This window comes from Manis pentadactyla, chromosome 1 (assembly GCF_030020395.1).
Source record: "Manis pentadactyla isolate mManPen7 chromosome 1, mManPen7.hap1, whole genome shotgun sequence".
NCBI lineage: Eukaryota > Metazoa > Chordata > Mammalia > Pholidota > Manidae > Manis > Manis pentadactyla.
Window position 1 is genome coordinate 185,896,263 of NC_080019.1, and position 143,652 is coordinate 186,039,914.

The window sequence follows — 143,652 nt, forward strand, 5'->3', positions numbered from 1 at the left end:
CTAAACATTGGCAAGACCCAGGGCCCAGTCCTCAGCCCTCTTTTCCATCCTTTCTGTCGGTGACTCAACACAATTGAGGACTTAACATTTCAGCTCTATGTGGCTGTTGTGCAAATGTATAATTCTAGCACATACCTTTCTAGAGGCCCCAAATTGTGTATCTCACTGCTTCTTTGCATGTCTTCAATACATTTTTACTTTTAAACAATCACCAACTTACAGAAAGGTTGAACTACAGTACAAAGAACTTTTTTCTGAACCACTTCCTGGTGTCCCTTCACCCCCAAATACTTTCACTTTTACTTCCTAGGAGCAAGGACACTCTCCTACATAACTACATCACAATCATCATAATCAGGAAATTAACTTTGATATATTGCCATCTCATCCTCTGATTCCTTTACAGTGTTACCAACCATGTCCTCAGTGGAAAAGGATCCAGTTCAGAGTCACAGACTGCATTTAGTTGTCATGTCTCTTTAGTTTCCATTAGTCTTGAAAAGTTCCTCAAACTGACTTTCATAATCTTGACTTTCATGACTTTTGGAGACCACAGGCCAGTTATTTTCTAAACTGCCCCTCTTTTTGGTTATGCACCTTTGGCAGGAGTGCCACAGATGTGGTACATCTGTATTCTTTTTAGTGTTCCCTAAGTATTTGGTAGAATGCACCTGTGAAATCACCTGGGACTGGTATTTTTGGAAGGTTATCAATTGTTGGTTCAATTTCTGTAATAAATATAGGACAATTCTGATTACCTGTTCTTCATTGTGTGACATTTGGTAGATTGTATCTTTCAAGAAATTGGTCCATTTCATCTAAGTTATCAGATTTATAAGCATACAGTTCCTTTGTAATATGTAATGTTCCTTTATTATCCTTTTAATGGCCATAGGATCTGTAGTAATGACCCCTCTTTTATTCCTAATAGTAGTAATCTGTGTCTTCTCTCCTTTTTTCCTGGTTAGCCTGACTAGAGGTTTACCAATTTTATTTATCTTTCCAAAGAACAAGGTTTCAGTTATGTTGGTTTTCTGTATTTCTTGCCTCTGCTTGCTTTAGGTTCCTATTGCTCTTCTTTCTCTGGTTTCCTAAGGTAAAAACTTAGATCATTGATTTTATGTCTTTCTTCTTTTTTAACATTTGCTTTCAATGCTGTAAATTTCCCTCTAAGCACTACTGTCACTGTTTCCTACAAATTTAGTAAATTGTGTTCTTATTTTCATCTAGCTGAAATTTTTTTTAATTCCCCCTAAGACTTCTTCTTTGACCCACATGTTATTTAGAAGTGTGTTGTTTAATCTCTAGATATCTGGGGATTTTCTAGCTGTCTTCCTGTCACTGATTTCTAGTTTAGTTCCTTTGTGACCTGACAGCATACTTTGTATGATTTCTATTCTTTCAGATCTGTTAAGGTGTGTTTTATGGCCCAGAATGTTGTATATTTTAGCAAATGTTCCATGTGAGCTAAAGAATAATGTATATTCTGCTGTTATTTGAAGAAGTATTTTATAAATGTCAATTGGATCTTGCTGATTGATGGTATTGGTCAACTCAACTACATCTTCACTGATTTTCTGACTGCTTGATTTGCCAACCACTGGTAAAGGGGTATTGAAGCTTCCAACTATAATCATGGATTTATCTATTTCTCCTTGCAGTTCTATCAGTTTTTGCCTCACATATTTTGACACTTTGTTGTTAGGCATGTACACATTAAGGATTATTATGTTTTCTTGGAGAATTGACCCCTTTATCATCATGTGATATCCTCTTTATCCCTCATAATTATCTCTGTTCTGAAATCTGCTTGTCCTACATTGATACAGCTATTGCAGGTTTCTTTTGGCTAATGTCAGCATGTCACCTATTCCTCAATCCCTTTACATGGAACTTATCTGTGTCATATATTTAAAGTAGGTTTCTTGTACACAACATATTGTTGGGTCTTTTTTTTTTTTTTAATCCCCTGGCAGGCTCTGTGTTTTAATTGGCATACTTAGCCTATTTACACTTAAAGTTGTTATTCATATAGTTGGATTAATGTCTACCATATTTGTAACAGTTTTCTATTCACTGCACTTGTTCTTTTTTTTACCTTGTACTCTTTCTTCCTTCTCTAGTTTTAATTGAGCATTTTATATGATTCTATTTTCTCTCCTCAGTTAGTATATCAATTATACTTCTTTTTAATATATCTTTAATGATTGCACTAGAGTGTTCCATATATGTTCACAATTAATCTAAATCCACTTTCAAATTATGCTACATGACTTCATTAGTACTGCAGGTACCTTATCTCTCCCTCCCATTCCTTGTAACATTACTTTTATATATTTCACTTACCCATAAGGTATAACCACCCAATACAATGTTCTAAGTTTGTATTTTAGCTCTAGACTATTATTATTTTGAACAGAAATTGAGTCAAGCAATTTAGAATAAGAAAAATAAAAGATTTTACTTTACCTTCATTTATTCCCTAACACCCTTCCTTTTTTAAATGTAAATCCAAGTCTCTGACCTACATTATTATTTTTAATTTCTGAAGAACTTCTCTTACCATTTTTTATTTCTGAAGAACTTTTAACATTCCTTGTGAGGCAGCTATACTGGCAACAGTTCCTTCTTTTTTTGTTTGTGTGCCTGAGAAAGTATTTCTTTTTCCTTTACTTTTGAAGGATAATTTTGCTGAAAATAGAATTATAGGTTGCTGGGTTTCTCATTTCATCACCACTCCTGTCTTGCTTGCCTAGTTTCTGAAGAGAAATCAGATGTAATTCTTATCCTTGTTCCTCTGTAAATAAAATGCATCTTTCCTTTGGATTCTTTCAAGGTTTTCCCTTTGCCTTTGGTTTTCTGTAGTTCAAATATGAAGCCAAGGTGTGGATTTTTTGGTATTCTTAGTATTCTTGGAGTTTCTTGGGTCCATGGCTTGTTGTATCTCATTAATTTTAGGAAATTCTTGGTCATTATTTTCTCAAATATTTCTTCTGCTCCTTTCTTCTCCTTCTGATATTCCTATTATGCCTAGTAATTGTTCTTTGATATTCTGTTCTTTTTCTCTTTCTTTCTTTCTTTTTTCTCTTGGCATTTTAGTTTGTAAATTTTCTATTGACATCTTTACACTTACTGATTCTTTCCTTGGCTGTGTCCAGTCTACTGATGAGTTCATCTAAAGTATTCTTCATTTCTGTTACCGTTTTTTTTTTGTAGCATTTCCTTGTGTTCTTTCTTAGAATTTTCACCTCTATACTTACATTATTCATCCGTTGTTTCTAATTGTTCACTTTTCCATTAGAACCTCAGAATTTATTTTCCCTCCTGACACCAACCAGTTCTAACACCAGCTGGGTGTCCTAGAACTCAATTCAATTCTGACAATAACGACCTGGAACTAGCATCAGACTTCATAGGCTTCAGGGTTCACACTGCCCTCACTTCCCATACCAGTCACAAGGACTGGGTCCCCAGGTTACCCACACTTCCCTCCAACTTGGCTACAAAGTCTGGGGTTCCTATGACTGCCCCTCAGGTTTAATAATTCACTAGAATAAATCACAGAACTCAAAAAAGTGCTTTAATTACTATTACTGGGTTTATTATAAGGCATACAACTCAGGAACAGCCAAATGGAACACATGCATGGGGCAAGGTACCAGGAGGTGGGGCACAGAACTTACATGCCCTCTCCAAGAGGGTTACCCTCCCAGTACCTTGATGTGTCTACCAACCCAGAAACTCTCCAAACTCCATCTTTTAGGCATTCCTATGGAGGTGTCATCATGCAGGCATGATGGATGGTCAACTCAATCTTCAGCGCCTCTCCCTTCCCCAGAGGTTGAGGGGTGAGCTGAAAGTTCCAGGCTTTAGTGGTTACATGGCTTGGCCTTTCTGGTGACCTGTCACCATCCTGAAGCTGTCTAGGGGCCTACCTAGCATCACCTCATCAGAACAAAAGATGCTCCTATCACCCCTATCATTCAGGAAATTACAAGGGATTTAAGAACTCTTGTGTCAACAACTGAGGACACAGACCAAGTATCTTTCTATGATACAACAGAACCCTTACCATGTTAATCACAGCAACTTTAAATTCCTGGTCTGATAATTCCAAATTCTCTGCCACAGGCTAGTCATGTTCTCAAGCTTACTTTTTCTCTTCAGAAGGTGTTTTTCCTGTCTTTTAGCATGCCTTGTACTCTTTTGTTAAAAGTCAGACACGATGTGTCAGATAACAGCAGCTGAGGCTGGTCCTTTAGGGCCAGGCATTCTGTCCATCTGGCTGAGAGTCAGGCCGTGCTCTGTGTTCGCTATACCTGTCGGTGTCCGAGGCCTTAATTTCATCTTGGGTCCTCATTTCTATCTTCCCTGTTGTCTTGGGCTTTCCCGCAAAACTCCCTCTTAAACAGAGTTGTAATCCACTGCTACTACACAGGAGTTTTGCAGATATGGTGGTAAGGTATTGTGGAAAGGAAATATTCTATAATCTTATGATGAAATTTCAATGTTTTTCTTTTTAATGGACCTGAGACTCTGGGCTGTGACCTTCAGAGGAGCTCCTTAGCCCCCCAACTCCTTATGGTTCTTCCACTTCTGCTAGATACGAAGGCTAGAGTAGGCTGAGCTGTCTCACTGCTCCTGAGCTAGGCCAGATTAGGCTCTGGAAAACTGATTCCCCTTGAAGGCAGGCTTTTGTTACAGCACACTCTGGTTTTATTTCAAAATGATTCTTTTCCCTTCCCCTGGTCAAACAGTGGGATGGCTTCTCTGGTTTCACCATGAGAACCAGGTGAGGCACCTGTGGGTGATGCTCAAGAAAGTAAAAGGGCCCTACCAAGACTGAGCCACTGGTTTTTAATTCTCAAGCTAGTCCATGCTCAGCCTCCAGCATTAGCCAAGTACAGCTTAAGTTTTCCCATGTCTTTAGAGCCTTCTACTCCCTGTACACTGATTATCTGCATTTGCCTGTCTCTCCAGTATTGGAGTCTGCAGTTCACCCTGTGACCTCAATTCACTGATGGATCTAAGAGTTATGAATTTTTAGTTGTGAGATGTGGAGTGACAATTCCTAAGCTTTTTACATCTTGGAGCAGACCTCATTTGCTTTAAGAATCTTTTTCCTGATTATACAAGTAAAATATTTACTTAGAAAATTTGGAAAGCAAAAAGAAGAAAATAAAAGTCATCTATAATCACCCAGCCTCATAGTTGACATTTTATGTTAAAGTTGACCCTTGAACACCTTGAACAAACGTGGATGTTTTTCAATAAATATATTGGAAAATTTTTTGGAGATTTGTGACAATTTGAAAAAACATTTTATTTTCCCTATCTAACTTTATTGTAAACACAGTGTATAATACATATAAAATACAAAATATGAATAAATTGACTCTTTATGTGATTGGTAAGGCTTCCAGTAAACAGTAAGCTATTAGTAGTTAAGCTGTGGAGGTGTTAAAAGTTAACACACACAATTTTCAACTCCGAGGGGGTCAGCACCCTGAAACTCCTTATTGTTCAAGGGTCCAGTGTATTTCTATTTTATTAGAACTTATTTTTATGTAAAAGGGTGCATGCCATACGTGGAGTTTTGTATTGGCTATCCCCTACGGTCAGAGACGATTTCTGCAGCTTTTCTAAAACTGCTGCTGAAAATACTGCCAATGTTGAATGTCTTTTGTGAGGACAGGACTCCACCGTAAGTTCCCTGTAAGCCTAAGGGGATAATGGGAATTCTGCTCTTCTTGAAGACTGAGGATAATGTAAAGCAGACTGACCTCATCTTGTGACCACTTCTGTGTCTATCATTAAGTGTTGATTTGATGGAGGAAAATGTTCCCTTTTTTTCTGCAAAAAGTTCAAACATCCTCCTTTCCCTCAGAAGCTAGAAAGCTCAAAGTGAGACTGAATACTCAGTTACACTAATCTAGGTGATTAGTGCATTTCTCCCCCTTCTCCTTCAAAAGGATTTTAACATTTCCATGTTAGCAGCTTTATGTTACAAATATACGTACATTATCCTGAAAGCTACCTCACATTGTATTTTTGGAAACGGACAGGACATAAATAATAGGTTAAAAAAATAATAATGAGGGAGCGCTCTTTCTTCTCTACCTACCCTAAACACGTTGATCAGAGGGCGACTGGAAGAGGAGGGGCGTGGAGGAAAGGCCGACAGAGAAGGGGAGGAAACCAGTAATTCCAATACTTGCAAAGGCCTGCTTGGGCCTGGAACCATACCAAGCCTGCACAACTCAATGGTAGCTATTTCTCTCCGTTTTATTGATAGGAGCTGTTTACAGAATTAGTAAGTGGGAGAGCCAAGAGAGAACCCATTCACTCTTTCATTCATTCAACACACTCATTAAGCGAAAATGACGTGCTAGGCGCTGTGCTAAGTGTCAGGCGCTCGCCTAGCCCCAGAGTAACCAGCCAGCCAGACTCCCTCACCCCTGCCCCGAAGGAGCTGAAGGTGGGTGGGGGCAAAGGGCCGACCCGGGGACGTCAGGAAGTCGCAGGGTCTGGTGTCCCCGCCCCCGGCCCGCCCCGCCTCGAAGGAGGAACCCCGCGCGCCGAGCCTATGGCTCGGCGGAGTCTGCGGGCCGCCGCCGCCCCCAGGGCCCGCCGCGCGCGTCCTGTCGCGGCGCCCATCACGGGAGCGGAGGGCGGGCGGCGAAGGCCGGCTCCAGGGGCTGCGGCCGAGGCTGGCCTCCCAGCGGAGCGGTGACACGCGCCTGCCGAGGTACCGAAGGGCGGTGTACGGGGCGGGGGAACGGGGCCGGGGAGGACCCGCGAGGGCGCGCGCCGCCTCCCGAAAGCCCCTGGCGGCCGCGCTCCCGGCCCGCACCCCTCCCCCGCCGCCTGCCCAGCGCTCCGCTCCGCGCCCCCTCCCGGGTCGTTTGGGGGCGTCAGCTGACCGTGCCCTGTGGCCACCCCGCGGCCCAGCCCCTCGCGCCCCGCCAGGGATGCCGAGGATCCCCGGCTCTGCCGCCGCGGGACGTGAGCCGTCGTGAAGTCCGAAGGTTAAATTACTCAAGATCCGCTCTGCCTGGCGAAACTGGGCGAGCGGCCCGGGTCCGCCGTTCGGGGTGTTGCTCGGCGAGAGCACTGGAACTCACCATCCTTTGTTCCCGGGCGGGAGAGGCCTGCGTCTTTCCAGATCCTTCGCGTGGGAGCTGGAGGGAGGAGAGCGCAAGGACAGGAGCGGCCCCTCCAGATTCGGCAGGGGAGCGGGCGCTGGCGTCGAGTCCCCCCAAGTCAGCCAGTTCAGCCCGCTTGTGTGGCTAGCGAGGGCATTACTGAAAAGCTATAGATATCCCTCCCCCTTTTTTCTTTTAGTGTTTGTTTCATTTCCTTGCTTTTGTTTGGCAAATGGCTCAAATGTGCTTGAGGGTCAGCTCTGAGCTGGACGAGTTCCGGGAGTGGGAGGCCGGCCCCGAGACTCCTGGAGTACCCCGTCTCCGCCCCCCGGCCCTGCTAATTGACTCCGGGGCTGAGAGCCGCAGGCTGACACCAGCCCCACATCCTGGCAGGGTGTTTGGGTACCTGCCCCTCCGCACCCACCTGCTGTTCAGGCTCCAGGGAGAAAAGGGGTGGAGCCGGGGGCGTTACCAAAATCTGCTCTACAGTAATTGAGGTGTGAGCATCTTACCGTTGATAAAGTTTGACCTGTTTACGGAAATAGCTTGAATTTTTAAGTGCTGTAGTTCACAAGTTGTTTTTCAATTTTCGATCATCAAAAATCTGCATGGCTCTTTTTTTCTTACCAACATTTCTCTAAAGTTTCTCATGTATTTATTAAAAGTTAAAGAAGATCTGCTTGTAATCTGGTCTAAGCAAAGCAAAGCAAAACAAAACAACGAAGAGAAAAACCATAGCCCCAGAGGTACTTTCTTCAGCCCCTCCCACATGCATACACAGAGCTGTATTGGACTCATTTTTCTGTTACTTCTGTAAACCTTTGAACTATTGAAGAGTCAATGGCATATATATCCTTTGACTATCAGTCATCATATTTTATCAAAACTGCAATGCCATTGAGTATAAAATGCACCTTTATTTTATGTCACTAAGAAAAAACACTGTCAGTTACACTGCTATGCCAGGGCAGGAGGCACTCTCGTTTCAGAGATGTTCAAATGTAAGATGTGCATTATATAATTTGTGAAATATAATTTGAGCTGGAGCAGAACTTGGCTGTACTTTTCTCTGTGGACTTGTCAGTCCTGAGAATGGAACTCATCAAATTCAATTCAGGAAGAATAAAAGAAAAGTAGTTAGTTGGGAGAGCAAGTTGGCTGAAGTAAGAGCAATTACAAGTAGAGAAAATTGAAAATAATAGAGGGAAAAAAAGATGTAGGATGGGGAGTGATTCAGAGCCACTGAACATTTTCTCTGGAGCCAACAGGAAAATGAGTTAAGTTTCCCCACAAGCCAGGGTTTGCAAACTGGTATGTGGGGGGTCATGCTTACTGGTCTTGTTTTAATTCTGAGATTTGTAGGAATATATTTAAAATTTGAGTGTGCCCAAACAGCAGAAATTATACAGAAATCTTGAAAATGCTTTCTTAGAAAGAGGAAAGAAGAAAACTTGAGTCTCAGCATATTTCACTTTTTCCTTTTCTGACAAAAAAAAGCACTGGGCTTTTCACTCTGGTCAGAGGCAAGTGAGTGGAGCAAAGTCAGCCTGGCTGAGGGGGGCAGAGAAAGCCAGCACCAGGGTGAGAGAGCCACCCAAAGGCTCTCCCCCAGAGGCAGGCACCCCACGCACAGGACACTTAACACGCCCAGGTATCCTGTCAGACTGCATTCCTTTGACTGGGCTCCCTCATCCCAGCACCAATCCTTTGTTCTAGAGAAACTGCCCAGTCTTTGCAGAACAAACTGCAATTAGGGTCAGTTATAAAAAGGAGGTCAAGATTTCATGCCACTGTATCAGTAACAGGTGACAGCCATCCAAGACGAACAGAAAAAAAGGAAAGAAAGAACAGAGCTTACAAAGAGTTTTGCTAAAAAGAAAATGCTACTCTTGGAACAGAAGGAAATTCCCTGTAATAAATAGCCTTATAGCTTACCACAACGTGACCACAATATGAATTCAATAAAATAAACTCAATGTTGAGAACATTTTTAAATCAAGATAAAAAAGGAGAATGTGGATTTAAGGGAATAAATTGAAAACCATAGACACATAATTATAGGAGAAAGAAAAAAAAAGAACAAAATAGATCCTGAACATTTTAATACACAAAAGGCGTAATTTAAGCCCAGTGAATGCAGATGAAGAGGGGCCAAGATTAATTACAAAGAATCTGATGTGGAAGACAAAGCACAGGAAGCATGAGGATAATTGAGATTCCTGGTGTAGAAAAACCAACAAATAGGTCAGAAAATGCAAATAAAAACGGTGAAAAATTCTATTGAAATGAAGAAGAAATGGTCAAAAAACACGCCATTTTCTAGGAAATTCACCTTTGGGAATACTCAGCACCAAGCTATCTTCAATTATTTAAATTTAAAGAAAAAGAATTTAGGAACCCAAGAAGAAAACATAAGGTGAAAAACAAGTCAAGCTGGCCTCAGACTTCTCCAGTGTCAGGCTAGCTGCCGGAATGTGAGGGCGCTGAGGGAAAAAGTTCTAGGAAATGAACTTTCCCAAGATGGTATTTCAGCCAGCTAAGATGCCATTCACATTGAAAGTCAATAGGCCTTCTCATATATGAAAGAACAAAGGGAATTCAGCACCACGAGCCCTTTTTGGGGGGGGGGGGAAGCAAAAAACTACTGGATGACAAAATCCTGCAAATAGCATATCAAGAGAGAACTCAGAAAAAAGAACACAGGCATGGAGAACACATGATACAAAAGACTGTTGGTGTTTATTATTTAAATGTAGCGTTAGTGCAATACATCTTTGGAAGTTGTAGGTAGAATCAATGTGATTTGGTACATAAATCGAGGCACACACACTCCCAAGAACAATAAAGCAAAAAAAAAAAAACCTAAATGGGGAGGAAGATGGAAGAAAAATCAACCCTAAACTTCTCATCATTGAAAATATGGATCAATAAATATGGTTTAAAATTGAAAGGTGCTGTGAACATAAATACTCTAACTTTGTGATACCTCTCTATCCTTTTTCTTTAAACCTTAGGTGTTTTAGGCAGTTACCCTTTTTTATGGAGAAAAATTAATTTCAACAGTTCCTTTAGCCTTTGCTTCAGTTTTTTTCCAAGTATATTCAATATAGACAGAAAGACTGTGTGTGTGGATGTGTGGGTGTTTGTGCACAGAAAGATCTCCAGGATTATATTCACCTTATGTTGATGATAGAATTATCTGGATGCTGGGTCTTGCACTTGTATACTTTTTTATTTTTTAAATGAGCACATAGGAGAATTAGTGCAGAAACAAGAAATTTGAAATATATCCTAGAAACAAATATGCCAACCTGTTACCAATGGTTGTTACTAACACAATGGCAGAAATAAGGATGATTGTTACTTTCTTCTTTGTACTTTTTTTAATTTCCAAGAAAAAATTATGAATTTTATTTGTGTAGTCTTCTGAATCTGGTTCATCCATTACTCAGGGACTACCAGTGATATGCCAGGCATCAGGCTAAACTGGATGGAAGAAAAGACAGTTATGCTCACTACATGGAGACTGGGAGGCAGCAAGTTCCTTGAAGGTGGTCTGTCTCTCAGTCTGTCTAGTCGAAACTGGAATTCACATTAGAATCCGGTCCCCTGAGTAGTACCCCTTTGAGCTGGGCCTTGAAAATTGATAGTATCTGTTCTGGTATCAGTGGCAAGGTTTGCTCCCAGGGAGGAATGGAGAGAGCCAGACAGGGCATGACGTGTGGCCTGGAACTTGGCACTTGTATGGGACAGTAACTCCAGGGAAAATTAGGAATGTCGAGGACAGCCTTGAAATGAAGCAAAGGTGCTTGGCGCCTTGGCAGGCAACAGTAAGCTCCAGACAGGGCTGGCTACAGAATTTGCAGGGCCCAGGGCAAAATCTAAGTGTAGGGCCCACTTGTTTACAAAGCAGGTAAAAAGTACCACTGGAGGAACTAAAATATACAGCTTTTTCTTTTCTTCCATGGTCTCTTTCTCTCAACCTGTCATTTTTATTGTTGCAGTTTAATGTCGTTGTAACTAAAAAAAAAAAATTTGATTACTAGCATGAATGTCACTATTCTTTTTTTTTTTGGTATCATTAATCTGCAATTACATGAGCAACATTATGTTTACTAGACTCCCCCCATCATCAAGTCCCCCCCACATACCCCATTACAGTCACTGTCCATCAACGTAGTAAGATGCTATAGGATCACTACTTGTCTTCTCTGTGTAGTACAGCTTTCCCTGTGCCCCCACTACATTATGTCTACTAATACTAATGCCCCCTTTTTTCCCCATATCCCTCCCTTCCCACCCATCCTCCCCAGTCCCTTTCCCTTTGGCAACTGTTAGTCCATTCTTGGGTTCTGTGATTCTGCTGCTGTTTTGTTCCTTCAGTTTTTCCTTTGTTCTTATGCTCCACATATGAGTGAAATCATTTGATACTTGTCTTTTTCCACCTGGCTTATTTCACTGAGCATAATACCCTCTAGCTCCATCCATGTTGTTGCAAATGGTAGAATTTGTTTTCTTTTTATGGCTGAATAATATTCTGTTGTGTATATGTACCACATCTTCTTTATCCATTCATCTACTGATGGACACTTAGGTTGCTTCCATGTCTTAGCTATTGTAAATAGTGCTGGGATAAACATAGGGGTGCATCTGTCTTTTTCAAACTGGGCTGCTGCATTCTTAGGGTAAATTCCTAGAAGTGGAATTCCTGGGTCAAATGGTATTTCTATTTTGAGTTTTTTGAGGAACCTCCATACTGCTTTCCACAATGGTTGAACTAATTTACATTCCCACCAGCAGTGTAGGAGGGTTCCCCATTCTCCACATCCTTGCCAACATTTGTTGTTGCTTGTCTTTTGGATGGTGGCCAGCCTAACTGGTGTGAGGTGATATCTCATTGTGGTTTTAATTTGCATCTCTCTTATGATTAGTGATGTGGAGCATCTTTTCATGTGTCTGTTGGCCATCTGAATTTCTTCCTTGGAGAAGTGTCTGTTCAGATCCTCTACCCATTTTTTAATTGGATTATTTGCTTTTTGTTTGTTGAGGTGTGTGAGCTCTTTTGGATGGCAACCCTTTATCAAATATATCATTTATGAATATATTCTCCCATACTGTAGGATGCCTTTTTGTTCTATTGATGGTGTCCTTTGCTGTACAGAAGCTTTTCCGCTTGATATAGTCCCATTTGTTCATTTCTCCTTTGTTTCCCTTGCCCGGGGAGATATGTTCATGAAGAAGTTGCTCATATTTATGTCCAAGAGATTTTTGCATATGTTTTTTTCTGAGAGTTTTATGGTTTCGTAACTTACATTCAGGTCTTTGATCCATTTGAATTTACTTTTGTATATGGTGTTAGACAATGATCCAGTTTCATTTTCTTACATGTAACTGTCCAGTTTTGCCAACACCGACTGTTGAAGAGGCTGTCATTTCCCCATTGTATACCCATGGCTCCTTTATCATATGTTAATTGACCGTATATGTTTGGGTTAATATCTGGACTCTATTCTGTTCCACTGGTCTGTGGCTCTGTTCTTGTGCCAGTACCAAATTGTCTTGATTACTGTGGCTTTGTAGTAGGGCTTAAAGTTGGGAAGCGAGATTCTCCCTGCTTTATTCCTCCTTCTCAGGATTGCTTTGGCTATTCGGGGTCTTTTGTGGTTCCATATGAATTTTAGAACTATTTGTTCCAGTTTGTTGAAGAATGCTGTTGGTATTTTGGTAGGGATTGCATTGAATCTGTAGATTGCTTTAGGTAGGATGGCCATTTTGACAATATTAATTACTCCTAGTCAAGAGCATGGGATGAGTTTCCATTTGTTAGTGTCCTCTTTAATTTCTCTTAAGAGTATCTTGTAGTTTTCAGGGTATAGATCTTTCACTTCCTTGGTTAGGTTTATTCCTAGGTATTTTATTCTTTTTGATACATTTGTGAATGGAATTGTTTTCCTGATTTCTCCTTCTGCTAGTTCATCATTAGTATATAGGAAAGCAACAGATTTCTGTGCATTAATTTTGTATACTGCAACTTTGTAAAATTCAGATATTCTAGTAGTTTTAGAGTGGAATCTTTAGGGTTTTTTATGTACAATATCTTGTTACCTGCAAATAGTGACAGTTTGACTTCTTCTTTACCAATCCGGATGCCTTGTATTTCTTTGTTTTGTCTGATTGCCGTGGCTAAGACCTCCAGTATTATGTTGAATAACAGTAGGGAGAGTGGGCATCCCTGTCTTGTTCCCAATCTTAGATGAAAAGCTTTCAGCTTCTTGCTATTAAGTATGATGTTGTCTGTGGGTTTGTCATATATGGCCCTTATTATGTTGAGGTATTTGCCCTCTATACCCATTTTGTTGAGAGTTTTTATCATGAATGGATGTTGAATTTTGTCGAATGCTTTTTGAGCGCCTATGGAGATGATGATGTGGTTTTTGTCCTCCTTTTCGTTGATGTGGTGGATGATGTTGATGGATTTTCGAATGTTGTACCATCCTTGCATCCCTGAGATGAATCCCACTTGGTCATGGTGTATGATCCTCTTGATGTATTTTTGAATTCAGTTTGCTAATATTTTGTTGAGTATTTTTGGATCTATGTTCATCAGGGATATTGGGCTGTAGCTTTCTTTTTTTGGGGTGTCTTTGCCTGGTTTTGGTATTAGGTTGATGCTGGCTTCATAGAATGAGTTTGGAAGTATTCCCTCCTCTTCTATTTTTTGGAAAACTTTGAGGAGAATGGGTATTATGTCTTCTCTATATGTCTGACAAAATTCAGCGGTGACTCCATCTGGTCCAGGGATTTTGTTCTTGGGTAGTTTTTGATTACTGATTCAATTTCATTGCTGATAATTGGTCTGTTTAGATTTTCTGTTTCTTCTTTGGTCAGTCTTGGAAGATTGCATTTTTCTGGGAAGTTGTCCATTTCTTCTTGGTTATCCAGTTTGTTAGCATATAGATTTTCATAGTATTCTCTAATAATTGTTTGTATTTCTGTGGGGTCCGTTGTGATTTTCCCTTTCTCATTTCTGATTCTGTTTATGTGTGTAGATTCTCTTTTTCTCTTAATAAGTCTGACTAGGGGCTTATCTATTTTGTTATTTTCTCAAAGAACCAGCTCTTGGTTTCATTGATTTTTTTCTATTGTTTTATTCTTCTCAATTTTATTTATTTATTCTCTAATCTTTATTATGTCCCTCCTTCTGCTGACTTTGGGCCTCATTTGTTCTTCTTTTTCCAGTTTCAATAATTGTGACTTTAGACTATTCCTTTGGGATTGTTCTTCCTTTTAATAGGCCTGGATTGCTATATACTTTCCTCTTAGAACTGCCTTCGCTGTGTCCCACAGAAGTTGGGGCTTTGTGCAGTTGTTGTCATTTGTCTCCATATATTACTTGATCTCTGTTTTAATTTGGTCACGGATCCATTCATTATTTAGGAGCATGTTGTTAAGCCTCCGTGTGTTCGTGAGCCTTTTTGTTTTCTTTGTACAATTTATTTCTACTTTTATACCTTTGTGATCTGAGAAGTTGGTTGGTAGAATTTCAGTCTTTTTTAATTTACTGAGGCTCTTTTTGTGGCCTGGTATGTCTTCTATTCTGGAAAATGTTCCATGTGCACTTGAGAAGAATGTGTATCCTGCTGCTTTTGGGTGTAGGGTTCTGTAGATGTCTGTTAGGTCCATCTGTTCTAGTGTGTTGTTCAGTGCCTCTGTGTCCTTACTTATTTTCTGTCTGGTGGATCTGTTCTTTGGAGTGAGTGGTGTGCTGAAGTCTCCTAGAATGAATGCATTGCATTCTATTTCCTCCTTTAATTCTGTTAATATTTGTTTCACATATGTCGGTGCTCCTGTGTTGGATGCATATACATTTATAATGGTTATATCCTCTTATTGGACTGTCCCCTTTGTCATTATGTAATGTCCTTTTTTATCTCTTGTTACTTTCTTTGTTTTGAAGTCTATTTTGTCGGATACAAGTACTGCAATACCTACTTTTTTATCCCTATTGTTTGCATAAAGTATCTTTTTCCATCCCTTCACTTTTAGTCTGTGTATGTCTTTGGGTTTGAGGTGAGTCTCTTGTAAGCTGCATACAGATGGGTCTTGGTTTTTTTTCTATTCTATTACTCTGTGTCTTTTGATTGGTGTATTCAGTCCATTTACATTTACGGTGATTATCGAAAGATATGTACTTATTGCCATTGCAGGCTTTGGATTCGTGGTTACCAAATGTTCAAGGGTACCTTCTTTATTATCTATCCATCTAACTTAACTCTCTTATTAAACTATTATAAACAGTGTGATGATTCTTTATTTCTCTCCCTTCTTATTCTTCCTCCTCCATTCTTTATATGCTAGGTGTTGTATTCTGTACCCTTTTGTGTTTTCCTCAACTGCTGTTGTGGATAGTTGATTTTATTTTTTGCCTTTAGTTAGTATTTGGTTAGTCTGCTTTCTTTGCCGTGATGTTATTTTCTCTGGTAACATCTATTTAGCCTTAGGAGTACTTCCATCTAGAGCATTTCCTTCAACATACCCTGTAGAGGTGGTTTGTGGGAGGCAAATTCCCTCAACTTTTGCTTATCTGGGAATTGTTTAATCCCTCCTTCAAATTTAAATGATAATCTTGCTGGATACAGTATTCTTGGTTCAAGGCCCTTCTGTTTCATTGCATTAAATATATCATGCCATTCTCTTCTGGCCTGGAAGGTTTCTATTAAGAAGTCTGATGATAGCCTTATAGGTTTTCCTCTGTAGGTGATCTTTTTTCTCTCTCTGGCTTTCTTTAATACGTTGTCCTTGTCTTTGATCTTTGCCATTTTAATTTTTATATGTCTTGGTGTTGTCCTCCTTGCATCCTTTTTGTTAGGAGATCTGTGGGCTTCCATGGTCTGAGAGACTATTTCCTCCCTCAGCTTGGGGAAGTTGTCATCAATTATTTCTTCAAAGACACTTTCTATCCATTTTTCTCTCTCCTCTTCTTCTGGTACCCTTATAGTGCAAATATTGTTCCATTTGGATTGGTCACACAGTTCTCTTAATATTCTTTCATTCCTGGAGATCCTTTTATCTCTCTCTGCCTCAGCTTCTCTGTATTCCTGTTCTCTGATTTCTATACCATTAACAGTCTCTTGCACCTCATCTAGTCTGCTCTTAAGTCCTTCCAGAGATTGTTTCGTTTCTGTTATCTCCCTCCAGAATTCATCCCTTAGCTCTTGCGTATTTCTTTGCAGCTCCATCAGCATGGTTATGACCTTTATTTTGAATTCTTTCAGGAAGATTGGTTATATCTATCTCCCCAGGCCCTCTCTCTGGGGTTGTCTGAGTGATTCTTGACTGGACCAGATTCTTCTGCCTTTTCATTGCAGTAGAGGTGGTTGTAGGCAGGTGGCATGTGTGTCAGCTGGGAGAACAAAGTCCCTCCCTGCTTGCTGGTCGCCTTGCCCTTCTCCACTGCCTGTGTAGGTTCCCTGCACAACGGGAGCAGTCTCTGGGATAATCTCCTAAGCTGCCGTGGGTGGGGCAGCCCTCGGGATAGCCCAGAGCCTTGCAGGTAGTGGCAGCTGTATAGGGTGTGTTCTCCTGCAAGAACAGTGCCCCTTCGTGCCTTCCGGACCTTGCTTCGGCTTCCTCCGTCTGTGCCAGGCAGCTGCACGCCAGTGGCAGCCTCCGGGTGTGTCCCAGGTAGCTGCACGCTGGGGGGAAACTCTGGGTGATCGCTGTGGGTGGGGCCGCTCTCCAGCTGCTCCGCCACTGTGGCAGGTTAGCCAGTTTGCTTGCAGTGCCAGCAGGGGGCATGAATGGCAGGCTGCTTATCGCCGTGAGGGGCTTCGGTGCTGCTTTACCCAGGGGGTTAGGGGGCCTGAAGTTCCTCAAAATTCCCAGCCTGCTGGGCTGAGTGTGCTGGGACGATTTTGTTCAGTTGTTGAGCCCTTGCCTCTTTAAGACTTTTAAAAAGTGCCCGCTTTTATTTTGTCCCATGGGAGCCGGCTGTGGGGACCTGCTCGCAGTCTCTGTCTCGGACCCTGCCCTTCCATTTCTCTAATATCCAGCACACCATGCAATGTGTGTCTGTGGTCCCGTGCAGATTACTAGGGCTGGTTGTTTAGCAGTCCCACACTTCCACTCCCTCCCCATTCCAACTCCTCTCCTCCCGCTGGTGACGCTGGGGTGGGGGGAGTGCTCAGGTCCCGCCGGGTTGCGACTTTGTATCTTACCCCCTTGGTGAGATGCTGAGTTCTCACAGATGTAGATGTAGCCTTACTGTTGTGCTGTATCTTCTCATCTCTCTTTTAGGAATAGTTGTATTTGTTGTATTTTCAAAAATATATATGGCTTTGGGAGGAGATTTCTATTGCCCTGCTCACACCACCATCTTGAGCCCTCCTTCTTTCCACTATTCTACTTTATATTGTGCAAAGCTGGATCTAAATGCAAAGATAAGAGCATTTTGTACCTATGGGGAATCACCGGTTTACACAATTGGTATTTCATAGTGCTTTGAATACATTTCTGGGGGGCTTCCTACTAGCCAAAAGAAGCAAACTCAAGCCAGACTTGGAAGAAGAGAGAGTTCCCCTAGGCACCCAGCCAGCCAGAGGAGCACACCTCATTCACCAGGATACACTCAGGGCCAGGGAAGTTGCCCTGGGACCCCCTGCCCTGATCTCTGGGCTCATGCACTTGGGCCTGACGGATGCTGGGATCCCCCTCCTGCTAGCCACCCCACACTCTAGCCTGGAATGGGCTCTGGGGAAGTTGAGCTCTGAGTCTTCCCTTCCCAAGGACCTGCCATCCCAGTCCACAGAGTGCTAGCAACATCCAAGCACTTTACACCTGTGCTCCTGGACATGCTGGGTGCCTGGATCAACACTGACTAACTGCCCACCCACTCCAGACAAGCTTCCATCCTGCCTGGCCCCACCGTCCCTGCACACACACCCGGATGGCATCGATGCAACATGGGACTCTCCGACAGTGTGACCCAGCTGCCACTCCACACAAAGGGCATCAGCCGGTCATGGGTGTAGAGACAGAGTCCAGGCCAGGCATGTGCTCCACTGTCTGTCCGACTTCACTAACAAAACACAAGGTCAAAGATAAAATTATTAAGAATTTCAAGACAGCTACAGGAGAGCAATAAACCAAGAGTGGGACCTTTCTGCACACAGGGCCCTGCGAGCTGAAGCTGGCCCTGGCTACCAGATGAGAGTAACAAGAGCTATGCTTTAAGAAGGCTGATCTGTTTGTAGTCAAAGTTTAAAGAAGCTTCATTAACAGTTCCATGCAGGATGCCGCAGCAGGAAATCAGATTTTCCAAGCAAGTTTCTAGTTGCCAGATATCTTGTTGGACGTGGAGTAGTGATCCTCCGGAACAAAGAAAGTGGGGAGGAGGAATTCCCTGGCCCAGAGGAGAGAGACCAGACTTGTAATTGTGTAATTGTGTGTGTCTGAGCTGCCCTCCTGTGCCAGGTCTCTTCCATCTACCCCTCCAGACCCAGCCTCCACCTTTCCCACCCTCTACTCCACCCTAAGACCCTGTGTTATATGGGTATGGCCCCCAGCACCCTTGTTCTATGACTTCTAGTTGGGTTCAGCCAACAAGGAGCCTCAAGTAAGAGAAGGGAGGGAAGACAGTGAGATATTTATCCCCCAGCCACCTCCCTGCACAGGCACCTTAGGGGGCTGTGTGACTTACATGGTGTAAGTGCCCACACAGGATTTCCTCCTTCCAAATTCCAGGGTGGCACCTTCCCTTTGTGCCCAGGATGGTAACAGCCCCCACTCATTGGCTCCAGGTGCTGCACTGTTCCTTGCGGCTGGCCTACTCCTGCTCACAGCTTTGTAAAGAGTCCCTGACTAATATCTTCCTCAAAATGTCCTAACTTGAATGTGCTATTTCCTTCTGGGTCCCTGACCGATGTACCCTTTGGCCTGGCAGTCCTACTTCTGGAAAGTTTTCTTATACTTAGACCTGCATAATTAGAATGACACATGTTCAAGCTAACCCACTACAGAAAAGACTGGAAGCATACTTGAACATCCATCATAGGCACTGATTATATAAATGGTACCAGGTTCACAGAGTAGACTCTGCAGCATTTTTTTTTTTAAAAAGGAAATTCTCTTTGGTGCTGATGTAGAAAGGTCTCCCAAATGTATTTTTAAGTGGAAAAAGCAGGGGTAGTCCAGGGAATGTATATGCTCTCTCTTGTATAAAAAAGGAGGAAGATAAGAATAGATATTTGTTTTTGCTTGTGCATAATGGTGTTTTGAAAGACACACACACAAATAAAAGTGGTTTTCTGAAGGAAGCAAGACTCTTCACTGTTTACTTTTTTGTATGTTTAAAAAAACTGTTACCTGTTCAAAAGTTAAACTTAAAAAATCCCAGAGGCTGAGCTAAGGCTGCCTGTGTCAACAGGGTAAAGGGTCCAGCCCCTAGAAAGGCAGGGGATGTCTGGAACCAGGAATTTCTTCCTGGTCTTCCATTGGCTTGACTTTGCCTATTTTCATCTTTGTCCTTTAATTATATACTTCAGAATTTTAATCATCTAATATTGATTTCTTTTCAGATGTGAAAGTAAAGACTTACACAGTAACAAAGATGCTTGTGAGCCAGAATGCCTCAGCAATTAGACCACGGAATTTGTACGCCATAGGTGAGCATTACTTTCTGTCATAGTTCTCATACGAGCAAGCAGAGAAGTACCATCACTGAGAGAGGCCTTTGGGGGGCAGCGAATTGATTTCCCTGATGAGAGGACCCAGTACGAGCCTGCCCAGTGTCAAGAGCCAATAGAATGTAGATAGGAAGCCTGTGCTGATTCAATATGGGTTTCAGTCCTACTGTGAATTTGGGGAAAACAAACAGGAATAACATAAGACCCAGTGATGATGGGGAATATCCTCCTGTGTCATTTGAAGAGTAATGTCTGTTAATGCCCTCATTCTGACCCAGGGTGCAGTTTATCACTCCAAAAATATATCTGAGAAGTGGCCAAACCCCTGACTCCTGCCTCATTATATCAGAGGTGACTGAAAAGTCACCACTGAAGTTGGGTTTCTGCACTTCATTTATTATCGATTTTTTTCTGTAGTCTTACGTCCATGCCTTTTCAGTGCCCTTTTCTTTTTTATCCTATTTCAGTATCACTGTGTCCTCTGTCCCATAGTTTGTCTGTAGGGGTCCTGTAGGGGTCCGTGAGTGGGACCCTTCTCCCCTGTCACAACTGCCCAGGCACTGGAATGTATCCCATCCCTGGCCTCCACCTACTAAAAATGCCAGTCACCCCACCTCCCCACTCCAGGTCCTTGTGACATTCAGAAAACAAACTGAAAAAAAAACAAATGAGTAGCCCCAATTCCCACCCCAGCATATTCCTCCGCCACCGTGGAATTTATCTTTACCTTCCAAGTGTGTTAACGACAGGTAACTGCTTCTCAGGACACTCCCCCAGCCACCCTGCATCGGAAGGGTCAGCCCCCAAACAGATCTTATTTTGGATCCACTCAGGATGAAATCCTTGGACCACTTGCTGCTAACACCAATATCAACTCTGTTAAGAAACATTTACTTGAGCATTTTTTTTAACACAATAAAATCTCCATCCAAGATAACTACACGTGTGTAGAATACCAGACTTTGGGCAACAACTGTACATTGGGCTGGGAGGGAGGAGTATCCTTTGTCTAACGTCTTTTTCTTCTTCCCTTAGTGTACATCAGCCTCGTGTTTAGTATTTTGCATGCTTTGCCTGGTAAGAGATTTTCTTGGCTTGCTTAGGTGTTACAGAAGGGCCAGAGTGCTGGGGCAACAGCTCAGGAGTCTGAAATGTGGGGAATTTGGTTTCTGATCTCAGATCTGCGGCCCACTTTTTTTGTGTACTCCTTTTTCTCAACATTTTTCTCAAATACTCTCCTTTTCTCTGTAAAAGGAGCCAAGATTAGTCAATTCTGCTTCTCAGATTTGTCTCACAACTGTTGTAAGAAATTAACACTAGAGATAATTTTAAAACCCCTTAAAAGAATATTTGATTTAAAGCCCTTCATAGACGAATAAGGAGACACAGACTATGCCAAACCAGAAATGATCCAGAAATAGTTTCCCTTTAATTGGCTTTCTTCCACCTGTTATCTGGTACCTGGTACCAGACCTAAGAAAATAATGTTTTTAAACTAAACTTCTTGCCTACATACATAAATCTGCCCACAAGACTTGACTGTGCATCAAGTATGTGTCCTTGGGATGAGCACTGGGAGATGAAGAATTTGCAAGCAAGGAAGCAAAGGCCCAGGTCCTGACCAGAGGGAACAGATGACCTTAGAAACTTTAACCCTGTAAGGCAGGATTTGACAAGCATAGCTTCAGCCCCATTGGCTGCTGCCACTCCGCAGCTCTATGTAAGTCAACCTCTCAGTTCCACCCATCTGTAGAATGGGTCTATTAATAGTATCTCGTTGTGAGAATGAAATGCCTGGGCAGGGCCCGTATGGGCCCATATTATCTCTCCCTCCACTCCGTGCTTGGGGAATCCGTGTGGTGAGGAGTCCAGAGGAGAGAAAGCTCGCAGTGTGCTGAACTGCTTAGGGAGGACTGCAGAGGCTTTGCGTTGAGACAACGGGCCCAGGATGACCTGGATCATGTTGATAGAATGAGCCACCGAGAGTCAGTGATAATTGGGCCCAATCCTGTTAACACAGCGTCAAGTTCCTGTTTCCTGAGCCTGCCCTCCCTGACACTGTGCCGCTTATTCATTCATTGTATTAGTTCATTTCTTGTGTCCAGTGGAACCATTTCCTTCCATGTTCCCAAGACCCCAGAGCTCTTGGAAGGGCTTCTTGGCTAGAAGTTGTGCTCCCGATCCCAAGAGACAGTTTGTACAGTGGCCAGGATAGACAATCATGGGTTCTAGATTTCAGTGTTTCTTCTTTTTTTTTCCTCCTGTTCCCTTTAGATTTTCCAGGTGAACCTTGCGTTTTAAAGATGACATTACGAAATTTCCGGACAATCTTATCATGGGAATTAAAAAACCATTCAGTTGTGCCAACTCACTATACCTTGTGGTACACAATCATGAGGTTGGTTTGACATTCATTTTTCTCTTACCAAATATATTATCTTCCTGTTATGTGGAGAGTGAGAAGAGGGATCCTACTAGTGACAGAGCCTCTCTCTCTCTCTCTCTCTCTCTCTCTCTCTCTCTCTCTCTCTCTCTCTCTCTCTCTTTTCTTTAAAGCTTTAAAAGTCCATGGACAAAACACAAATCCACTTTTAATTAAATTGAATACTTTAGCAATCTGAAGCTATTTTTGCCAAAGCTTGTATTTATAACCAAAGCCAATTTCTAAAAGACAAGGCCTCAGAAACAACATAATTATTATGTGTGGTTTTCACAATTATTTCTGTAATCCAGTTAAGTCTAAAAGCTTAAAAGTGCTGTATTTTCTGAGAACAGGAGTCCAAAGGTCTGGTGACAGTATTGATGGCTTGTGTCTACTTTACTTAGGGAGGCATGTGACAATCAGAAAGATGCCTGGCCCAGTCTAGAGAGGCCCAGGTCCAAAGTCTGGCTTGATCACCAACCAGCTGTGACCTTGGGTGCAGCGCTCAGCCTCTCTGAGCCAGTCCTCCTACTTTGGAGTTGCTGTGCAGATGAGCGACAAGATAAATGGAGCCTTTTTTGGCTGTCTTCTTCCTGCATCTAACAGTCAACTTTACAAGTCATTAGTTTGGTCCAGTAGCCCCTGGGAGGGTCCTTTTGTTCATTGTTTATCTGGCTTTTGGCTGTTATTACTGCTGCCTGACCCAGTAGAGGGCCTCATTAGCTTCTGTTTGCTGCTTGCTAAAGTTTTACATTTCTGTCTGCATTAGGCTGTCACCTGTATCACCTGCCTTTCTGAGTCTGTGTTGTCCCTAGGCTGACTTAGGACTGGACAATGCAATCCTTAGCCAGAGAGGAAGCTGTCTTAGGGAGGGCATTCATTATTGTCCACAGAACAGGGATGCGTGGGGCATCTGCCGTGAAAGCCCAGGTTCGCTCATTCATTCATCCAGTAGATATTTACTGGGCACCTACTACATCCCACCCTCCTGGAGCAGACATCCCCAAAGGAGGTGGAGGTATGCATAAACACATAAAGATATAATGTGGCAGGTGGCAGTAAACAGTATGAAGAAAAACAGATAAGAGGGATCCAGAGAGAGGGAAGGGTGGGGTGGGTAAGTATGTTCCATTAAACCAGGTGGTCAGTGCCGATGACTTACTTGATACAGTGATATTTGAGCAGAGCTCTAAAGAAATGAGGAAGTAGGGCATGTAGTTAATGGATGCTTGTTACATAAATACTCAAGTTTTCCTTTTATCATTTCTTTTCTCTTCAAAGTAAACCAGAAGGTATGAAGATTGTTGAGGACTGTAGAAATATCACAAGATCATTTTGTGACGTAACAGATGTGTGGGGAAACATGCGTGAGACGTACGTCCCCAGAGTGGATGGGTTCAAGGGGAACACAACACTGGTCAGCTGCACGGGCAGTTTCTTCCTGGCAACACACAGTGAGTCCATCTCTGTTCGTCATCATCATCATCAAAATCGTCATTATTGCTTTGCCATGAAATAGGACGGTCTGCAGAGGTGTTTCAGGCTCAAGGCTGGTTTCAGCTCCTGGCCCTGCTTCTTCCTAGCTCTAACTGTGAAGTAGTTACTTTGCTTCTCTGAGCCTCAGTTATCTTATCCAAAAGTGCAATGATAATCTGGACTTACCAGATAATTACTCAGTGCTTATATAAGAGCTGCATTTTCCTGAGTTGTTTACGATCTGGCAGGAAGTAGGGGATGCCTTTCAGATGGGCTGTATCTAAACATCACAGGTCTTTGGGCCAATGTTTTCCTTAAAACTAGGATCCCTCCCCCAGATCATAATGTGATAGCTCTTCCGCATGTGAATGCCCAGGTATGCATGTACCTGGGGCCCAGACTTAGAGAAGACTGGGACCCAAGACTGGGTCTGCCCCTTTTTCTCTCCATATGGCTGGAGTCAGCTCTCTCTGGCACCTGTGTTTGGTCCTCAGGCAGACTCCATCACTTCTTCAATGTCCTAATTTACAACCTGTTTCCAGGAGAAGATTCCATTTCAGCTCACTGTTAAAGGTTTGTGGGTGTGCACTCGCATGTACGTGCTTAGCAAAGTGATAAGGACAACTGAGTCCCACCTTAGCAAACAACTGAGATACTATGAGACTCACTGGACTCATGTGTGTGTTTATGTGTGTGTGTGTGAATAGCCATATCTGTGTCTGCATGGAAAAAAAGAAAAGCACAACTTACAAGATCATGGTGTTCAGACTGTTGAAGTATCTTAAAGTAATAATGAGATATCATTTTTCAAGACTCAAAAAGGTAAACACTGAAAGTATGTCAATACCCAGGTTTAGAGGAAACGGAAAGAGTTTACTTCAGCATAGTCTTGCTAAAAGTATGTGGCAGAATGTATTAAAAACCTTAAATGCATGTCTGCTGTAGTTCAGAATTCCACTTTAATAATTTGTCCTAAAGAAATAATTGTGAACAAATGCAAAAATTAAGCTCCAAGAATACGACATACAGTCTCTTCAGAAAAATTACAATCTAAATGATCCAAACAACAAATCAGATAAATCATGGTACAACAAACCAGCTACTTGATAGAATAGAATTAGCTACAAAAAATTGTGATAAACATCAGGTGTCAGCCAACTTTCTGTAAAGGGCCAAAAAAGAAACACTTTAGACTTTGTGGGCCACATCTGGTCTCTGTCATGTATTCTTCATTTGTTTACAACCCTTTCAAAAATTCATTCTGAGCTTGCAGGCTATGCGAAAATCCAGTCTACAGGCCATAGTTTGTCAGCCTTGATATAGATAAATATGCATTAATATATTTATGAAATAAATTAAGTGAAAAATATACCATGCAAAACAATGTAAGAATGGCAATTTAGATGTGTGTATGTGTGTGTGTGTGTTTGTGTGTACACTAGTTCAGTTTATATATGTGTATATATATTTACACACATACAAGGCATAGAGAAAAGGTGATTAACCACATTCAGGGATGGATAATTGCCCATCTGTATTTTCTGATATTTCTACAGTGGTTATGTATTATTACTGTAATATGAAAAGAAGTCATTTTTACTTTTATGTTTAGAATACAGCTTAAAAATGGGGAAAGTACTGACTTCTACCTAAAATCTGTCTCCATTTCTTGTAGGAATATTAAGTGAATCACTTCACTTTTCTTGCTCGGTTTTTCACCAGTAGAAAAAATATAACCCATGTCAACTAGGATCATAGACAGATGAAACAGAACACAGCTGTAAAGACATCAGATTGTATCATGACAGTGGGAACGTCACCATTACACAATCATTGACTGACATTGGGGTTGTTTCTGATTTTGTTTTCTAAAGTGTCTTTGGAGCCACCAGAATTTGAGGTTGTTGGTTTTATTGACCACATTAATGTAACAGTGAAATTTCCACCCGTCATCCCCAAGATACTAGATGGGGAAGGATTATGGTTTTACTCACCACTTATCATCGAAGAACAGTCAGGGAGAATTGTTAAGAAGGTAAGTAGTCAAAACAATTCTGCATGGGCAATGAATGCATTTGACTCTCTTTAAAAAACAGACATTTGTGAAATGAATACATTTGACAGTCTTTTAAAAAACAGGCAAAATAATTTGAACAATGAAAACTAAAGGGTCTAGGTCACTGTGGTCTGACTTTAGGGAAGTAGTTCACCATCGTTCAGTTGTTATGAAGTATGTTGACTTAGCCCAGCAGTGCAGTCTTCTTTCAAAGAATAAGTCACATGCACAGTGTCAAGGGACACCCAGAAGACAGAAGCAAGTGGCATAGATGGGAGAACAAGCAAATTTCAGCACCCCAGAGTGAGATTTTTCTTTTGGGTGATTTAGCCTCACAGAAAAAGCATCTGTCTCTACCACTCCAGCCCTCATACACTGTAGGGAAAGTGGCTCTTTCTGGCAATGCTGTCCCCTCCTGATTCCCCTGCAGGACTTACCCGCATGTCAGTAACCTCAGGGTGATCCTGGTACCAGACAGACCTGCATCTTCATTATTTGTTCTCTCAATCCCTCAGAATGCTGGAATGGGTGAAAATAGACAAAATTCTCACTGGTGGGACCTGCTGTTACAGCAGCTTACATTTGCATAGCCCTTTGCCAATTAGAAAACCCTTGCAAGTAGTACCAGTCTGCAAAATATCAAGGGAAGAGCCTTTTTAAGCAGAGGGCACAGGAAGTTAGAGTTCCTGAGGCTGGAGTGGGACCATTGGGTTTAAGAAACAGCAGGAGCTGGAATTGGGTGACCAAGACAGGAGAATGGAAGGAGGTGAAGTCAGGGAGGTAATGCAAACAATCTTGTAGGACTCTGGGCGTCTGAGTCTTTGGGGTGGGGTGGAAGCCCCTGGAGGACCCAAGGCTTTATAGGGCATCCTGGCTGGTGTGTTAGGAATAGATCATAAGGGCCAAAGGCTAAAGTTGGGAGACCAGTGGAGAGGCTTTGGGAATGGTAAGTACTCAATAGGACATAACAAATTATATAATTATTATAATTTTTCCTTTAATGTCCACCTGGCTTATGATCAACATCCTAATCCTTTGATTAGGAAAAGGGAGCAAAAATAAGAGAGGAAAAAATAAGCTTATATAACTCAGAGACTGCTATTTCATTAAATATCATATTCCATTCACATCTAATTTATATTCAACCATGAGCTACTAACTCTGTTTAAGATTGTGATTTCCAAGATAAGAGATCTATGCTTATTAGGATACTGACAACACTATAAGCATAATTACTCTTTAAATTAGATGAAGGGAAAAAAGGCTACTAGTGTCACCCAGGTGACAGATGGCTGTGGCTTGGACCGCTTGGCAGAAATGAGAAGTGGTCAAACTCAGCATCTATCTTGCAAGTGGCGCCAGCGGTATATTTGGATGGATTGGATACGCGGGGGTGGGGAAAAAGAGAAGTTAGGACTCCAGCACTTGTAGCACAAGCACCTGGCTAGACAAAATTACCCTTAATTAAAATGAGGAAGGTTATGCATGCAGCAGGTGGAGCTTGGCTTTTTACATGTTAGATTTGAGGTACCTATAAGGCATGTAGGAGGTGATGGGCAGGAGTTGAAGGTACCAAGTCTAGAGTTCAGGGGAGTGCTCCCAGCTTGAGAGATGTCCTGGGGAGCCATTGGCTTCTTGGTGTGTATTAATACCTTGAGACCAGGTGAGATACCCAGAGTGGACATGCAGGGAGGAGAGAAGACATCCAGGGATGGAGCCGCAGAAGACTCCAAAATGTGGTCATCTAGCAAAAGACACTGAGAAGGAACAACCAGCATAGCTGGAGAACTAGGTGAGAGTGATGTCCTGGTGAGAGAAGGAAGTTCGAGAAGGAGAGAGTACTCAACTGAGTCAGTGCTATAAATGGAACAAGTTAAAAGAGGACTACACGACTTGAGTATTGGATTTAACAGGGTGGAAGTTTTTGGTGGAGTGACTGACTCAAGACCTAGCGGGAGTGGATTCAGGAAAAAGAAGGAAGAGAGAAATTGGAGACAGTGAGGAGAGCTCATTCTTCCAAGTATTTTTTCTATAAAAAGAAAGTGAGATGCACTATGCTGGCTGGAGGGTAAAATGGAGTCAAGGAGAGACTTTTTAAGGTGGGAGCGATTACAGGCTGTTGGGGTGCAGATGGAATGTTCCAAGGGGGATTAGTGGGGTAAAGCCTAGGGGAGATGAACGGAGGAATTCCTGAGTTGGGGAAGGGGTTGGCCTTGGCTCAGAGCAGGGCCTGTGCATGCAAGTCACAGCAGGGGAGGCAGAGTGCAGGGAGGGCACCAGGGTGAGCCGGAAGGAGCTTGCATTTGCTGGGTAAAACAGGAAGCAAGCATCGCAGACTCAACCCAACTCACACAATGGCAGCACCAAATGTAGGGCCCAGATGTTCTGGCTCGCAGCTGCCACTGTGCTTTTCCACCATGAGGCAGGAGCCAGTAATCCTCCCTTGACACTGTTCCTGCTCTGTCTCCTTTTTCTTCTTTGATTATTTGCTGTGCAGCAGCTTTCACTTGGTTGGTTGGTTGGTTGGTTGGTTAGTTGGTTGGTTGGTTGGTTTTTTTAATGATTCCAAATAGAAACTTGCAGAAAAATATTATTACAGAAGGCTGTTTTTGAACTGCTGGAAATCCTAACTTATAAAACTGCTAGTAAGAATGTATTTTGAAAACTGAAACATTATACAAAAGTTGTGTATGCAAGAACCTTTATTTCATCTCTTTAACTCCAAAATGGAACAGAGCTACCTGGGGAAGAAGAGGCCAGGTGTTTTACAGAACACACGAGGAAGTAGACAGCCCCTCACTTCTGCCACAGACAAGCTGCATGGCCTTGAGAAAGATACTTAATCCCACTAAGCTGCAGTTCCCTCCTCTGGAGAATGGAGATAATGCCTGTTGTGCAGATTGTTTTGATAATCAAATGAGTTAATATGTATGAAAGCTCTTTCAAGCATAAAATGGGCACATACCATTAATGAAATAAAATAATCTTTTTTATTCTCTTATTTTTGCAAGATTATCTAATTGTCAGATAATCTTGCAAAAGGACAATGGAGACCTTTACCCCTCAGTAGGACTATTCCTCCTCATTTGTGAAATGAAGATGCTGGACTAGATTTCATGGTTTAAAATGTGGGAGTGGGTGCACGTACCTGTAGTTTTGTGATAAATTGCCTGTCCCTGCTTAAGATCTGAAGACAAACTCCCAAGAGATTTTCAGGGCCTGCCTTTAAATGACATTCTTACTCTGAGTCTTAATGATTTTTTTGTTTATTTTTACAGCATAAACCCAAAATAAATGAAAACGTCACTGGAGATTTCATTTATATCATCGACAAATTAATTCCAAACACGAACTACTGTGTGTCTGTTTATTTAGAGCCTACAGATCTGAGAGCAATAAATAGATCTCCCTTAAAATGTACCCTGCTTCAACCTAGGCAGCAATCAGGTATGACAGTTTTTGAAAATTTGTATCTTACTGTTACTCTGAGGGAAAACCTAGTAAAGAAAAGAATCTGAAAGTCACAGACCACTAAAGGTATTTCTTCCACTGAAGGCGCATCGCAGAGATGTTTTCTATTGGTTCAGCATCTACCATATGTGGAGTCACTTTTATGTTGCCATGTCATAGGGATGATCAGATATCGACCTTTATAAGGTCAGGTCCTCCTGAAGTGGAAATGCTTTTATTTCAGGGAGCCCAGATGAAATTGCATTCGGTGTGCCCTTAGCTTGGCCATTCTCCAAGCCAAGTGCTGGCAGCCATGGCAACAGTGGTGTCCTGGTGAACCAGTGCACGCAGCCAGGTTGCTGTGGTTGGCTGATGTGACCTGGCTCTCAGGAAGGTTTGCAGAAGCTCATAGATGGCAGCGAAATGCCAGCGTGGATGGATAATCAGTGACAAAGGCCAAACGGAAGCTTCTGGTGCAAAGGCATCGGAACAGTAAACCTCACAATCCCCAAACCCTCCTCCGAATGGAGAAATTCACAGTGAGGACAGACAGTCTTAGGAGCAGTCACTGCTGATTGATTATCTCAGGAAGTGAGTAACTAGGTCTCCAACTGTTTTGTCAGAAGTAAACAGAATCTATGAAAATGTCCACCAGAGAAGTCTTTCTGAATTTCACAACCCCAAATGAGAGTTTATTTCATGCTCTGATTTACCAGAGTGAAAATGAGATAAGGCGAGAGCATAAGGAGGTGAGTGTAGAAGTGGTATGGCTTCCTTGCTGGTTAAGTGAACTACCCTGACCAGTGCCTGGCGCACGCAGGTGCTCGGTGTGACCACGTGCTCCAGTGTTCCTCAGAGTTGAACGATGCACAGACCAATTTGAAAGGAAAGTATCTTAAGACTTGAGCTTCAATTGCTTTTATAGCGTCAGGTAAATATAGGCAAACCCAAAAGTACAAGTAGATTCTTCATGCCTAGAGCTCTTACAGAAAATGTAAACCCAAAACAAATTGACATTTATGTTCTAACTTCAGTTCTCTGACATCAACCAGGCATCCAGTGGTTCAGTTCATTTCTTACACGACCTGCCTGGAGTTAGCATAGGCTGCACAGGTTAAGGGCTTCAGTCCCACAAGACTGTCCCCACATCAGAGGCCAGCTGTGGGTCCTGGGTCTCCAGGCTATCCAAACTTCTGTCCATCTTGGCTACATATCCAGAGGTTCCCCAGGACCTCCCTTCAGATTTAGTAATTTGCTAGAATGACTTCAGGAAAATGCTGTACTCACGATTACTGTTTTATTTTAAAAGATACAAGTGAACAGACATGTAGACTGAAGGGTCCTGAGTGCAGGAGCTTCTGTCCCCTGAGTGTCAGGGTGCACCATCCTCCCAACCCTTCAGTTGTGTTCACTGACCCAGAAGCTCCCCCAAGCCTTGCTGTCCAGAATTTTTATTGGGTTTCATTATGTAGGTAGGGATGGTCAATCAAGTCCTCGAATCGTTGGCCATTGGGGCTTACTTAACTCAATCTCCAAGGCCCCTCTCCCCTCCCTGGAGGTCAGGGGGTGGGGCCAGAAGTTCCCTGCTACTCTGTGCTCCTGCCCAGGCCCACCCCGGAGTGTCTGGCCCTCCTCCCATGAGTCACCTTGTTATGGTCCCTCAAAGACACTCCTGTCACTCAGGAAATTGCAAGGGTTTTTTAAGTTCTGTGCCAAGAGCAAGGGATAAAGGCCAGCTTTCTTATTCTTACGATCACTATTATATCATGACCTTATAAACAAAATTGCAAAACCAACTGAATAGAGTTTTCTCCTCTACTCCAAAGTGTGGGGTTTTTCCCCTCACCAAGCGATTCTCTGATACCAGCTCAGAGTCTTACAATTTAACTCAATTCTGATTTTGTCTACCTGGAGGTAGCATCAGATCCTGCAGGTTAAGGGCTCTGTCCACAAGACTGCCCCTTACCACCACTTCAAATGCCAGTTGCAGGTCCCCCTGGGCTTCCAAGACCAACCAGCTATAAATCAGAGATTCCCACACCCCCTTTCTCCAGATAATTTGCTAGAATGGCTCACAGAACTCGAGAAGACAGTTTACTTACTAGATTCCTGGTTTATTATAAAAAGACACAATTCAAGAACAGCCAGGTAAGAGATACACAGGGCAAGGTGTGGGGATAGGGCAGGGACTTCCATGCCCTTCTCTCCAGACATGCCACCTTCCCAGCGCCGCCATGTGTTCACCAACCTGGAAGCTCTCCAGACCCTGCCCTGGGTTTTTAGGAGGCTTCACTACATAGGCATGACTGATATAATCCTTGGTGGTTGGCAATTAATTCAACCTCACTTCCCCAGTGGCCAAGGGGTGGAACTGAAAGTTCATGCTTCCCACCCCCTAATCACCTGGTTGGTTCCCCTGACAGCCAGCCCCCATCCTTAGGGGCTTTCCAGAAGTCACCTCTTTAATAGAAACTCAAGTGTGGTTTAAAGGGGCTTGTTATGAACAACAGAAGACACTCCTTCACCTTCCTTGTTTGCTCTTATCACTCAGGAAGTTCTACAAGTTTTCAGAGCTCAATGCCAATAATTGGGGACAAGACCAAACATGTATTTATTATAAATCACAGTATCACACCAATAAAGACTCAAATTACTAATATAACATGATGGGTTTGCCGAAACTCAGTCCCCACTTAGAAAGTGGATGTAAGGGTGACCTATTTTTGGGGGGTGGACATGCTCTGTAACGATTCCATTTCTCCCTTGACTTCTCTCTGTTTTACTTGCTAAGAAATGGTCCTGCAACAGCATGCTATCCTGTCATTTCATCTTTCCTGGGTGTGACACTTCACTTTGCATATTAAGTCAGCCTCCATTCTTTTACCATTGTGCACTCTTTATTAAACTGATGCCCCAATTTTTACTGTCTGAAACTCAGGAACCAAACTCAGGAACCAATGTTCAGATAACATTTCACTGTCCACGCTTGCCATCCGAACTACCCTTCCCTAGCCACACTTGGAAACCAGACAGGTTTGGATGGTGAGAGATTCTTGAGAAGCCCCTGGGACCAGTGTTAACTTGGACTCAGTAGTGAACACTGTTATCGTAGGGCAGCACTGATACAGGGAACTTTTAGGCCGGCCATCTGGAAAAATGCCCTTCCCTTCTGTGAAGTCCTAAATTAACTGGTTGGCTCTTTTGAAAAGGCCTGGAGGAAAAGCTGTGTTCACTCATCCCTTTAACAAATATTTACTGGAGACCTACTATTAGCCATATTCTCTTGGAATCTTATACTGGGGGTACAGCAATGAACAAAACATAAAAATTTGTGACCTTGTAGAGCTTACATTGCAATAGGGAGATGGAAAAACAAGATTTTAAAAAGTAAAAATATATAGTATGGTAAGTTTAAGTGCTATGGAGAAAAAATATTCAGGGAGCAGGTAGGGGCAATGTCAGGTAGAGGGTGGCAGGTGTCTGTTTTAAATAGCATGCTGCCTTGTTTTACGTTCCATAGAAGCAGATCCTAAAGTGGACATTCTGGTTCATGTCATTTCCTGAGGGCTGAAGAGTGGGGAACACACCTGGGTCAGAATCCCATGACATCACGGCTGCTCCAAAGGAGTCAGTTTAGTTCACAGAATCCTTTTCAGGAATGTAAACTCTGTGTGTAAGAATTTTGTGGCATAAAGCTGTGCCTTTGTGGCTGGGTCTGATTCTAAAACTGTTGTTGATATGACCCTCCTTCATTCAGTCTTGACGGAAATGAGAATGGGCTCATGAATCTTCTGCCGTCTAACAGTCTTCACCGAGTTTCCTTCTGTTCATTCTTTAACTTCCTGACAGACTTTTTAAATGTATAATCCACATCTTTATTTTCCTTTTTTCTCTCCTGTGTCTGTTTTGCCTGAAGCTGTGGGTTACAGAATTAATATTAATAAAGGTCTTTCTGGAAATTGGAGAGAGCCTTAGTTATGTAACTACTGATTTCTTCTAAGTCCAAAAGTTAGACTTCTGGAGACCTGTTTTCAGTCAGAAGGTTGAAATGTTCCAAAAGGAATTTTGACAAGAAACTAAAGGGAACTCATAATAAGACAAAGTGAGTTCTGCAGAGCCTGGTTTGGGGTCCTGGCATGGCCAGAATCCAGCCTCAGCACGACCCAGTTGGGTATTTTTTTCAGGCGAATGCTCCTTTCCTACCTCCTCCTTGCTGTGCCTGCTGTTAAGTAACAAAAATACAAACCGAGTAAATTTTAAAGATCTAATTGGCTTTATTGAATGATTCATGAATCAGTCAGCATCTCATCTAGCAGGTAGAGGGAAAATTGCCCCTACAGAAAGGGGAAAGTTTTTCAAGCCAGCATAAGGAGGTCATCAACAAAAAGACAGTATTATTTTGGGCAAGGTCACTTCTCTTTGGGTGACAAAGGTCATTAGGTGGTTTATGTCACCAGTGCTGACCAGGAAATTCCAGGCTGCCTGGTTAAGATTACATACCTGGGGAAGGTTGACTCTGCTGTTAGGTGGGCATTAAGCTCAGGTTTGGTAACGTGGATTTAGCACAGGCGACTCCATTTTGGGCCTGAGGTCTTTTTAACAATACTGACGTGTGGCTAGTGGGCATTTTGGATGTGGCTAATGTGACTGAGCAACTTTTTTTCTTTCAATTTTAAATAGTCTCATGTGGTGAATGGCTACCATGTGGGACACAGTGGTCATAAGGCATAACTATAAACTGAAAGAAATTTTACTTTTAAAAACTACATCTGTCATTTTTATCATTTTAAAGAAATGTGTCCAGTTTACCCTTGAACAATGCAGGGGTTAGGGGCACTGACACCCTGTACAGTCAAAACTCTGCTTATAACTTTTGACTCCCCCAAAACTTAACTACTAATAGCCTACTGTTGACCAGAAGCCTTATTGGTAACATAACTGTCAATTAGTACATATTTTATATGTTATATGGATCATATACTGAGTTCGCACAATAAAATAAGCTAGAGAAAAGAAAATGTTATTAAGAAAATCATAAGGAAGAGAAAATAAATTTACAGTACTGCACCGTAATTACTGAAAACAATCCCTGTATAAGTGTGCCTGTGCAGTTCAAACATGGGGTGTTCAGAGGTCAACTGTGCTTGGATTACTTCACTTTTTTTTTTTCAACTTTGCTCCCTTGATATCTCCTTCCACCACCTCACCAATGCGCATTTATTCCCAACTGCAAGTATTTATTGGATTTATTTTGAAATAAAGTCATTTGATTTTTCTTCAACAGGGACATCAGAATCTGCCAAAATAGGAGGAATAATCACTATGTTTTTAATAGCAGCTGTTGTCACAAGCACCATAATAACAATGAAACGGATTGGTTATATATGCTTAAGAAGCGATTTCCCCAAAGTTTTGGTATGTCACTTTCTTTTATTTTTATCCTTATTTTTTATTTTAAGAATTTTTTTTACATCCTTAGGTATTTTCAAAGAAGAAAAGTCCCATTTTCTAAAAACCAAAGTGGTTTATCATTCTAGTTTATTTTCCATCCCTATAAATATACATTTGCATTTTATGTTTCCTTTTTATCCTTTGTCCACATATTATTTTTAATGATCATGTATTCCATTGTTGTTAATGTGCTATTGTTTCCTTAATCATTTCCCAGCTGTAGGGCATTTGAATGGATTTCTTTTTCCTTGCTTTTCCATCTTTCTTTGACCATTAGAAATAATGCATTAAACTCTTTTATAAAGATCGTCTTTTACTTTGGATTACTGCAGTGAACATATATATACACAAGGAGGATTTTTGTTGTAAAAAGATAAACAACTAACTTGTAATGCCAGTGGTGACATCTAGGTATTCACATTTCTCCGAAGCTTTGCTGACATGGATTAGTCATTTTTACTGCTTTTGTTCATTTGTCGTGTGTACAGTCCCCCATCGTTGCTCTCATCTGTGCAACTTAATAACTAGTGAAACCAGCCACTTTGCTTGTCTCTGCAACCGAGACGTACACTTTCTGCTCAGAACCTTTGACACTTAGCCAGGCCTGGATATTTCTAAACCTCCTCGTGTCTTTTGACTTAACTATGTTTATCCATCATTTGTCATTTTCCCAATCTCATTTCTTTCTTTCTATATTAGTCTTGTAATTTTCCACTCACACGTATCTTATTTTCTATGTTTGAACCCATTCACCTTTTCTTCTCATTTTTTAACAGCCACACGTTTAAATATTCCCCCACAGTTGATAAAACTGTACTCTCTTTTTCTTGTTGCTTTTCTTTGTTTGGGTTGGGTTAGGTAGGGGATTGTTTATCGGGTGGTATGTGTATACTTTTAGAGATTTTAGTATATAATTAGTACTTGAACCTAGCCGTCACTTGGCTCTGCTTTGTGAAATACAAATGTCTCTGTGTTGGCTTCCATCCACACTGTGGCCATCTTGCAAGAATGGACATTTTTGTATCCATCAGTGTAACAGATCTTCCAGAGCCCTTAATGTCAGCCTCCACTTGTAGCTTTAGCCTTAGCCTTCACCCCAGTCCTGCTGTCTGCCATGAGCTACTTTGCCCATGAGGTCTCAGGTAAATCCTACCCCAACTCACATTTCTCACTATAGCCTTGAGATGTAAAGGCCTTTACCTTAGCACCACACTTATCTCCTCCTAGACCAATCTTCTGCCTGAATTACCTAAACTGGTGACTAATTCTCCTGCCAGGTCTCCCTGGGATTCCTCCCCTCCCTATGATGCCCTCAAATTATATGCCAATTATATATGGCATATAATGTATAACATATGCCTGTTGCCTGTTGTGATAATCCAAATAATTGGGGGAGGTGTTTTTATCTTGTGTCTGTCCAATATTTCTCCATTTAAAATTATCCTTTGTTTAAGTAAAACTCTAGAAATAGTAAAACAGAACACTCTAGGCCTAGTGCATCTGTGTATGTGTGTTTAATTAAGGCGAGATGTTAAAAATTTTAAATGGCATCTTTTCTTATCTTGTCCTTTGTCATCATTGTCTTCTACTGCTGTTTCTGTGTGCTTCACAAGTATTTATTGAGGATCTACTATGTGTCCACATGTTCTAGGTGTTGGGCATATAGAAGTGAACAAAAACAAAAAACCCTGCCCTTATGGAGCTTACCATCTGAAGAGTTGGGGTAGAGACCACGATAATTTATAGATGATATGACTGGCTAAGTAAAAAAAGTCACAGGAATCTAGAGATGAATTACTAGGATTACTAAGTTTAGCTAAGTTGTTACATACAAAATAATCAATATAAAAATGCTTGCATTTTTATACACTAGCAACAATCAACTATAAAATAACCATGAAGCTGCTTTTCAACATCTAAGAAATTAAGTATACAAATCACAGTGTAAAGCTCTGTGAATTTTCACAAACTCAATGCACCCCTGTAACTGATGCCCAGATCATGAAAGAGACCATGACCAGCCTCCCCAGAAGTGCCTCTCCTGCCCTCTTCTAGTTACTCCCCACCACCAGGGGTAACCACTATCACAATTGCTACAACATGGATTAGTTTACCTTGCTTCGAATTTGGAATCGTACAACTTAAAAAAAAGAAAACCATTACAGTAGAAACATACTTTTTAAATGTATTTTAAATGGCCAAAGTCATTTATTAAAATTATTAAATATGAAAATATTTTTAAATGTTTAAAGGAGGAATCCAACAGATATTACAAGCCCTTTGTGGAGAAAATGATCAAACCTTATTGCAAGTCATTAACAAAGATCTAGTCAAATGGGGAGCCCAAAAACCAACCCATACATGTGAAACATGTCTAAAGATGGGTAGAAATTACAGGGGAAAGAACTGACTGGTCAATAAATGTTATCTATATGAGAAAAAATGAAATTGGGTCCCTACCTCACACCATACACAACATCAGTTCCCAGTATATTAAAAGAATATACTGTGAAAGGCAAACCTGTTGATATTTTAGAAGGCAACGCTGGAGATTCTATATGACTTTGGGGTAAGGACATTCTTTCAGACACAAAAAGGAAAACCATTAAAGAAGAAAATCAATACATTCTCTTACCTTAAAATTAAGAATTTCTTTTCTTCAAATGTCATCATGAGGATAAAATGATAAAACAAGACTGGGGGAAAACATCTAATGTAAGTAATAAACAAATAATTAGCATCCAGATTATATAAAGAGGTCCAATGAACCAATAAAGGAAAAAGGTAGGCAACCTGATAGATTCACCCTAAGGCTGGGTCAGAGTAGAGTAGGGCAAGAGCAGGTTTGTCCATTTGGGCAGCCCAGGCAGGCATAGGGGAACAGAGGAGGAGGGGGATGCTGACAATTGCAGGTCTGTGAAAGACATCCCTTGACCATTCACCCCACAGTCAACCTGGAGGCAGGACCCACCAACAGAACAAAACTCAGCCTGCCCCGTATTCTCTTTACTCTCCTTCCCCACTGTGTCCTGGAAGTATTTTCTTCCAAAGACTGGTCTCCCACCCCCCTCATCTCTGATTCTTTAGGCATCATCTGTTTCTGTGGTCCAGGGAGTTTGACTCCAATGGAATCAGCTCACTAGAATATCTTCTCACCCATAGTCCCTTGGCATCCCTTAAGAATGTCTTGGCAATGCAGAATTGAAATCTATCCAGCCTAAATGGACAAATTCCCCAGTCATTCAAGACAGAGTGAGGAGAGAGAATAAAGGAGTGGGCCAGAACATAGTCTGTACTGTGGGCAAATGGCCCGGTTTGAAATCCAGCCTCTATCCCTCACTGTACATGAACCTTGGGCAAGTTTCTTAATATCTGCACCTCATTTTCTCATCTATAAAGTGGGGACAAAAATAGTAAGCCTACTTCTTAGAGCAGCTGTGAGGGTAAAACAAATTATAACACGTGTAAAGTACTGAGAGCAGTGCCGGGCCAACAGCGAACACTGTGTAGTAGTTAGCTAGCCATTGTTATCACCACCATCCTCATCACCATGCAGTTAATCACATTCAAGTTTTATTATGTCAAAAAATAAAGACTAAACCATCAGAACTGATAGATTTTCTTTTTTCTACAGAATTTCTGTAACAAGTCAGGCTGGGTATTTCCTGAGCTGCCACCACTGGAAGCTGTGGCTGTAGCAGAGGTCATTCACGTTAACAGAAAGAAGAGAGTGTGGGATTATAATTATGATGAAAGTGACAGCGACAACGAAGCTTTCCCCCGGACAAGTGCAGGCGGTTATACCATGCATGGCCTAATAGGCAGGCCTCTGTGTCCGGCCTCCACCTCCGCAGCCCCCTCAGAGGATTGCATAGACTCAGATGCTGAGGAACCTGGCCTGCCTGAGCCCGACGCTGACACTGAGCCCCTCATGGCCCCAGGGCCCAGCCCCTGGCAGTCAGAACACACAAGTGAGGCATACAGAGGGAGAGGCAGTCTGCTGCAGGACCCCTTTTCTGAGGAGGATGGCAGCTCCACTGAGGGGTCTGCGGACAGAATTGCCTTCAACGTGGATTTAAACTCTGTGTTTGTGAGGGTTCTTGATGACGACTCAGAAGTCCCTGCAATGTTATCTTTTCCAGAAGAGACAGTCTACCTGGAGGATCCCGATGAAATGGATCTTGATGAAGCAGAAAGCCTTCTGGTGGCTAGTGGAGACAGGACACAGCCACCCTTCCCTGGCCCCGCTGCAGAGTGCCTGTGGCCTGAAGATGCTTCTTCCAATAAAAGTGACACTTCTGAGTCAGATGTCGACATTGGGGATGGTTATATAATGAGATGAAGCCAAAAACATTTAATGAATCTGGACTGACAGTACCTCCAAGGATCTCCCTCTTTGCACCGTCACCTGCTCCTTTGTGGTCTTCAGTGTTCTCTGGACCAGGAGTTGGAGACTGCAGTCTGCTTGGGGTTCCTGGTGACGTCACTGATGTCCATTCCCAGTGGGGCGGAAGGGAGTTGGGAAGTGTGGTACTTTATCATAAAATCACCCAGTGCGTTGTTTACATGTTCAAAGTACTACACTTTGAAGGGAAAATGCCCTGCCAGCTCCCTTTACTCTTGAGCATTTATAATGTTTCCATACCATGTTTCCCAGAGTAAGGAGCAAGGCTCCCTGTGGTTTCCAGGAATGGTCCAGGGCCCTGTAAGATTTCTGGGAAACAATTAAATTGGACCACGGAAGTAGGGAAAGAAAAGGAAGACACCGAGGGTTCATGGCAGGAGCATTAAGCAGTGTTGAGCCTAGCAGGCTCAAGGAAGGAGCTGGAAAGCAGGCAGGAAAGGAGGGAGGGAGGGCAACCGGGGGGAAAGGAAAGAGACACAGAGGAAACAGAAGCACATGCTCTGAGCTGGAACTCGAGATCCAGCCAAATCTTGGGCACTTCCCAAATGTCATATTCTGTCATTAGAATTGGATTTTCAGCCCCTTGATTTTAATGAGGAAGATATATTGCACACACAAATAACTCTAGTCACAGGCAGGTAACTAAGAGAGGAAATATTTGCATGAAGGAGAAGGCCAGAATGTCAATAATCATATTTTAAGATTTTTAAGTAAGAGAGAACAAAATGCAGAAATGCTTCAAAGTTTTCAGAAGAAATGTCTACAGATGCTTTTTAACAATTTAAGAAGTGCTATGTGTGCTGATTCCAAATGTCCTATGTGTGACAACAGTTCCCTGTGAATGGGGCTGAAAGGGGGGAAGAAACGTTCTAGAATATGATGTAGCAAACATGACAGATCTGACTCAGAGATCTGACTCTGCTACCATTTCACTGTGTGGCCCTGGGCTTAGCCTCTGAGCCTCAATTTTCTCATTTGTGAAATACAGGGTTTGGCCTGAAATCTCTAAGGTCTTACAATGCTGGAGAACTATTAGAAAATACACAGGAATAAAGATTCTGGTGTAGGAACTACAACCCAGAACTGCTGCCGGAGTGATGAAAGGCATAGTGTTGCCCAGCTGCACCTGGGGGGTCTCTCCCTGCACTCTAGGTGAAGCACTAGGAGAAACCTCAGCCTGGACTGGGGAAGGGGTCTTGACTCTGAATGAGGAAGAATTCTCAAGGAGGTCAGAATGTAGGTACAGAGGGAATTCATTAGAGTGAGAGCAGCAGGAAATGACAGCTGCCTAGCAGGCAGCAGAGAATAGGAAAGTGCAGAGGGAAAGTTCTTGGCCTAGGACAGATCCCCTTGCCAACTCCTGAAGTCAGGGTCACCCAGCGTCCTGTGTCTGCTGGGATCTGCACTGCATGGGGAATAGCCCCAACCACTCCAGGATTTGGGGGGGCCACGGAGCACAAGATGGAGTGAGATTATGTTCTCAGAGTTTCCCAAAGGAGATTTTCAGGCAGGCTACTAAGAGCAGACCACACAGCTGCAGTTTCATCCGGGTCACCCAGGCAATGGAAACATGCAGGCCCAAATCTTGAGTTTAGCAGCCCCTTCCTACTCATTAGGAGTAAGGCAGAACAGAGTGAAGACTTGGAAATAAAGGGAAATAGCAAGGAGACAAAACACAATAATTTGAGCAGTGAGAATGCTTTATTTGAAAGTACACACTTAAAAGAAAGGAAAGTGCAGGCATCCTCAGGAGGCGCACTGAAAGTTTGGGGTTTCTCTTCTAAGGCTTTCAAGAATGGGGCAAAGGGCAGTGGGGGGGTTGTTGGGCACAGGCTTGACTTGTGGTCCCAAGGTGCTTATCTGGTGAGAGACACCATGTCTCCTTTATTATCACTCCTCCAGCTGATTCTGCTAAATTAACCCAACAGAAGGGATTTATTTATCCTGTTTTCCTCCAAGATATTGGTTACCCTCAAGTAGTGGGGACATAGCAGTCAAGACTGCCTGCCCTGCCTTAAGATAGGCTGGTAGGTTATTGTCTGATTGCCAGAGAATGTGTTAGGAATCTTCTCAACTCTCTGCTTTTTAAAATAGAATCTTAGCCTTAAGATGGGGTCCCTCCTGTGCTTACTATACTGTTTATATATCAGCATTTTTTACTGTAGGCAGGAAAAGTTAATCATGTTTGTCCCATGTCCCTGCCCTGCCTCAGTAGGACCCTCCAGTCTCTGTCCTCATTCATGTCAAGAGGAGGTTCTGGGACCTTTCTTCTGGACCCATCCAAAAGGGAAAAAACAAAAATTTTATTAGTTCTTGTTCAAAGACTGAGTAGGATATTTTTGTAACTGCTCTAAAGTAACTCAAAGGTGAGGGCTGTAAGAAGAGGAAGCCTTATTTAATAGTCTAATGAAATCCCATAAGGGAATTCCTCATATACATCCTGAATGCAACCATCTGTTCTGAGAGATTTTCAGAGTGATCTTTTGGGGTAGCCTCTTTATGGCTGCATTTATGTGTCTATATGAGTGTACATACGTGTTTTTAAATTTTGTATAATGTTTGGATGTTGATAAACGATAATACATACTTTTTCATACAAGCTTGGTGATGCCTTTCAAGCTGTTTCTCATTGGAGAATGTAAGTATGCAGTAGGTTTGTGGTTCTGCCGGCATCTTTGGGACTGCACAAAGCTCGCTCTGTCTCTGTGCGGTGCTCCGCGGGGGCCATGCGGACATCCCTGTGCTGGCGTTCCCATGGACGGTTCTGGCCTCAGACCTTAGGCAGTGTCTTACATCACCCAGTACTTGCCGTGCTCCGGGTTTTCCAACCTCACCACTGTACAGGTTTACAAACAGTAATCTTAATCACCAGTCCCGTGAGAGGAACGAGTTATTGCCAAAATAATGTCTTGGTTTTGTGTTGCTGTGTATCCCTGCCGGGGACGGGGAGTGATGAGGTGGGGTGTAAAGAAGAACTTCTCAAACTGGATTTGCTAATGAAGCGCTTTAAAATCAGTTTATCTGTGGAGAGAAGGAATTACAGAGGCCGTGCCGGTTCACTGGAGAAAACCCGGAAAATAATGGTTTAAAGGAAAACCACCACCACCCACATTTCCACCAGCCCAGATTCAACCCCTGGGTTGGCTGAGGAGGCTCCCCTGGACTGTTACACTTCTTTTAAAGAGTGTATGTAATATCAGGGTTGTCCCCCCAATCCGGAACCCCTTTCACTCTCCGTGTTTCCCATTGCGGAGGGTGGAGCGAGGTCCCAGCCAGGGACAGAGGCCAATCCCGCGGTGGGGGGCGTGGCCTTGTGTTGCCCCGCCCCGCTGGCTCCCGGAAGAGACTTCGGGCCAGGGCGGCCGGCCGCTGCGGGCTCGGGCACGGGGGCGTGTGCCCGGTGGCTGCCCGCAGGCCCCCCGGGCGCCCTCTGCTCTGCCGGCGTGACCATGGCGCCATGGCGATGGCTGGGCGGCTGCTTCCTGCTGTCAGGTGAGGGGTTCGCGGGAGGCGGCGCCGGGCAGCCTCCGAGGCGCGAGCCCCCCTAGCCCGGCTGCCTGCCCGGGACCTGGTCCCGCCGCCGCGCCGCGTGCCGATCCCAGATGGCCTTGGACACCGCAAGGCCCGGCCGCGACGCCGGGCAGCGATGGGCCCGAGGGCGACCCCCGGGCGGACCGCATAGGCGCGCCTAAGTGCCCGCCAGGGCCTCCCATTCAGCCCTCGGCACCCCGACGCCTGAATTCCCTCCCGCCGCAGTACTGTGGCTTCCGAGTTCTGCCCTCCTCCAAATGGCCTGCCCCGGTTCAAGCCGCGATGGACCCTTCCTTTCTGATGACCTCCTCCCCGGCCTTCCGGGATACCACACTGGCCGGTTTTCCGACCTCTCAGGCTTCTCCACTCAGGGCCCGCCACCTTTACCAGGTCTCTGTATGGCCAAGGTCGTGCCCCAGCCCTCTGATCTCTTCCCCTGCACCATCCCTTTAGGGGGTTATCCGCAGAACCCTGGCTTTGAAGACCAGCTCCACCGACAATGAAATTTGTATCTCTTGGCGCTAGTTGGTTGACGGATCAGTGGTGGTTTATATATTTCTTCTCTCTGCTTTTGTGTATGGTTAACATTTTCTATTGGAAAGTTTAAAAATGATTTCTATCTGTAGCCCAGATCTGTCCCCTGTGCTCCAGGCTCATTCGTCCAGCTCCTTCTGACATTCCTACTTATTATGTCTGTCCAGCATCTGGAGCCTAATGCAGCTAAAATGGGACTTTTGATTTTCTGCCTCCAGCCCCAATCAGGGCATTGGATGCTTAAGCCAGGAATGGGTATTAACAACTTCTCCACATTCGATGTATCAGGAAGTCTGGATTTCATACTTCTGGAAATATATCTGAAATCCATCTACCCACCCCTCCCACCTTTCTACTACCACCCAAATCCAGGCCACCCCCAATGGGTTCCCACTTCACCCTGCTCTCCACCCTACCTTCCCTACCTAGCAATTCCTTCTCTGGCTCTTGAAATAAAATCCAGACTGCTCAGTACTGCTAACATGTCTTTCTCTCCCACATGCATGTGGTCACTTGAAGACACAGGGCCCGTAGGGGAGTGTTGGGTATGGTCATTTTTGGAGGGCAGCCTGTTTGAAGAAAAAAGTTGCAAACTTTTCCCCTTTATTTTCACAGCATTAGGAATGGTACCCCCTCCTGAAACTGTCAGAATACATTCAGTTAATTTCAAGAACATTCTACAATGGGAGCCGCCTGCTTTTCCCAAAGGGAACCTGACCTTCACAGCTCAGTACCAAAGGTGGGTCTGGGACACTTTTGGCAGGAAGGCACCAGAGGATGGTGGCCCCAGGCTAGGCACTGGGCTAGACCACAGGAGAGCGTCTGACTGCTGCCAGTGAGTTACTGTAACAGCCCATGGGGAACCCCCTGCTGGCTTTTTTCTTCCGGTCCCTGAAATTCTTATGAAAGCTCTGTTCCCTGAAAACAGACAGGCACACTCTTCTTCACTTTTTATTTTGATGTCTCATGGTTTGACCATTGCAGGGCCACTGGTAAAAACAGATATTTTATCATATGGGTGTGGATTTCATTGGCCACAGTGGTAGCCTACTGCAGTATGACACTTGTCACATTTGATGTTTTTTTAGGAGAAAAAATGTCACATAGCATCTCTGGTTATTAGAGTCATATTGCTAGAAATCAACAATGTACAAGTGAAAACCATACAAGAAAACTGAGGTATGCAAAACAGTTAGGAAGGCCCTTGCCGTCTTACCACCCATCCCCACGCTCGTTGATTATAACAGCACACCTGGGTGCTGTTGGGTGCAGATTGTTTGCATAGTTGCATAGTGGTGGCTCAGTTACTTTGTGGCTATATCCTGAAATTGAAAGTAAGACAGCTACTGGCTGTTAAAAGCTCTGTTCTCTGAAAACAGCTAAGGCTTATGAAGGAAGGGTGAACGTCACCTAAGACAAGTATCTCAGTGGTGCCCTGACCCAGTCCCCGCCCTGCCCATTGATTTTTCCCTGTGCCAGTCCTCCCTTGGCAGCCTGCCACCATGTACCGCAGGCTGGACTGCTGGTGAGGCACGTTAAAGCCAAATGCAAATAGCAGCGGAAGGCCAAAGGCTGGTGAGCCATCATACCTGCTTCCAGTGCGGCTCAGAAACTTACAAAGATGGGCAATTCCTTCTGTGTAGCAGGAGGAAATATGGGTCTGTGATCCATTAATCCCACTCTCCTGCTCATCCAGCTTTCATGTACAAACATACCCAAGGCCTCAGTCAGAGAAAGAGGAAAAAGGTGAAAAAGACAGTCCTTGTTTACTTTAAAAAAAATTTTTCACTTCAAAATGATTTCAAGCTAACAGAACACCTCAAAATTCCAAGTACAGAACAAAGAAGCTCCAAACAGCCTATATCCAGATTCACCGCTTTTTAAGGTTTGCCACATTTTCTGCTTGTCTCTCTCCTGCATCATGCCCTTTGCCCCTTCAGACTTCAGTGTGTATTTTGTAAGAACCAGGGTAATCTTTCACATCACCACAGTACAGTCATCAAGATTGGCCACTTTAACATTGAGGCTATACTTTCATCTCCTCTGCAGGCTGTATGCCAGCAGCAGGTGTTCAAATTCCACACTTGTCACTTTTCCCAAAGACTCAAGAAAAGTCATACTGCTCCTTATTCTTTATTCTTTTCCTGTGGCGTGTTTTCTGTTGTCTCGCACTGATTGGTATGACAGTCTCATCTCTGTTTCCTCCATGCGATCTTGATAGCTCTAGAGATTTCACTGTGGAAAATTAACTCCCCTCCCGCTCACTGTCCCCTGTAGCTTAGCCTTCTGTGCTATGCCTTTGCAGCAGAGGTGTTTGCGTTGGGGTGTCTCTGCTGGTGAGGGTTCAGTGACTTCCCAGTAACACGAGAGTCAGTGCCCGGATTCCAGATCTCCTTAGCATGGAGGCACAGACCCAGGATGGCAGATGCCAAGGAGAACAAAACTTGTGCTAGCTGTGTCCTGGGGGAAGAAGTACGATCCTAAAAATTCTGATTACTCTTCCATGGCACTGTAAAGGTTTGTTTAAAATTCAGCCTAAGCGGCTGCTTAGCATAAACTCTCTTATGTGTGCATTGGGTAGGGGTGACCAGAGGGGCACTAATACAGAGAATGTAATTAGTGATTCTAATACGGAAACATCTAAAAAGGTTAGATGTAAGTATGGGGAATTGGTCATAATACCTATTTAATGGGGAGAAAAGTATTTTTTAACTCAATAAAAACAACCTAGTGAAAGAGAAGTTATTGCGAAACAACTTTTGAAATACTCTTGGTTCCACCCAATTGCTGGATTAGTTTAAATGAAGGAAATGGCCATACATGAAAAAAAGCCCTTAATGAAATGACCCCTAAATTTCCCAAATGATGGGCTATTAGGCATTCATGAAGAGTTGATAGATTTGCAGAATGTTTGTGGTATATTAAGTGAAAAAAAGCAGGTTGTGAAATAGTATAAGCCCAATTATCTCTAAGCTGCATTTCTGCAAGAGATTGTTCTGGGCATGGCTAAGAATGCGGTGAGGTGTGTGCCATGGCGCCTGAGACTGTGTGGGCTCTGAAGTCAAACAGATCTGAGTTCCACTGGCAAGTGTCTTAGGTTCTCCCCACTGTGCCTCATCTATAAAACAGGAATGGTTTCAGTCCTGCCCTCCTGGAGTTGTGAAAATCGACTGAGAAAATACCTAGCACCCTGTCTGACACCTAAGCACCTGACAGCTGTTGACTGTGATTATTTTCATTACCATCACCTCACTGTCACCTCTAAGGGCAGCTAACTTGACTGGTCAAGACAGAAAGGTGTACCAAGGAACCAGGCAGACAGTCTTCACTTTTTTTAAGACAAGACCCTGGGATTCTTTAAGTCAGATGGAGCTAATTACCCATCCTTGGGCTGTTGTGAGGTTACACGCACCTGGTTGGTATTCCCAAACATCCCTTTTCTTCTTCTTTACATTCTTGCCACCCTCCCTTCAAAGGCTGGGGTCAGGACCTGAGATCTAAAGTCAACAAATTGTTTTCTAATTTTTCCAGAGGAATTGCAACAATAGTCATTTATAGGACATGATTTGTCATTGTAAAATACTTATTTTGGCTAATCTTTGTGTATCAATATTTAACAGACTTTGTCCACTGCTTTCAGAAATGCATAATCAAGGACAGAAGCTTTCTTGGTCAAATATGTTGCTTACTCAACCCCTTTTTAGAGAGGCACATGCTCGTTAGGATACGAAAGTCTCCGAGTTCTGTCATGAAGACAGACACCTCTTTATCATTCACCCCAAATTGGCCATAGGACAGATTATTTTTGAAACATATCTCAAGGATCATTAAGGTCCCCTAGAGCACAGTTTGGAAGCCCTCATATAAATCATATATGTTATTCATCAAAATTGGTGATTAAGAATTTGCTGTATTTTTCTTCTGTTATCCTCCATTACCCTTTGGCAGCAGGGAATACAGCACCGGTCAGCCTCAGAAAGCCTGGAGTTAAGACTCTTGTAATATTATTTTTCTGATTTCATAGTTATAGGAAATTCCAAGATATGTGCACAAGTACTTCCTTGAAGGAATGTGATTTCTCAAGTCTTTCCAAGTATGGTGACCACACCTTGAGAGTCAGGGCTGAATTCGCCAGCGAGCATTCAGACTGGGTAAACATCACCTTCTGTCCTGTGGATGACAGTAAGCCACTTTGTTTTCCATTTCACTGTAATGTCGTCATCATGCCTTGATTTTTCCCCATTGGTTGGCCCACCCGCAAGAATTCTTGGAGTGCCCACAAAGTGGATGGTCTTGCACAACAAGTTTAGGGAATATAATAAAGAGGACTGAGGCCTACAAGAAGTTTGTGGGAGAGACAGGAAAGGATAGTTATAAATCCAATAAGATGATTAGATATAAATTGAGCAACTGTAATGCCTTGAGGGTAAGAATGAGTCAGGGCCAGTGCTGTTAATGAGAAGAGCTGAAAGGATTAATGTAGTACATTTTCTGGGATGAAGTCAGTTTGGAATCATAACCTACACAAGGGTGATTGTAAGAATGAAGGATATTCTAGGCAGGAAGACCAGATGCAGACAGCCAGCTTACCCAGAATGAAGGACAGAGGGATGGAAACAGCTAATGGCAGAGGTACTGGGTCAGGCCCACTGGTAAGCATTAAAAAGAATATTCCTAGGTTAGATCCAGGGAATCATGGGGACCCACAAGAGGGCATGAGATGAACATAATTAAAACATCAGGAATTGAAAACTTGTGAAATGACTACATAGCAACTGAGAATAAGGGGATAAGGGATTATAAGAATCTCATTAACAAAACTGAGGTGCAGTCTTGCCAGGAGTAGACAGAAGCAATAGAGGGACTGGCTCTGTGTGGGGAGGGGTCTTTATATCTCTCCCCTGCTCTGGAACCCCATGCCTCCCACAGCTTTGCCCACTCTGGTCAGGAATGTGGCCAGGATCCCCGTCTGCCCTTTCCCAGTTCCATCTCAGGCTTGCACAAAAAAACTCTAATTTCTGGAGTCAGAAATTATCAAAGATGTCTTATCCTTTCTAACAGTATCTTTTTAAAAACTAAGAAAAAACACATATTAAAAAATACAAACAGCTTAACAGTAGTCAGGTTTCCAAACACAGTACAGGTTTCTGCCCCTATAACTGCTAACTGACTTGCCAGGTCTGACTTGTCCAAATCCTATTTCAGGGCTCATCTACGGACCCTCCCTTTAGCAACTGATACAGAATAGATAAGAAGCTTGCCCAAAGATCACACAGGTAATGAGCTGCCAAGCAAGGATTCAGAGCCAGGCTCCTCCAACCATGCTCTTAGCAATAACTAGCCTACAGTGGATATTTGCCTCTTGAAATTTATTTGATAGGAAAATGTTTCAAGATATCATGTGGAACCTATTTATACTTGCTTTGGAAAAAAACACAAATTTTCTTATCTGGTTTTTAGCTACCAGCGGATTTAAAATGGGGTACAGGCAGACCCCCAAAGGTAACAGCAGCCAGAAAAGAATATAGGATATAACTCAGACAGCATGCATGCCCAGAGCCATTTATTATTCATTCTACAGCTGTTATTGAGCACCAACTATGTGGCAGGCACATCCTTAGTGCTGAAACTACAGTGGCAAACAAGACAAAATCCCTACCCTCAGGGGGCATATGTTCTAATGGGGAAGACAGGTAATAACAAGATGCAAAGTTTATGACAGATATTTACTATGGCTGTCAAGAAAACACACCAAGGTACTGGGGCAGGAAGTAGTAGGAGCTGCTCTTTACATAGGGTGGTAAGAGACAGTCTCTCTGAGCAAGTGACATTTGAACCAAGGCCTGAACAAAGTGAAGGGGCCAGCCACATGAATATCTAGTAAAAGAGCATTTAGGAGGGAACAGCTTCAGCCCTTGTTAGAAATGTATATGTTAAACACTAAAAATACTAAACATACCATCTGTAGCTTCCAATCCAGTAAAGGAAATAAAATTCAACCCAAAAGAAAGAGAAAAAAAAAAAGAGAAACAAGCCAAAAAAAGTCTTTTTAGAAAACACAAAAAAATATAGTTGGAATAATTCCAAATGTATCAGAAATCACAATGAACATAATTGGACTAAACCTGATTAACAAAAGGGAAAGGCTATCCAATTTATTTTAAGAAGCAAAATTCAGGTATCCTCCTTAGCCATAGCACAGCAATCAGCGTCACAGCTGGTATATCAAAGAGCAGAGTACTTCAGAAGACTGATTTGCATAGTTACAAAAAATAAATATCAATGCTTTTAAAACGTGATTTTTGATTGTCATTCTGCTTTGTTCCCATACTTAGCCATTCTTGGGCCTCCTGGAATGCAAGTAGAAGCACTTGCTAATTCTTTACATATGCGTTTCTTAGCCCCAAATATTGAGAATGAACCTGAAACATGGACCATGAGGAATATTTACAACTCATGGGCTTATAATGTACAATATTGGAAAAACGGCTCTGATGAAAAGGTAAGCTCAGTAAATCATACGCATTTCAGACAGAGGCCCTGTGTTTCACTCAGTGTTGGTCTGAGGCCATGAAGATGGAGAGAAGAGGTCAGGGTGCCACCTTGCCAGGTGGTAGCACCTTACAGTCCAGAGGATCTGAGGCCTGGTGCTCTGAGTGCCAGAAGCTTCCCATTCTGAGGGGTGGCCAGTATCTGGCTTGTGCTTCCCAGGCCACAAGGGAAGCACGTGAAGCTGACTTCCAGGGTGCTGGGCAGTGGGAGCAGGCCTTTCTCTCCCTGGAGGGAAGTTGGCAGAAGGCAGAGCTGACCCAGAGGTTGGCCAGGGGAACTCTGAGTCAGCTGAGTCAGGTGATCTGCTCCGTGACTGCTGTTCATGGCATGAACCCCTCTGTCCCACGGATCCCACAGAACAGTCAAGGCCACGGTCAGGGCAGCCCCACCCCTGAGTGCCACATGCACAGTATCACAGTATCTGTCCCATTTTTTCATGCTTGCTGTTCTCTTCAGGGGGCAGTTCCTTTAAAAACGTGAGCTGGACATGGAGAGACCTGGTTGGAAGGTTGCTCCTGCCACTGTGTGAGTCTGGTCACGTTCTTGACCTCAGCCTTCTCATATCTGCAGAATGGGCATAATAACCCACTTTATTAATAAATTATAACCCACGTCATAGGATTGTCGGGAAATTTAACAATATACTGAAAAAAATAAACTTGTCCCATTATCTGAACACTGTATATGGTCAATACATGAGTTTTCCTTCCCCTTATGTGGACATGTTAAAGCTGTTGTCATTCATCCTTGGTCAAGTTTTATTCTTATAATTAGTGCTTCTGAGTTGAATGCCATTTGTGGTCCTAAACTGACTTACATATATGTTATATAACTTACATATATGTTAGCTTCTCTACATTAAAGTTGCCTTATCACATAATTCTCAAGAATTTGGAAGGAAAGGATCACCATGTATGTTGTCATAGTAATGATGTAATTAAATTTACATGTGCCTACTGCATAGCCCTCCAATATCTTAACTATTTCCTCCCACAAAATGCTCCATTAAGTGATGCAGGAATCTGCCTTCTTCATAGAAGAGAAAATTTTTCTTATAATCAAGTGTCAGGAAATATATGCCTACAAAATAGTATAGAACAATGAGTTTTATGATCACTTAGCAAATGCCAGTGTCTCTGCTCAGCTGTGAGATGCAAAGCTAAGACAGGATTGGCCTGCTCAAGGAGTCAGTGGTGTACTTTCATTGCGGATGGGATTCCATAGTTGCCATGCCTGAGTATCTCCTGCACCAAGCAAAACATAGTTTGTCTTTAGTTTCTTATCTGGAATATGTGCACAGGACAGGCCTCTGGTTACACCTGTGGCCTGTCAGTGCAGCTGGTTGTGTGGAAGCCCTTGGTGTGACCCGCTGAGCGTGGGAGGGGCGGCCTTCACCCTCATTTTCCCTCACTGGTGCCTGCGCTGGCACCGTCACTAGTTCGTAGGTGCCACAGACAGAATGTTTGTGTCACCCGCCCTCTCCCCACAACACACACACCCACATTCTTACACTGAACACTAGTCCCCAGGGTGATGGTCTTAGGAGGTGGGGCCCTTGGAGCTGATTAGCTCATAAAGGTAGGGCCCTCCTGAATGGGAACAGTTCCCTTATGAAAGAGGCCCCCGAGAGCCCCTCACCCCTGCCGCCATGCTGACACCGGGAGGAGATGGCTGGCTGTGAACCAGGAAGAGGGCCCTCCCCAGGCACCAAACCTGCGAGCGCCTGCATCTTGGACTTCCCAGCCTCCAGAAGTGTGAGAAACAAGTGTTTGCTGTTTATAAGTCACCCAGTCTGTGGTGATGTATTATGGCAGCCCGAGAGGAATAAACCTGTGGGGCCCTTTTGGAATGCAAATGTTTCTGAGCCGGTGCCATAAATTAGGCCCCTAGACTAATAGCAAAGAAGACTTGGAAACTGTCCATTTCTTCCTGATGGGAGAAAGTGAGAAGATAAAACCCGAATCTGCCCAGAGGTAAAAGAAGGCTGGCAAATGGCAGTCACACGGGGGACTTGAACAGGTCCCTCCCCACCTGTTCCGCCTTCTCGTGGGTCAGTCTCTGAACTTAGTCTTTGAAAAAATAGCATAGGTTTTAGAGGTATTGGAGTCCTAGAAATGCAAGTGAGGATATTTTGTTTTTAATTACTAGAAGTTAAGCCATACGAGAAGGCAGCACAGGGGTGGAGGGACCTGCTCAAGTCCCCTGGGATTGTGTTTTCCAGCCTTCTTTCACCTCTGGGCAAATTTGGGTTTATGTTCTTGCTTTCTCCCATTAGGAAGAAACAGAAACTTTCCAAAAGCCTTTTATACTCTGAGGGGCCAGATTTTTGCCACCCTCTCGGAAACATTTGCATTCTTAAAGGGCACCATATTCTTACTCCTTTCAGGCTGCTGTCATATACCACACTCTCCATGTGCTCAATCGTTATAATCCAGTTCTTGCCCTCCATGAGCTCAGCTTCTCATACGATAAAGGAATATAGACAAGATGTCAACAAAGCCAGCCCCAAAAGCAGTATAACCAATTACTAAAGTAAAAGTCTGTGCTCACTTTCTCCTGACATTCCTGTTCATGTGACAAGTTTTACATAGGGCCCTTCTATTAGGATATCATGAGCATAATGGCAGCACGGGTAGTATATACCCTTAAATTCACTTTATTTTGCTGGAAGCCATTTTAGTTTCTTAAATTTGGGACTTTATCATCAATTATGGTCTCTTATCTTCAAATTACACTGAGATAAATCAGGGATGCTGCCCTCAACCCCAAGGTAGGCTGTGGTATGTGACCCCAAAGCGGCTGGCTGCTGGGGAAAAGCAACCCAGGTGCACAAGTAAAGTGATTCAGAGAACCCCAGGCTCCTGGGCCAGAAACACGCTCCCGACTTAGAAGGAGAAGCACGTTGAGTCTTCATGTAGATGATCGTTGCTGGGGCTGCTGTAACAAAGTACCACATGCTGGGCAGCTAAATCAACAGAAATGGAGTGTCTCACAGCTCTGGAGGCCAGAAGGCCCAGATGAAGGTGTGAGCAGGGCTGGTTCCTCCTGAGGCTGTGAGGGAGAATCTGCCCCAGGCCTCTCCCCCAGCTGCTGGGGGGTTGCTGGCAGTCCTGGGTGTTCCTTGGCTTGAGGAAGCAACACCCCAATCTCTGCCTCCGTCTTCACATGCCCTTCTGCCTGTGTGCACGACTGTGTTCAGACTTCCTCTTATTAGGACATGAGTCATGTTGAACTAGAGCCCTAATGACCTCATTTTCACTCAATGCCCTCTGTAAAGATTAGCTCTGTCAAGATCCAACTTAGTCACTTTGTAAGGTACTACAGGTTAGGACTTCAACATAAGGATTTGGGTGGGGACACAGTTCACCCCCTGCAATTGGTGTATCTTCTTAACAGGAAGTAGGATGGTTTGTTTGTTTGTCATTTAAAATAGAGAATTCAGGAAACAAGATGCTCGTTCTGTCAGGAGACAGTCATTGCCCCATCTCTCAGAACGGCGTCAGGGCGCCCTGAAAGGAACTGAGGGGAGCACAAGCTTCCTTCTCCGTTCTTTGAGCCTGAAGTAAAGATTATAACTGGTAAGGGGGAAGCGAATGGTGGTGACCCTTCACTGCTGAGGCATTCTTACTTTTTTCTTTGTCACTAGTGTTCAATTACTTGTCAATATGACTTCGAGGTGCTCAGAAATCTGGAGCCATGGACAACTTACTGTGTTCAAGTTCAAGGGTTTCTTCCTGATCGGAACAAAACTGGAGAATGGAGTGAGCCTGTCTGTGAGCAAACAGCCAAGGCCGGTGAGTCCTGAGATGTGCTGTCTGTAATTCTGCCTCCTCTGAACATTTTCAATAGTTAGAGACGCCCACCAGGTGTCAGGCTTGGAGGCCCCTTAGCTATCATCTCGTCCAGTGTGGACTCTGACCCAGTTCAGCCCTGACCAGTTGGCTTCTTGCTGGGAAGGAGACCAGTACCTTCTGAGGCGACTCCTTCACTCTTAGACCAGAGGTGTGGACGGAAGCGCCTTCCGTCCAGGAAGCTGAGGTCTGCCTCCGTGAGCTCACCTCTGCCCCCCTCGTTCTGTTCCCAGGCTCCCAGAGCAATCGCGGTCGTCCTGCCGGGACCTCCCAGCACACCCCCAAGAAGCCTCTCCCTCCCAGGCTGCTCATCCCCAGTCCCTTCAGACACAGAGAGTTTGGGAACCCCCTCACTGCCCTCAGCTAGGGCACCGTGTTTCAGGGACTCTCATAAAATGTGGTGGCAGGTCCTCAACACAGTCCCTCACATAAGACAGGTGTGCAGTGTCCGGCAGAGCACCTCCACACCTGGTGTTTCTTAAACAGAGGGAGGAAGGGAAGAAGGAAAAGAGAGGGGAGGGTACCAGTTGGCTGAGACACTGATTATTTACATAAAATGTTGGTACGGTGATACAAGGTGATAAAAACTCATGGCCTACATAAAAAGAAAAGAAATCCTGCCATTTGCAACAATGTGGATGAAGCTAGAGGGTATTATGCTCAGTGAAATAAGCCAGGCGTAGAAAGACAAGTACCAAATGATTTACCTCATTTGTGGAGTATAAATAAAGCAAAACCGAAGGAACAAAACAGCAGCAGACTCAGAGACTCCAAGACGGGACTAGCGGTTACCAAAGGGGAAGGGATTGAGGAGGGAGGGTAGGGAGGGAAGGAGAGGGACTAAGGGGCACTATAATTCCCAACACAATATAGGTGGGTCACAGGGAAGGCAGTATAGCGCAAAGAAGACAAATAATGACTCGGTAGCATCTTACCACACTGATAGGGACTACAGTGGGGGGTGAGGACTTGATAATATGGGTGAATGTTGAAACCACAGTGTTGTTCATGTGAAACCTTCATAAGATTATATATCAAGGATACTTTAATAAAAATAAATAAATGACTCATGTACTGCAAAAAAAAAAAAAAAATACTCATGGCCTAGATGTCAGCACATGCACAACAGTCCTTTTTATTATTAAGAATGTTGTGAGAGGCCCAGCCAGCTCAGACCACAGAAGGATGCGTGCAGGCCCGCTCTCATTTAGCAAGGCCCCTCTGGAAGCAAGGCGCTGACCTGGGGCTACCGAAATACAGAGGAAGGTGATGAAGAATTCCATCCAGAGAGAGCAGAACTTTTCACCTTCTGTGTCACTGCGCAGTGCTGAGAAATCGCAATGCTGTGCTTGCATTAGTTCATTTTACTTACCAAGTGCTTTGTGAATGTTGTTTTTTGTCACTGAATTTGTTTCTTGCCCAGTTTTGCCTCGTCTCATTTACCAATATGCTGGGAGGAGCTTCAGGGTCCTCACTAGTTTGTCATTTAAACTGTCAGTGTGCTTTTTCTGTACTGCTTAACTGGTTCCCTAGTGATCACCCGTCTGAATATAGTGAACTGTCATATAAGCTATTTTGTGTCCTTGTCTACAAAGTCATTGTGAAAGACTTTGGCAAATAGCAGCTGAAACTGACACCCAATGCAGAGAGAGAAAGAGGGAGGGGGAGAGAAGGAGGGAGGGAGGAGGGAGGGAGGGAGGGGAGACTGGCATTTATCAGACAGGCTTCTGCCCTCCTCCAGAGACTGGGAGACCAGCCACTCCTTCCTGATGATGCCATTATAGAGGAATGACTTTCAGGTCCTTGAGAAAGGCATTCCTGGCTTATAGGAGATAAGTATATGTCTCAAAGGGCAGAAGAAGTATTTACAGCCGTACATGTTTTTGTAGTAAATGTGTAAGTAAGAAATACAGTACATGTATCCTTCTAAGAAAGGAAGGTCAGGTGTCCGTGGAGCAAATGGCAAGTTCCTTTGGCCACCTTGAGTTTCTCCAGAGAGGAGCTCAGCGTGCAGCCTTGGGCTGCTGGAAGCTGCGCTGGAGTCCGCGTCCCGAGTGGGGATTTGGGAGCAGCTGCCCCTGCCGGGAGCTCCCGCAGTCATCAGTACATTCTCAGTACAAGGCACCCTAGTGCATGTGTTTGTCTGGGGCTCTGGGGTCCGGAGAGTCCTGTTTTCTGTTTCAAGGCAGAAGAGGTTTATCCAGAGCAGGAGGCTCCTTGCTACCCTGTGAGTAATAAAGTGGCTCAGAGTTCTTGCTTATTCTGTCCGTGTCAGCCATCATGCCAGAAACCAGGCCTGGGAGAAGGTAGGAAAGGGGGACACTGGCTGGAAGCCCCTGGCTCCTCGAGCAGGTGCTCTGTTGCCATCTCAGAGGAACGTACGGGCCTCTTTTCAGGCTCACCGTTGGGTTGTGATGGTGAAAATAGTGTTAGGATCACTGGGACCCAGCTGAATGAGACAGGACTGTCACACACCCTGTCATCCCTGCAGAAACCACCCCCTCCTGGGTGGCCATCGTGGTCCTTGCAGGCTCAGTGTGCCTGGCCTTACTGTTTCTCCTTGGCTGCTTCGCCTTGCTGTGGTGCGTCTACAAGAAGACCAAGTCCGCCTTCTCCCCCGGGACTTCGCTTCCACAGCACCTGAAAGAGGTGGGTAGGATGGCGGCACAGATGTGGACTGGGAAACCCGACTGGGAGGAGCTTTCCTGTGAAGGCAGGGCTGGTGCTTCAGCACAGCCTGATCTTCCAGAGAGCGACATACATCTGACACGCCGCTCTATCCCTGAAGCCCCTGCAGGGCATCTGTGGTCACTGAATAGCCCTGAGCGGGGAGGCAAAGGTTTGTCCCCGAAGTCCTCCAGCCTGGACATTGTTCCTCTCCTGCCTTCCCCGCCCAAAGCCCAGGCCATGAGGGCGCAGCAGTGGTGGCGCTGGGGCAGGAGGAGAGAAGGCAGAGCTCAGAGTGGAGGTGAGGGAGAGAAAACTAGGCTGAATGCCAGCAAACAGCCAGGGAGAGAAGGAGGGATGGACAGGTGCGATTTCAGTTTGGGGGTGTCTGAGAGCGATTGAAATCATGAGATGCATTTCCTAGACTTTAGGAAAGCTATTTTCAAAAGGTTTAGGAAGAAAAAAGGATGTATCTGGATAGAGACTAGGCCTGAAGCAGCCCTGAGAAATGAAATCCCGGATACATGCTAACACCCACATGGGCCCAGACTCAAAAAGAACCTGTCTTTTATCTTGTTTCCCGGGAAACAGACTCTGAGATGGAGGTTTGCATTCAAGAGGCTTAAGGGGAGCACCCTTGGCAGCCATGCCTCCAGGGGAGTGGGGTGGTGGGACGGAGGGCTAGGAGGGGCTGTGCAGCCACAGCAGAGGCCTCAGCTGTTCCCACAGGGGAGCAGGAGCTGGGAGAGCCCTTCAAAGATGTCCTCAGTTGAGGCGAGAGGGCCTGTGAACCCCACATTAACTGGCCGGGCTGTGAGCTGAGGCAGCGGTGGCTGGTGGGGAGGCTGGGCCATCTGCACGTGGGCCCTCTGACACCTTCCTAGGACCTGTGGATCTGACAAGCCCTGTGACGTCACTTTGGGTGGCGTGGTCTCCTGGTGTCCTGGGGCCAAGAACCCTGACTATCCCAGGTCCCCAAAGCACTCCCGGAGCTATTTCTCAAATACGGTATAATTCTCCACTGCACATGGCCCAGCCTGGCTCCCAAACTATGGTGATCTGCATGGTGATTCTCCCCTTGGGCTTTGCCATGAACTGCACTAAGCATCCCTTCCCCACACAGACCCTTGAAGGATCTGCCAGGATGCACGGCCACTTCACATTCATCAGTTCCACTGGCATGTTGTCACTGGTAGACAGTGCCAGGCATCACTCTGCATCAGCCAGTCATGAGGTGTGGCCAGGGTGGCTGGCTCCACAGCCCCCCTTCTGCAGGGGCTTCTCCTGCCCAGGGTCGCTGCAGGCACACAGGAGTCCTGTCACTTGGTGAGGGGTGCTTTGCCTGCAGGACACAGGGGCCCATCCAGCATGGTGCTTCCCCCTGACGGTGGGAGGAGTGCGGTACAAGGACGGGCCCATCCTGGAGAGGACGTCCAGGCTTGCACTGCTCCACGGGACCCTGAACCCTCACTGAGGTGGCAGGGCCCTCAGTCTTCCCAGGGCAAGGCTCCCACCCTTGGAAGTGTGTGTGTCTTACCAAGTCCACTTCTGGCTCTTCTGGTCCTATTACTGTACCATCCTGACGGCTGATGCCAGGCCTTGTCCCCACACCAGCTAATGGCTGCAGGCTGCCTCTGGGAGGACACGTACCCCTGACTGAGGCCACTCCCTCCTGCAGGGGCAGTTCCTCAAGAGGTATCTGGCTGTGAGCCACTTCAGCTCCATGTTGCTGGAAGCTGGGGAAGTAGCACCTTCACTAGGAAGGGGAAGCTGGGGCGCACAGCATCCGCCATGGATGGAAAATGAGACACATGACCACATGCTTTCAGAGCAGCTAGAACCTTCTAACAAGATTGCCAGCAAGCCTGCAGCCCCAGAATGAGCCAAGAGTACACTGTGAGCTTCTGAGGAGCCACATTTGCAGCAAAAAAACACAAAGGAATGGCCCTCTGCTCTGGGTAAAGGTGTGTTGTAAATGAGAACCAAGAGGAAGCAAAAGTGTTAATCTGCTATTTTGCTCCTGGCTTCACCATCAAAGGACTGGTCAGACAGGAAAGGACAGAGGGGAGGACGTGCACCATGCAAATCAAAGCCAGAGAGAAGCACGGGAAGGGGGCCTCTGGAATGAGTTCTGGCCTGCCAGGCTGGGAGACTGCAGCACTGCCTGCCAGGCCCTGTAACACCTGGGAAACGCGGGCGGGGGCGCTGGAGAGGGCCAGGAAGCTGGCAGACATTCATTGGATTCCAGCCATAAAATGTAGAGAATCTGTTAGCCGTAGTGCTGAGAATAATTTTGAGTTTAGGGAGACTTCCTGGGGATGGAGACTTTTAGTTGAGGCGATAGGGATGTTTATCCTGCCCAGACACACTGAGCTGTTTCCGGTCCAAACAGGAGAACAGCCTGATACTTGCTTCCTTGAGGTTTAGCACATCGTCCCTTGTTCCTCACTCCTCTACCCTTTTCCTCAGGGAGTCAAGGGTAGCTTCTAGTCCATTCTCATGAATCCACTGCATCTGGACATGAGGACCCTTACCCCTTCCCGCCTCCCACCAGCAGAGGGGAGTTCCAACAAGCCCACCTCCATGGGCAGGATGGCTGCCAGTGGCTGGAGGGGAGAGGTTTACAATGCAGAGCTTTAAAGAACGTGTCTCCATCTCATCCTGAAGATTAAGAATGTTGGTGGACCTACGAGAAAAGAAAATGGAGAACATGAAATCAGCAGCTATTCCGGGAAAAACAGGGGCATCTTCATGGTGCAGAGTAGGAGAGACAGGGATGCTGAGCCCATGGTTCCTTCCTGTAACTGGCCCTTTCTCCTGGGGGTAGAGAAACTGATGTCAGTGTCCATAACATGTGCTAGAAGGAAACAAAGCCACAAGCCACAGAGGTTATAAATTTGCTAGTAGCTACATTTTTTTAATAAGTGAAAAAGGAACAAATGAAATTATTAGGTTTATTAGTAACAAAATAAATGATGAAATGTTTTATGTAACCCAATATAAACACAATATTTCAACATGTAATCAATATTCTGTTTAATTATTGAAATATTTACATTCCTTTTTTGTACAAAGTCTTCAGAACCCAGTATGTATTTCACACATGCAGCACATACTGGTCAGTAGCCACATGTGGCTCGCAGCTACCGTACTGGACAGCACAGGGCTGAGGGCTGAACCAGGGGGCATGCAGGGTGCTGGGGAGCACAGAGAAGGCCCCCAGCTCAGCCACAGGACACATGGGAGATTCTGTTTGTTATTCCAAGACACGTTTATCCTGGGCCTGGTGTAAAAGGGAATCCATCAGAGAAGGACCTGCTGTCACTTAGCAATGATGTGGATTTATCGTCACCTTTTTTAAACTGTGGTAAATATAGGTAACATAAACTTTACCATCTTAACCTTTTTTATGTGTACAGTTCACTGGGTCAAGTGCATTCACTCTGGGTCACCGGGGTGTGCAGCCATCACCACCATCATCTCCAGAACTTGGTCATCATCCCAGACAGAAACTCTGTCCCCTTAAACAGGAAGTCAGTCCCCATTCCCCTCTCCCCCAGCCTCTGCTACCCTTGCACTTCTTGCCTATGAATTTGACCTCTCCAGGGACCACATATAAATGGGATTAGATGGTATTTGTTCTCTTGTGTCTGACTTAATTTCACTTAGCCTGTCTTCAGGATTCATTCACGTTTTAGCAGGTGTCAGAAACTCTGGCCTTTTTTAAGGCTGCACAATATTCCAGTGCACGACTAGGCCACGTTTTATTTACCCAGCCATCCCTCGGGGGCTGCTTGGGGTGCTTCCCCCTTCTGCTCTTAGGAACAGTGCGGCAGTGAACATGGGTGTCTAGGTATCTGAGACCCTGCTTTCAGTTTTTCTGGGTATGCATCCAGAGGTGAAATTGCTGTATCATATGGTAGTTCTGTTTTTTAATTTTTGAGGAACTTTCATATTGTTACTGTCAAATTTTTTTAAACAGTCAGGAGTTCTTGATAAAACCTTTGTAAGCCCAGGAAAAGAAATGGTTGAATTTGATAATGAAATTTGGTCTCTTCCTCCTGTAGTTTTTGGGCTGCCCTCAACACAGCCGGCTTCTGGTTTTCTCCTTCCCGCTCTCTGATGAGCATGAAGTTTTTGACAAACTGAGCGTCATTACACAAGCGTCTGAAAGCAGCAGGCAGAACCCCGGCGATGGCCGCAGCCCCAGGACCCCGTCTGGGCAGGGCCCCGTCGAGCTGGCCTCCAAGGAGGACGCGCACTCAGCTGGGTACGGGGACACGCTGCTTCTCCTGTCTGCCTCTGCTGGCGATCAGGGCAGCAGTCGAGGGCCGGGCGCACCTGAGCAAACCTCAGATCTGGAACTCTCAGACTCGCATGACATCTAAACCACCAAAGAGCTACATGTTACAGGCTCACGTGGCAAAAATAATCCATTTTGGGAACTTGCTGCTCTATAAAGACTCTAATAATAAAAAAGAAAAAAATAACTGGCTATTGACAGTGTAATTTTTAGCATCTTATGTTCACTACTAATTAGTAACACGTTTTAATGGTGAGAAACAAAAACATTTAAAAGGAATAAAAACTGAGATGCATAAAAACAGACCAGACTGCCAAGAGACTAATCCAAAAACCACCTCATCTCAAAAGTGGTCAACAGACGCCATCCAAAGTGCAGGCTTTGGGTTCTCAGGGGCACTTCCACTGGACTTACTTTTCTACCTGTACGTGTTTGTTGTACTAGTGGTGCTCTATTAAAGTTTTATTCTCTATTTAATCTGTATGTGTTAATGATACCACATTTGTGTGATTGGCAGATACCGAAAGAGGCCCTCATCAACCATCATTGATGTCCAGTCATTCAGCAGATACTCCCTCGCCCCCGCCTGCTGTCTGTCAGGGGAGGGTCTGATGGCAGCGGGCGCTCAGCCTAGGAAGCTTCAAAGAATAGAAGGGCCCTGGGCTTCGAATTCCACCTCAGACACTCACTCATGACCTCTGTTTCCTCCTCTCTACATGGGGATGGAAAGACCTAAAGATCAGCAATACTCTAGGAAAAAGTCCAGCCCTGTTGCCCATGCAGTAGGCACGGGCACTCAGTGAGGGGTAGCCATTCTTACTAGCAATGTGATCTCATGCGTGGGACTTCAGCTCCACAGACTTCAGTCAGCAACAACTGTCCGTTCCTCTGTGCCAGATTGCCCAATACAGCAGATGCCTCAAAGGCCCCCAAATTAGGAAAAACACTTTTTTCAAATAATTTGATGCTTTTAAAAGTGAAGCATTGTGGGGAGAAAGATCAGGAGTTTGCTGACCTTCCTTGCATTCATTTTATAGTTCAGTATTTTTTAATCGTTTTTCACTAGCATTGTGAGGGAATAGGCACCATATCTTCTGTTCTCAGTTCCCCTGCAAAGATCCTACTCTGGTTTGGGGCTAATCTTAGAACAAGGGAGAAACTGATTCGCTTCCCTAGGTAAGCTCCTCCTCCCCAAAGGCGGAGTGGTAGGAGGGCTGTCAGGTCCTGCACTGTGGGAGGCAGCTGGCTCAGGAGACAAAGAGACACCCCTTTATTCATCCCATCCCTGCTGTGGACACATGGCATTCTTTCTGCTGCCTTGCACTAGAATCCCCTTCAGACATTTGAGGAATCCCCCAACGTGTGAGGGTACACCCCTCTCCCTTTGTAGGGTCTTAAAGTGCTGCATGCTCACTGCCCAGCCCCTTGCCACTGGGCACACAACTTGGACTACAACCCAGCTTCACGTCAGAAGCCAGACGGCAGCGGCAGAGGCCAGGGTTCTGGTAGAAACGTCCAGAGACCCGGGCAGGTGGCACAACCCCAGCAACAGTGGTGTCCCCACTCCTGGGCCTCATTTGGACATTGTTCCTGCCTTGTCCCCCCGAGGCTGCTCCTCCTGCCCTCCCAGGGATTCTGTGAACTCCACTACCACACCCTGAGAAACTCCTTCTCTGCTTCTATCAATCAGCCAGAGTCAGTTCCTCATGTTTACAAGCTAAAACCTTGAGCAAGCCTCTGAGAGCTAAATGGAATGGATGTGGACTTCTCAGTCCTAAAACTCCTCCTAGTCAGGTGCAGGAATAAGCCAGGAAGGTGACATCTCCCTGCATGGTTTCCTGGCAGAGGGGGTTGACACAGCCCCTTGCATTGCGGTCCAGAAGGGCTTGAGCAGGAAGCAGTTGAAGCCCAAGTGGCCATCTGGAGACTGGAGACGTAACAGCCTCCCGTCAAGCATGGGAAACAACAGAGGAGGGAAAATGAGGAGAGAGAGAGGCACAGACCCTCCTCAGCTGCTTCCTGCCCTGCTGGGGAAGCCCCCCATATTTCATGTTGTGGGGGGTGGAACCTGAGGCATCTCAGCAAGCAAGGAGATGGAGAACCACACAGAAATGCACTATTGTCTGCTCACCCCCACCCTGCACACACACCCCCAACTCCCATCACCAATGGCATTTGCTTAGTGCTGAAACAAGTCCCCCCATATAGTCACCATCCTAATAACTCCATTTATCTCTTTAATGATGAAAGCTGCTCGTGTGTCTGGCACAATAAATAGTAAAGGGACATGCCTATCATTTGTCCCACAAGATAGCAGAAATGTTGGTGATGAGGATCTAAGGACTTCCATTTCCTGCGGTTTGGCCAGGGAACTAGGCAGCCTCCCTGACCCTCAGATGAAATCAGCTAGAATGCTGGAGGTAATGTTTAAACAACAATGTTTCAAACATTCAAAAAGGAACGAAGGAGTATTTAGAGGCCAAAAACCTAGAGGAGCTGGTCTGTGCCATCTTTTACCTTGAGGGCATTTGACGATCCCTGTACATTTAGGCCCCTCAGAAGGACTTAGGGCACAGAATACAAAGCTCAGGGCTCAGAAAGGTGGGCTCTAAAGGAGGCCTCCCCATAAATCTGAAACCCCAAAGAGCCACCCCTCTGTAAAAGGGGGAACTATGAATAAATGAATTCCATCCCACCACCATACTAGTGTCCTGGGGCTGCACTAACAAAGTACCACAAACTTAGTGACTTAAGACAACAGAAACGTATTCTCAGTCCTGGAAGCTAGAAGTCCAAAATCAGTATCACTAAGCTTCATTCAAGGTATTGAAAAAGTCTTCAGAGGTTCTAGGGGACGATCTGTTCCTTGCCTTTTCCAAATGCCAGCAATTTCCTAAGCTGTGGCCGAATCACTCCAATCTCTCCTGTATTCATATCACTTTCTCTGTTGTGTTTGTCTCCCTCTGCCTGTCTCTTATAAGGACATCTGTGGTTGCAGAAAGCCCAACCAGATCATCCAGGATAATTTCCCCTATCACAGGATCCTCAATTTAATGACATCTGCGAAGACCCTTTTTCTACATGAGGTCACATTTACGGGTGCCAGGAACTAGGACCTGGTATCTTTGGGGGTCATTATTCAGCCTACTACACATCCCACCCCCAGGTGATAGATGTGTTCCCTTACAGTTTATGGCATAAGAGGCATGAGCAGATTTCATCATTTTATCAAGAGATAAACACGGCTATAGGGCAGATGGTGAGTATCTGGGAGGACCTGTTTCAGCACTAAGCAAATATCCATCAGCAGTGGGAGTTGGGGGATGCATGTGCAGGGTGGTGATGGGTGGAGGTGGATTTTGTTTGTTTTCTGAATGAAGGGTCCAAATCCATTTTTCTGAGAAGTTATCTCCAGCTGTAGGTTTGCAACCCCAAGTCACACTATCTGGGTGGTCAAAAAAAACTTTAAGAAGTCACAAAACCCAAAAGGAAAGTATCATGAGGAAGAGCCAGCAGAAAAAACAAACAGCTAAGTCAGATGCACAAAGACTTCAGATCCAGATATAAACAGTCAGAAAATACACAACTTACTTAGTATAATATAGTAAATGTAAGCAGTCATTGATAATGTCAGGAAATTGCAAGAGGCTGAGTCATTCAGCTTTGTTGTGGTAGCACGTGTATCCCAAATCCCAGTATATTTTAAGAACAAAGACTTGTTTTTCACTCATATTATGTGTGGCTGGATGTCAGCTGTGGGTCTGTTTTAATCTCAGTGATTTCAATTCTAGAATCCAGGCAAACTGGAGAAAGAAATGCCAACTCATGTGAACATTCCCCAGGAATGGGTTGTTTTAATTTGTCTGATTTCTCTCAGACTGTTCAAGTTCAGTTGGACAATATCCACCATATCATAGATAAGTTTTCACAAATGCCTAAGGTGCCTAACTGTTTTTCTTGGTTTCACTGGAGATGGCTGGTAATTACAGGTATGCTTTGGTTATGTAACTATACTCCTATTATGTTAATGTGTGTGCGCAATTTAATTAGTAGTTTAAAACCTATACATGCTGAAGTTACTCTACAAGAAGATATGTCAAAGAAATAATCAATCTTCCCATGTTTTCTTCTGCCTGCTACTTCTATAGCTTTTCTTCTTCCTTCCTAATTACAACCCTTAAATAGAATTCGTGCCTCATATCAAATTTACCGAGTATCATAATTCTTCCAAGTGGTAAAGATACCTCAAGACAAATGCTGGGCATAGAAGCCACAGGGCATAAATATGCAAAGAAGTAAAAAGCTAACCTTTTCAAACAGTAAGGCTTCTCTCTCACTTACCAACTTAACATTTCCCTGTATGGCCCCGGAAGATGACTGGTTAGCCAGAGACGGGTAAGATTCCTCAAGGGAGGAACAACCTAAGACAGGCACAGTCGCAGGGGGGCCATCAGGTGAGAAATTGGGGATCAACAGAGGTGAGGCTTAGAACCTCACCCCCCCTGTTCTGAGAGAAATCTTCTGCATACGTGGATGTTTTATTGCCCTGGTCTAGCTTGGATTAACACATAGTCTACAGGCACACACCTGATCATCTACATTTGCTCTCTTACAACACTAAACTATGTTTTCTACCTTTATCTTGTATCTACCTACCACTTCAGCATTTTATTAAAAATAATAATAATAAAGAGAGAAATGTGGTATCCACATATAAATCAAGTATAAAAACCAAATGAGTATTCATATTTGAACTGACTGTTTAGAGTTCATAATGCATGAGCAAAACCGAAAGTTTCTGTGATGACTGCCCTTGTACTGTTCACTATGTAACTTATTCATTATGTAAGAATTTGTTCTACATGTAAGAACTTGTTTGTTATGCCTCAGAAGATAGGAGACTGACGAAAATTAGGCTTGGGGTGTATTAATGATTGTGCATTGAGCATTGACTCCCCTATACAGAATCTTATTGTCGTTAACAACCATTTGATCAATAAATATGAGAGATGCCCTCAAAAAAAAAAAAAAAAGAAATGCCAACTCTACAGTAGATCTTAGAGCTGTCCTTGGATGTGGAGCCTATCACTTCTGTCTACATTCTTTTCTTTAAAGCTATGCCAAGTTCAACGTCAATAGAGGGCAGTGTATCCCTTCCCAGGGAGGAGCTATAAATCATGTAGCAACAGGTGGGAATGTATAATTCTCTTGCAAGAAAGGGAGAGAATAATTGAGAACAATAATTACAATCTACTACAGCCTAAGAAATGACCAAACAGATTGGGGTGGGGGGAGACATATAGACCTCATATAGAAATGAAAAATAGAATAAGTGAAAATTAAGTCAGAGGATAGGCTTAAAAGCAGATTAGACATAGCTGAAGAGAGAATAAGAGAACAAGTAAACTGGGCAGAAGGGGGAGTGTATTAGCCAGGGTTCAGAGAAACAGAATCAATAGGATATGTGTATATAGAGAGAGACAAATTTATTTTAAGGTATTGGCTCACAAAATTGTGGAGGCTGGCAAGTTCAAAATATGTAGGACAGACAGACCAGAGACCCAAAGAAGGTTTCAGTTGAGTCCAAAGGCAGTCCTGAGGCAGAATTACCCTTCTTTTGGGAAGCTCAGTCTTCTTTCTCTCTCTTTTTTCTTTTTTACAAGGAAGTCGTTTTTATTAAATTCAGACTCACACGCTAATGTCTCCAGCTAATGATAGTTTCCAGTGGGAGGTCTTTTTACTGTTGGCTTGAGAAACACAAGGTGATTGCTGATCAGCAAATGCCATTTGCACACAAGGGTTTATTTTCTGTAGGTTAAAACTTGGACGTCCAGATTCCTTGCTTGGCCAACTATTCATTTTGGTGCCAAATGGCCCCCAAACAAAAGTGTTTATTTGAGCCACACTGGGTTTTTCCTACTGTGTTATTTTGGGTAGGATCCTGTTTGCAGTTGTGATCAAGTGAAAACAGTGGTCATTTACTTCTTTATTCCTGATCTAGCTACTTGAATGGGCTAGGTGACACAGGAGTCCAGCTCAGACTTTTTCCATGCTAGGCCACACCTGTGGAGTCAGGTGGCATCAAAGACTGAAAAGAGCAGAAGGTAGTTCCTGTGAGAAGAGTCAAAATAAAGGGGATTTAAATTAGAGGATCCTGAATGCTCTGGAAACTTCTTGCAATGCAGTTAAGAATGAAGGGAAGTGAAGGGATTTCTCAAGATGGTGGCGTGAGTAGGGAGGCAGAAAACTCCTCCCAAAACCATATATATTTTGAAAATACAGCAAATACAACTATTGGTAAAAGAGAGACCAGAAGATACATACAACAGCCAGGCTACATCTACATCTGCGAGAACTCAGCATCTCACAAAAAGGGTAAGATACAAAGCTGTGACCCAGCAGGACCCGAGCATACCCCCCACCCCAGCTCACTGGTGGGAGGAAAAGAATCAGAGTGGGGAGGGAGTGGAAGCACAAGACTGCTAAATAACCAGCCCTAGTAATCTGCACCTGGAGCACAGACATACATTGCATGGTGCACTGGATATTAGAGAAACAGAAAAGTAAAATCCGAGACTGAGACTGCGAACAGGTCCCCACAGCTGGCTGCCCTGGGACAAAGAGAAGTGGGTGCTTTAAACATCTTAAAGGGACAAGGGTTCAACAGGTGGACAAAATCGTCCCAGCACACTCAGCCCAGCAGGCTGGGAACTTTTTTTTTTTTTTTTGCATATTTATGAACTTCTTTTATTCAAATAGATTTTCAGCCTGGGAACTTTAAGGAACTTCAGGCACCCTAACCCCCTGGGTGGCAACACAGATCTGAAGCCCCTCATAATGATAAGCAGCCAGCTGTTCATTCCCCACCACCAGCACTGCAAGCAAACCAGCTGACCCACCATTGCTGCAGACAGCAACCACACAAAGTCTCCTCCCAGTGCACAGCTAACTGAGATAGACCCAGAAGCTGCCCCCTGTGCACAGCTACATGGCACAGGCAGAGGAAGCCAGCACAAAGTCCGGAAGGCACAAAGAGGTGCCGTTCTCATGAGAGAACATACGCCACTCGCCTGCGACCCCCATCAGTGCCCTAGGCTATCCCGAGGGCCGCCCTGCCCACAGCAGCTCAGGGGATTAATCCAGAGACTGCTCCCTGTGTGTGGATAACCAGCACAGACAGCAGAGAATGGCAAGGAGACCAGCAAGCAGGAAGGGACTTTGTTCTTCCAGCTGACACACGTGCCACTTGCTGGCGATCACTTCTATCACCATGAAAAGGCAGAAGAATCTGGTCCAGTCAAAAATCACTCAAATCCCTGGTGAGACCAATATAACCAATCTTCCTGAAAAAGAATTCAAAATAAAAGCCATAACCATGCTGATGGAGTTGCAGAAAAATATGCAAGAGATAAGGGATGAATTCTAGAGGGAGATAACAGAAATGAAACAAACAATGGAAAGATTGAAGAGCAGACTGGATGAGGTGCAAGAGACTGTTAATGGAATAGAAATCAGAGAACAAGAATACAGAGAAGCTGAGGATCTACAGGAATGAAAAAATATTAAGAGTACTGTGTGACCAATCCAAACAGAACAATATTTGCATTATAAGGGTACCAGAAGAGGAAGAAGAAGATAGAAAAAGGGATAGAAAATGTCTTTGAAGAAATAATTGCTGAAAACTTCCCCAAGCTGGGGAAGGATATAGTCTCAGACCATGGAAGTCCATAGACTTCCCAACACAGGGACCCAAGGAGGACAACACCAACACATATAATAATTAAAATGGCAAAGACCAAAGACAAGGACAGGGTATTAAAAGCAGCCAGAGAGAGAAAAAAGATCATCTACAAAGGAAAACCCATTAGGCTATCACCAGACTTCTTAAGAGAAACCTTCCAGGCCAGAAGAGAATGTCCTGATATATTTAATGCAATGAAATAGAAGGGCCTTGAACCAAGGATACTGTATCCAGCAAGATTATCATTTAAATTTGAAGGAGGGATTAAACAATTCCCAGATAAGCAAAAGTTGAGGGAATTTGCCTCCCACAAACCACCTCTACAGGGTATGTTAAAGGAACTGCTCTAGACAGAAGTACTCCTAAGGCTAAATAGATGTCACCAGAGAAAATAAAATCACAGCAAAGAAAGCAGACCAAACAAATACTAACTAAAGGCAAAAAATAGAATCAGTTATCCACAAAAGCAGTTGAGGGAAACACAAAAGAGTACAGAATAAAATACCTAACATGTAAAGAATGGAGGAGAAAGAATAAGAAGGGAGAGAAATAAAGAATCATCAGACTGTTTAAAATTAGGTAATAAGTGAGTTAAAGTTAGATGGTTAGATAGTAAAGAAGCCACCCTTCAAACTTTGGTAACCACGAATCCAAAGCCTGCAATGGCAATAAGTACATACCGATCAATAATCACCCTTAATGTAAATGGACTGAATGCACCAATCAAAAGACATAGAGTAATAGAATAGATAAAAAAACAAGACCCATCTATATGCTGCTTACAAGAGACTCACCTCAAACCCAAAGACATACACAGACTAAAAGTGAAGGGATGGAAAAAGATATTTCGTGTAAATAATAGAGAGAAAAAAGCAGGTGTTGCAGTTCTTGTAGCAGACAAAATAGACTTCAAAACAAAGAAAGTAACAAGAGATAAAGAAGGACATTACATAATGATAAAGGGGTCAGTCCAACAAGAGGATATAACATATAACCATTATAGATATCTATGCACCCAACACAGGAGCAGCAACATATGTGAAACAAATACTAACAGAATTAAAGGAGGAGATACAATGCAATGCATTCATTTTAGGAGACCTCAGCACACCACTTACTCCAAAAGACAGATCTACCAGATAGAAAATAAGTAAGGACACAGTGGCACTGAACAACACACTAGAACAGATGGACCTAACAGACATCTACTGAACTCTACACCCAAAAGCAGCAGGATACACATTCTTCTCAAGTGCACATGGAACATTTTCCAGAATAGACCACATACTAGGCCGCAAAAAATGCCTCAGTAAATTCAAAAAGATTGAAATTGTACCAACCAACTTCTCAGATCACAAAGGTATAAAACTAGAAATAAATTGTGCACAGAAAATAAAAAAGCTCACAAACACATGGAAACTTAACAACATGCTTGTAAATAATCAATGCATCAATGAACAAATTAAAATAGATCAAGCAATATATGGAGACAAATGAAAACAGCAGCACAATGCCCCAACTTCTGTGGGATGCAGCAAAGTTGAAGTTAGACAGTTAGATGGTTCTAAGAGGAAAGTATATAGCAATCCAGGCCTATTTAAAGAAGGAAGAACAATGAGAAATGAAAAGTCTAAAGTCACAATTATTGAAACTAGAAAAGGAAGAACAAATGAGGCCCAAAGTCAGCAGAAGGAGGGACATAATAAAGATCAGAGAATAAATAAATTAAATTGAGAAGAATAAAACAATAAAAAAATGAATGAAGCCAAGAGCTGGTTCTTTGAGAAAATAAGCAAAATGAACCCCTAGCCAGACTTTTTAAGAGAAAAAGAGAATCAACACACATAAACAGAATCAGAAATGAGAAAGGAAAAATCACTGCAGACACCACAGAAATACAAAGAATTATTATAGAATACTATGAAAATCTGTATGTTAACAAACTGGATAACCTAGAAGAAATGGACAACTTTCTAGAAAAAGACAACCTTCCAATACTGACCCAGGAAGAAACATAAAATCTAAACTGACTGGTGTGGGCCATGCTGCTCATGCTGTTTGACAAGGTCCAGGCACAAGGAGGAATCCTGAAAACAGGGAACCTCATAGCTTGCCCCTGCTAATTCCCATACTTATTTTTGCAGTTATGATGTTGGTGATTGGGCTCATATATGGGAACTCTTATGTGTTTAAGATTTATTAATCTTTAGTAAATAACATAACCCAAAATATTGATCAAAGCAGCAATTCTGGAAATGAAAGCAGTGTTATGGAACCAACTGTTCCAGGCATACTGCCACAAATAAGTGAGGCAGAACAACCCAGGCCTCTCAAAACTAGATGCAGGTTGTTCCTACTTTTGTAACAATTGAAACATGTTTAACCAGGAGTTATGGTAAACTGGGCCATAGAAAAACCCATTCTCCCAATTAACTTATATGAAACAGCAAAGTAATAAAAAGAGATTAATAGTCCCCACTGCCTACAGCCCCCTTTATGTTGCTTATACTAGAAGACATCTCTGGTATTCCCCTCATAGAAAGAATTGATGAGCAAAATAGGAAGATTTATATTTATAATTATCCCCTATATAGAACTTTATAATGAATTTATGATAAAATATTATTATATTAATGGTAAGGTATTAAGAGCAGATTTAGTGTCATTATATAAAAGATTAAAGAAGACTGCAAGGCCCTGGTGCCTGTGGACACAGGAGGAAAGGTGTAAACATCTGAAATTGTGGAATGAATATTATGAAAGAATAAGATGTTTTTATTGTATTTGTAGGAATGTTGAGAAATGTTAAAACTTATGGGTGATAAAAGTACCATCCCTAGACTTTAGATGTAAGCCTAAACCCACATGTGTAGAATAAGATTTAATTAATACTATATTTAATAACCAAAAGACATACAGCTTGCATTTTATATAACCTGCTTAAACTTTATGTAGCCTTAGACACATATCTTAAACTCTATATAATTTTACACACTTAAAATAAAAATCATCGCCCACATGCTGTCTTACGCCATTTCCTGTCTAGCACCCAGCATGTAACCTACATCTCTGGCCAAAAAGGTTAAGGGAAAGTTAAACATTAAATGTTACAAGAAAGCTGTTAAAAAAAATGATAACATCTGTAATGAACTGAAATTATACGAAAACTGAAAGGAAAAAACATAGTACCATCCATGATCAAAAAAATGTGTAACATTATGTAAACCTTAAAAAGATATAAAAATAAAAACCCTGCCGCTTGATGTCAGGAGATGTTACAACCTTGATTGGGTGTTTCATCTCCTCACTTATCTCCTCACTCGCCGACGCTGTCCTTTCCTTCATGACCCACACCTGGACTGGAGCTGGACTCTGGCAACAGACCAATTACCAGCAATGAAATTGAATTAGTAATTAAAAAACTACCCAAGAACAAAACCCCTGGACCAGATGGATTCACTGCTGAATTTTATCACACATTTAGAGAAGACATAATACCTATTCTCCTTAAAGTTTTCCAAAAAATTGAAGAGGAGGGGATACTCCCAAACTCATTCTATGAAGCCAGCATCACCCTAATACCAAAACCAGGCAAAGACCCCACCAAAAAAGAAAATTACAGACCAATATCCCTGATGAACGTAGATGCAAAAATACTCAACAAGATATTAGCAAACCAAATTCAAAAACACATCAAGAGGATCTTACACCATGATCAAGTGGGATTCATCCCAGGGATGCAAGGATGGTACAACATTCAAAAATCCATCAACATCATCCACTATACCAATAAAAAGAAGGAAAAAAATCACATGATCATCTCCATAGATGCCGAAAAGGCATTTGACAAAATCCAACACCCATTCATGATAAAAACTCCCAACAAAATGGGTATAGAGGGCAAGTACGTCAGCATAATAAAGGCCATATATGATAAACCCACAGCCAACATCATACTTAACAGCGAGAAGCTGAAACTTTTCAACTAAGATTGGGAACAAGACAGGGATGCCCACTCTCCCCACCGTTATTCAACATAGTACCAGAGGTCCTAGCCACGGCAGTCAGACAACACAAAAAAATAAAGGGCATCCAGATTGGTAAGTTAAAGGAAGGAAGAAGTTAAACTGTCACTATTTGTAGATGACATGATATTGTACATAAAAGACTCCATTTCCAAAACTACTAGAACTAATATCTGAATTCAGCAACATTTATATTGGTGTTTGATCAATATTGGGATATTGTGGCCTAGTCAAGTTGACACATAAAATTAACCAACACTGAAAGGGTAGATCTGAAGGGATTATCAAGAGTGCAGTAGACAGAAATGTAAGGATGGGAAATGCAACAGAGTTAATAGATATATGAGGGGTGGAGTGAGATGATTGATTCTATGCCTAATCACAGTCTGAGAAAGGGACATGTGAAAGGATAAGGTAAAAGTAGTATTTGAACATTTGATAAAGTGGCTGGTGAAAAATACCAGTCTGCAAATTCAGGGACCCCAGCAAACCCCAACCTGCCTCCTGAAAAAAGAAGGAATTGCATCAGAATGAAACTGCAGGACATCAAAGACAGAGAAGGCAGATTACCTTTAAAGGAGGACGATTAAATTTTTGGATGATTTCTCAAAAGTAGAGACCAAAAGTGACAGAATACCTTCTAAGTGCATGAAAAATCCTTGTCAACTTAGAATTGTATATCCTGAAAAAATATATTTCAGGAAAGGTGATAAAACAGACTCAGACAAACAAAAACTGAGACTATTTCACATCAAAAACCTTTATTTGATAAAGATCCTAAAGATGTATTTCAGGCGGAAGGAACCCATTCCCAGATAGAAGTTATGATCTGTAAAAATAAATATAGAAAAGAAACTGATCAAAGGACAACATCAGCAGAACAAAAAGGCATTCTACAGTATGGGAGAATATACTTGTAAAAGACATATCTGACCAGAGGCTAACATCCAAAATATATAAAGAACCCACATGCCTCAACACCCAAAAAGCAAATAACCTGATTAAAATATGTGTGGAGGATATGAACACTTCTCCAAAGAAGAAATTCAGAAGGCCAACAGGCACATGAAAAGATGCTCCACATCTCTCGCTAATTATCAGGAAAATGCAAATGAAAACCACAATGAGATATCACCTCACACCAGTTAGGATGGCCAACATCGAAAAGACTAGGAACAACAAATGCTGGCGAGGATGCAGAGAAAGAGGAACCCTCCTACACTGCTAGTGGGAATGTCAACTAGTTCACCATTGTGGAAAGCAATATGGGGGTTCCTCAAAAAACTAAAAATAGAAATACCATTTGACCTGGCAATTCCACTCCTAGGGATGTACCCAAAGAATTTAATTTCTCAGATTCAAAAAGACATATGCACCCCTATGTTTATTGCAGCACTATTTACAATAGCCAAGATATGGAAGGAACCTAAGTGTCCATCAGTAAATGAATGGATAAAGAAGAGGTGGTACATATACACAATGGAATACTATTCAGCCATAAGAAAGAAACAAATCCTACCATTTGCAACAACATAGATGGAGCTAGAGGGTATTATACTCAGTGAAATAAGCCAGGCTGAGAAAGACTAGTACCAAATGATTTTCCTCATCTGTGGAGTTTAACAAAGAAGCAAAACTGAAGGAACAAAATAGCAGCAGACTCACAGACTCCAAGAAAAAACCAATGGTTACCAAAGGGGAAGGCAGGTGGGGAGGGAGGGAGAAGGGCATTGACTGGTATCATGATTGGTGTACATGGTGTGGGGCATCACGGGGGTGTAGCACAGAGAAGGCAAATAGTGAATCTGTGGTATCTTACTACACAGATGGACAGTGAATGCAATGGGGTATGGGGGGGACTTGATAATAAGGGTGAATGTAATAACCACATTGTTTTTCTTGTGAAACCTTCATAAGAGTGTATATCAATGATAACTTCATAAAAAAAAGAAAAGAAACTGATAAATATATGAGTAAATCTGAACAAATATTGACTATATAAGACAATAATAATATATTCTGGCTTTTAAAAACAACTAAAACACAGGCAGAGGAAAAACCAAAGCCAAAATTATTTAAAGTCCCTATTGTTTCAAAGAAGAACAAAGACATTAATCTGAGACATGGATGAGTTAGTATGTTAAAAGTTTTATAGTAACCTCATTACTAGAAAAGTGGTTCTCAAGTCTGGGGGAGAGGTAAATGTGACAATGTCTGGATACACTTTTGGTTGTCCCCACTGGAGGGCCATTACTGGCGTCTAATAAGTAGAAACCAGGGATACAGTGAAGCATCCAGCAATGCACAGACAGACAGCCCACGCACAACCAAGAATTATCCAGCCCCAAACGTCAATAGAATAGAGATTGAGAAACTGTACTGAAGAAGAAAGTACAATAAGAAAAATTACTATTGAGAGGTGACTCCAACAAGAAAGGAGGGTAAAAAAAGATATCTTTTTTTTAAAAAAGCAGAACAAATGGAAAACATAAAGTATTATAATAGAAATAAACCTTAAAATAAATAAACTCAATAATCTAGTAAGGCAAGATTTTTATACTGTAGTTAAAAAATAATAGTAAAGTTTTAACCATTTTGCAAAGACCCACAGAAAACATTAAGATAGACAAATTGGAAGTAAAAAGAGGGCAAAGGATATACCTGGCAAATTCTAACCAAGAAAGTTGGTTTCACTATGTTAATATCACACAAAATAGATTGTTAAGGCACCAAGCTTTACTAGAGTTAAAGAGAACCACTACATAATGTTAAAAAGTTTCAGTTCATCAGGAAGATAAAACAGTTCCAAACATATCTGCACATAACAAAGAGCTTCAAAATAGATCAAAATTGGTAGAGCCATAGAAGAAATACAAATTCACCATCATATCAATATAATAATAATAGCTAACAGTTGTGTAGCATTAACAGTGAGGCAGACACTGTGTGGTGCACACATATGTTGTTCTCTATTAGTTCTAAAATGCCACTGATTGCAAGATACACCATTAGTATTTGAACCATTGGGGGAAAAAAGAGAATGTTGTCACTTAAGGTATGCCTCACTATCCATCGTTAAACATATCTATATGTCAGACGTTGAAGTGCGTGTGTGTGTGTGTGTGTGTGTGTGTGTGTGTGTGTGTGTGGAGAGAGAGGAAGTAAATGTGGCCAACTGTCAATAGTGATTCTAGATGAAGGGTACACTGGCATTCAGCTTTTCTATAGGTTTAAAAGTTTTCAAAATTAAAAGTTGGGGAAAATTGTAATGAATATCAAATGCTTACAGATAATCTTTCCAAGATGTATTCAATTTCTGTATGTGTTCAAAACACACAGTATTTTCTCAAAATGAGCTGGTAATGGGGTATTTGTTTAAGAAAAAACTTTATGGGAATTTCACATTCGTTTGCTGTAAATTGTTCTGTCCCAGTATCTGTCTGATAGGTAACATTTCTACTGCTGCTTGACTGGGAGGGTGTTGCTGGGGCACATGACACAGGGGGTGCTGGCTGTGCTGAGAATGGCCTCCAAACATTGGAGAACCAGAGCCCTGTCCCCAGGATGCAGTGTCCACATGGCTGGTGAGTGGGATGGGATGCGCCTGTGTCCCTGCCAAGCCTTCATGGCTTACTTGGAAAGACAAAGGAACAGTAGGAACACTGGCATTCACACTGCACCACGGGGATGCTGGCAAGGACGCGGGGGAACCAGCTCCTTCCCTGCCTAGCTGCCCAACTGACTCCTTTTTCTTTGCATTCTTGCTTTGTCAGCTTGGACAGCCTTTTCTCCCCAGAACTGTTCAAATCTCTTTTTCTACCTCATGGAACTATTTGAGGTATCTTTCTGTCAAATGTCCTTGAAACTTCTTTCTTTCTCTTTTTAAATTACTAATATTGACAACAGTATCATGTAGGAGGTGCTCATTGTGGGCCAGACTTTGTATTTTACCTTTGTTATTTGATGATTTTCCTCATGGTTGAACCTTTCACTGGAGCCTCTGAAACCACGTAACAAAGAGCCTGTGCCGGCTGTGTGACAAGGGCTGTGGCCCACCCCTGCCAGTACTCAGAGTAGATTTTTGCAGCCTTGTGGAGTCTCTGGAGCCTGGCTATATGGAGGAGAATATGGGTATGCAAGTCCGGGGAAGGAAATCCTGGGGCAAAATATCTCTAAAAACTAAAATCAGTCCAAGGGAGAAATAAAGTTTAAAACCCATTTATTTCTCACAAACTGCAGTCTCAGGCCGTCTTTCTTCTCTGCTCCAGCAGCCACAACACGGCCCTCCCCCTCACCTCTCAGGTACAGATAAGCCCTCTGTTGCCCAGGTAATCACCCACTGATATGGAGATGAACTCCTCCACCCCTGAGGAAAGATGCAAATGCACTAAAGCCATACTTCTTTCCACCTCTGAACACCTATTGATATACAGATATACTAAAGCCAGGCGAGATATTCTGGAAATGTTACAATTTTACCCACAGGGTGACCAGCCGCTGAGGCCGCAAAATTTGCAGCTGGTAAGTGAACAAAGAGGAAAGGACCTCACTTGTGAGAAAAAAGTCCAAGAATTCTGAGACCAGAAGGGAAATCAGCAGGTCATCTTGTGTACCACCACTAAGACAATGTAGCAGAAACATGTACTGTTTGTTTGAAAGACCCCCTGAGGGAAGCCAGCCCAGCCAACTTCTCCAGCTCCCCATCTTTTCTCTGTGCCTGCACCTACCAACTGCCTAGTGCTAGGAAATACCTACTGAATTAATGGATAATAAAAAGTGGTAAACTGAAGACTTCTTGAATCTGTGACATTTAGATACACAGATTAAGGAGTCATTAACACAAGCAGATTAAACAGAGCTCATTTTATTCAAGATAAATAAGTTAACAAAACATTGTAAAACATAGGAAAGAGAACAATATTCCAGGTAAAAGAAAAGGGTTATATTCCACAAGATTATACTGACTACTTTGAAATTGAATTGTCTTCCAACTTCAACCGTATATCAGAAACTACTCAGAACTGTATGGCATCTCAATTCTATTCTCCATTTTTAATATTTTATCTCTTGCTGCTAAAAAATAGCCTCTATTTTAGTTACCAGTGAACGAGTAAGTTCAATAGAAATCACAGCTCCAGGGGCAAACTTTTTTTTCAGTTAAAAGCCATTTTCGAGCACAAGGGCAATGAAGGAGTATTTTCCCCAAACAAGCTTTCAAAATTTGGCTCTTAGGCTATTTAAATAAGCGCCATGTAAGGGAGCTTCTTGATCCAGTCTTTGGTCAAATGTTCTCTGTCCTTATTTATTGCTCCATTCATCCTCAGATGCAGATGTGAGAATTAAGGGGTTACTATGCTCCCAGATTTGTTGTATAGTTAAAGATTGGTTGTAAGGTTTCCTGCCAAGATGGGATCCTGAGGCTACTGCCATTGCTAGGAGTTGGCCGGCTGCTTTGAGAATCATCAGAGATGCCATTTATCACGACCTCATTCTCAGCAACAGGTGAGGAGGAAAGAAATGGAGAGCTGTGATAAGGATGGGCCAGATACCACAGAGGAAAGTTTAAATTTTTAAATATCAATATTTTCCCTTTCTTTTCCTAGCCTTCCAGAAATTCAATGTAGGACTCATGGCTAGGAAATATATTCTTAAAAAATGACATCTGACTGAGTTTGCCAAATAAAACAAGAGAAGGCTCGCACTTGGGTGGTTCTCATTTTAAACTGAGGAAACTTCTGTGGCTGATCACAACATCAGAGGACTTCCAGAAAGCAGTGTTGACACAAAGCCAATGATATCAGTGCAAAGAACACAGGAAGCTCTTGGCCAACCCTCAAGGGAATTAGTGGCTTCCTCCGTCCTGCTCCAGAATCTTCTGTGCTACAGCTTCAGTGTTAAAAAAAAAAAAATAGCTTTGCTGAGATATAACTCAGATCCCATACAATTCACTCGCTTCAAGTGTGCAACCCAAAGTGTTTAGTACACTCACAAAGGTGTGCAGACATCCTCACTATCTCATTGCAGAATGTTTTCTTCACCCCAAGAAGAGGCCCCTCCCCAGGTGCAGTCACTTCCCACTCCTCCCTGTGCTAGGGAACCACTAATCTATTTTCTGTGTAAACAGATGTGCCTATTCTGGACGGTTTATACAAGTGGAATGACACAGTATGTGGTCCTTTGTGAATGGCTTCTTTCACTTAGCCTAATGTTTTCAAGGTTCACCCATATTGTAGGATGTGCGATACTTTGTTTTCATTGCTGTGTACTATTCCCTTGTATGGAGAGACCATATTTATTTAACTGTTCATCAGTTGATGAACACTTAGGCCATGTCTTTTGACTCCCATGAATAATGCCCCTGTGCACATTTGTGTACAGGTGATGCCGGGGTTCTTGTTCACGGAGCCAAAGAATGAACTTCGCGAACCGTCAAGGTAGGAGAGCAAGGCAGAGGCTTTTATTTAGAGAGAAAGTGAAAAGACAGAGCTTCTGGTTCAAGCCAGGAGAGAACAAGAGAGTCCCGGGGTGGTGCGCTGTCTAGGGGTTTTTATAGGCAGTTGAGAGACAAAGGGCTAGGGATGTACACCTGCTAAGTGGTCTCAAATACTTTTGAAGAAACAGTAAGTTTCTTATTAGTCTTCCTGGTTATTTACAAGAATTTTACTGCTCTGATTTCCTCCCAGGATAGCAGCTTCCTGGTCTGGGAGCCTATCACTCAAGTCTGCCTGCTTTGTTCCCAAGGTGGGCTGGGTTTTTATTTTACTTTTTAACTAATTGAGTTTCAAGATGGAATCCTTCCTGTTTTTTACTATGTTGTTTTGGGTTTGCAGTAGTTTGGGGCTTGCTTGCTACATTGCGCAAGTTGCAACAAATCATTTGTTTAGGGCTGGAGGAAGAAAAGCAGCACTTGAGTAAAGTCAGAAAAATAAGCTGGGCCCCCCCAGCAGGCCAAAGCAAATCTCACAATAGTTTTCTTGCTTTGTCTTTTTCCAGAGGCCCTCACCCTACTCTGTCTAAGCCCATGGTCCCTGTCTCATAGGTGTTTGTGTGGACCTATCTTGTCATTTCTCTTAGGTGAATGCACAGGAGTGGAATTGCTGGGTCACACAATTTTATGTCTGCTGTTTGAGGAACTGCCAGACTATTTTCCAAAACTGTTCTGCCCTCTTTTTATCAGTCTTCCCAGTGTCTGTCCCCACTGGTAATTATTAGAGTGGTAGGATCATATTCTGATCTCACCCTTGTCTCCCCAGCACCTGGAACAACAAAGGTGCTAACAGATGTTTGTTGGGACTTAGGCCAATTTAAATTCCCTTTAAGGTCCATCTTCCTCAGCCCAGAAATGACTGTCATTTCCTCACTGTGAGATGGGAAACATTTCCTGGTAAAGCTTTGCATGCATTTACTTCCTCCTCCCCAAGCTAACTCCTTGTTACCACTCCCTCAATGAGTCTCTTCCCTTTTATATTTCTACTGCCAGCTTTGGACTAGTCCAGAGCTGTCAGGATTTCCCTTCACGGGCTTTGTGTCTTCATCCGCCTCATTGACGTCAAACGGGGAAAGTGATGGAGGGGTGGGTGTAGGCAGGAGGGTCTGCGCCCAGGCTGGTTTCCAGAAATAAGAGACAGGAGAAGGGGAGGAGAGAGCTCCCAAAAGTGGATTCAAAAGATACATGCTTTTGATTCTCCTGGAAAAAGGCACAGGATAAACATTGAGAGAGGAGTGGCTGGTGAGCTAACTTAACATAGCAATATTGGAAAAGTCTCACTATTAATTTTTCAACTAAAAGTCTCCATTCCCAGCAAGTCTCTCTAAACTCAAAATTGTTCCCAGGACCACGTCTAAAATGTAGGGCTGGAACCCAAGAATGTCGTAATGGGAGGACCCGTCTGCCAGCTTCCTGGCCCTCTCCAGCGCCCCTGCCCGCATTTCCCAGGTGTTACAGGGCCTGGCCTGGCAGGCAGTGCTGCAGTCTCCCAGCCTGGCAGGCCAGAGCTCATTCCAAAGGCCCCCTTCCCACACTTCTCTCTGGCTTTGATTTGCATGGTGCACGTCCTCCCCTCTGTCCTTTCCTGTCTGACCAGTCCTTTGATGGTGAAGCCAGGAGCAAAAATAGCAGGTGAACACTTTTGCTTCCTCTTGGTTCTCATTTACAACACACCTTTACCCAGAGCAGAGGGCCGTTCCTTTGTGTTCTTTTGCTGCAAATGTGGCTCCTCAAAAGCTCACAGAAGACTCTTGGCTCATTCTGGGGCTGCAGGCTTGCTGGCACTCTTGTTAGAAGCTTCTAGCTGCTCTGAAACAATTGCCGTTGGCTGTGTACTCACTTTGAATCTTTAGAATGGATCCTCTTTTGAGTCTGGGCTCAAAACACATTAATGGGTAAAAGCTATTTAGTTACACTTCCCTTTCTTCTTCTCCTATTACTGTTTTGTCATAATCTCAATTCTTAGGGCCCCTTCCTCCCTACTGTGCCTTGCTAGCAGACTTAATTTGTTCTGAAGCCCTTGGAAATGACCTTCCTACAGGTTACTATTTCAGCACCTCTCAGATTTTCCACAGCTGGACCGTAACAGAGGCTGGTCCTCCACTTGATCCACAAGGGCATCAGGCATTCACTAAATCATGGAATTAATCAGGCAGTAGGATGGGATGGTGTGGTAGGCTGAAAAAGGCTCCCCAAAAGACGTCCAGGTCCTAACTGGTGAATGTGGCCTTATTTGGAAAAAGGATCTTTGCAGATGGGACTAAGTTCATGATCCTAAAGTAAAAATTTTCCTGGGTTATCGAGGTGGACCCCAAATGCCCTTACAAGCCTCCTTATGAAAGAGGGAAAGGGAGGTTACATAGAGAGTAGTGTGAGTGCAGAGGCGAGACTGCAGTGATGCAGCCATAAAAAAGGGTTGCCTGGAACCACCAGAAGCTGGAAGGGACAGACTCTGTCCATGACCCTCTAGAGGGAGCACAGCCCTGCTGACTCCTTGATACTGGCTCATGGTACTGATTTTGGACTTTTGGCCTATAGGTCTATGTAAGAATAAATTTCTATTGTTTTAAGCCACACGGTCTGTGGCACTTTGCTACAGCAGCCGTGGGAGACTCGTACAGATGGGGAAGTGCCTGTGCTCTAGAGAGGGCCTGGCCTCTGTTCTCCTTCCGGCTCTGTCATTGCTGGATGAGTGACCTCGGCAAAATACTTAACTCTAGCTATCCCAGTTTCCTCATCTGTAACATGGGAAGTTTGGGGAAGGATGCCCATCTTGAAGACAATTAAGGATTAAATATGGGAAGTGCATTAAAGAACACCTGATAGAGATCATTCTTTTAAAGCGTTTTGTTATTGAAATAAAAAAAAACTAACAACATTGAATTTATCAATAAAACTGTGACAATTTACATTCACAAGATAATTGAAATGCATTCTTTTTGCACATATTTAGGCTAGATTGTGTCCCCCAAAATTCGTATGTTGAAGCCTTAATCCCCCATACCTCAAAATGGGACTGTATTTGGAGATGGGACCTTTAAAGAGGTGAGTAAGTTAAGGTGAGATCATTAGGTTGGGCCCTTATCCAATCTGATGTGACTGGTACCTTATAAGAGGAGATTAGGATGCAGAGATGTACATACATGGGGGTGTACATACAAAGAAAAGGCCATGTGGAGGTGCAGGAAGACAGCCAGCGGCCAGCCAAGAAGAGAGGCCTCAGAAGAAACCAACCCTCCCTGACACCTTGATTGTAAACTTCCAATCGCCGTTAAGTATGAGGGAAAAAATGTCTGTTGTTGGAACCACCCAGTCTGTGGGACTTTGTTATGTCAGCTGTATTAGTGGGTAGGTAACAAAGCCACTCGATCTGTACCCTGCCTTGCAGGCCTGCCAGAGCCTGCACTGTCATTGCAGAACCCAGCCAGTGAGATTGGGGAAGTCGGGAAGGCAGTATACTAGATGCAGACAAAGAATTACCACATTTTCAGAAAGAAGAAACAGGCAAGATTCAGGAAACTATAAACCATTAAGATTAATTCTGATTCACCAGAAGAAAAGAAAACCAACAATAGCTAGGATTAATTACTGAATGGATGGTTTTGAACACTGTCAAAATAACCATTTCCTTATATGGACGAGGTAACTTGTACAGTGAATCAATGCAATATTTCAGGCAGGCTTCTCCCTCTCACATTTCTAGTAACACTAGTGTTCCTTAAAATAGTAACAGTCAGTAGGGGGATTGATTGACTGAGGACTTCATAAAGCCCTTGGCTAAACAAAAGCACTTTTAAGTGTATCCTTACAGGACTTTTCAGAGCATGTTGTATGCTAACACATGCAGTGAACTTTCCCACAGGTGGAACACAGTACATATCATGTTTAAACATTTGATGATAAGACCCTTCTTTGGAAGAAATTCCATAAATACAGACACAAGTCAAGAACCGTAGTTTGGAAACTACTACAACTGGCATTGGGTATGTGGATTTCAGCAGGTCATATAACAATGTCTTAATGACAACCATGTGGAAAATAAGAGGAAACGTAGCCTGTCAATAATATAATTAGAAGGATTTGTAGCCAAAGAAGCAATCAGTTAAAAACTTCACGCAGCACAGAGAATCCACAATCCATAGTACGAAGACCACAAAAAGAAAGGTCTGGAAGCCTTTCCTTCCAAGTACTCAGATAAGACAGAAGGCTAAAATGAGCCTGAACACATGACATGAGACAGCAAGACTTTGATAAGCTGCAATGATGGACCAAAACCAACACAATATCCTCACCAGAAGTTTCTGGTCGAATGGAGGCTTCCAGGGTGAGTGCCAGAAAGACGGCAAGAATTGAAAATGAGCTGCAGAATGTATTCGATGTCATTCTCAGCCATGGTAGCTGTGTCACATGTTTCCTAGATGGCCATGTACTCTGCACCTGCTTTCTCCAAATCCGCGTGCAGGCCACGAGGACCACCCACTGAACCCTGTGGCCTCGTCCTTGGCCCACCTTGTTTTCCAGAGAAACACCAAATGCCAATCCATGCACCTGGGCTAAGGGAATAATGGCATTCTTTACAGGATTCTTAAACTTCTCTATCAGTTTTAAATTATTTCAAAATATAGAGGTTTAAATGAAAAGAAAGAGAAACCCTAAGTGTCTAGGGCCTGTGTCCAATCATATGAAAAATTATATCCTTTGGAAGGAGCATGGCCCTGCCACACCTTCATTTCAGACTTCTAGTCTCCAGAATTGTGAGAGAATAAACGTCTCAGTTCATGGTACTTTGTTCAGGCGACCACAGGAGACTGACACAGCAGTGGACGGTTCCATTACATTGATGTTTCACTTTTCATTTTATCCTGACCAGTTAGAATGTCTTCTTAGTTCTTAAACCCAGGGGGAGGGAGAGTGGGAGGTCATCTGATTCGTTGTTGGGGAAGCAGATGCCACCTTCTCCTCAGCAAGGGACTTACCTGAAGGACTGACTGAGCGCCGTCTTGCTTCCTGGACCCTTTAGTTCAGACAACCACCCACTTCCTTGAAAAACAAAAGAAAAATAAAGCCTGTCTCATCAACAGAGACCCAGTGTGATTCTCTTCTCGACGTCCTGGCTCCTGGCTGCCTCTCTGCTCCTGTCTGGACCAAGCAGACCCTGAATAATGCCTTTGTTCCATGCCCAGCAGACTCTTCATTAAATAGCCACCTTCTGGTGGGCTGGTGCTTCTTGAGCCCAAATTTATTGCCCTTGGTTTGTGACTAAAAATATGCCCGGAAGCCTCACCCTATGGAAGTAAAGTGCCTGAGCAGGAGGAATCATGGCAAGGGCAGACTGGATGGGGCTGAGCAATTCTGCAAAAGCAGGAAACACAGGGCAGCTGTGCCTCCCCCTCCTCCGGGGCTGCTCGCACCCCTGCTCCGATGGATGTAGCTGGTGTTACTGCCAGTCATTGTTTAGCACTGTCTGTGTGCAGGGCCTGTTCTAGGCATTTTTTGCATTTTTGTTGAACTCTCACGGCAGTCCCACGAAGCAGATACTATTATCTGCCTCATTTTTCAAAGGTTGAAACTAAGGCACAGAGAGGCTAAGTAATTAACCTAAGATCACACAGGGAAGAAGTGCCCAAGTGGGGATTTGAATCTATGTGGTCTGGCTCCACAGTCTGTGCTCCTGTGCCAGGCAGACCCGCCTGTGACAGGAGCTGGCCACCCATGATCCCCATGTCCTGCTATTCACACCTTTGAGGAATCCCTTCCTCTCGAGTGTGGGCAGTACTGATGACTCAGTGGAACGTGACAAAGGTGATGGGATGCCACTCGTCCTTAGGTCGCAGGTGACTGTCATTCCCACCTTGCTAGCAGCCTCTCTACTGCCCTCTTGGCTTGCGTGCTTTGAGGAAGCCAGCTGCCAGGGTGGAAAGGCCCAGGTGGCCAGGACCTGAAGGGGCCTCCAGCCGACAGGCGGCCAGGAATTAAGGTCCTTTGTCTGACAACTCTAAAGGAACTGAGTTCTGCCAACAACAATGTGAGCTTGAAAGTGGCTTCTTCCCAGTGGACTCTACCTTGGGCTGACACCTTGAAGACCTTGAACCAAGGAACTAGCCAAGCTGCGCCTGGATTCCTGGCTCACAGAAATTACCAGATCATAAATGTTGTTTTCAGCTATGAGTTTGGGGTGGCTTGTTACACAGCCCTAGGGAACTGACAGAGCCACCTGGGGTTGAGTCCCACTGCCCAAACACCATCACAGACCTCAAGTTCTTCATCAGTTCAGTGAGAGATGGGTTAGTTTCATCCATTCACGCAACAATAATTTGCTGAGCAACTATTTGGTGCCAGGTACAGTTCTAGGTGCTAGGGATACAACAGAGGATGAAACTAACAGAGTCCCTGCCCCCATAGGACTTAGAGTTTAGGGAAGGGAGATAGATGTAATGGATAATTTTATGTGCCAACTTGACTGGGACAGGAGGTGCCCAGGTATTTGACTAAACCTTACCTCTGGGTGAGTCTGTGAGGATGTTTCTGGATGAGATTAACATTTGATTTGGTAAACTGAGTACACCAGGTAGCCCTTCAGTGGGGGTAGGCCTCATAGAACAAAAGGCCTGCATAGAACAAAAGAGGGAATTCGCTAAAGGAGAATGCATTCTCTCTGCATGACTCATTTTGAGCTGGGACACTCAAAGAAGACTCAGGTCTTCCTCTTGCACACAGACTGAAACTTACACCATCAGCTCTCCTAATTCTCAGGCCTTCAGACTCGGACAGGAACTCCACCACACGTTCTCCTGGGTCCCCAGGCTTGCAGATGCAGATTATGGGACTTCTCAGCCTCCATAATCACATGAGACAATTCCTATATATACATAAATAAATATATCTGTTCTGGCCATGTTGAGGAAGAATGAGATGCCTTCAAGATACCAAAGTCGAGATGTCAAGTGGGTGGCTAGATGTATTAGCCAGGAGCTCAGGAAAAGTTTTGGGCTAAAGACATAAGCATTGGCACCCAAGGCCAGATTTTTTTAAATTGGTGAGCCTATGAGATGGCTTGGAAAGAAGAACCAGGGCAATGGAGTGCCCAGGAGGAGGGGAGCCCCTGAAGGGCCTGAGGAGACATGGGCAGACAGGAGAGAAAAACAAGGATGCGAGTCCTGGGAACCAAGGAAAGAGGATCTTTCTGGAGGGAGGGAGTGGTCAACTGTGTTGAGGCTGATAAGAAGTTAGGAGTGGACAGAAACAGATGAACAGATGTTGTGTCACAGAGCCCATGGTGACTGTATGGGGGGACACTGTGGGGTGCCACCAGGTCCTCTGCCACGACAGAGGTCCTCATTCCCCCAGCTGCCAGGAGTGGTGACAGCTGACAGCTCCTGGCTGAGCCCCAGCCAGAAAGAGGCCTCAGCCAAGGGAGCTGCCTTGTGCAAGCTTACACCTCCCCACCCGCCACCCGCCCCCTGCAGCAGCCTACAGACATCTGTGCCCGCCAGATGCAGGAGTGCAAGAGCCTGGACCCATGCCTCAGCTCCACACAGCCCTGAAGCACCCCTGCTCCCAGAGCTGACCCAGACCAGGTCCTTCTTATGTGGGACATATATATATATATATATATATGGACCTAGAGGATATTATGCTAAGTGAAATAAGCCAGGCAGAGAAAGGCAAATACCATATAATTTCATTTCTATGTGGAATCCAAATAACAAAACAAATGAAAAACAAACAAACCAAAAATAGACTCATAGACATAGAGAATAAACTGATGGTTGCCATGGGGGTGGAGTAGGGGAATGGGTGAAACAGGTGAAGTGGGGAAAATTAGTGAGACTGTTTACTATCTTTATCTGGATGATGGTTACATGAGTGTATACATATGTCAAAAGTCATCAACCTGTACACTAAGATTTGTGTATTTTATTGTACATACCTCAATAAAAACAAAAACAAAAAACCACTTATTTCTTGGAATAAGTCGTTGCAAATGGCTTATACTGATTGCATCATAAATACACACATAGTTACACATAGTCTTTTATCAAGATCTACTTTCAAGATAAGATATTCAAACAACATTTTTCAAAGGATTATAAGACTAGGATACAAAAAAATCAAAGCAAAACTAATTGATTAGAGCCAATAACTTGGGCAGTTCCTCATGTCATGGACAAAGGCTATCCAGAAAAAGATAAAGAGCTTATTTTGCTTGCACAGAGTCCCCTGGATGGCAGATTCAAGTCTCCTGTCCTGGTTTGGAGCCTTCAACTCTTCATCTGTATCAGTCACTCTGGTCAGCAAATGTCACTCTGACCCGCCAAGTCAGGCAAGTAAGATTGTGATCTGTCTGCAAGTCAGGGAGCTAACAGGAAAGAGACGGCACACTCCAACAGGGCGATGGTGGGGGAGGGGGAATGAAGATAGTATTTGTAGAGGGGTGGACAGGGTTAGGGAAACCAACAAGGAAGAATGCACTAGCATGAGGTTTCCAGGGAGCTTATTAGGTCTAAGCCTGGAGGAGACAGGGAGAAAATATTACCCCACAGATAGCAGGAGTCAGAGACAGGGTCTTTGGCCTTCTGTTGAAGGACACAGCCAACCCATGGAGACCCTGAAGGAGGGGAGCCCACCTCACTTCCCCTGCCCTCCAGTCTCAGGTTGATGCTTCCCACTGATGGGACACAACCAAAGTCAGAGGGTAAAGGCCTCTGTTGATGCATTTGCACAAGGAGTTTCCCAGGGCACAGAGCAGGGTTGACGACAAGGAGAGTGGGTCTGCGGATCTCCAGCAGCCCAAAGAAGTAATATGAAAAAGAGAAATAAGAATGGGAACAGAGATCATGAAGAAGCAAATTCAGATCCATGATATCAGCATTTTTGCAAAAGGGTTTTTAAGGGTCTACACTGAAAATTCTGTAATCATTGGATTCATGCATGTCCTATTTTAAGGTGTTTAAGGCATTTTAAAGTATCTCATAATTTGCCTTATAATTTTCATCAAGTTTTCATTTGGAAGAGCTTAATTGATTAAGGCTTTCATCACTGTTAAAATTTGGGGGTAACTTGTTTGTAAAATTCATGTCTTTTGATGTAATAGTGGTCTAAGTGGAATGTGAATATTTAAATAATTAACTTTTTAAAAACAATTAACAATTCAGTGTGGGTTCCGTTCGGAGTACAGAATCCCCTTGGACATTACATTGTTAAGAATGGATTGAGTCCAGTGTCACTCTGAACCAGGAGGCAGGTAAATGCATGGTGACCTTGCACGTCTTCTTCACCAAGTTCATCTGTTGGTTCTGTCCTAGGTGGGCGCCAGAGTCTGGTTCTTCAGCCCAGAGTTTCTTAACCTGAGGTCTTACATGTCTTGTTCTGGGTATAAGAATTGGGGCTTTCAAGAGTCAAAAAGGTAATAAAAAGACAAGTAGTTTAAAAATGGGCAAAGGATCTGAGTAGACATTCTTCCAAAGAAGATATACAAAGGCCAAGACATACTGAAAAGTTTCACAGTAATATATCAGTCCATCAGGGAAATGCTATTCTATTCAAACCATAAGATGCCGCTTTCTCTAGGATGGCACTGAGAATGTGTCACAAAGGTATGGAGAAATCGGAAGTCTCATTCATTGCATGTGGGATTGTAAAATGGTGCAGTCACTTCAGAAAACAGGACGGCTGTTCCTTAAAAGATTAAACAGAATTACCATGTGACCTGTAATTCCATTCTTAGGTATATACCCAAGAGAAAGGAAACATATGTCCACACAAAAATGTGTACACCAATATTCAGAGGACTATTATTCATAATAACCAGAAAGTAAAAACAACCGAAATATCCATAAACAGTTGAATGGATATAAAATGTCATCCATCCATACAATGGCACATTATTTGACAATTAAAAGGAATGAAATACTAATATGTACTACATGGATGAACCTTAAAACATTATGCTAAGTGAAAATGGCCAGTCTCAAAAGGCTACAGAGTATATGATTCCATTCATATGAAACATCCAGAATAGGCACAGCCACAGTACAGAAAGTAGATTAGTGGTTGCCTAGAGCTGGGGATTAAGGGAGGGGGTAGGAGGAAAATTGCTAAAAGGTATGGGGCTTGGAAGGAGTGTAGAAAATGTTCTGGACCTAGGTAGTGGTGATGGTTACACAACTCACTGAATATACTAAAAATCATTCAATTGTACAGTTACAGTTTGTTTATTTTAAGTCTCAAAAGGGCTCAGGATTACTGGCTTAAATAAAGCTTGGGAGGTCCCCAGCTGAAAAGCAGGGATCACAAGCTCACAGGGAAAAGACCACAGAGAATGGGGGACCCATGGGGATCTGCCAAAAGGTAATTTCATTTTTTAAAACTTAATAAACTTCTGCCCTTGAACCTTTGGTAACCACGAATCCAAAGCCTGCAATGGCAATAAGTACATATCTATCGATAATCACCCTAAATGTAAATGGACTGAATGCACCAATCAAAAGACACAGAGTCACAGAATGGATACAAAAACAAGACCCCATCTATATGCTGCCTATAAGAGACTCACTTCAAATCCAAAGACACACACAGACTAAAAGTGAAGGGATGTAAAAAGATATTTCATGCAAACAATAGGGAGGAAAAAAAGCAGGTGTTGGAGTACTTGTATCAGACAAAATAGACTTCAAAACGAAGAAAGTAACAAGAGACAAAAAGGGACATTACATAATGATAAAGGGCTCAGTCCAACAAGAGGATATAACCATTATAAATATATATGCACCCAACACAGGAGTACCTACATATGTGAAACAAATACTAACAGAATTAAAGGAGGAAATGGAATGCAATGCATTCATTTTAGGAGACTTCAACACACCACTCACTCCAAAGGACAGATCCACCAGACAGAAAATAAGTAAGGAGACAGAGGCACTAAACAACACATTAGAACAGATGGACCTAACAGACATCTACAGAACATTTCACCCAAAAACAGCAGGATACACATTCTTCTCAAGTGCACATGGAACATTCTCCAGAATAGACCACATACTTGGCCACAAAAACAGCTGCAGCAAATTCAAAAATATTGAAATTCTACCAACCAACTTCTCAGATCACAAAGGTATGAAACTATAAATAAATTGTACAAAGAAAAAAAAAGGCTCACAAACACATGAAGGCTTAACAACATGCTCATAAATAATCAATGCATCAATGACCAAATTAAAACAGAGATCAAGCAATATATGGAGACAAATGAAAACAACAGCTTAATACCCCAACTACTGTGGGACACAGTGAAGGGCAGTTCTAGGAGGAAAGTACATAGCAATCCAGGCCTATTTAAAGAAGGAAGAACAATCCCAAATGAACAGTCTAAATTCACAATTATTGAAACTGGAAAAAGAAGAACAAATAAGGCCCAAAGTCAGTAGAAGGAGGGACATCAAAAAGATCAGAGAAGAAATAAATAAAATTGAGAAGAATAAAACAATAGAAAAAAAATTAATGAAACCAAGAGCTGGTTCTTTGAGAAAATAAACAAAACAGATAAACCCCTAGCCAGACTTATCAAGAAAAAAAGAGAATCTACACACATAAACAGAATCAGAAAAGAAAAAGGAAAAATCACTATGGACACCACAGAAATACAAATAACTATTGGAGAAAACTATGAAAAAATATATGCTAACAAACTGAATAACCTTGAAGAAATGGACAACTTTCTAGAAAAATACAACTTTCCAAGGCTGACAGAGGAAAAAAACAGAAAATCTGAACAATTACCAGCAATGAAATTGAATCGGTAATCAAAAACTACCCAAGAACAAAACTCCCAGACCAGATGGCTTCACTGCTGAATTTTTACAGACCTTTAGAGAAGACACAATACCCATTTCCTTAAAGTTTTCCAAAGAATGGAAGAGGAGGAAATACTTCCAAATTCATTCTATGAGGCCAGCATCACTCTAATACCAAAACCAGGCAAAGACACCACAATGAAAGCTACAGCCCAATATCCCTGATGAACATAGATTCAAAAATACTCAACAAAATATTAGCAAACAGGATTCAAAAATACATCAAGAGGATCATAGATCATAATCAAGTGGGATTCATCCCAGGGATGCAAGGATAGTACAACATTTGAAAATCCATCAACATCATCCATTATACCAATAAAAAGAAGGAGAAAAATTGCATGATCATCTCCATAGACACCAAAAGAGCATTTGACAAAATTCAACACCCATTCATGATAAAAACTCTCAACAAAATGGGTATAGAGGGCAAGTACCTCAACATAATAAAGGCCATATATGACAAACCCACAGCCAACATCATACTTAATAGTGAGAAACTGAAAGTTTTTCCTCTAAGATTGGGAACAAGACAAGGATGCCCACTCTCACCACTTTTATTCAACACAGTACTGGAGTTCCTAGCCATGGCAGTCAGACAACACAAAAAAATAAAGGGCATCCAGATTGGTAAGAAAGAAGTTAAACTGTCACTGTTAGCAGATGACATGATGTGGGTAAAATTATATTTCCAGAATATCTTAACTGGTTTTGGTGCATTTGCATATCCTCAGGGGTGGACAGAAGTCCATCTCCATGTCAATGGGTAATTACCTGGGCAACTGAGGGCATGTCTGAACCTGAGAGGTTAAGGGAAAGGGCTGGCTTGCTTGCTTGCTTCTTTCAGAGCAGGGAAGAAAGACGGCACTGGACTGCAGTTTGTAAGCAATGAACAGGTTTTAAACTTTATTTCTCCCTTTGACTGATTTCGGTTTTTAGAGGTATTCTGCCCTGGGATTTCCTCTCCCCGGACTTACACATGACATTGTACATAAAAAACCATAAAGAATCCACTCCAAAACTACTAGAACTAATATCTGAATTCAGCAAAGTTGCAGGATACAAAATTAATACACAGAAATCTGTTGCATTCCTATACACTAACAATGAACTAGAAGAAAGAGAAATCAGAAAAACAATTCCATTCACAATTGCATCAAAACAATAAAATACCTAGGAATAAACCTAACCAAGGAAGTGAAAAGACAAACAACAACTGCTGGTGAGGATGTGGAGAAAGGGGAACCCTAATAGACTGCTGGTAGGAATGTAAATTAGTTCAACCATTGTGGAAAGCAGTATGGCGGTTCCTCAAAAAACTAAAAATAGAATACCAGTTGACCCAGGAATTCCACTCCTAGGAATCTTCTGTAAGAAACAGGATCACAGATTCAAAAAGACAAAAGCACCACTATGTTTATCACAACACTATTTACAATAGCCAAGAAATGGAAGCAATCTAAGTGTCCATCAGTAGATGAACAGATAAAGAAGATGTGGTACATATACACAATGTAATATTATTTAGCCATAAGAAGAAAACAACTCCCACATTTGCAACAACATGGATGGAGCTAGAGGGCATTATGCTCAGTGAAATAAGCCAGGTGGAGAAAGACAAGTACCAAATGATTTCACTCACCTGTGGAGCATAACAACAAAGCAAAAACTGAAGGAACAAAACAGCAGCAGACTCATAGAACCCAAGAATGGACTAACAGTTACCAAAGGGAAAGGGACTGGGGAGGATAGGTGGGAAGGGAGGAATAAGGGGAATAAGGGGCATTACGATTAGCACTTATAATGTAGGGGCGGCACAGGGACAGAGAAGACAAGTAGTGAGTCTATAGCATCTTACTATGCTGATGGACAGTGATGGTAATGGGGTAGGTGGTGGGGACTTGATAATGGGGAGAATCTAGTAACCACAGTGTTGCTCATGTAATTGTATATTAATGATACCAAAAGAAAAAAAAAGAAAAAAACATTTGACCTTTTAAATATAAACAAACACCTAAAGATTACCAGACAATGAGAAAACTAGTAGAATAAAAGAGAAAGAAAAAATAAGCAAACAAATTGACTCCAGAATCAAAATAAGGGCAAAAATACAAGAGGAGAAAAACTAGAGAGAGCAGATTGAGGCATCAAGGGTTAGTCAAGGATATACAACTTTCTACTAATATGGAGAGAGCACAGAAAATGGAGAGGATAAATTATCTAAACAAATAGTATAATCCTGGAATGTCCACTCTGACCATGATGGAATAATGCAGACCAGATTTACTCTCCTGCCCTAAACTAACAATAAACAAAGACAAAATCTATTTTAGGTAGATGAGAGAGTCAGAGAGATACATATTATATAATAGGCAGCTCAGGACAGTAATTCTGAGAGAAGACAAACAAAATAAACTCTAATTGCCCTATCTGATTTCCTGGAGATAATTTCCAGGCCTCAGCACAGAAACCAGAAACCCAGAGCCCTGTGAGTTGAAGATATGGATTTGGGAGTACAAGAAGGCTGAGGCAGCTACATTTCACAGGGCAGAGTGCCAGGGAGGAGATGCTTCACACAGAGAGAAAGCTCTGAGATGTGCAAAAGGTCTTCCTCAGGTATTTGGCTGAATACTGATCAGAGCACATGTTGTGAGGAAACTTAAGGCCAGGGAAAGAACCAGCCAAAAATAATTAACTAAAATAAATAAACAAATAGAGCAACCTGTAGGGCTCACACAGGATGGGAGTAGTTCGCCAACCAGAGTCGAAAACTTTATAATTCATGGGGCATCAGGTAGAGTACTCAGGAGGATATTACTCAATAGTGGAACAAATTTAGCTGTACATTAAATATTTCTGTGGTCTCATGTAGCAAAATCAAGCCTCAAAAGGACCAAAGTATTTCTGTGTGACTTACTGCATGCCAGAACAAAACTCGAGCAAGTTTATAGGATTACAGAAATTTTCAGCACCCACCCAAATAACATTTACAATGTCTTGCATCCAATCAGAAATTACCAGACATGCAAAAAAGGCAGAAAAATACAACCCATAATGAGAAGAAAAATAAATCAATAGAACAATAGGTAGAATTAGTAAACAGGAATTTAACATAGTTATTAAAACTGTATTTCATATGTTCAGGTAGGTAGAGGAAAGTAATAGTATATTCAAGACAGACATGAAAGATATAAAAAAATGACCCAAATCAAACTTGCAATATTGAAAAATACAATGCCTGAGATGAAAATATACTGAATTGGGATTAGCAGAGATTAAACACTGCAGGAGAAAAGATCAGTGAACTCGAAGACAAAGCAAGAAACTATCCAAAATGAAAGCAAGAGAGGGAGGAAAAAAAGGCTACAAAAAATGAAAAGGGTATCAACAAGCTATGGAAAAACTTCAAACAACCTAATATACATGTGTCTTGGAAAAAAAGGAAAGAGAGGGCAGGAAAGAAAAAAATATCAAAGAAATAATGGTAAATAATTTTCTAAACTTGATGAAAACTATAAACCCACAGAGCAAAGAAGTTCAAAACTCCATTTCCTTCCAGAAGACAAACACAACTTTTCAAATGGAAAGGGTGTGCTGAATGATGTCAACCAATCAAGTATCCAGGTAGTCCATTAGGACAAGAACCAAACTGAAAATAACACGCAAGCCTTTATTCAGTTACTGCCACAGGGCAGGCAAAAGAGGCCCCAGCTCCCAGTGTGCCGTTTTCCCCAAAAAACTGCTAGGGGAAGTCAGATAGATGAGCATAGATGGGGAGAACTGTCTCACTGCCAAGGATCCCTGAACAAAAGGCTCCTTAACAAAAGAGTAGGGGAGAGGGAGAAGAGCTAGGAGTAGAAAAGTACTGAATCAAAGCAGAGAAAATGCTTCAGCTGAGACCTCAGACTGGAGGTGCCACCATTACAGATATGCATATGTGCACAGCCGGCCTGGGGGGGCCTAAGTCCGTACAAACTCCCCCTAGAAAACTGCAACGCATGGCTGAGCGCCAAGTCTGGTGTGGGGAGGGCAGTTTCCCCCATGAGGCCTGCCAGGCAAAGCTTTGTAATTGCCTGAGATCAGGACTGAAACATGGCACATAGGATTTTGGCCTAGAACCAGGCTCCTCAAATTGGGGCAGAGTAATTCGGAAATATTTCCAATATGCTGGTGGGTGTAAAATCTGGATATCAGGAGACACATCTAGGCTGAAGACAATTTGGGGTGCCATCAGGATAAATTACAGCTAAAGAACTCATACAAGGGAAGAGACAATGAGGGGAGATCCCTTAAAATGAGAAGGGGTTGCGGGGGCGGATAGGACAAAGCAGTGACAGACACTTGTATTTAAATGATAAGCAGTGGAGTTCGCTTGCAATGGAGGTTAAGAAGACTGGGTAGACAAGAAAAGAAAACCCATTTTTCTGGAAGTTTCTAGAGCAGTGGTTTCTAAATTGGGGTACATTCATTGTGGGTTTTATGTTGGAATAAAAGATCCACTGGGGAGCAATGAAATACTATTTGCCTTGTTAAGAAATGAAAGAAATTATTTTAGGATAATTTATATTTGTATAATTTACATAAAGTATGATTTTTCTTAATAACTGCATTACTAAGAATCCACTCCAAAACTACTAGATCTAATATCTGAATTCAGCAAAGTTGCAGGATACAAAATTAATACACAGAAATCTGTTGCATTTCTATACACTAATGATGAACTAGCAGAAAGAGAAATCAGGTAAACAATTCTATTCACAATTGCATCAAAAAGAATAAAATACCTAGGAATAAACCTAACCAAGGAAGTGAAAGACCTATACTCTGAAGACTACAAGACACTCATGAGAAAAATTAAAGAAGACACTAATGGTAACACATCCCATGCTCATGGATAGGAAGTATTAATATTGTCAAAATGGCCATCCTGGCTAAAGCAATATACAGATGATTCAATGCAATCCCTAACAAAATACCAAAAACATTCTTCAAAGAACTAGAGCAAATAGTTCTAAAATTCATATGGAACCAGAAAAGACACTGAATAGCCAAAGCAATCTTGAGAAGGAAGAATAAAGCTGAGGGGATTACACTCCCCAACTTCAAGCTCTACTACAAAGCCACAGTAATCAAGACAATTTGGTACTGGCACAAGAATAGACCCATAGACCAGTGGAACAGACTAGAGAGCCCAGATATAAACCCAACCATAGATGGTTAATTAATATATGATAAAGTAGTCATGTACATACAATGGCGAAATGAGGGCCTCTTCAACAACTGGTGTTGACAAAATTGGAGCGCTACATGCAAGAGAATGAAACTGGATTATTGCCTATCCCCATACACAAAATTAAACTCAAAATGAATCAAAGATCTGAATGTAAGTCATGAAACCATAAAACTCTTAAAAGACAACATAGGCAAAAAATCTCCTGAATATAAGCATGAGCAACTTTTTCCTGAATGCATCTCCTTGAGCAAGGGAAACAAAAGCAAAAATGAACACGTGGGACTACATCAAACTAAAAAGCTTCTGTACAGTAAAGGACATCATCAACAGAACAAAAAGGTATCCTACAGTATGGGAGAATATATTTGTAAACGACATATCTGACAAGGGGTTAACATCCAAAATATATAAAGAACTCACACGCCTCAACACCCAAAAAGCAATAACCCAATTAAAAAATGGGCAGATGATATGAACAGACAATTCTCCAAAGAGGAAATCCAGATGGCCAACAGACACACAAAAAGATGCTCCACATCACTAATCATCAGGGAAATGCCAATGAAAACCACATGAGATATCACATCACACCAGTTAGGATGGCCAGCATCAAACAGTCTAAGAACAACAAATGCTGGCGAGGTTGTGGAGAAAGGGGAACCCTCCTACACTGCTGGTGGGAATGTAAATTAGTTCAACCATTGTGGAAAGCAGTATGGAGGTTCCTCAAAAAGCTCAAAATAGAAATCCCATTTGACCCACGAATTCCACTCCTAGGAATTTACCCAAAGAATATAATTTCTCAGATTCAAAAAGACAGATGCACCCCTATGCTTATTGCAGCACTATTTACAATAGCTAAGGTATGGAGGCAACCTAAGTGTCCATCAGTAGATGAATGGATAAAGAAGAGGTGGTACATATACACAATGGAATACTATTCAGCCATAAGAAAGAAACAAATCCTACCATTTGCAACAACATGGATGGAGCTGGAGGGTATTATGCTCCCTCCATAAGTAAGCCAGGTGGAGAAGGACAAGTACCAAATGATTTCCCTCGTTTGTGGCATATAACAACGAAGCAAAACTGAAGGAACAAAACAGCAACAGACTCACAGACTCCAAGAAGGAACTAATGGTTATGAAAGGGGAGGGGTGGGGGAGGGTGGGTGGGGAGGGAGGGAGAAGGGGATTGGCACACATGGTGTAGGGGGGATCATGGGGAAGACAGTGTAGCACAGAGAAGGCAAATAGTGACTCTGTGGCATCTTACTACACTTAGGGGCAGTGACTGCAGTGGGGTATGGGGGGGACATGATAATAGGGGTGAATGTAGTAACCACATTGTTTTTTCATGTGAAACCTTCATAAGAGTATATATCAATAATACCTTAATAAAAATATTTTAAAATAAAAAAATAACTGCATTACTAAGAAATAAATGTTTTACAAACGTTTGATGTATGGTCTAGCGCTATCCTCTTCACTTAGTTCAAATGTCAGAAGACCACGTGTCACATTCATTGGGAGTCCCACAAGGTGGAAATGAAATAGTGATGTTTCCTCTTGTGCCCTTTTGAAGTCTGTTGCTATGTCTAGCTGTTTATTTGACCTGAGCAAGTGTGTTTACAGATTAGGCTACCTTAAACTAATGCTCTGTAAATGGATGTGACAAAATTCCTGCAAATAAACTGGCAATTAAAGATAATACTATTAACACAAATGAATAAGATAACATCAGAACTGACCTTTTCATTGCTGTTGTGAACTTTGTTTTTTTGCCACATTATGATATAAAAACAATGACAATCTGATCAGACCCTTCAGGAACTCAGTGAAAACAAAAATCACAAAGACTATTTATGAAATTTTTTTACACATATTGTCATTAGCCATTCTTCTCCCTCTAAATTATATTGAGCCTTTGTACATATTAGCTAATGACAGTATGAAGCCACCACATTAGGAAGATGGTAAAAGCAAACCTCTGAGTGTTTTAGTCATGTTACACTTCTGTACTACAGTTCTTGATAAAATTTCCCTGTAATTGATGACGTTTAGAAGCTGCTTTGATGTTCTTAATAGCAAAAGACAGAAGTCACAGGTAATGGAGAAACAAACATTTGTTCTTCTTGCCCCTATATAATAAACTAAAGCACATTCCTTAGGCAGTAAATTCTACTGAAAGATGTATAGATAATACGGCTGAAGATTTGAAGAAACAAGCGTTAAATTTTACAACGTGGGAAGTTTGCCCTATAGCGACAGGGCACCGTGCCAAAAAGGCAGCTGTTTCCAACAAGTCCTTTTCAAAAGTGAAATACACAAGAACTACCTTTCTTAGCCACTAAGGAAAAGACACACGAATGGAATTCACTTCTTGAAACAAAAAGTTTTAGTGCCCAGATCTTGATTCCCCACTAAAAGAAATAAGGGCCCCTTGGAGAAATGGTGATTCCAAACCTGTGGTAGAAATGTATAAAATGAGCCTACAAGATCTTATGCCAGAAGGTAAAGAGGTGCTTAAAAAATGGTAAGGCATATCAAAAAGAACAGGAGCCAGTTTGAAATGGCTCCCACTGGCCAAAACTGGGACAATTTGAGCATTAAAATAAATAAGGAGAATAAATAGGTAGAATATAAGGGATTTTGAGTGCAGTGGAACTATTTTGTATGATATTGTAATGGTGGATACATGCCACTACTTATTTGGCAAAACCCATAGAATTACACAACACAGTGAGCCCAAATGATCTAATTATTAACAGATTTTGTTAATAACAGTTAATAATAATGTATCAATATAGAACCCTTAACTGTAACAAGCGTACCATACTAATAGGAGATGTTAACAATAGGGGAAAGTAGGGGGCTAGAGAAGGAAAGGAAGTAGAGGGGAACTCTGTACTTTCTGCTCAATTTTTCTGTACACCTAAAACTACTCTAAGAAATAAAATCTATTAATAAAAATAAAATTTTAATAAGTAAGGATGGTAATGAGCTATAAACAATTGAATAAAATAAAAACCTATGAATTCATACTGGTAATAAATGGAAAGAAGAGAAAGCTCTCTGCTACAATACGTCGGCCAATAAATACTTCTATTTGGAGAGGCAGTGTTGAAAAATTACCATTTCACAACCATCGAAGTAGACTGGTTCAGCGCTGTGCTGTATATTTAAAACCAACGTAAGATCGTATATCAGTGATACTTTCATTAAAAAAAAAGTAGACTGGTTCAGGCAGGGATCATTAATGGATGCTAATTCAAGACAAAGTTTGATGAAGAGCAGGGAATTTGCAGGAGCTGGGGTTGCCCCTCCACAGATTAGTTGTGAGGGAAAAAACAGTAGCTATACAGTGGAGAAACTGGGTAACACCTTGACCATCTGATCAAAATTAGCATCGCCAATGAGGGGTTAATGAACACAGTGTGCTTGCAGATGGGAGATCTGAGCCCACCACACAATTATGCAGTACTCCAGCCAGGAATGTGTAATCTCAATCTAATCATGAGGAAACATCTACACAATAATTTTAGACAAACCCAAACTGAAAACACCTACACAATAATTGATCTATACGTCTTTTAAAAAGTCACTGAGGCCAGGTACTGTTCCAGATTAAAGAAAGCTAGAGAAGTTCAGGGAAAACTGAGTTAGTATGTATATGTGTGTCTGTGCGTGTATACACACAGATAGAGTACAAACGTGGCAAAATATTAACGATTTGGTGAATCTGAGCAAAGGGTAGGTGGGAGTTTTCTACTTCTGCGACTTTTCTGTAAATTATTTCAAAATGAGTTTAAAAATATGTTTTATGGAAAAACTGCAAGTGTAATCCTCTGATGGAACACTTTTACTTAAATAAAGGGGGTGGGGAGACGTTCTGGGTTGAGATTACACAGCTAGCACCACACAGGAAATTAATTCCGGCTTCACCCATGGAGAAACTATTACAGCAAATAAATTGAGACTGAAGTGCATAAAGTGCTACAAGGTATCACCCCCGTGATAAATTTAATTAAAATGCAATTCACTTTTATTAAAATACAATTCACTTTTATTAAAATACAATCCAATCTTAACCATATACTCTATTAAGAAGGGGAAAGACCATGAAAATCTGCCACGCAAATGCTGTCAACTTAAAGATGAACTGTGGCCTTTTTTTCTTTTACAAAAGATATTTACTGACCTTTTGTTAACAAGTAGATAATATGAACATTTTACGTAACAATACTGGAGGAAAAACATTCAATCCCTTTAAACTGCTCATGTGAACAAATGAAAATCAAATGAAACTATACTGGTATAGACCACATACAACTCTTGCTTTTTTAAAATATTTGGAAATATTTCCATTTGGATGTTATTTTTTTGTTGGCCAAAATGCTGTGTTCGTCTATAAAAACTCTAGCTGACCTCTAAAGAAAGTGGGGGTGGGAGGTGTAATTGCCAATAGATTTACAAATATTTCAAATGAAATGTTTTGGGCTTATTGTTCTAAATATAAAAATGCAACCCATTCCAACTAATATGAAGGAGCAACTATTGGACAGCAGGAAGTGAAAATCTTAATAAAACCTTAAGTCAAAGAGTCGTTGGAAAGGTTTTAAAATGAGTTTGATTTAGTAAGTGCAGACAGGAATTGCTTCTTCCATTTGGATCCATACATATCTGGTGTATTTTTCCATCTATAATGTCATTATGGCAAAGCACTCACTCAGACTCAAACCTAAAAATAGTTGAATCACAAAGTAAATAATGCAAGATTTTTAAAAATAAGGCCTAACAATTGGACAGATTTACTAAAACTCGTTCAATTAAAATGGATTAATTTTATGGTATGTAAATGATCTCAAAATTGTTGTAAGGCAGTTTTCAAGTGCATGATTCACTACAAATACTCATTTTACCATATAATTCGTGACTCATACTTGCTTAGTTGTTACAATTAACAGCTAAGCATTTGATTATTTCATCCTCATCCTTTGTATTTTTCGTTTTGTGTATTTTTAAAAGGTGCCTAATGTATTAAAACAGGTAAACCACCATTTGAATGGTAGGCTCAAATGGCTTACAGATGAGGGCAGACAACCAGAAAAGTTCAGAGACCGCTTTCTGAAGGCCACCCCAAGCCGGGACGTTGTTAGGACACTCTCAAGGACCCGTGCACCCCTCGGCCAGGTCGCCCCCAAAACGAACGCTCGGCGTGTTAGCTTAATTCTGGACGCTCTTGCCCTTCGCTCACAGCGCTCTGCACACAGGAAACGGCCTGGCGCGCTGAGCAGCTTCTCCATTCCTGCTCCGTACGTCCGCAAGTCACCCAACACCGCTCACCAGGCCCAGAGGGCTTAGCGCGCCCGACCGTACACTCCGACGGCAACTAGCGGGAAGAAGTGGGGGAGCACCGGAGGGCGAGCCCTGCGCAGGCGCACTGGCAACGCACCGCCTTCCTGGGAGGGTCAAGGCCATGGTTAGGCGCGGTCTTCCGGGAATGTGAGGCTAGGCCGCGCGTGAGCGAGGAGGAGGCTGGGCTGCCCACCGCTTTCCCACGCCCGACGGCGCGTATGCGCAAAGCCCGGAAGCGCGGGGAGGGAGTGGGCGCGGGGCTTGCGCAGGGGGCGGGGCTACGGGCGGGGGCGGAACCGGGGCGGGTGGTGCCGGTGGCCTGTTCGCGCAGGCGTTCCTCGCGCGGCATCCCGAGGCTTGAGCCGGCAGCGGGCGTGACTGACGGGGCCCGCGGACGATGCTCGCCCTGCTGGGTGCGGCGACCCTGGGGCTCTTTGCTGGCGCTCTGCGGGTGTCGCCGGCAGCCACAGGTGAGAGGATCGGTACCGGCGCTGGCTCGTGGGTGGGGCACGAAGGCTGGGCGGCGGCGAGAGGTGGGCAGGAGGACAACGGCCTCCGCGAAACCTCTGGTCCCCGGGCTGGGGACGCCCTCGGGGCCGCACCCCCGCGGTGCTGGGTGTGCGAGAGCCTTCGAGTGGAGTTCGTTTCTTTTCGAGAATTCCGGCCGCTCGCCTGGACGGCTGAACAATAAACAAGGCTTTAGCACGAACTGTACTGCCGTTTCTGAAAGGTGTTTAACTGTGCGACGTGGGAGGGGATGATGATTGCAAGAATTTCTCTGCCTTCAGGGTTCGTATCGTCTAATAAAATGTAATAATAAAAGACAAATACACAGCCCAAATACGGGGGCTGGAAGTCACCAGGCTGGTTTGCTGCCTTTCCTGATGTTTAGCCGGGGTGCATCGGGGGAATGGCAACTTTTATAGGGTTGACATTGTGGTGAGGAGAGGTATCCAAAGAGAAACGGCGTAGCAACTGTGAAGTCAGTGAGGCCGCCTCCTGGGTTCAGAATATTTAACTGTTCGCTTAGAAAACTACCCTGATGTGGTACATGGTATCCTATTTCTCAAACTTTTCCACAAGTACAGTATAGTATATGGGTCCTGGGGTCCTGGTGTAACCCGTGGTAATTTCTTTGAGGTCTTCTTTTCATGAAAATTTTGCATTAAACTCCTGTGCTTTAATATAAAAAGAATTTCCCCAGAACTTTCATATAAAATTAACTTTCTAGGAGGATGTACATTAAGATCCTAATTTTAATCTAGAAGAGAGCTGCTAAAATAAACTTTTTACACAACTAGCATTTATTGCTGTCTTGACAGTGTACCGGACATTACTCTTCAGTGTTTTAAAGTATAAACTCATTTAACTTTCAGAACAAAGCTAGGCACTGTTACCCTCATTTTACAGATGAGCAAATCAAGGCAGAGATTAACTTGCCTAAGGCCATAGTCTGTTTTTCTAAAGGACAATTTAAGTTCTTGATTATCCACCTATATGCTAACGGCCTAATTATCTTTCAGTTAACCAATCAGTTTGCTCAAAGGAATAGTAATGTCCACAGCTAAATGAAATGCTAACCCTAAATTGAGATCAATGTTGCTCAGATCAAAGTCATAAAAGTATTCAACCTTTTAAACCTAGTAAATGCAATTCTGGGACCCTATCCTAAGAAAACTATTCAAAATATGACAGGAAATTATATTTGTGTGGATGTGTTTGGATTTATGTCAGACTTGAAAAGATAGTAAACTGTTTCTGGTCATCAATATGGATGTGAAAGGTTGTAAGCAACCAATTGTACAAAAAGAAGTATTTGTTTAATTTATATATGTTACATGCTAGAAACATAAAATCAACTAATACTGTTATCACACCAAACACACTTGGGTCCACTTACCAGATGCACAGCAAAGTTTAACACTGACATGGACTGTAGTGAAGGAAAGTGGGCATTTATTGCAGGGCACCAAGCAGTCAGAACAGGCAGCTAATGCTTAAGGTCCCAAACTCCCTGTTTGTGCATAGGAACAACTTCATACCATAATATCTCTAACTGGCAAGAGTTTTTAAGGGGAAAAGTATGAGTGAGGGTCTCAGGACATGTGATCGGTTCATATACATATTCTGACTGGCTGAATTAGGAAAACAGGAGATACTTCAGGAATCTTAATCATCAGTCTCCTGGCTCCAGTTAGTCAGTCTGGGGTCTACGTGTTTGCAGTGAACGTGGGCTTCATCGGGTGGGATCTCACCTCCTGTAAAACAACTCAAGGACATGTATGTATCAAGACAGTATCTATACTTCATGGTGGGGAGCTGCTGTCCTGTGACCCTGATTTACATCTAAGTTAAGTTATTACTCCTAACCTGGATTTCCTCTGCTCCCCCGCCCATATCCATTGTCCTAATCACTACTGACTAGTCTAATTCCCACACTCTGGCTTGGAGGGGCTTGGGGCCCTAATGGAAGAAAAAAAACCCTTCACAAGGAGGGGGTACCTGCTCAATGTCATTATCAAAAGGATGTTGATTATACTCTTAAAAGAAAATCCATGAGATCTGAAGTGCTGTTTAATAACTATTTCCAAGTCCCTGTCCACTTATCAGTTAGTTATTTGTTGGTCTCCCAAATGCAAGATGCCTCTAATCCCAGGTTCTCCTTCCTTTAACAGAAGAAGGATTGCTTCCCTGAGGAAATCTCTGGAGCTATCCCATCAAATTTCCTCTTCCTGTCTCAAGGCCCAGAATTAGCAGAATTAGAATATTCTGGACTGGAAACCACAAATGCCAACAGATCTTTTGTTAACCCCAGGAAACCCTGTCACTGCCCCACAACTTCATATAATCTATACAATTCCAACAGATGGGATGGGAATTAAGTTTAGAGGACTAGGATAAGGGAAAATATTCTGAAAATTGAGGCTGGAAAGACTCAGTGAGGACATCCCAAATTTTTTTAAAATTTCAGAAAATGTTTTCTCAGATGTCTTGACTCTGACTTTATACCATAATATCTCTAACTGGGAAGGGGAGGAAGCAGTCCCAATAAAGAAAAGTTCTACACAAGGACCCCTTAAGGGGTTGCATGCTTGCCCTAAGGCAACAAGTAAAGGCTAGAAATACTGTAGGAACAAGAAATAAATTTAAAGGCTGGTCTTTGAAAAATTGTAGCTTATCATAGTGAAAGATAGTCCTTTGTGATATTGAAGAAGTTGCTGTGAACCCAGCATTATGCCAAGGACTCTGAAAAATGCCAATTAAGTATGAAGCTGTATAGACCCTGCCCTGAAGGAACTTGTAGTGTGGTTAGAGTTTTGTGTTTACTACAAAGAAGCAGTTTTTTTAAAAAACATCTTTATTCAACAAGTTTTGAGATGCTGCCTGATGTCAGGTGCTGCGCCGAGTACTTCTGCTCTCATGTGAAATGGAGCAGCTTGATAAAATAAAGTCTGTAAAAACGGGGTCAGCACAAGTTGCAGGATTTCCAGAAGGTTTCCTGTAAGGGGTCAAATGTGAGCTGGGTCTGGAGAATTTGCGTGGTCCCAGAGGAAGAAAAGCACAGATTGTAGGGGGCTAGAAAGGGAAAATGAGAGGAGAGGATATCCAACAGGTGTAAGATTAGCAGTAGAAGTATAAGGAATGAAGTAGGTCTCTAGATGGAAGTTCTTAAAAATAAACACAAGGGCTCAGACTTGATATGCTCAGTGGTCAAGACCTTTTCAGGTTGCTGAAGGGCTTGGCCCTGCATGATAAATATTCATACCTCTGTTGTTCAATTTTGTTATGTGAATGTTTGCTTCCCATGAATTAGCTGTCAACTTTGAAATCACATTTGTTCAGTTCTCTAGTGGAGTACATGAAGCATCTTTGAACACAGATTGTGAACAAATTGAAGTAGTTGAACCTCATATCCTTTATGTCTGTGTCTTCCAAGACTAAAGAAAAAAATTCCATTTTTATAGTTTTTTTCAACTAAACAATGCATGCTTTTTACATTTTTTTCCAGCTTTACTGAGATGTATTTGACATACAATGCTTACTTTTTATAGATTAAAAAAAACTGAATCTTTATCCAGCTCTTTTCAAATGCAGAGATACAAATAATTAGCAACCTCTCTGGGCTAAGAGCAATCATTAGGTTTTTTTCAGATTGTTTTATATACTTAGCTTTGTTGTATTGGAATGTATTCATTCTTTAATCAGTGATGTGAAGGGAAGAGTAACATTTTTTTCATATCTATAGTGTGTATACAGCCATCTTTTTTCTCATTGCCCTTACAGGGGGAACAAATCTAAAGTCTCCTCATAATGTAGAGGTCTACATCGTTGATGACAACTTTATCCTCAAGTGGAACAGGAGCAATGAGGCTGTTGGGAACGTGACTTTTTCAGCAGATTATCTAATGTACGTGACTGCTTATTGATTTGCTAGACTCATCTGAAGAATTTTTATAATTCAAACACTAATTTTTTTTCAGGCTTGGGAAACATTTGCTTTTTCCATTTTTTTAAAGAAGTCTTATGTCTACATAATATTTATAACTTCATTTCTACAAATAGAGACTTAGATTCAGCTTTGGGCATTGAAACAAAAGAGATTATGGGGGATGAGGATGGCATACTGCTTCTGTAGTGCATGGTCATACCTTCTCTGTTCTGGATAATCCACCTTTAAATTTAGATGAGGGTCTGAACCAGAGCCTATCCTGAAGACATGGGAGAATACCCCAAAAGGTCTATCCACAGTCTCGGAATAGCCTCCAGGTTCCCATGGTCAAGTTTTCCTGTTATCTCCATCATATGCAACGTTTTAACCTTAGATACAATTTATAAATAACAGCATGTCAACCCTGCATTTCCACAGAATCGCTGTTTCTGGAGTTTCTGCCCCCTCCCTAGCGCTTTCTACCTAACAGTTGCCAAGAGGACAGGCCAGTGGAGAGTGGCAGGAAAAGGATTACAGAACAAACAGCTCAAGAAGTGCAGTACTTTGCTTTGCGTGTGCGGCCCTTCAACTAACCATTATTCCTGTCCTAGAAAGAGCAGGCAAATAACAGAACAGTGAAAGAACAGGATATAGGGCATCCAGACCCAGAATCCGCTGTTCCAGCCATGGCCTCAGCACTATTGTTCTCACTTGATTACTAATAAAACTGAGATTAACTTAATCTCACAGCTTTAGTGATTTGTGTGTTTGTGTGTGTGTGTGTTTGTGTACATGGTTTTTCTCACATACATGGTTTTTCTCAGAATTGATAATTTAACATTTTTTATCTCTAGAGATGTACTTTAAATTGAAATTTGAATTTTGTTACCAATTTTATTCTTTGCCTTAGTCCTGACTTTTCTTATTAAACAACTCTTTCAGGCATAAAAGATTTCAGACACCTTTATTTAAAGTCACCCTTATAATACAGAACAGAGTCATAGGTGTGTTTTTTCACACATTATATCACTTATACTAAATTTTCCAGACCATAATCATCTCTGTTACTCTTCCATTCTGACTTAGGCATCAAATACATTATTTCAGTGTGTTCTCACTCTCTTCTCTTTTGTTAGCTTTAAAAACAATTGCCTTGTAAAAACTTGCTGGACTCCCATGTTTGGGGAGACAGTGTGACAGCATTGTAGTATATAGTATGGGCTTGAGCCAGGCTGCTCAGGTCTAAATCCATCCTCTGCTATTTATTCTGTCAAAGTTTCTTTATCTGTTAAGGAGAGATAAAAACTAATATGACCATATATAATTTATCATCCAAACCAAGATACTTCTAAGAGTGAAAAGAGGCACTTAATTTTAAATAAGGTAAAACAGCAAGCTTAAACCAGGGCTGCCCCAGGCGAACTGGGAAAATGTGCCCCAATAGTAAAGAGTCTAACTCAGAAGGTAGTTGAGTATTGAATAGTTGAATATAAAGTGCTCAGAACAGTGGCATGGAGTAGGTGAACGATCAAAGTGTAGTTAATCATAGCAGCGTACAAGTATTTTTTAAAATAGTATTTCTCAGAATGTAGAACATATGCCACTGGTAATCAATGATACAGAAACCCATAAATAAGCTACTAGGATTCCAGTGCCTGTGGAACACAAGTGAAGACATCAGTGTTTGTGACTTACATCTAAATTATGTTTGTACAGTGTAGTATGCATTCTTTCATCCAATAATGAGTGCCTTTTATCCAAGCACACTTCTGGGTGCTTAGAATATATCAGTGATTAAGAGAGACAAAGATGGCATGTAGTTACAGTATGAAGCTTTTATGAAAAATGAAGTTTTATGAAATGAATTTTATATTGGTTACATATTTGTTTTCAAATTGTATTCTTATCTGAATACTCTCTCTGATAAAGTTGTTTTTAAGAAAAACAGCAGCTTCCTTCTCTGTACAATGGTTGTAATTGGGTACGCTCCTCTCCTGAAGCAGGAAAGGCTTAGTTTTAGATGTTTTATAAGGTTTTCTGTTTATAATAAGAGTTTCTGGGCTTTTGAAGTAGATTCTGATGTGGAGGAGTTTCTCAGGAATGATCAGTAGAGCAGAAGGGGAAACTGGCCAGGAATGAGATGTTCCATATGCTGGTGCGTATTTTTGGTCATTTTTTTTTTAATGTTTCCTTTTTGAAAAACAAGGTAGACTGGTATTTGCGTCAGCACAAAAGTTATTTGTATATTGTCCCTGATTTCTGTTACCTTAAAGCATCTTTAAATTAAAGTCTACAATACCTACACCCCCACCAAAAATAAAAAACAACAACAACTCATCTGTGAATTGGGCTGGACAAAAATGCCTTCTCAGAGGGTAGTTTCTCTGCTGGATTTAAGGTAGACAGAGCTTAATTAACATAGGCAAAAGTTTGAAACTCATTAACTTTGTTTTCTGTCCTTTTCTGAAGTGACAGGTAATAGCAGCATATCCTTTCTGCCTTAGGTACCCCATGATAATTTGATTGCTTTGTGTGTTTGAAGAATCTAGCATCAGTCACTTAAACTCTCTGATGGGCTAAATCCACTTTGAGGAATTTGTTAGTTTATGTTAACGTTTTAAGCTCTTTGTTTCTAGTGATGTAATAATAAAAGGAACTATGGAAATAAGCAAGCAGAAGGGATGGTTTGGTTTTGAGGAGGGCAGAGGAAATTATCAAACCATACTGATTCTTAGGTCTTTCTTAGGGCTAGTAAATCTATTCACAGGAGGAAGTCAGAAGGTAATCATCAAATCCAGTTTCCAGATTTCCAGTAAGAGAACATCCAGAAATACAAAGTTGTCAGCCAGAAGTCACACACTATTTTTAAACAAAGCCAACACTGAGTCCACTTTTACCTTATGAGTCTTTTGCTTCTATCACTTGCAAAATTGTAGAATTGTATTAAGAAAGTAACCATCATAATTATTTCATTTTATAAATAATAACTTGGTATTGCTGCATTGAAAAAGGATGGAATGCTACACACTAAAATGTTAACAGGACAGTAACTCAAGTAAAAGAAATAGCTCCCTAAACTACCTTTACAATGTTAGTAAACAGAAAATGTGTTTAACACTCTTGTATTTACCCACTTGCTCATTCATTCATTCACTTTTTTTTTAAAGACCCGGGATGGATAATTGGATGAAATTGCCTGGGTGTCAATATGTTACTAGTACCAAATGCAACTTTTCTTCACTCAAGCTAAATGTTTATGAAAAAATCAAATTGCGCCTAAGAGCAGAAAAAGGAAACAGCACTTCTCCGTGGTATGAGCTTGACTCATTTATACCATTTCAAAAAGGTAAGAAAACGTTGCCAGCTGAATTACAATATATATCCTTTCTTAAATATTACCAGAACAGCGCACTTCCTCAGCCCATAATTTTGCATGATGCAGTCTCCCATCTTAGAAAATCCATTCCCATAATCCTGTTACCCATTCCTGTGATGGCCTATACTAGCTGTTCTCACAATGTGGGCCTCAAGCCCCTTTCCGGAGCTTTGGAAAACCACAACTGTTCTCATTATAACTCTAAGACTTCTTTGCCTTTTTTATTTTCATTCTCTCTTGAGCATATGCCAGAGTTTTCCAGAGCTGTCTGAAGTGTGAGGTGGTAACTGACTGACTGGGGATGTAGGTGTGAGATCCCTCTGTCGTCTTTATTAAGCCACACATTACAGAGATTTGAACAAAATGTGAAATAGCTCCACTCTTCTCACTACATTGTTTTGTTTATTTGTTTTGGAAGATTGTTTTTTGTTTTTTTTTTCAGTAATGCTGGTGTATTTGTTTACTGTGACTGCTATTAACAAATTTCCTTCCTTCCTTCCTTCTTTCTTTTTTTTTTTTATTTTGAGAGGGCATCTCTCATATTTATTGATCAAATGGTTGTTAACAACAATAAAATTCTGTATAGGGGACTCAATGCACAATCATTAATCAACCCCAAGCCTAATTCTCAACAGTCCCCAATCTTCTGAAGCATAACGAACAAGTTCTTACATGGTGAACAAGTTCTCACATAGTTAATAAGTTCTTACATGGTGAACAGTGCAAGGGCAGTCATCATAGAAACTTTCGGTTTTGATCACGCATCATGAACTATAAACAATCAGGTCACATATGATTATTCGTTTGATTTTTATACTTGATTTATATGTGAATCCCACATTTCTCCCTTATTATTATTATTATTATTATTTTAAATAAAATGCTGAAGTGGTAGGTAGATGCAAGATAAAGGTAGAAAACATAGTTTAGTGCTGTAAGAGGGCAAATGTAGATGATCAGGTGTGTGCCTACAGACTAAGTATTAATCCAAGCTAGACAAGGGCAACAAAACATCCATGGATGCAGAAGATTTCTCTCAAAACGGGGTGAGGTTCTAAGCCTCACCTCTGTTGATCCCCAATTTCTCACCTGATGGCCCCCCTGCGACTGTGCCTGTCTTAGGTTGTTCCTCCCTTGAGGAATCTTACCCGTCTCTGGCTAACCAGTCACCTTCCGGGGCCATACAGGGAAATGTAAAGTTGGTAAGTGAGAGAGAAGCAATATTCTTTGAAAAGGTTAGCTTTTTACTTCTTTGCAGATTTATGCTCTGTGGCTTTTATGCCCAGCATTTGTCTTGAGGTATCTTTACCACTTGGAAGAATTATGATACTCGGTAATTTTGATATGAGGCATGAATTCTACTTAAGGGTTATGATTAGGAAGGAAGAAGAAAAGCTATAGAAGTAGCAGACGGAAGAAAACATGGGAAGATTGATTATTTCTTTGACATATCTGGAAGATAGTTATTTTTTATAACAAATATTTGTTACCATGTGGTGGGTTTTTTTTTAATAGATTAGTCTTCTAATTTGTATTAGTGTTTAACATGCTGAGTGTGGAAAGAAAGAAGCTATATCAACAAAAGCTCTTTGGGTTGTCATTTCTTTAAGAGTAGAAAGGCATTCTGAGGCCAAAATGTGTGAGAACCACTGCCCTAAAGCACAACTCAAAGAAGAGAGAGCTGTCCTTAGCTTCTTTGCCTCCCACTCCCCCTTCAGCACCCCACTGTGAGCTTTGTTCTTCACCGCTACACTGAAACCACCCTTGTTGAGGTCCGGGTGACCTCAGCGATGCCAGGTGACTTCCCAGTCCTCCCCTGGCTCAGTTCCTCTCGCATCTGCATAGTTATCACTCCCTCTCTTGACACCCTTTGCCTCTGGATCTCTAGTGCACCCCCTTTCCCATGCTGCCCACTCCCCAGTCTCTCCTTGGCCGGGTGCTCCTGTCTCCCAGCCGTGTGTCAGCGTTAGGCTGCCTCATCAGTCACTGAACCTCTTCTCTTTCCACACTCACTCCACTGGCAGTCTTACAGCTTCCAATACCATGTCTATGCTCTCACCTCCTCAGATTTGGTCTCCAGCCCCATTCCTTCCCTTCCCTTTAGACTTGTATTACCAACTCTCTCATTGACATGTCTACTTAGGTGTCTGAAAATTTCTTATTGGAACAAAATTGGTACACAATGTTATATTGGTTTCAGATATACAACATGGTGACTCGATAATTATATACATTACTAGGTGCTTGCCATGTTAAGTGTAGTTCCCTGTTACCATACCAAGACATTTAAATATTATTGGTTATATTCTCTATGTTGTACTTCCACTCCTATGACTCATTTACTTTATAGTTTGCATTTTGCACCTCTTTATCCCCTTCATCTCTTTTGTCCACTCCTCCCACCTGGCTCCCTTAGATGTCTAAAATTTTAAATGGCCAAAGCTCTCGATTTTCCCCCTCAAAACCTGCTGTTCTTAAAGCTTTTCCATCTCTATTAATAGCATCATCCATTCTTTGTCCTGCGTCAAGTCTGTTAACAAATTCTGAGTGACCAACCTTCAGAGTATATCCTGAGTCTGATGCTTCTCTCTCTCACCTGTGCTGCAGCCTTCACCAGGCCACTTGCATTTGTCACGTGAACTACTGCAGTAGCTTCTCACTGCTGTGCCTGCTTCTTCAGACAGTAACCGGCATGATCTTTCCAAACTAAATCAGAATATGGCGCTTCTCCAGTCTTAGCCCTCCAGCCACTTCACACTCTAACCACAAGCACAAGGTCTTCCTTTATTATCTGGCTTCTAGCTACTCTGATCTCATTTTCAGCCACTCAGCCATTCGCATCCCCTCAGTGTCTCTGGAAAATGAGACATCCCCATGGGAGGGGCACTCTGCTCAGCTGGGAGGCCTCTGCCCTAAATACGTGCTCGACTTACTCCTTCACTTTGCTCAGGTTCTTAGCTCAAATGTCTCAGAGGCTTTTCCTGACTAACAACTGAAACAACTCTTGCTGCCATTCTCTGTCCCCTTATATTACCTTATTTTTCCTTACAGCATACATTATATGTATTTGTTTATTGGGTTTTGTTTTGTTTTATTTTCCATATCCTCCACTGAAGTGTAAACTCCATGAGGAACTTTCTCTGTTTTACTATGCCAGGCACATATTAAGTGCTCAGAATTATTTTGTTGAATGAATATTTTGGCATTGTATTAATGAAGTTACATGGTAAATATTCTGATTTTTACAGCTCACATTGGTCCTCCAAAAGTACACTTAGAAGCCGAAGATAAGGCGATAATAATAAACATCTCTCCTCCTGGGACACATGGTAGCAACATGTGGGCTATGGATAATTCAAGCTTTACATATAGCTTAGTTATCTGGAAAAATTCTTCAAGTACAGAAGTAAGTATTATTTTTACCTTTATTTGATGTGAGAGGAAAATGATGTGAATGAATTCTAAAGTCTGACCTTACACTTTTTTAAAGAAAAGACTTTCATTGTCTTTCTATTACAGGAAAGGACTGAAACAGTTTATCCCAGAGATAAAATTTATAAACTCTCACCAGAGACTACCTATTGTTTAAAAGTTAAAGCAAAACTCTGGAGAAAAGTTGGTCACTATAGCCGAGTGTATTGTATAAGTACCACAGGTAAGAAGGAGGTTTTGCTTTAGATTCAGTAACTGTGGGATTATACATATATATACATATAATACACACACACGCATGCATGATTGAGTGTATTAATTTTGGCATTTTTCCCATAGTTGCTAAGGTTTGTTTATTTTATTATTGAAGTATAGTTGACATACCAATATTACATGAGTTTCAGGTGTACAACATAATGTTTGACAATTATACACATTATGAAATGCTCACCATGACAAGTGTGGTTACCGTCTGTCATGTATTACAATATTGACTGTATTCCCTATGCTGTCCTTTTCATCCATGTGACTTACTTGTTTCATAACTGGAAGTTTGTACCTCTTAATCACCTTTTCTAAAGAGGAACTGTGTGTCTTCCGGAATGATTTGCAGAACTTTGTCCCCAAAGATATGAAATGGGCCAGTTTCTGGTTGTTCTTCTTGAAATATGAAGCTATGGGCCTGTATTTAAAACACATCAATTTAAAACTCTCCCTCCAAGATATTTGAAACAGGAAGGTGGGAAAAAGAAGCTGCAGTAAAGAAAAACAACCACTACACCACAGCCAAGTTTAGAACTGATTTCATATTTGACCAGTATTGACTAAGCAACTCACATGTTCCTGGAGCTGTGAAAAATACTTTAGGAAAGGGTATGATATTTCTCCTGTCCCAGGCTGTGGAGAGTGTAGTTACAGAAGAGAACACTACTGCACGTCGTGAATGTGGAGGGCGTGGGTTTCTCTCCAGGACAGTGCTCTGGACACCAGCTGGGTGTCCTACAGCTCTTACACTATCTACCTGGAGACAGCGTCAGAACTTACAAGTTAAAGGCTAAGTCCAAAAGACAACCCCTCCCTTCAGACACCAGTCCCAAGTCCAGGTCATCACTTGTGCTTCTAACCTATCTTGGCTACAGATCAGAGGTTCCCATGTCCCCCTCCTTGGATTTAATTAATATGCTATACCAGCACGTAGAACTCAGAAATATATCCTACTTCCCAGATCACTGGTTTTTTTGGTAAAAGGATCTAAGGCAGGAACCACCAGATGGAAGAGAATCAGTAGGGCAGAGTGTGGGGAAAGGCCTGGGACTTCCGTGCCCTGTCCAGGTTTGCCTCTCCCCAAACCGCCACATGTTCACCTACCCAGAAGCTCTCTAACCCTGTCCCTGTCTGGGCATTTCTGGAGGTTTCACTACATTGGCATAACTGATTAAATCCTTGGCCATTGTTGATGGAGTCAACCTCAGCCCCTGTGCCCTTCCTGCAGGTCCCGGGGCAGGGCGGGGGTTACTGAAAGCTCCCACCCTCTAATCACAAAGTCCTGCTGGGTTTATAGGATGGCTCAGTAGACATTTAAGACAAAAGCATTGTGACAGCATTTACAGAAGCAAAAAAATATTATGTGGGATTTTTGTCTCAGGTAAATAGTGATGAAAATTAATTCTGCTTAAAAGTCCAGGTATTTCTAATGACAGAAATGCCACAAAAAAGGGGAGGTAGTTGCTGGAAGAAGAGGTTGTCTTCTGAAAAGCATACCTTTATAAGTGAAATGTTAAACTATGAAAGCATTCTTATGTATTTAATCATTGATATCTTGTCAACAATTAAGGTCAAGGTTAGGAACTTGGCTTTATTATTTTAGTTATAAATTTAATATGTGTTTTTTTTTTAAATCAAACTGTACAGAAGGGTTTAAAATACACTTTTCCTCTCCTGCCTCCTTACCCCCAATTCCATTTTCCAGAAGTAAGTGTTGCAGGTAAGCAGTTGGTATATATTTTTTCCAGTTTTTTCCAGGCTTGTACAGGCATATACACAGACATATAGTTTTTTGGGTTTTGTTTTTTAAATTAAAAAATAGGATCCTGCTAGGTATGTTTTACAACTTGCTGTTTAACCTAATGTATTGACGATCTCTGTGTGTGTCAGTACACATGGATCTGTCACATTCCTCTAAGAGGCTGCCTGGTATTACATACATCGTGTGACTGCGCGCTCTTATTTAACTGTTACCTCCTAATGGTAAAACATAAGCCTCTTAGCTTCTAACCAATGCTGTTAAGAGCTCTTACTACATATTATCTTCACTAGAGCAAAAATATGTGCTTTTTTGTGTATTCTTTGTCTTCTAGTTGAAAATAAACTGCCTGCACCAGAAAATATACAAATCAGTGCTAAGGATCAGGTTTACATTCTTAACTGGGATTACACGAACGAAAACGTGACTTTTCAAGCTCAGTGGCTGTAGTAAGTGCTTTTCCATTCTATTAGCAGTTTATTTTGCTGGTTTATTATGCTTTTCAGTCTGCTTCAGCCACTACTTCCTTGCACACACGCTGACTGATAACAGGTGGTTATGATACGTTGGAAATAGGTTATTTCATTCTAGCCTGACTGAGTTCTGCCAGTAACCAGCTGGATGACATTGAGCTAATCACTTAACCTCTTTTGGCCCCATTTCTCTATTTGTTCTAAAAGGGTGTATTCTAATAATACTTGTTGTTATTAGTATTTAGTGGCTCTTTTTTTTTAAAGATATGATTCTAGTTACAGTGTTATTTCCCCAGCCTGGTATATATGACACATGACCCTGGTCTTGTCTTCAGAACACACGTTATCCATGAGTCCTTGAAATGTCTCAGTCTAGTCATTTCGACTTGTTCAACTCAAGTTTGCCTTCCCATTTTCTTGATTATTTTAGTGGTTTTAACAAATTTTTAGTAATTACTTCAGTGGGAAATCATGGTAGTTAGTGAAGCAGTTGGCAAGTTGTGTTCTAGCCAAATGTGAAGTCCAAGCAGCACATAGTGGAAGAGAACTGCATATGGCCTCAGTTGATAGGAAAACGGGGGGTATAAATGGAGCCAGAGAAGAGAAGTGTAAACCCAACTGTGAGAAGTAGATAATGGGGAGAAGAGGTTGGGAAAGAAGCATAAATTGAGAGCAGAGGAACAGAGGGATCAAAGGCTTATATAGCTGCCATGGGAAAGAACAGGAAGAGACAGGAAAGGAATGCATAAAAGTGGGGGCGGAGAAGGGAAGCTGATACCACTGGGATCAATTTCTCTCCATTCTTTGGTGTTAGTTTTGAACCAAGAATGATTTGTGTAATGGAAAAGCAGGCATATTCCTATGTGCCCCTCAGTGTATATATACACCCACAGACTGGTTAGAAATCAGCAGTCTCATATGTATACTTCACTTTCAGGACTATGTTAATAGGGCCACAGACAAGAGGGACTGGGGTTTCTGAAGGCTGGCCCTAATTTTCTTTTGGGTACTGGGCACACTGTACATAACACTGAAGGGATTGTAAAGATACAGCCGAATAAAACATGTGATCCGGAATCCAAGGCAGTTAGCTAACATTGCAGAGCAAAGTGGAATGGAGGACTGAGGAGGGGGTATCAAATTCTAAGGGCCATTGAAATCAAAAATTTCAATTTCGATAGAAATTGTAAAGGTGGATGGGGCTGGAGAGACCTTAGAAGCCATCGGAGGGAGATGAGGTGTGGATGAGGTCTCTATCATTAAATCAAAGGTTTTAAAGCGGACAGGAGAGGGTGTCCTAGGCAGGGGCTTCAGCCTAAGAGACAGCTCTAGATGTTAAGAAAAATTAGATCGGGGAAGGAGGAGGTAGTAGTTTTCTTTTGCTCTGTAACAAATGGCCACAAACTTAGCAACCTGAAGAACTCTGCTTACTATGTCCCGGTGACTTCTGGTCAAGAGCCCAGGCATGGCTCAGCAGGGCCTCTGCCCAGAGCCTCACAGGCCGCAATCCAGGAGTCAGCCAGGGCTGCGATCTCGTGCCTGGCCCGGGGTCCTTACCAAGCTGAGGTGGTCGTTGGCAGACAACCTCATTCACTGGTTGCAGCTGGAGGACTCAGGGTGTCCTGCTTCTTGGAGGCCATCAGGAGAGAGAATCTCTGACTTCTACACCCTCTTTAAAGGGCTCATCTGATAGGTCAGGTCAGGCCCACCCAAGGTAGTCTCTCATTTGATTAACTTAAAAGTCAGCTGATTTGGGGCCTTTATTCCATTTGTAAAACTCCCTTCACCTTTGCTATTTAATGAAGCCTCATCAGTAGTTCATGGGTCCCGCCCACCCTCAAGGGGAGGGGAGTATTTAGGACGGGTGCCCTCGGGTGGGAGTCTTGGCTTGGAATTCTGCCTGCAGGTGGAGGGGTGAGACCTGCTTTGAGAGTAGCACAACATTGGAGCATGGAAGAGAAATCAGAGAAGCTTGAATAGGTAGGATGGGATAAGATTAGGCTTGGCCTTACACTGTCCTGTAGCCATTTGGTTGCCATTGGGAATTGTGCATTGAGGGGAGGGTGCCGTGAGGCCTGTCTGTGGGGAAGGTGGAGACGGCTGCACTGTGCATGACAGTGTGCTGAGCAGACACTCGAGACAGGGAGCCAGTTCGCAGGCTTGTGTAGTTCCAGGCCTGAGCTGAGACGCTTCGAGTGCTTGGTTTCTGAGCAGCTTAACCTCTGCAGGCTCAGTGAGGTGCCCATGCTCCGTGTAGACCTGCTCTCTCAGCACTGTGCCCTGTGTCCCTGTTACAGCACTTCCCCGTGGTGTGCTGGTACATGTTTCGCACTGGTTCTCCAGCAGGGAAAAGCCTTATTCATAGTGTTTGCATATACATGCTCCCACCATGGCCACTTCCCAGCTACCAACACGATGTCACTGAGCGTGCAGTTGGGAAGTGACGCTCCGGAGCAGTTCCCACCATGCACCACAATGGACATAAGTAGCTTTGAACATATATAGTAATGTGTACTAAGATGATTAGGACAAGATGAGTTGAGTATTTATGCCTTTCTTTTTAATATAATTTATTTGTAAGTTTATATAATCTAATTTTTAATAATGGCTGTATTTAACAACTAGCTCACAGCATTCCTGAGAATTTCCCAGTTGTCTTTGTGCACTGGCCCACCCCAGCTGAAGCATACCAGAGCCCTAGCACGCTCTGGAGCAAGATCTTGGGTCTTCTTTTACGCTGTATACATGTGTCTTCCATTATATTGCAAGTTTCTTGAGGATGGGGATTGTTTATTTCCATAACCTCAGCCCCTAGCAGAGTGTGCAGTGTATTCAGTGTACTCTATAAATATTTATTGAATTAATGTGTTTGGAATTTAAAAAATGTTCTTTGTCTTTAAAGTGCCTATTTGAAAAAGATTCCTGGGAACCATTTAGATAAGTGGAAACAAATACCAGATTGTGAGAACGTCAAAACTACCCAGTGTGTCTTTCCTCAAAATGTTTTCCCAAAAGGAATTTACTTTATCCGCGTACAAGCATCTAATGGAAATAACACATCTCTTTGGTCTGAAGAGAAAAGGTTTTATGGAGAAACACAAAGTAAGCCAGTGATTTCTACTTTAGATTGTAATTCTCTGATTTGGTACAAATTCTTAAAAGTGTTTAAAATTAAGTTGAATATTGTGTCTTTATACTTTTTTTATAGCTATCATATTCCCTCCAGTCCTTAACATGAAGTCCATTAATGATGACTCACTGCGTGTCTATATTGGTGTCCCAAAGGATTCTGACAACAAGTCTGTAAACCAGCCCTATCCGCTGATTTATGAAATTACTTTTTGGGAAAACACTTCAAATGCTGAGGTAAAAAGACTACGCAGTATACATTGGTAATTTATAACTTACGATTTGGGTAAACAAAACTTGAGGTTGAAATTTGGGGAAATTTTTAAACTTTAAGACTATGTGATTAACTCAGATAATAGCATTTTTCCAAATTTTGCATGGTAGTTAATGAATCATCTGCATGTGGGCCCCAGTTTGTTTTTACAGTTCAGATCCCTGAGCCCATTCCTGCTCATTCAGAATCTCTGGGGTTAGAACTCAGGAGTGTGCCTTTTTAATGTGAGTCCCAGGCATTCGTCTACGCTGACCTTCTTCAACACTATTGACATTTGGATTGGATCGTTCTTGGTTCTGGGAGCTGTCTTGCACATTATCCGATGCTTAGCATCACTGGCCTTTACCCAGTAGGTGCCAGTAGCCCCCCTCCCACTGGGCCAACCAGAAATATCTGCAGACAATGCCATGTGTCCCCAGGGGGTGGGCATATCCAAGAGGGCAAAAAGTGGTTCTTAGGGGGCAAAAGAATCTTAGATGCTACCATGGTTTGTGGCCCTCCAGAAGGAAAGCATGCCTCCAAAGTCCAGCTTTGCTTATTGATTTCTTATTCCTTAGTGTTCATCTTCATGGGGGCAGGGGTGGGCAAGGGGAGGGAGTGTGCAGAAAAAAATCATCGAAAAAGGTGTCTTAGGGGGCTAGGCATGAAAAGAGGGTTGAGAAACACTGGTTTAAACACTAAAATTTAAAAACCACCGACAAAGATAATAATACATAACATCAGTTAATCCACATTATTCCTAGGTTGCTTTTCTCTGTGAAATTACAATCAAGGAATCAGCCTTTAAAAATCTTGGGCAGTTGAGGTAAATTCTGTAACTACTCATTTTCTGTTGGAGATCTAAGAAAATTCTAGTGTTGTGCCTGCTTTCATTTTAACTATCTGAACACACTGTAATGGTAGCATAATTTAGCCCATTGAGAATTATGGTCAATTCTCAGTTATCCCTAGATCAGGAAAACCTAAATCTGTGTCTCAGGCTACCAGTTTATATAACCTTAGGCAAGGTGATTTACGACTCTAAGTCTTTATTTCCTCTTCTCTAAAGTGGTGGTAGTCATAGTAACTAAATTAAAAAAATATATATTTATAAGGTTTAAGATGAGGTAACATATATGAAATTACCTAGCATATTGCTTAACAGAGATTAGTTGCCATCCTATCCTTAGCTGGATAATTACATCAAAAACTGTAATCAGAGTAACAACTCAATTTATTGAATACTTATTTATCAGTTACTTTGCCAAGTAATTGACATGAATTGTCTCAATCATTCTTCAAAACAGCCCTGCCAGACAGTTTGATCAGTTAAATTACTGTTCAGCAAATTCTTAGAATTGAGTATTTATTACTGCTTCACTGATGCTGAGCTGTAAACAGTGGAACGTCACTTGAGTGTGATGTAAGCAGAGGCCTTAAATGTGTGTGCATTCCCTGGCTCGCCTCTTGTGCTTCTGTTTGCCAAGAGGAAATCATGCTCCACGTGGTCTCTGGACCAAGCAGGATGAGAGACTTGTGGAGCAGACCTAAACCTGATCCTCAGCCTCAACAATAGCTCCCCCAGCTAGTCAGGACATTCCATTCGTGAGTGAGATAGGTAAATGTTTTGAGCCATTGGCTGTTGTGTTACACAACACTATTTTGTTGTAATTACTTTGTGATGTTTTGTTGCATAGTGTCATTGTGGCAATAGCTGACTAGTACAGAAAGGACCAATAATTGTCCTCATTTTAGAGGTCTGGAAATAAGGCCCAGAGAAATTAAGTAACTTGCCAGAGGCCACATAGCTGTAAGTGGTAACTTAACACAGGCAGTTTGAGTCAGAGCTCCTGCTCTTAGCCATTCCACCACTAAGCAGAACTAACATAATGGCAGTTAAACAAAATCTGCGTGTGCTTATAAAATGAGTTAGAGTTACCCAACGCATATATCACAGTCTTTTTGGCAGCAGCATTTTTAACTGTTTGATTTGGTTATAATGTGTTTTCTAAAACAGTTTTATTTCTTAAACATACACCAACTAAGTGTTTGGGAGAGATTAATCATAGACTGAATATTTAAAGAATTCAGAAACTAGAGACTCCCTGTCTGATTGTGTGAAGTAAATGAATTTTATCAATGATTTACTTATTTTTTGTAGAGCAAAATTCTAAAGAAAAAAACGGACTTTACTTTTCCTAACTTGAAACCTCTAACTGTATATTGTGTCAAAGCCAGAGCCCTCATTGAGGAGGACAAGTGGAATAAAAGCAGTGTTTTTAGTGACACTGTGTGTGAGAAAACAAAATCAGGTCAGAATATTTCATTTTATCTTTTTATTGGCAGATATGTACTTACTGTCATTTTATTAATTGTTTTCTGGTTGTTTTTATATCTCTTCTCTGTTCCTTTTTTCCTTTCTTGTACTCTTGTTATTTGATAGATTTCTTTAATGTTGTGATTCAGTTTTCTTTCTTTCTCTTTCTTTTTCTTTCTCTCTCCCTCTCCCTCCCCCTCTTTTTCTCTCTTTCTCTGTGTTTCTCTCTTCCTCTGTCTCTCTCCTTCCTCCCTTCCTCCCTTCCTCCCTTCCTCCCTTTAGTTTTGTGGCTACCAAAGGTTCAAAGATACCTGCCTTACTATATAACAGTGTGTCTTAAATTGCTGATTATGTTGTTTCAAACACAATCTAGAAATACTTTTTTTCTTCTTTCTTCTTCTTCTTCTCCATACTTAATGTATTAGGTGTCATATTCTGCACTTTTTTTGTATCCCTTGACTGATTTTGTGAGTAGTTGATTTAATTTCATACTTGCTTGGTAATTAATTGGTCTACTACCTTTACTGTGGGTTTATTTTCACTGGTGAAAGCTATTTAGCCTTGGTAACATTTGCATCTACAGCAGTCTCTTTAACATATCCTGTAGGACTGGCTTAGCAGTGGTGAATTCGTTCAACTTTTGTTTATCTGAAAATTGTTTAATCCCTGATTCAAATTTAAATGATAATCTTGTTGAGTAAAGTATTCTTGGTTGGAGGTCCTTCTGTTCATTACATTAAATATATCATGCCATTCCCTTCTGGCCTATAAAGTTTCTGCTGAGAAGTCTGCTGACCGTCTGATGGGCTTTCCTTTAAAAGTAATCTTTTTTCTCTCTCTAGCTGCTTTCAGTACTCTCCCTATCCTTGATCTTTGCTATTTTAATTATCATATGTCTTGGTGTTATCTTCCTAGGGTTCTTTTTGTTAGGAGATCTCTGAACTTCCATGACCTGACCGTCCACTTCCTTCCCCAGATAGAGGAAGTTTTCAACAATTATTTCCTCTGAGACTTTCTATCCCTTTGTCCCCTCCTTCTCCTCCTGATATCCCTGTTATGCAAATATTGTTCCATTTGGATTGGTTGCACAGCTCTCTTATTATTCTTTTATTCCTAGAGATCCTTTTTTCACTCTCTATTTCGGCTTCACTGTTTTCTTGTTGCCTAATTTCCATATCATTTACAACTTCTTCAACCTGTGAAAGTCTGCTATTAGATCCCTCCATTGTATGTTTCATTTCAGATATTGTAGTCTTCAGCTCTACATGGCTCTTTTGCAGATCTTCTAGCTTTTTATTGAGGCCCTCCCTGAGATCTTGAATATTTGTCTGTGGATCTGTGAGCATGTTTATGACTTTTACTTTGAAGTCTTTACCAAGAAGATTGGTGATTTCAGTTTCATTCAGCCCTCTTTCTGGTGTTTGGTAGTTTTGTTTGGAACATACTTGTCTGCCTCCTTTTTTCAGTGTTTCCTATGGAGTAATAGCTTTATGAAAGAGGTGCCCTCTAATGCCCTGAAGCTCAAGACACTTTACTTTCTAGTACAGGACCCCCAGCTGTTAGCATGCACTGGGTGGGGCACCTTTCTGTCTGGCTTGCAGTAATGGCAGGGGCTACAGGCAGACAGACCAGTACCTGCTGGGAAAAAGGAGCTCCTGGGGCCGGCTCACTCAGGCAGTTCCTTGGCTGGGCCAAAAAAGGGTCAAGAAAGCTGGGAGGGTCTCCCTTTGCCTACCCAGCAGCAAAGTCTGACACCACTGCTGGGCCAAGTGGACCACCCGCAGGCTGTGCACCACAGGAAGGGTCCCAGGGCTTCGTTGTCAACAAGGGGGATGGAGCATCAGGCTCCTGAGAGTTCCCAACCTGTTGGGCCAAGGGTGGGCTGAGGAGGTATCATCCATCTGCCCTTTCTCCTGAGCAGCGAGCTCCATCTAACCCTTGCCCCTCCCGCTGTTGGGATGTCTTTCAAACTGCCCACTTTGCTTTTGTCTTGGGGGCCACTAGAGTGTGCCTGTTCTCCACAAGCAGCTGCAATCTCAGCTTCCCTGAGCATTCCGCCTGTCTTTTTTGTCCAACCCCACTAATCACCAGAGCACCATGTGATGTGGGCTCGTGTTCCTGGAGCAGATCTCCACAGCCAGGTGTACAGCAATCCTGGGCTCCTACACCCTCCCTGCTCTGTTCTTCTTCCTCCTTCCTGTGGGCTGGGCTGGGGGAGGGCTTGGTTTCTCCCAGATCTTGGCTTTACCACTTTACCCTTTCCTGTGAGGTCTTCTCTTCTTCCCCAGATGTACGTAGTCAGTTCTGCAGTCTTTGGGTCATTTTCAGGTTTAGTTGTTTTGCTGTATTTTCATGTTTTATGTGTTTTTTGGAGGTGGCTTCCACCTTGCCTTCTTTCTCTGCCGTCTTTTTCCCAGAATCCCCCCATTATATCTTTTTTAAAAAGTAACCAAACTTAATAAAAATAATTCATTGAAAATTGTAAACTGTTTCCTTTTTACTGTAAAAATGTAGAGACTACTTACTTTATGAACTATAGAAATCAGAAGCAGAACTTCAAGCTAAGTCTTTCAGTTTCAGAAGATATTTGTGATGTCCAACTCAGTTCAGTGTTTTTGAGTACTTTCCTATTTCATCCAATATCCATGTAATTAATTTCCTTTAATTACTACTCTTTAGCATTTAAGAAGACTTTTAAATTTTTTTACATAATCCTTAATATAATTATTATCATGTGGGAATCACTGAGTTCAACTGTGAGTTTGTTTTACCTGCAACTGTTTAGTCCCATTTAGTATTTACAGTTTCTGGTGGGGACTTGCAGATGCTCAGGCACAGAATGTGTTCAGCTGCGCCAGCTCTGTGGTACAGAGGACAGTACTGGAGAGTACTTTGCATGTCGGAGCTGTATGTCAACACCGTATCCTTCATTAAGGATCTCGTCCACTGCCTAGGCCACTTTCTAAATCTGAATGCCATTGCCTACAACTGTCGTATGCTCAGGGCTACCAGAACTTCTCTAAGGGTATTATTTAATAGATTCTGTATCTCCTTTCCCATGACTATATTTCTTTTTACACCGACTGTCAGCACCATTAACTTGTATGGCTAAACATGTATCGATGCTGAACATCATTTGTTTATTTTTAGGTAATGCTTCTAAAACCGCAATTATAGCTGGAATCTGTGCTGCATTAATTTTTATCCTGCTTGTCATTTATGTTGTGAAAGTCCTCTTGAGATGTGTCAATTATGTGTTCTTTCCAACAAGTAAACCCCCTTCCAGTATGGATGAGGTATGTTACTTTTCTTTGTCAATATCTGGATTTTTCATAAAATGAATGGGGAATGAATTTTTCATAAAATGAATATTTTTATGTGGATCTGTGAGCATGTTTATGACTTTTACTTTGAAGTCTTAAGATTGGTGATTTCAGTTTCATTCAGCCCTCTTTCTGGTGTTTGGTAGTTTTGAATATATATGTTTTCCTGATATTCAGAAAAGAACACAGACTTATTTGGATATTTTCATCAGTTTCAGTAAATTAAGTTTAGAAATAGTCGTTCAAAATAACATAATGTGAAATAGCAAGGTTTTCCCTAATCTCATATTTTTCTGGCAGTTTGGCTACTGTGCCGTTTGTTTTACCATTGAAAATGTTTGTATTCACAAAAATCTAAAACATTACCATTCAGAAACTGTATTCTGTGGATGAAATCACAGAAAATCAAGTAACAGAACAGGAGTTTGTTTTCATAATTCCTCACCATTTTTTGTATGGCATTCCTGTAAGGTTAGCATATTTAATGCCAGCATGAAAGGATGAAGACCTAGGCACAGAGCATGCCCTAGGGATGGTATACTCACCCAGGGTGGGTTTCAGGTTGCCTGCCTTGAGGGTAAGGAGCTCAGGCTTTGGGGCTAGAGAGACTTGAAGGTGAGTCATTGATAAACTGTGACAGTACAGTTTATGCACAGATTAGCTCTGGGCATATCACTTAAGAGCAGTTGAGCCAAGTACCCTTAGGCTATAAAGTGGAGCCAGTAACACTATCCCATGTTGGGAAGAAAGAGGAGATAAACCAGAAAGGCCTGGCACTGTAAAGATGCTGTAAAAGGCAATCCAACTGTTTTACCCTTACATCACTGAGTCTTTATATGTCATTCCCATATGCTGTAGTACTTGTAGCTGTTAACTTAAAGAACTTAAAACTAGCTGGTTACAACAACTAGTTATCTTAGTTGAATAGGGAAAAATTAATTTATCACTTGTTTCCTCTGGATATTTGTAGATTGGATACAAAATTTTTATTATATTTCCACAATCCCAGGGCTCTCCCGTGCTGTCCCCTGCACTTCTGCTCTCTGCCCTGATGGCACAGTGCCCTTTTCAGTGCTCTTCCTATACTAGCCAAAGCCGTAGTATGATGTCCGCAACCTCATAATGATAGTTTTATTCAAATCATTGTATTGCAGTCGATATGCTCTTAGCTGTCTTTTTAATATGCCTACCAAAAGACAGGTTTTCTAGAATGTAAAGCTTGAGAACTGGAAAACTAATTTCTATTATTTCAAACTATCTCTTTCTTTTCTTTCCCTTTTTAAAATCAGTATTTCTCTGAACGGCCACTAAAGAATCTACTCCTTTCCACTTCTGAGGAACAAACGGAAAGATGTTTTATAATTGAAAATACCAACACAATCATTACAGTAGAAGAAACTAATGAAGTTGATGAGGATCACAAAATATATAATTCCCAAACTAGTCAAGATTCAGGAAACTATTCTAATGAAGATGAAAATAGCATGAGTAAAATTAGTGAAGAACTTCAACAGGAAACCGTGTGATCAGAAGTGAACTCTGAACTATTAGGGAGTTTAGTGGGAGTGACACCTGGAACCTCGGGTTTAACTCCCTGCTTCTCTCAGAACCATTGGGAGGACACTGTCTGTAGGGGAAGAAGAGCTTCTTCAGATCAGAGGTCCTGAAGGTGCAGGCAAGTGCTTAACTGTTTACAGAAGAAATTACAGGAATTTGGAGAAAAGTCTTCCACATTCTTTTCCATTTATAGCCTTGCCAGACCTTTGATGAGAAGAGTGAAATCCAGAAGATGCGTGCCGTCTTTCCGGTGATAACCCACAGACCACTCTGCTGCTCAGTGTTTGTGTTCCTGCCGGTTAATGCCGTGGTGCTGGCTGCTGTGTATATCACCGGCTCATTCCCATTCCCAGTGTTACAGTCATTAGTTTTCAGGAGATTCTTAGAACATGCGGTCTTTTCTTCGACACTGAGGTTGTAGGCCCTTAAGGGAATTTCTTTAGTAAGCTGAATACCACTACCACTCGTTTTCTGAAAAATAGCTTCGTCTAGAAAACATCTACAGATGCCAGAAATGTGATCCTGAAATTTTTTTCAGGGAAATTCTCTCCATTTATCCCCAAAACATTGGCTCCTATGTCACAGTTCCCTTTTTTTAATGATTTAGGATTAAAATCAGGTAATCTAATATACATTAAGATTATTAGGAACTATATATTAAGACTTCCTGATTCATAACTTATTAGAGCAGTAGCTTCTGATAGAATTAGCAGTCACTAAAGTGACAGAGAAATGAAAAACTAGAGAAGTTACTGTAATTTTTTAAGATATGGGGTTATGTAGAGGGTAGTCACAGTGCGTGCAAGACATCTTGGGACCAAAAAAAATGCTACTGATTCAGATGGAGGAAGAAGTAGGATAATGCAGGAGGAAAGAAGGTAACTTCAGTGAAAAGCAAGAATAATGTGTGTAATCAGCATTTTGTTATCAGCATGCTATGGGGTTGTTCGTTTTTATGGCTTATATGTCATTTTTAATACCAGGCCAGCTCCTCTACTCTGTGTAGCAGTATTGAGGCCTCCCTTTGGCTCAACCTGCATGTACTCAAGAAAATGCAAATTATTTACTGCACGATGAGGGGGGAAATGAGACTGGGGTACACCTAATTCCTAAAATTTATATAATGCTTTTCAAAGGTACCTATATCTTATTTTTGAATTATTTGCTATTTGGGATAACTCATGGAGGTCCTTCAAGGGAAGATGGTCTAGGAATTATGGTGGCCTCCAGGGGGCTTCAGCTATTGCGCCAGGGACCAGTGAGAGGGGACAGAAGTGAAGCTACACGGACGTGCTGTCAAGTGCACATAATTTAAGGCCAGTCTTATGTAGAGTCTCTGCTGAGGTCACAGGTTCATCTGGGCAGGAGAAAGGTTAAAGCAGTTGCCTGGGAAGGGCTGTGGCCCTCGGCACATCCTCAGCTCTTCAGAGCACCCCGTGTGCGCCCCTGGACCTGCAGTCCACGCTTCCGGCAGAGCATAGTGGTGATCAGGGAGGCCACCGAGCCCCCAAGACATGGCTCTCTGCCAGAGAATCTCTGAGTGACCTGAACATACTCACCTTCTGATCTTTCTGACCAGACACATTTAATTCAAAGCAGCTCTGGGTGGCCCCTCCATTGGTAAAGGCCCTGTCTGTGACAGTTTGCCTCTTTAAAGAGACGAATAGGAACACGTCATGACACTCTGCCACCACTGGCTTCATGCTGCGCCAGTCTGTCCCGCGCCCAGGCCCTAGAGTTACTGCAGGGAGAAAGCCACTTCAGACTCAGTATCCTAAAAAGAAATGATGCCTTTGTGGGAAGTAGAGGAGGGAAAATTCAGACATTAAATTTAAAAGATACCGATGAAATGTTAGATTCCTAAGATGTGAGTGTGCATGTCTTCGAGTTTTAAGACCCTGTGTAGTTTTCAGTGAACAAGCTGCCACACAGCATAGCAAGCAAAACCCCTCATGTTTGCCTCGTCTTGTAGACACAGCAGTACAATGCCACTCTCCATTATGCTCTATGTGGAGTTGAATCAGCATGTGCTTCTAAGGTGATAAGCATTTTTTCGGAAGAACAGTTTACGTGGAAATAGCAAGTACTGGGAGCACCAACCACCTGCCTTGAAATTACAGAACTGATAGTCCTCGAAGAGCCCAATATAATCTGAGTCCATGTGAAAGATCCATATCATCACAGCAGAAATAGTCAGATTTTATTCATAGATTTATATGTATAAGTAGTGACATGGGTCTGTAAACACATGCATACTTACCCCTGCATGTGTGCACACACAATGCGGGCCATATTCCATTAGTATGGCCATAAAGTACTTATTAGCACGGATTCTAATTAGAAAAATAGAAAACGCTGCTCAAAACGAACTTAGAGTCTGACCAGAAATTTGAAACCTATCGACTTATTTTTAAAATAGAGTTTGTATCTTTCCCCCCAAACTGTGACCTTCAAAGCAGCCTCCAATTGCTCTTAAGAATTGGGAAAATGTACAAAACTTTCCATCCTCCCCATAACCATGTGACTCCCTGATACGTTCCGTACTTGTTTTTTGTCTGGTGTTTGTCCGCCCCCACGCCCCCACGAGACTGGAAGCTCTATGACAGGAGACTCTTCTTCATGATGTCTCCCAGCGCCTACGGCAGTACAGTGCCTGGTGGAGAAAGTGCATAGAAAGTCCTCAAACGAATGAAATCTAAAATGTGAACCAAGTGGATGTTTCTGACAAGGTGTGTCTATGTTTTGAGTTGTGGAAGGACACAACTACGTTTTCTCTGTGTCTATGCAACCAACTTTCGTATTTTTTATTTCAGTTGTATTTTTGTCATAAGCACTTCTGCTATAAACAATTTTACATAATAAACACTGGCACCAAAAGTCTCGGGTTTTTGCTGTTGTGCTTGAACGACATGAACTTGGGCGCAGCACCTGATGCCTTCCCAGGGGATGCAGATGGACTGATGCCCAAACCGGATGTACCCGTGTCTGCGTTGGGTGCCCCAGCCCGGAGAGCCCCCTTACAAGCAGCTTACTGGCTTCTCTCGTCTCTCACAACCTCACCTTAAGACTTGGCTGGGGCACAGCCTTGACTAAATGAGTTGGCAAAGGTGTTGTGTACTCTGCTTTCTTGAACTCAACTGCTTTCCTTTTGCAAATATTTCCTCTCAGGATAAGCTCTTCCTAAGGAGACCCCCCAACCCCACCTGGGAATTGATCTCTTCAGCCATCTGGACGCTTTAAGTCAGGTTGAACACAATTGCCATCAAGCTGGGCACACTTCTATGTTTGTGTTTTTAATGAGCCTGAAAATTTTTTCAAAATGCACAGGGAAGCAAATAATTCATCTCTTATGCCCAGGAAATGTCCTGTTACTTCACAGTAATGTCAAATACTGGTAACATCCAGTTCTCTCTCACTACCTTTTTTCTTGGTGGAGGTGATCACAGAATTTACAGGTCTTGCAGGCCACATAAATACATGTGGATATATTTGTTGGGGGATGTTTACATTAATGGAGGAAAAGTAGGAATATCTTTTCCCTCACCTGAGCTGGATGCAGAGGATTTAACAGCTTCCTCCCCTTCCTGTGGCCTGTTCATACTTGGGATTTTTTCTAGCATAGGTTATCATGTGGATGTAGAAATAGTAATTGAAGAGGAAAAAAAGGTCATGGGAAGAGGGAGAGAATAGAAGAATCACACCAGTCAATAGCTCGTTTAAATTAGACACTCCTTTTCACAATGACTCACCACACCCAGAGGCTCCTGTCCCCTCCTTCCCCAAATTTAGATCCATCAGAGAGGAAGGAGCTGAGAGGGGGGTGAATGAAGAAGAAAAACATTCTATCTCCCCTGTATAAAGATGGTCCGTTTTCCAAAAGATTGTAGTTAGTCCTTAAATACATGACAACACAGTGCTTTTTTGTGGACTCTACTGTCTATTCCAAAAATAATCATGCTTTAATACCCTAGAATTTTACTTAACAAAAAAGATGATTATGAATCTCATAAAGGTACATCACCCACTCTGAAATCTTAACATACCACTACCACATACACATATAGAAGTTGTCTTTGTGTCCATCAGTGCCTGCATGTTTGTCGAGGACTTGGGAGAGATTTTATAGCATTTGCCAACATAAATCCCCTTCTGCTAGGTGGCAGCCTGCATAAAGCTCTACAGCTCTTTACAGCTGACACTCCTGAAGTGGGGCATTGAAGAGACATTCGTTGGCTGGATTCACCACTAGGGGGAGACAAGTCATTCTGTTTAGGTTCGCAGCTAAGGTATTTTAGAGATTCCTCAGGGGCTGTGTATTGGCAAAACCGGAAGAAGGCACTGTGTAGCAGAAGATAGTGTATAGCAGTATATACTGTTTAGAGTTGCTAAATTTGGCAAGTAAGAATACAGGACACCCAGTTAAATTTGAGTTAAATTCGAATTTAAGGTAAGCAATGAATAGTTTTTAGTATGTCTCTAATATTACATGGAACATAACTTACACTAAAAATTTTTTTATATAATGCTTTGAATACTCTGACATTTTACCTGTAGAGATAGTTAACAGTTTTTTAGTATGAAAGTATATTATTCTCTCTTTGAACCTTCTAACTGACTTCTACCACATAAACATGTAGAAGATGTCTTTGTTGGCCATCAGTAATTTCAGACAAACAACAAATCACTTTTTAGTTTATGTCCCATGCAATATTTGGAACATACTTACAGTAAAGCATTATTTGTTTGTCTGAAGTTCACATGTAACTGGATGTCCTGTATTTTAATCTGGCACCCCTGGTGACATTAAGTTTCAAAAGTACTGTTAGGCCCTCCCAAACCCCCAAATCAGTATAATAATGTTATATACAGAAGTTTATACCAGCCACATTACACATAACATGTCTTATTTACAATTTAAGGCAATAGATAAAAAGAGAATTGATAACACAAACAGAGTTAATAAGTAGCCTGAAAAAGAAATTCCTATCTAATCTTGCCCCAAGCAGAAGGCATCTCTGTCCGCCGCGGGTGCCGGCCTTTCTGAGGAATCAGACCCGCAGCCAACCTCCTGTCATCTCTCACCTGGCTCTGATCACATGCTGTTTTACATCACAGTTACTTTCATGCTTATTTTAGCTTCTCCAATGGCCTGTGAGCAACTCGAGGTCAGGAGTGTGTTCATTCATCTGACTCCTCAGGCCAAGTGGTGCCTGGAATGCCTATGGTGAGCAGTTGCCCGACCGAACATCTGTTGGGTTTAAATGGATTCGCTGTTTCCTTGGATTATTTCCTTCAGATCACTCTCCAGGAATAGGATAACCTGGTCAAAAGACATGACCATTTTTGACATCTGAATCTGCTGGGCTGCATTTATTTGTTTTCGCCTACTAGACCAGGCCCTCCTTTGGGGCAGGCGCAGCCTTTCTCGCATCCCTTCACTCTCCCAGGTACCTCCATTCACTGATCTGTTACTGAGAAACCAGTAAATGTAGACGAATCAATGAGCCTCCAAACTCCCCTCCATCCTCTCCGCCATCCCAGGAGACTGACCCACGGGCGCATCCTTCTGCCCAGATCAGAAATCTGCAGAAATCTTTGACTCTTCCTTCATTCACTCTGTCTAGTCACCAAGTCCTGCTCATTCTACCTTCAAGATGGTTCTTGCACCCTCCCATTTCTATCCCCAGCACCCCATCCCGGTCTTCCCCCGATCTGGTCTGCCACACACCTGCCCTCTAAGCATCCCCGTCCTCTCTTGTCCTCCAAGTTATTCTCACAGGATAGAGTGGCAACATTCAGGATGAATCAGGGGCTTTTCCATTGCCCTTAGGTGTAGACCCGTGTCCTTTCTCTGCCTAACACAGCTCCCTCCTCCAGCCTCACCTTCCTGGCCTTTCCACCTATTCCTTGAATTATTATTTTCTGATGAGGCTACGCCTCTTCTAGTAGCTCCCACAGGGCTCCCTACCCAACATCACCCTAGAAGCTCATTGTTTAATACCTTTCCTCTACGAGACTACCAGCTCCCAGAAGCAGGCGCGGTGAGAGCCATGCTCAGAGGAGTAACCCGTGCTCAGCATCGTGTCTGGCACAAAGTGGCGCTTAGTGTTTTTAATGAATGAATTTCATGGCTTTACTTGTATCCATGGATGCACCCTGGCAGATGGCTTGGAGGCAAATGAAAGAAATTGGAAAATCCAGTACAAAGAGGCCTGCACAAGAGACAGATCTGTATGTCGCCCATCAGTGCTCACAAGAGGGCTGGACCAGCAATTGGACAGGTCTCCTGTCCCATGGAGGTCGTCCGTCAGTCCCCTCAGTGTTTGCACAGTGGACACACGACTGAAGTAGCCATGGAAGAATTCATGCCTGGGGCCAACAGCCTGGGCTCCTGTCACCCAGGCTGACTGATGCTGGGCCCTACACAGTAACATGCTTCGTCCACCCATGCTCTAATCAGGGGCCACTTCCATGCTGGAGGGCAGCATCCATTTTAGTGGCAATAATGCTATTTCTTGCATGGCTGGCATTGCCTCAACCCCACACCATCCAAGGGTCAAAAGTGTGTGGTGCATTTTATTATATCAACATTGCTCTACTGAAGCTACATTTCTCAGAATTTCCTTCCTGTGTGGCTCCAGGTTAGCACTGCCTCAAGAACAGTCGGAGATGTGGAGGGCAGAGCAGGCATCCATGGTGTGCGGCCGTGGCTGGCCTTGCTGGTGTGTTCACGAGCAGCCCTTCCTCCTGACCGCCAGGTTGTTGACCTCCAGAGGTGCAGGCCGTTATAGGAGTTGGCGAGGAACAGCTTTCCAAGAATTCCTCGCCAACTCCTATAACGGCTGAGGGTCTGATCCCCACAATAAATACCATCACTAGTTTTCTATTGCCACTTTAACAGATTACCACAAACCATGGCTTAAAAGAACACAAATGTAGAATATCATAGATTTGTAAGTTCTGTGGTTCAGGAGTCAAAAAGGATCTCCCTGGGCTAAAATCAAAGTGTCAGTAGGGTTGTGTTCTTTTCTGGAAGCGCTTGGGGAGAATTGCTTCTTTGACTTCTCCCACAGTCCTTGGCTCGTGGTCCCTCCTTCCACCTTCACAGCCAGCGACACGAGGTCGAGTCCTTCCCACATAGCACCTCCGCCTTCTTCCTTCTCTTCCACGTGCCGGGACCCCTGTGACCACACTGGGCCTCCCCGGATGATCCGGAGCTATCTCCCTGTTTTAAGGTCAGTGATAAACAACCTCAATTCCATAATTTCTCTTGCTGGATTGACCCTTTTATCATACGATGTCATGCTTTGTCTCTAGTAACACTTTTTGTCTTAAAAGTCAGTTTTGTCTGGTACTAGTTTAGCTCCTCCGGCTCTTTCAGTTACTGTTTGCACAGGATGTTTTTTCCCATCCTTTCAGGGTGGGTGGGTTTTTAAAGCCCCTCAGTCGAACCTGAAGTGCAGTCAGGGTCGAGAACCACCAGAACAGGCCCCTTCAGGGAGGGCAGCGAGAGGGAAGACCTTTGTCCTCGTACCTGTTTGTTTAGCAGACTGCTTCTGTCTTGCCAATGGATTTCAGCCCTGGGAAAGCTCACTGTGGATTCAGTGCGACCAAAGAAATGACAGTACAACATTCTTGGGGTGAAAGGGCTACGTCCAACTCTTTTTCCACGGTGGCAGGTCAATCACTAAAATCTCCTCCACTCAGAGCAAGTCTGCATGCAGCAAGCCGGTCTCTGCCTCTGGGCCGCTGTCCTCAGCGCTGCCACCACTCCAGCCTCTGCTCTGGTCTCCTGCAGCCTTGCAGCCATACTGTGTTCTCATTGCTTCAGTCTCTCCTAAGTTTGCTATGCTGTACATGTTACCTCACTATGGGCTGCCCTAAGTGAGGGGAAAGAATGGCCACTAGAGACCCAAAGAGGGATGTGGGAGTTGTTTGAAGAACAATATTTCTCATCCCAGTAGTGAAAATCTCTTCATCTGGGCCATGATTCTCTGGACTATAAATGGCATTTCTCATGCCTAGCTCTCATAGCACCTGTTGGAGCTCAGCATGCATCTGCCATCTAACAGGAGAGGATGGTAGATCACCCGGATTGGGCCACACAGCACAAAGTGCAGCCATAAGCCAATTGAGGAGGGAGTGACTCCCTGGGGTCTGATGTGCATTTTGTAATCGCTGCCTCAAGGCAGGCTGCACTGCCAGGGAAGACAGTTTTCCCATCTCTGATTCAGACAGAACAATTCCATCCACCCCTAATTCCCACAGCCCCCAGCTCAGCCTGAGTCTAGGGGCGGACCACAGAGTGCTCCACGACCTGGGGAGGGGGCTGCTCCACGACCTGGGGAACTTTCAGCTGCTGGGTCTTTATTTTCTTTACAACCACTGGGCATGCTTTCAATGCAGGAGGTACCAGTGCCTCCGGCACCACCCCTTCATCCTTCCCCAGCTCCTCCATTTCTGGGGCTGATGGCACCTTTCCCCTCCCCCAGTGCCTCCTCTGCTACAACCTTTACCTTTTCTACTGTGCCTCACAGCAACGCTACCTCTGTCTTCACAAGGTCTCTTACCTTCAGCTCAATGCTTCGCACCAAAGTTCTAGTGCCACCTCCATCTGTGCTTCCCTCAGGAGTTCGTACTTTTCCTTGATGGCCTCTTCCTCCTTCAGAACACCTGGCAACGCTGCCATCTGTCTCCAGTGGCACCTTTCTGCCAGCGCTCTCGTGCTGCCTCCGCTCACATCAATGCCACCTCCTGCTTCAGGAAATCCACAGAAGTTTGCAGCTCGCGTTCTCGTGCCGCCATTTCTTGGGTCTCCTCTGTAGACTGTTTTAATACTGTGAGAAGCAGCCAACCCACAGTCCCCGCTGCCTCCCGGGCACTCTGCTTCTCAAAGGATCTGCTTACTATACCAAGGCCCACCCCTACCCTACAGCTTCAGGTGTCACCTCCACTTGCCTCCAGTCCTGGGGTGGGGCCCAGTCCTCTAGGAGGCAAACCACCTCAGACCACATACCCACTGGGGGACAATCCACTGTCTCCCCATTCACAGGGGCAGCCCGCTGAAGCACTCCTCCCATAAGGGCAGCCTGTCTTTTTCCTTGGTCAACAGTGAACCCTACCAACTCTGCCAATTGTCTTGCCAATGGGTTTCAGCCCTGGACAAGTTTGCTATGGATTCAGTGTGACCAAAGAAATGACAGTAGAACGTTTCTTTGGGGTGAAAGGGTTTATTACCCGGCTTGTTCTCCCAGTGGCAGGTTGAGCACTAGCATCTCTGCCGCCAAGCAGAGCCCTGGGCCGAGCTCTCTATATAGCACAATAATAGCTTATTGCCTAAGGTGTGGAAGCGGCAGCCCAGCAACAGGCCTGTTACATCATCAGGTGGTTTAAGTTCAGTGAGGATCCTGGCCAAAGGCACCCCAACTTCCCCACAGCCTCTCAACCTCAGGTAAGGTTTGGCCTCCTCTAAAGGAAAAAAGCTTCTTTGGCACCTCCAAATGTTGACAAATATTATTAAGATATTCCTTAAATAGGTGTGAATTTAAAAAACAAATAAGCTAGTAGTTTTCAAACTGCCATTCTCGTACAACCACAAAACCAAATCTGATGTATAAATGAATTATACCAAAATGGAAAAACAATAAAATTAAAGCAAAAAACATTAATGCAATCCTTATAATACTGTTATTTTGTTGAAGTTAAGTTGTCCCTGGCAGAGTGAATCTGGTCAAGGTCCTTTTGCATTCCATGTGCCTTGCCCACCACACACGCTTCAAGGAACCAGTTCAGCCATTACTTTTCCTTTTTATCAAACTCAGATGAATCTCTAATCGTGCAGTATATGGTTAATATTGTTTGACCACATTTGGCTGGAATAGATCATATTAAGTCTGTCACTTTTATGTCCAATTACCTGGAAATGATCAAAATTGTACTATTGTGCTCCAAGGAGACCCTAAACATGCACTCCTGATAGGTTCATGCCGACAGTTCCAAATATGCTTATATTAGGGTCTGAAGATTGCTATCAAAGTGAAAGACAAATTTTAAATTTGTGGAAGGGAGCCAGTGTACCCCACAAAAATGTCTGCAGTATGAAAACCACTAGCTTAGAGCTTTTCTGTAATTGTGCACCTCCATCCTCTCCAAAGGCCTCCAGCTGAAGCCTTAGGTAGGCATTGCTGTCCTCAGAAGATACTTACTCAAAGTGTAGTTGCACGGGGAGTTTCTTGAAGTTCTATCTGTGAATATTTCATCTTGAGCAATGAGGAAAAGAGAGCAAAAGTAAGCATCTTATGCTGGTCACCATGACTTGACCCAGAAATAGTTTGATTATTGATTTTACTAAGCAAGAGAAAGCAGTTGAGCAGATCTTAGCCACCATCTCCTCTACCACAAGCACCTGTGCCTGTAATAAATAGGACTTTGAAATAAATGAGTCATTGAAAAGGAAGCCCCACATCCATAGCAACAGCCTTGGAGAGGATGGGAAAACAGGCCCCGTTTCGGAGCTGAGCTGGACCTGCAAGGAGCTAACCAGGGCCCCGTGGTGTGATCATCAGAAAGTGCAGCCGCTGGCCGCGATGATTCATGGGGCTCTGACTCACCGCCTTACTCTCACCTGTTGAACAAACCATTGAAGACGGACTTATAATCAGAGGCATGACCCAAGAGAAACAGCTCACCCTGCAGTGTCTCCTGCCCCACCCACCCCCAGGGAGAGACCAGACCGTGCAGGGTACCACCTTGAATTTATGGCTAGAATACGGGGACAGCGTCTGGTGTTACTGCCTCCTTCTTTGTCCACTGAACCTGATAGCCTGTAAATGACCTATAAGTTCTCCTCTTTCTACAAAACATGCTAGAAACACGTTTAGTTCAACTGACTCATGTGGAAAAGGTTTGCAAGGATATTTTCCCTTCATCTTAATGCAACTATTAACTCAGGGGCCATAGGAACAATGGTTAACCCCTTTAGAACCAAAATATATTTTCCCAAAATAATAGGCAAATTCGTTTGTTAGGTATACTCTAAAATTCTCTTCCAGATTTCTTCTCAACAAACCAAGGAAGAGCATTCCCATTCGTTTTACTCGGAGGGTTCACTTCAGGCCCAATTTTTATGTTACTGAAAATTACTCGCATCTCACGGACAGTCATTGACACTCTGTTGAGTCACATGAAGACTCTTTGCACTGTCGAGTGAACTTTCTGGCTGCACGGGATGCTAAGAGGAATGTGGGATTGCTCTCTCACAGAGAGGCACTAGAGTCAGGTCCTTAATTTCCACTGCTGGCCGCGCTTGCCTCCCGGTCATGCAGCACTTCTACATGTAGGCCCCAGAGCTCAGCCTGGGAAGAACTGCTGTCTTCTCCGAGCAGAGTTGAGAACATGGCAAAGCACTGGAGACAGCTCATCTAACCAGCCATTTTTCTGGACAGAAAGCTGCAGGAGGACTTTGAAGTACCCTATGAATGCTGCTATGCTAAACCATGATTCAATGGTATTCCCCAGGCTTTTCAAGGAGCATGGCCTCTCCCGCGTTTTCTCCTTGCCTACGACACTTAAAACATATTGGCTTCCTTTCTATTTCCTGAAGTTCCATTCTGCCTCAGGGTCTTTATAACAGGGGTGTCTCCCACCATGGCTGCCCCACAGAGACCTCTCCTTGACCTGACTCCTGGGGTATTTTCTGTTCTTACCGCAATTTGTGGTTGTTTTTATTTGTTTGGTTATTAGACTCTGGGCTCAATAAGGCAGCGACCAAATAAATATGCCTTATCCATGAGTATAAACCCAGATCCAACTGTGGTGCCTGGAATATGTAGGTACTCAACATATATCTGTCAATGAAACAATAAATAAAAGAGGTGACTACAAAAATGTTTATTTGCTGTAGAGTATTGGCTGAGGATGTCATCTTCTACATTTTCTAATAACATTCCAGCATTGATTAACTAAAGAAAAGTTTCCATTAAAATGTTTGTATTTCCAACCATTTATAACAACATGGATGGAACTAGAGGATATTATGCTCAGTGAAATAAGCCAGGCAGAGAAAGACAAGTACCAAATGATTTCCCTCATTTGTGGAGTCTAACAACAAAGCAAAACTGAAGGAACAGAACGGCAGCAGACTCACAGACTCCAAGAAGGGACTAGTGGTTACCAAAGGGGAGGGGTGGGGGAAGGTGGGTGGGGAGGGAGGGAGAAGGGGATTGAGGGGTATTATGATTAGTACACATGGTGTTTTGGGGGGTCACGGGGAAGATAATGTAGCACAGAGAAGACAAGTAATGATTCTGTGGCATCTTAATACACTGATGGACAGTGACTTCAATGGGGTGTGGGGGGAACTCAATAATATGGGTGAATGTAGTAACCACAATGTTTTTCATGTGAAACCTTCATGAGAGTGTATATCATTGATACCTTAATAAAAAATAAAAATAAATAAAAAATAAAAAGTTTGTATTTCCAGAGTGTTAAATTCAGGACAGATGAACAAATTCAGCAAAGTTGCAGGATATAAAATCAATAAAGGCATATGTCTTGCCAATGGGTTTCAGTCCTGGACAAGTTCACTATGAATTCAATGAAATGGAAAAAATGACAATGGACTTGGGGTGAAAACATTTATACCCAGCTTTATTTCTGTGGTGGTAGGTTAAGCACAAGAACCCCATGCACTCAGAGCAAGTCTGTAGGCAGCAAGCCGGTCTCTGCCTCTGGACCTCTCTGCCCCCACAGCCACTTCGTCTCTGTCCTCGGCGCTGCCACCACCTGAGTCTCTGCTCTCCTGCAATGTTGCAGCCGTGCAGCAGCTGTGCAGCAGCCGCAGCCCCACCCAGAGCACTGGGGGAGCTCTTTATATAGAGTCAACCAGAGGGGCGGAAGATGGCGGCGTGAGTAGAGCAGTGGAAATCTCCTCCCAAAACAACATATATCTATGAAAATATAACAAAGACAACCCTTCCTAGAATATATAGAGTCAACAGCAACGTATTTCCCACACGTGTGTAGTGAGCTAGCTGACCAGGGCCAGGTGAGGATCCTGGCCACAGGAACCTTCACTTTCTCCACAGCATACTTCATTTTATTGTGCTTCACCTATTGCACTTCACAGATATCGTATGCTTTACAAATTGAGCATGTGGCAACCCTGTGACAAGCAAGACTGTTGGCACCATTCGAACAGCAGCTGCTCACTTCATGTCTCTGTGTCAGGTTTTGGTAATTCTCACAATATTTCAAACTTTATCATTTTTGTTATTTTATTTGTTAAGGCGATCTGTGATCAGTGATTATGACTCACTAAAAGCTCAGATGACAGCATTTTTTAGCAATAAGATGTTTTTTAATTAAGGTATGTAACTATTACTTAATAAACTCCAGTGTAGTGTAAACATAACTTTTTTTTTTTTTTTTATTAATAATTATTTTTTATTGAAGGGTAGTTGACACACAGTATTACATTACATGAGTTTCAAGTGTACAACACAGTGGTAGAACATTTATATACATAATTCTAGGTTCCAGCTATCACCCTACCAGGCTGTTACAATATCTTGACTATATTCCTTATGCTATACATTACATCCCGGTTACTAATTTATTTTACCATTGGAAGTCTGTCCTTTTTTTTTTGTGAGGGCATCTCTCATATTTATTGATCAAATGGTTGTTAACGACAATAAAATTCTGTATAGGGGAGTCAATGCTCAATGCACAATCATTATTCCACCCCAAGCCTAATTTTTGTCAGTCTCCAATCTTCTGAGGCATAACAAACAAGTTTTTACATGTAGAACAAATTCTTACATAATGAATAAGTTACATAGTGAACAGTACAAGGGCAGTCATCACAGAAACTTTCGGTTTTGCTCATGCATTATGAACTCTAAACAGTCAGTTCAAATATGAATACTCATTTGGTTTTTATACTTGATTTATATGTGGATACCACATTTCTCTCTTTATTATTATTATTTTTAATAAAATGCTGAAGTGGTAGGTAGATACAAGATAAAGGTAGAAAACATAGTTTAGTGTTGTAAGAGAGCACATGTAGATGATCAGGTGTGTGCCTGTAGACTATGTGTTAATCCAAGCTAGACCAGGGCAATAAAACATCCACGTATGCAGAAGATTTCTCTCAGAACGGGGGGGTGAGGTTCTAAGCCTCACCTCTGTTGATCCCCAATTTCTCACCTGATGGCCCCCCTGCGACTGTGCCTGTCTTAGGTTGTTCCTCCCTTGAGGAATCTTACCCGTCTCTGGCTAACCAGTCATCTTCCGGGGCCATACAGGGAAATGTGAAGTTGGTAAGTGAGAGAGAAGCCTTATTGTTTGAAAAAGTTAGCTTTTTACTTCTTTGCATATTTATGCCCTGTGGCTTCTATGCCCAGCATTTGTCTTGAGGTATCTTTACCACTTGGAAGAATTATGATACTCGGTAAATTTGATATGAGGCACGAATTCTATTTAAGGGTTGTAATTAGGAAGGAAGAAGAAAAGCTATAGAAGTAGCAGGCGGAAGAAAACATGGGAAGATTGATTATTTCTTTGATATATCTTCTTGTAGAGTAACTTCAGCATGTATAGGTTTTAAGCTACTACTTAAATTGCACACACACATTAACATAATAGGAGTATAGTTACATAACCAAAGCATATCTGTAATTACCAGCCATCTGCAGTGAAACCAAGAAAACCAGTTAGGCACCTTAGGCATTTGTGAAAACTTATCTATGATATGGTGGATATTGTCCAAATGAACTTGAACAGTCTGAGAGAAATCAGACAAATTAAAACAACCCATTCCTGGGGACTGTTCACATGCCATATGTTCTTTTAACAATAAATAGTTTGTAGTTGTAAGACTTTGGAGCGCTACAATTTGCACTTCTCCAAATTCTTGGTTGAGTTCCAACAGTATAGATCCAGTCCAATTTTGTTGTTTTACTGTATGCACAGGCCAGCTTAGATATCTCCTTCCTCATTCCCATGGCAGGTCCAGGAACTGGTGGGATGAGTGCATCTACAGCTGTAGCAGTGCGTGGATCTTTGTTGGGGTTTTTTGATGATCATCTTCTGGCATGAGTCTTCCAGAGGGTGCAGATGTTGGAAGTTCTTTTTCATATCGTATCTTAGTTCATTTTCGGGGTAGCCCAATTAGGCTTTGATCCTCTGTATAAACACAAACAGACCCTTTGCCTACACTTTTATATGCCCTTTATACCCTTGTGTAGAACTCGTTGGAGGTTACCACACAGGAACTGCCCTTTTTTTTTTTTTTTTTTCTATCACTGATCTACACTTACATGACGAATATTATGTTTACTAGGCTCTCCCCTATACCAGGTCTCCCCTATAAACCCCTTTACAGTCACTGTCCATCAGCATAGCAAAATGTTGTAGAATCACTACTTGCCTTCTCTGTGTTGTACAGCCCTCCCTTTTCTCCTACCCCCCATGCATGTTAGTCTTAATACCCCCCTACTTCTCCCCCCCTTATCCCTCCCTACCCACCCATCCTCCCCAGTCCCTTTCCCTTTGGTACCTGTTAGTCCATTCTTGAGTTCTGTGATTCTGCTGCTGTTTTGTTCCTTCAGTTTTTCCTTTGTTCTTATATTCCACAGATAAGTGAAATCATTTGGTATTTCTCTTTCTCCGCTTGGCTTGTTTCACTGAGCATAATACCCTCCAGCTCCATCCATGTTGCTGCAAATGATTGGATTTGCCCTTTTCTTATAGCTGAGTAGTATTCCATTGTGTATATGTACCACATCTTCTTTATCCATTCATCTATTGATGGACATTTAGGTTGCTTCCAATTCTTGGCTATTGTAAATAGTGCTGCAATAAACATAGGGGTGCATCTGTCTTTCTCAAACTTGATTGCTGCATTCTTAGGGTAAATTCCTAGGAGTGCAATTCCTGGGTCAAATGGTAAGTCTATTTTGAGCATTTTGATGTACCTCCATACTGCTTTCCACAATGGTTGAACTAACTTACATTCCCACCAGCAGTGTAGGAGGGTTCCCCTTTCTCCACAGCCTCGCCAACATTTGTTGTTGTTTGTCTTTTGGATGGCAGCCATCCTTACTGGTGTGAGGTGATACCTCATTGTAGTTTTAATTTGCATTTCTCTGATAATTAGCGATGTGGAGCACCTTTTCATGTGTCTGTTGGCCATCTGTATTTCTTTTTTGGAGAACTGTCTGTTCAGTTCCTCTGCCCATTTTTTAATTGGGTTATTTGTTTTTTGTTTGTTGAGGCGTGAGAGCTCCTTATATATTCTGGACGTCAAGCCTTTATCGGATGTGTCATTTTCAAATATATTCTCCCATACTGTAGGGATCCTTCTTGTTCTATTGATGGTGTCTTTTGCTGTACAGAAGCTTTTCAGCTTAATATAGTCCCACTTACTCATTTTTGCTGTTGTTTTCCTTGCCCGGGGAGATATGTTCAAGAAGAGGTCACTCATGTTTATGTCTAAGAGGTTTTCGCCTATGTTTTCTTCCAGGAGTTTAATGGTTTCATGGCTTACGTTCAGGTCTTTGATCCATTTTGAGTTTACTTTTGTATATGGGGTCAGACAATGGTCCAGTTTCATTCTCCTACATGTAGCTGTCCAGTTTTGCCAGCACCACCTGTTGAAGAGACTGTCATTTCGCCATTGTATGTCCATGGCTCCTTTATCAAATATTAATTGACCATATATGTCTGGGTTAATGTCTGGATTCTCTAGTCTGTTCCATTGGTCTGTGGCTCTGCTCTTGTGCCAGTACCAAATTGTCTTGATTACTATGGCTTTATAGTAGAGCTTGAAGTTGGGGAGTGAGATCCCCCCTACTTTATTCTTCTTTCTCAGGATTGCTTTGGCTATTCGGGGTCTTTGGTGTTTCCATATGAATTTTTGAATTATTTGTTCCAGTTCATTGAAGAATGTTGCTGGTAGTTTCATAGGGATTGCATCAAATCTGTATATTGCTTTGGGCAGGATGGCCATTTTGACGATATTAATTCTTCCTAGCCACGAGCATGGGATGAGTTTCCATCTGTTAGTGTCCCCTTTAATTTCTCTTAAGAGTGACTTGTAGTTTTCAGAGTATAAGTCTTTCACTTCTTTGGTTAGGTTTATTCCTAGGTATTTTATTTTTTTTGATGCAATTGTGAATGGAGTTGTTTTCCTGATTTCTCTCTCTGTTGGTTCATTGTTAGTATATAGGAAAGCCACAGATTTCTGTGTGTTGATTTTGTATCCTGCAACTTTGCTGTATTCTGTTATCAGTTCTAGTAGTTTTGGGGTGGAGTCTTTAGGGTTTTTTATGTACAGTATCATGTCATCTGCAAATAGTGACAGTTTGACTTCTTCTTTGCCAATCTGGATTCCTTGTATTTCTTTATTTTGTCTGATTGCCGTGGCTAGGACCTCCAGTACTATGTTAAATAACAGTGGAGAGAGTGGGCATCCCTGTCTAGTTCCCGATCTCAGAGGAAATGCTTTCAGCTTCTCGCTGTTCAATATAATGTTGGCTGTGGGTTTATCATAGATGGCCTTTATTATGTTGAGGTACTTGCCCTCTATTCCCATTTTGCTGAGAGTTTTTAACATGAATGGATGTTGAACTTTGTCAAATGCTTTTTCAGCATCTATTGAGATGATCATGTGGTTTTTGTCTTTCTTTTTGTTGATGTGGTGGATGATGTTGATGGACTTTCGAATGTTGTACCATCCTTGCATCCCTGGAATGAATCCCACTTGGTCATGGTGTATGATCCTTTTGATGTATTTTTGAATTCGGTTTGCTAATATTTTGTTGAGTATTTTTGCATCTACGTTCATCAGGGATATTGGTCTGTAGTTTTCTTTTTTGGTGGGGTCTTTGCCTGGTTTTGCTATTAGGGTGATGTTAGCTTCATAGAATGAGTTTGGGAGTATCCCCTCCTCCTCTATTTTTTGGAAGACTTTAAGGAGAATGGGTATTATGTCTTCCCTGTATGTCTGATAAAATTCCGAGGTAAATCCATCTGGCCCGGGGGTTTTGTTCTTTGGTAGTTTTTTGATTACCTCTTCAATTTCATTGCTGGTAATTGGTCTGTTTAGA

The 143,652-nt window shown here is 42.5% G+C and overlaps 3 protein-coding genes across 8 annotated transcripts; all 3 read left to right on the plus strand.

Annotated features, from left to right (window-relative positions):
• The first annotated feature begins 6,130 nt into the window (after positions 1-6,130).
• On the plus strand, positions 6,131-42,010 carry IFNAR2 (interferon alpha and beta receptor subunit 2). Of its 4 annotated transcripts, XM_036880302.2 has the most exons (9): positions 6,142-6,748; positions 19,721-19,807; positions 20,864-20,905; positions 22,103-22,226; positions 23,532-23,704; positions 25,601-25,761; positions 29,061-29,229; positions 34,517-34,647; positions 38,318-42,010. In XM_036880302.2, the coding sequence occupies exons 2-9, from the start codon at positions 19,753-19,755 to the stop codon at positions 39,023-39,025; spliced, it is 1,563 nt and encodes a 520-aa protein (XP_036736197.2). In that variant the 5' UTR covers positions 6,142-6,748; positions 19,721-19,752; the 3' UTR covers positions 39,026-42,010. The 4 variants fall into 4 exon arrangements, with proteins under 4 accessions (XP_036736200.2, XP_036736198.2, XP_036736199.2 ...); XM_036880305.2 differs by lacking the exon at positions 34,517-34,647 and having other exon boundaries at positions 6,131-6,748; positions 38,318-38,461; XM_036880303.2 differs by lacking the exon at positions 20,864-20,905 and having other exon boundaries at positions 6,140-6,748; positions 22,112-22,226.
• A 382-nt stretch (positions 42,011-42,392) lies between these two features.
• Positions 42,393-60,998, plus strand: IL10RB (interleukin 10 receptor subunit beta). 2 transcript variants are annotated; one of them, XM_036880306.2, is made up of 7 exons: positions 42,393-42,580; positions 43,769-43,892; positions 47,178-47,335; positions 49,489-49,655; positions 53,352-53,499; positions 56,048-56,205; positions 60,291-60,998. In XM_036880306.2, exons 1-7 carry the CDS (start codon positions 42,538-42,540, stop codon positions 60,609-60,611), a joined length of 1,119 nt encoding a protein of 372 aa, XP_036736201.2. In that variant the 5' UTR covers positions 42,393-42,537; the 3' UTR covers positions 60,612-60,998. The 2 variants fall into 2 exon arrangements, with proteins under 2 accessions (XP_036736201.2, XP_057360139.1); XM_057504156.1 differs by lacking the exon at positions 42,393-42,580 and adding an exon at positions 43,388-43,408.
• A 40,545-nt stretch (positions 60,999-101,543) lies between these two features.
• IFNAR1 (interferon alpha and beta receptor subunit 1) lies at positions 101,544-128,413 on the plus strand. Of its 2 annotated transcripts, none has more exons than XM_036880236.2 (11): positions 101,544-101,694; positions 105,509-105,632; positions 108,821-108,999; positions 112,278-112,435; positions 112,549-112,684; positions 114,819-114,933; positions 117,860-118,059; positions 118,166-118,323; positions 120,501-120,651; positions 123,807-123,952; positions 125,269-128,413. In XM_036880236.2, the coding sequence occupies exons 1-11, from the start codon at positions 101,622-101,624 to the stop codon at positions 125,503-125,505; spliced, it is 1,677 nt and encodes a 558-aa protein (XP_036736131.2). In that variant the 5' UTR covers positions 101,544-101,621; the 3' UTR covers positions 125,506-128,413. The 2 variants fall into 2 exon arrangements, with proteins under 2 accessions (XP_036736131.2, XP_036736132.2); XM_036880237.2 differs by lacking the exon at positions 101,544-101,694 and adding an exon at positions 107,727-107,808 and having other exon boundaries at positions 105,506-105,632.
• The last annotated feature ends 15,239 nt before the right edge of the window (positions 128,414-143,652 follow it).

Coding starts and splice junctions, on each gene's coding strand:
- IFNAR2 (XM_036880302.2), top strand. CDS start 19,753: ATGCTTGTGAGCCAGAATGCCTCAGCAATTAGACCACGGAATTTGTAC. Junction 20,906..22,102: donor TATTTTGCATGCTTTGCCTG/GTAAGAGATTTT, acceptor TGTTCCCTTTAG/ATTTTCCAGGTGAACCTTGC. Junction 29,230..34,516: donor TCAACCTAGGCAGCAATCAG/GTATGACAGTTT, acceptor TTTCTTCAACAG/GGACATCAGAATCTGCCAAA.
- IL10RB (XM_036880306.2), top strand. CDS start 42,538: ATGGCGCCATGGCGATGGCTGGGCGGCTGCTTCCTGCTGTCAG. Junction 42,581..43,768: donor CGGCTGCTTCCTGCTGTCAG/GTGAGGGGTTCG, acceptor TTATTTTCACAG/CATTAGGAATGGTACCCCCT. Junction 49,656..53,351: donor AAAACGGCTCTGATGAAAAG/GTAAGCTCAGTA, acceptor CTTTGTCACTAG/TGTTCAATTACTTGTCAATA.
- IFNAR1 (XM_036880236.2), top strand. CDS start 101,622: ATGCTCGCCCTGCTGGGTGCGGCGACCCTGGGGCTCTTTGCTGGCGCT. Junction 109,000..112,277: donor ATTTATACCATTTCAAAAAG/GTAAGAAAACGT, acceptor TGATTTTTACAG/CTCACATTGGTCCTCCAAAA. Junction 114,934..117,859: donor TTTCAAGCTCAGTGGCTGTA/GTAAGTGCTTTT, acceptor TTGTCTTTAAAG/TGCCTATTTGAAAAAGATTC.